The sequence below is a fragment of the Dryobates pubescens genome, chromosome 18, assembly GCF_014839835.1.
Source record: "Dryobates pubescens isolate bDryPub1 chromosome 18, bDryPub1.pri, whole genome shotgun sequence".
Taxonomy (NCBI): domain Eukaryota; kingdom Metazoa; phylum Chordata; class Aves; order Piciformes; family Picidae; genus Dryobates; species Dryobates pubescens.
The window spans coordinates 13618865-13737063 of NC_071629.1; the positions used below are offsets into that span (position 1 = coordinate 13618865).

Consider the following 118199-nt stretch of genomic DNA (forward strand, 5'->3'; position numbering starts at 1 on the left):
TTTAAATGGAGGTAACTTTCCACATGCATTTCTGTACAAGAACTCATGCAATACTGGCATTAATACAGACTTCACTTTATATTACAGCTGAAGTGCTCACTGACTTCTCCTACTGCCCAGGCATTTCTACCTAGAAAATTGCTTTCTACAACTCAGGAGTTTGACCTCATACCCTGTTTTCTTTGTGGCTTCTACTGGTTTGAATGGCTATTTTCCCCACCAAACGATATTTCCCCCCTGCCCCCTTTCTTTTAGGCCTTTTCAAGATCCTCCTAATTCCCTGAAGGAATTGATGAGCTCAACCCCACCCCAGGATGATCCTCAGGCAAACTAAACTTCACTCCCAAGGGAGCACTTGCAGGATCAGGTTTTAGACCTGTCACTAGGTGCAGGTCATGAAGAAGGCCTTAGTGATTCATTAGCATGTTCCACCAGGAGAAGCATCTTCAAATAACCAAACACAACTTGTGGCAGGAAGGAAAGATATTACTTCTCAACAGCTACCTCAACAACCATCCACACACAGGTTCATTCACCCCTTGGGATCGTGCTTTATCTTATAGAAACTCAGATTCTGGATGAAAGCACATCTAGGACTTCTTTCCCACCACCACCAGCTCTAGCAGTTCAGTCTTCTTATGGATGCCAAAGATTTAGATTTTCCTGGTGGATCTGTGGTGAGTGTCTCCCACTGAATAGCAAGAGAACCTGGATGTGATTTTGTGGCTGGTCACTTGATTTAGCAGAGACTCAGAGGAAAGGTGGCAGGACCTGCTAATCCTGACTGTGACGGGTCTGTGTCACTGGGGTGACACCACCTTTGACTGGAGTACAAATCCATCATCTCTAACAGGGCCAGGACTGCTAGTCAGGGTCCTTGGAAAGGCAGAGACATGGGAAGGGACTCTGAGATCACCAGCAACAGAACAGAGGAGAGGGTAAAAGCATGTTGAATTTTCTGTTCCACAAACGCTTTTACCAAGGCAAAAGCTCTGATGAATAGCTAGCATAACTGTGGTCTTTGACAACCTTATGCTTAAAAGGTCACATTTTCTCACGACCAGCGTCTACAGTAGCACTCACAGGAATAAACAACCAAAAATTAGCACCCATAACCAAATCTGCACCCAGAATACTTCAGGGCCTTCTGTTAGAGGATCTGAAAGCACTTTACAAATGTTAACCAACATTTGGCCTCACAACCCCCAGTGAGGTAGAACAGTGTTGTCCCTGCCGGGACAGACAGACAGATTGAGGCACAGGGTTACTAAGAGACCTGCTCCTGTTCAGACATTACATTTAGCAAAGCCAAGGGCTAAATGAAGGCATCCTGACCACTGCACATGACCATCCTTTCCCTCACAAACCTTCAACATGAGCCCTTAGCCTTTGAACTAAAGCCCGGCTTCTATATACAACAGGTGAAATGACCATTTAGCAGTTGCACAGAGCGTTACTCAATTAAATGAAGTTATTTGTGGGAACAAGTGATTTCTTGTGCAAAACTCTGGGTGTAAATGATCATGCACTAGGACTACTGGGTGCAAATGTGGTGCATAATAAGTCTGACCCCTTGATAATTCCCAATCCTGTCCTCTCTCAGATAAATCTCTTCTTCAAGTTGCGTTATATGTATCATCGCATGAACTTCCAAAGATGCAGCCTGCACAGATTGTTTCCTACCAGCAATGCAAACAAAGAAAACATGGAGTGGCTTTGGGAACTATGGTGTTCGTGTAGCATCAAGCGTCACAAGGTTGTAATTCATTCTAATCACAAGGGATTGCAAGGCAAGAGGGAACAGGTGAGTCTGTTGAAACAAAGGCAAATAGAGCAACAAAGAAAGATCTGATTGCACAAATTTCATTTAGGTAAGTTCTGTAATCACCAGTTTCACCAAAAGCTTACTCCATGAGGAAAGGAGGCAATTCTAGTGAGCTTATGACAAAGCTTTGTCAGCATCAAAACCACCAGCCCTGCGTGAATAGATGAACTTTGCATTCTGCAGGAGTTATTACTGACTAATAAAAGCAAAAGGTTTCTCTAAATACAGCAAGATTTTTTGTGTCAGATAGAAGAGTTTCTTAAAATACAGGGTATTGAACACCACAAAATTCCATTTCTTATAGAAGTAGAGAAGCTGGCCATAGTAAGGAATACTGAAGTGTAAAAACCCAAATATGTAGTCTTAAACATTACAAAAACTATCAAAACATTTTATATTTTGAACTGACTTTCCCCCCCCCTACATGTGTCTGTTTTGGCAGTGACAAGAAGATCTCTAAGCTGAGCTGTTGTTATTCTTGTTCTGCAGTTGTCAGTTGTTGGGTTTTTTTTGTACATTTTTCTGAATGTGTTTTTTAAACAAAAGAAAATCACCAGCATTTATAAAAAAGGAGCTTGAGTCCTTACTCCCAAAACACAGATACAAGGTTTTCTTTTATAAAAAGTGTATTGATTTTTTTTTTTGCTATAAAAAGTGACCTGTAGGGTGTCAAACCTGAAAACAAAATTTCACAGTGTTTTCAGTGTTGGCTGTTCAGAAGGCATTGCTGTTACAAAGAGAGATAGAGAGATACCATAGGGGAGGTGTAAAACTTGTTACCAGCTTAGCAGGATCATTGGATCACATGGGCAACATGTTCCACTCCAGATAACTCAGATGACCCACATTTCTTTGTTTAATCTTTAAAGTATCATTTAAAAAAATCCCAATATTTGAATCACTGTTGCACTAACCTTACTTAGCATCTTCTGCAATCATTCTGAGTCTTGCCCAAGCTTCTGCTGGCACAGAGTGAGCCCAGTGCTAGTTAGGATGCAGGTGCTAAAATCAGGGCTGCAGGTGAGGAGCAGTGAGCTGGCAAATGCTGGCAGTTTGGACAGGTGAAGATCGTTTGCTCTACTTGGGCTTGCAGACCGGTCAGCAAGTGACCCCTTTGCATGCTTTTAGGGGAGCTACTTTCCTATCACTAAGAAACTGAGAGTTGCAGCAGCAGAAGAAATAATAGAAGAAAATGGGAGATGCAGAGGATCATTGGTATATTGGCCCCAAATTGCTTGCAATGTCCATTTTGCACCCCTATGACTTAGAAAAATGGTATCCCTCTATCTCTGTAAACTGGTAGGTGTTGGTTTGTGGCACAGAGGATAAATCACAGAAAAAAAATGACATACAATTGTGTGTCCTTTGTCTGCTTTGAAAGCACCAGTCACCTATCTGCTTATTTGGGCAGAAGTACTCTACTGTATCCTAAACATAGCTTGCAATATGGACATTTAGCTTCATGTTGCTTTACATGGAATCTCCAAGGGAGTCAGAGTCATCCAAAGACAGGGGCAGATACAAGTCCTGTAGGAAGAAAGAAGAAAATGTTAACTCACACAATCACCTTCCACCTTTGGTCATGCCTATGGGAGCAGTGGAATAGTCCAATTCCACACATTTTGGAGGGACAGGGTAGGAGACTCATGCGCTGGTTACTGGACGAGTGACCAGCTGTCCAGGTAGTTCAAGGCTAAATTCAAGGCAGGTTACTTGCACAGTGGAACAAGGGAATCCTGATACCAGAATAAAGATGACTCTTCAGTGAGAAGTTGTGAAGTACTTTTTTGGATCGATGTGGCCATTGTAGCATATGCAAGACCTTTCCTTAAACAGGTCTCTTTGAAACTAAGTCCACAATAAAGTCTTACCTTGATTTGACAGCTGTCCTTAGGAAATATCTCTAGGAGAATCACATTTTCCATGGTTTGTCCTTTATTTTAAATAATTTCTGATTGATTAGAAGAGTTAAGAAGATAACCCAAAGTTTACTATTTGGATCAAATGCTGAATGTAAAAGTTTGCCAGGGTCTCATTTTGGGGTAACCAACTTATCCCACTTCCTTAAAGTTCTGCGTGGAATGACGTGCACAAACTGGCTCAAGGGCTAAAGCACTCCTGGGACCTTTTTGAACTCTAACCCACACACAGGTAATAACTGTGTGCAAAATCAAGAAATCCCAAATACACAGAAAAGGAATTCACAATGATCTGGAGGATCAGAGGAGGTAAAATAAGGCTGTGCAGTGAACTCAACCTAAGCATTTATCACTTGAGCTTTAGGGGAAAAAAAGGAAAGTGATTTCAGCATGAGGAGAAAATGCTCCTGGGAGAAAGACAATGATGCATGAATATTCTGGTAACCTCAAATGCTACATTCGTGTTTGCTGATTGGCTTAAGTTAGTGGAGAGCTCAGCAGTCCTCAGCCCTCAGCAATCACCATTTATTACAAATGTTCTGGGGGCTTCACTGGAAAGGTCATTAATCAGCCAGCTGAAAACCTACATAAACCATTAAAGAAGGTGAGTTTGACTTGTCTTTACCAGGAAGAGTGACTGCAGCCTCTCCATGTGTTTGGAATATTTTCAAGATCTGATTTTTGAGAAGCCAGAAATCCACCTCAGGCTCCCCCAGTACCATTCAATCCCATGACCCAAGGTCTGCAATCAAAAAATCTTAAGTGCAAGAGGTATAATCCAAAGCCCATTGGACTTTTGGGAATTCTTCCCATTGACCTCTCCATGCTCTGTTCCACCACCATAACAACTTCAGTCCAGCTACTGCTACCACTCTACACTTTGAGAAAAAGTATCATCCACAAAGAAAATGAGTCCAACCCACATAATGGAGACCACAGGGAATTTAATGTGGCTGCCTGACTGCAAAACCTCACCACTATACTATCAGCATTTTTTAATGACTCTTCCAGAATTTCTAATCAAGAATGCTTTCCCAGTCATATTTGACAGGGACGTTCTGATTACTAAAGAGAAAACCCACTGCCAGCCTCTCACATTTATGTCCAAGTTCCCATTTCTCTATCAAGTAGACTTGGAATTAGCACTGTGGCCATTCCAGAAATGAGACAGCCCATGGGAATGATAGACTGGACTCAGTGCATAATGGCACTGAGTCACAGGAACAGAAAAAGCTGTGACTGCTGTTAGAGGTCTTAAATAAATCAATACTTGCATTACTTGTGAGCCAGCAGAGGTTAGCTGATCTCTGAGAGGATGCCATGCTACCTGTTAGACATCCTGTTTGTTTCCAGTGGTTCTACCAGAACACAATTACTACACCAGCTGCAAAAAAAAAAAAAATCTCACTTGTTCCTGAAACAGAGCATGGCCTTAATTAAGGTAAAAACCCAAAACTTGAGAAGCATCGTAACTGGTGACTTAGAGCTTCAGTAATACATGCATGTCTTGTCAAGAGAGGAGGATTTATACTTGAGAGCTTTTTGAGATGCTGACACAAGCTCAGGGTTATCTCTTCTGATCCATATGGATGCTCTCCAGCACACATTAATAACTCCATTGATTTGTTGTTCACCATCTTGACAGAGCCCACAGTGACAACCCTCTTAGGCGACAGGCCAAATTCTCCCCTGTTTCAGCATAAGGAGTTGTGCTTCCAGAGAATATTTGCCACATTATGCGTAGGTGAAGGAAGAAACAGCTGTAGTAAGGTATAAGAAACGTAATACCTTGTGCTTACGGAGGCTCCCTGGGCTGGTAGGTGTGGAGATCGGGGACTGCTTTGATTTGGGTGTAGACAGCTGACTGCTTGAGGTCCCATTTGCTGTCAGAAAACAAGACAGAAGCTAGCAATCGGACAAGCAAGAGGAAGGTCTTCTTTCTCCTTTGGGGAGATGGAAGATATGAAAACATTTAGAATAAAACCAAGTGAACACCATGGCTATCCACCCAACTTGTTTCAGCTGTCCAAGGTAACAGACTGTAAAATACAGTGAAATGCAAAATACAGTGAAATGCAAAATACATTGAAGGAGCAATTTTGCACTACAAATATTCACCAAATTGATCTAGGATATGCATCACTGGAAAAACTGGCAATAGTGTTCCCAGCCATCCAGAAAACTACACAGACCCCCACCCCTTTTAAAGACAGCATTTTTAGTTGTCTTGATGTTTCCCCCAGAGAGAGGAAGACAATCATATAATGATCCAGGCTTGTTGTCCAGCTCACTAAGTACCCAGTACCTCTCTATACTATTGAGTTGAGTGGAGGACACCTAAGAAGTGTGGAAAGTATCATAGAGTAAGAAGCATGAAGGTGTTGCATGTTTATGAGCAAAACTAGCATAGCTCTTGCATTAAATTTGAGACAGCCTCATTGCTTTTCTCTGTCTCCTTCTCAAGAAGAATAGGGGACAGTTAAGATTTTAATGGTACCACTGCCCCAAATATAGAGGTCACGCATGTGAATTCAAGTGATTGTAAAGAAATATGCTCTAAGACACAGGGCAAAGGAAGAACAGCTGCTGTTAAAGCAGCTCAGACTCAACAGGTCCATGGTGATGTGGGTCTCCATATCTATCATTCCCATGTAGAGGACACTACTTGGAGGAGAAGGCTGTTCACAGATGCATTTCCCATTGCAAATGCACCTTGCTGCAGAAATCAATATTTCTTAAAAGATGCTAGAAATAATGATTTACAGATAATTGGTGAACAGTGTGACCCATCTCCTCCCCATTCCACCCAGACCATTCTTTATTGGTGAGGGGAAAAGCCTAGATATGGAAAGACAGGGAGTGTTACACATGGGTCCCTGCACAGTGACATGATGCTTGTCACTTTGCACCAGTTCTACAGAGTAAGCTGCCCTCAAGGTTGGGGGAAAAAAAACCCTAGAATTTGCTAACTATATGCTGTGTAATGAAGGCAATTCAGGAAAAAAAAAAAGAACTTTTTCTCACCAAGTGACTTTGGGTTTTCTATTAAAAAATACATGGACCACAATTTTACTAATATCTGTATTAGCCAGAAACCATCTTTGATTTCTAAAATATGTCTTTCTTCTTTATATCCTGCTGTCACTGATCCTGAGGTGGGAAGGAATCCTTCCTAAGATGAAGAATACCACTTAGCAACTCCACAAAGAACCCAAATTTCCCTTCCGCTAATAGGAAAAACACCTAATAGTTGGTGTGCAGCAAATAGATGTAGTTGCTGCAGGGAAGGAGAGAAATTGCCTAATACAATGAAACTTTTAAGGGCTACAGCAGGGATGTTAATATTTTATTAGCATCAAAGAAAAAAACAGCTGTGGCATCCAAATCAGAAACTGAACGAGATGGATGTACATCGTCACAAATACAAAGAATTTTGCAGCAGGTGCAACAATTAAGAAGCCAGTTCAATTTTCTCTATCCTTGCTAATGAAGAACAGTGCTCATAATCAAACTTGGACTCATTTGTTTCAAACTCAAATGAGGCCAAGAGCAGATCCCAGGTGGAGTATAACATTGCTGCTTCACTGGAACCTGCTGATGACTTATGGTTGCTAAGGATCTCACAGAAGCTCAGCAATTGGAAACTCTCTTTATAATCAGCTATCATTTGAATTCATAATTTTTTCCCCATCATGTTATTGTTTGTGTATTATGTCTTATTTATATCATTGCATTTGCTTTGCCTCAATTTAACTTTACCTTAAAACCCCTTTGTGCGTATGACACATCCTTTAACTGCATGAACACATGCACTACTTTTTTTTCCCATGGGATCCTCACCTCCTTTGGTGTGCAAGACAATTTGTCTCAGGGGATAAATCAGCCTTGTCCAGCAACTGAGAGGGAGGATGGAGAACACAGCAACATGTCATGTTTGAGATGGCTATGAGAGAGCCAGCTTAACTGACTTCCCTGCCTGCTTCTCCCACAGATATTTTAGCCAGCTTCTCATATGTGACTGTTCCCTGATGGTTGTTCAGGTTTGCTTATGTGGCTGGGACTCTGGTCCTGAGTTTCCAGCAATGATGAGCACTAAGACCTGCAAATGAAGTTAGCGAGGTCCATCTTTTGAGCTCACCTTTCTATCAATGAACAGAACTGAAAACCCAGGGCCCAAGGATCACAGTGAGTGCTCAAAATGTGTGGAGATGTCTCTTTTTCTATCAGTTTGTCAAATAAGGTTAATACTCTTTACTCCATTGAGATTCCTGGGCTTTCTGCAGAAGTGTTCCTAGTTTGAGGAGCACATGCTTGTACATCACAAAATTGAGAGAAAGAACCATTAAATATGTGGACAGTTTAGTGTCCAAGTCAGAGTCTGAAGCATCACCAAGAAAATAAAGAAAGGCAACTACCAGAACAAGGACAGCATAAAGCAAATGTAGGAATAACAGTTCATTTGGTAAGCACAAGCCATCCTGTCCTCTAGGACTGAGAAGCCTGTGGGAAAAATGAAGACTCCCTTACATTATTTATTCAGGAATGGATGAACTGAGGTTGCACAGGCATCCTTTGCTTAGGGTCCTAACTTCCAAGCACTTTGCTCCACCGTGTTGGCACCCTTTTCCCATCATATTTTGTGAAGGGGACTTCCCTGCTGGATGTGTGCTGTGGATTGTCAGCTAGCAGAACGTAATGAAGCACAAGTGGGCTGACAGGCTGCTCTATCTTGTGTGCAATGCAAAAGACATCTGCTGCCTTTTTAACACATTCATATATAATGACCCTGGGGAGTCAGATCTGCAGTCAGGACAGACTGACAGTCTGTATCTGTTTTGCTAATTGCTGTTGCCTTCTGAATACGTTTTTGTCCCTCTGTCCAAACCCTTACATTAGAGGACTGAGAAATTTAAGTCCTGCAGCAGTGCCTCAGAGTCCTGTTCACAGGCAAAGATGGCAAAAGACGTTTTCACATTTCAGCTCAGGTACCTGTGGCTCTGCACTGCAAAGGACCAGGATCATGCTGCCTTTGAAAACCTATAAAGTCTCCTGTCACAGCAGATGTATTTATACCATTGATCCCCTGTTTGTTGTGTGAGTTACTGTAAGATGAATTCATCTTTTTGTAACAAAGAAGTAATGGCAAATGACATCATTATTTTCTCTCCTGTATTTCCCCCCTGAGCTTTAGTTCTGTCTTATGTTTGATTTGACTTCTTATTGGAGAGGTCTGTTAAAGAAATTTTGCCAAACTTCATGCTGACCCTACTGCATCTAAATCTCACAGACCACAGCAGCGGCACAGAGACACATACTTAGGCTGAGTTTTCCTGTGTCATGTTAGGAGAAGGAATTGGATGATATACTGCAGGTGTAGTTTGGTCTGGATTTGATTTTTCTAAGCTGTGTCATTTAGCAAATATGATTTCACAGAAAGTGAAATAGTAGCTAGAAACAACCACAGAAGCATAGTAACTCTAATGCTGTAGTCTAAAGTGGGATCAGATATATTTGGGTCAATAGAGGTTTTATTTTTTAAAAGCACCAAGTCTGACAGGCACTCCCAGGCTCCCTAGGAGACCTGCTTCAGTGATTAAGATGCTTATCATTGAAAAGAATAATTCCTAGACATTCCTAATATCTGATCTATACATCCTTGATTAAGGATTAAACCAGAGCCCTATCCCATTGCTCACAGACTCACATGAAAATTGATCCTTACTCTCTTTTTCATATTTCATATGCATTTGAAGAGGGTTACTCCTTCTCAGCCTTCGTTTTTTTTCCCCAACCTATCTATCCCCTGTCTTCAACCTTTCCTCTGAACTCCAGGAAATTTCTTCTGGATTTTGTCTACTTTGCCTGTGTCTTTCTCAGCACATTCGGTCTATACTAAAACACAACAGCTCAGGCTTAACTAAGGCTAAATAGAAACAGCCATCCATTCCAGCCTCAATTCACACCTGATGTGTGAGAAACTACTTCAGCTTTACCAGCTAATGTTTGGGAGACAGAGAAGAGAAAGGCACTTGGATACCTTCTTGCAGAGGGAAAGGTAAAATCCTGCTGTACTTTGCTAGCCACACCTTGCTGGAAGTGCCATGTTGGGACAGTTAGGTGGAGGATATAGATGAAAGACTGTACCACAGCTCCAGTACCAGAGATGGGAAACTAAAGGATATATTGGAAACAGAGTGGCAACTACTGGCAAACCAGCCAGGGCCTTCCCATCAAATAGAATCAAGGGGTGCAAACAGCCCCATGATGGAATGATCAGCACAGTGGCTGGAGGAAGAGCTGGATCAAAGCAGAAACACACTGCTAGTGCTGAGAAGCTGTTTATATGGGTTGGGGGTTAATGTGAGAAGGAAGAAAGGATTCCCCTTGGGAATATAATGACTGTGGTCTGTTACCACTTGCTTATAGCAGGACATTTCTTCATTCTTCTCATTCATTTAATTTTCATTCATTCATTTAATTTTCACTCATTCATTCATTTAAATGACTGTATGGTAAATGAAAAGATGAACGTACCATGGAAGAAAATGGTGTTTAACGTGTTTCTGTGGATAAGCTACCTCATTTTTCAAATGTCCTTGGAACTGAAGGGCTCTGGCTGCCTAGAGGGAATTGAGCTTTTCACGGTGAGGCCATGACACATGCAGGCAGGAGGCAAATTACCTCCAGCAGACGGTAGCAGTTCAACCAGTGAACTCAGCTCTCTGCAGCTGGGAGTTGGCACCCTCAAGTGTGATTGTGCTTCTGTGCAGAGCCTTTTGTCCTGACATTTTATAACAAAATATTTCATATGTGCTTTGCTGCTCCATGATAATCCTTGTTATTCTGGAATAACCACTTACTTAGGTGGCTTGCTACTGGAACTGCTGTAACAAGACAGTCAAAGAATACATTACATTTCACATCTCAGTGGTGATGGGAGCAGTTAAAGGGCTTAGAAGCTGCTTCCTTTTCAATGCTAGATTTACAGACTGCCCACATAAATTTTCTTCTGTATTCTCCTGTCATTCTGACTCAGAAGTAGTCCCAGAGACCACAGTCAGGGACAAAGTTTTTAGTGCCGTCAGGGAAACCTAGACTTCAGCCAGTAGTACATTATCTCTGTAGCTCTCTCAGAAAGCTAGTTAGAACTGCATCTGTGTTTCTCATTGAGGAGATTTCTAAGTCCACAGCTAAAACCAGAAGGAGTAAAGAACAGCAAAAATGAATGGAGATTGTCTGTCAGAGAAGGCAGATCCCTACATAGGGAATTTCCAGGCTGACAAATCAGCTCAGATGGTGATGCACAGTCTGTGAAGATAGCTAACGCAATGTCAAGCCACACAGACATAGTCATTGACCTGCATAACCTGAGAGGTTACTGTGGCAGGATTGACTGCACTGGAGTGTGCAGGCTGCTGGAGTGATCTCTGATCCACTGGCCTTGCCTCTGTTGGAAGGTCTGGAGCACATGCTGCAGTCACTCTGCTGCTGGAGATGTCTCTTGTCTCTATTGCTTTGGTTTTAGTGATATTATTCTCCAAATGCCTTCAGAATACACAAAAATCCCCAAATAAAAGCCTTGAAGCTCTTCCTTGGGCAAGATTCCAGATTACAGAGTTCTGTATACAGATTGGTTATCACTGGTTTGGATGATCCATTGGGAAAGAAGGCATGAACAGCTTAAATAATGTACTCAGAGCCACAGAGCGAGTCAGTGGAAGAAACTGGAGGAAAGCAGAAGTCCTCAGATACCCTTGTCTGTGTGGAGGATAGCTGTTGCTGGTGCACACAGCATTTCCACAGCTTTGAATAAGAGATGTTTTATTTGTGTTAACACATAAAGAGCAGAAGCCTTCCCCCAGTGAGTAGAAAGGAGAGTGGATGCAGTGTTACATCATCAGAATTAGCACTAGCAAGCTCTGTGAAGCAGTTTTTTTTGTGTTCCTTCTGTGCTGTAACAGTGACATTACTTTTGGCCACAATCTGCTGGCAGCATCAAAGCTCTTGCCAAGGAGTGAGGATCAGTGTGCACACACAATCTGCTTTGAGCCTTAGCTGCCTCTGTGGGCAACACATAAGACCACTGTCCACATGTCAACCCTGATAAAGCATATGGGAAAATGGTACATTATTTAATAGAGAAATGGAATAATTAGGATGAGAAATGGATGAAGGCAACATCCTCTTCTGTAGCTGTGGTGTGCTTGTAATGAGGAGGGTTCAGACCTTTTTCACACAAACACGGAGATTTACTTCAGTGTCTGCATTTACGTCAGAGCCCAGATATGTCACAATGGCCTTAGAGACTGGGAGGATTAAAAAATAATACCGAAATCTACATGGAAACGAACTGATACAAACAGAAAGTAGCAACACAAAATCAAGGTAACTCCAAGTTTTGATAGAAGAACCACAGCAGAGGGAAAGACAGAAACGTAGAAAGGTACAAATGTATAAGAAGTCAAAGGCATAGCAAAATATTCAATATACTTGAAATAAAGCTTCATTTAAATAATTTCACACGTTAAACAGGTGAGATTTCTGAAAGAAGATTAAAACAACACTCAGATAGTCTTTTATTAACCATGGATCATTCAGTATTCCTTGCCTTTTTAATCTGATCGCTTCAAAATCCAGCTAGATATAAATATTGACTCTTAAGCAATGGGTAAACCCCCTTACTTTGCTACGAATTCAAGGACAAGAACACAAGATTACATTCCTTTTTTTTTTTTCCTCTGTCCTGAGAAAACAATGGTCTTTGATTACCTTTCCAGTGCTGAAAGAGCTCAGTCTTTCTATTCTCATTAAGCTGCTGAGTTTTTTCTGTATTGAAATCACAGGGAAGTATGAGAGACCCCTGTCTAGATGGATTAGAGAAACCTGATTTGGCCTTCATTACTGGCCTTAACTGCAGGAGCTGGCTATTGTTCAGCATTTCTGGTTATTTAAATTTCTGTCTGAAAGGCTCTACTAACTGGTCATTAAACTTCATCAGATGATTTTGGTTCCTGTGAGTCATGCAATCAGTTAAAATCAGGGACACAATAGTTGCCGTTCCACATTAGACTACATAGCCGTGCAGGGAAGTCCAGTTCTGGTGGTAATTAGCACCTGATACTTATGGAGAAGGTTTAAATGCTGTTTCACAGCTCATGCATGAGCTGACTCCCAGATCACTCAATGGGAGTTGTTTGGGTTTTTAAAATCAACAATCATGCCTTTCATGTACCTACACAACTTGACCATACATTTGGGATTTTAAAGCTTTTTAGATTACAGTAGCCTGAGTTTAATGACAGCCAAAACTAAAATCCCAAAGGAAAACTGTGAATGCAGAATCAGCTTACAGAGAAATAACTTCTTTAAATCACAGGCTTTGCATGTGCCAACCAATTTCACATTGTCTCTTTATGAGGCTGAAAAATATCAAGAGAGCCCTAACAGATAAACTGTTTCCCAGAGAGAGCCATTCTGAATCCTGTCAGGAGCATTTTATATCCAATATCTGCTGTTGGGCAGCTGGGGTGTGGTGTTCACATGCAGTATGCAATGGTTTACCATGAAGCTGTAAAGCAATTTCTGTGTCAATACTGTGGGTCACTTGAATTTAAGCTATGAAGCTCTGCTTGAATCCTGAAGTGCTTATTTGGTCATTTGGCCATTTTAGTGAAAGGCCATGTCTGGTTCTCTTTTGGGGAAAAAAACCAGGCAGACAGATGACACGTGGGGAGATCTGCCTTCTCCGTCATTACTGGAAATTATCAACTACCTGAAGTGTGATATTCAGCCTGGCCTTCAATTTAGAGGCTCTGTAGCTTTCCAGGATCAACACAGTTGCTACCGGAGAGGAAGGGAGGCATTTCAAATGATGCAAGCTGCTGCAGCGAATTAGGATTCCTGTTTTCTTTCTATTACTGAAGTATAGGTCTCAGTATCAGATCAATAAACCCATCACCAGTTCTCCAATTGGAAGGTCACTGATCTTCTTTAGACAAGGACTAGAATGGGACATTTCTGAGCTGTCCAGTAGTTAACATTTGCATTGCACAGGAGGGTCTTCTAAGTCAGTCTGTATCTACAGGGAACATACAGGAGCACTGTGGGCCTGGATTTCCTGCCTCTGAAATGGAAACTTCTTTTACCATTTTGTTAGGGCAGAAGGCTGTGAGGCTGTGGAGCCTGTGGCTGGCATGGCCTAAAGCCATCACTACACTTAATCAGCTGGAGAATTCCTCTCCAGTACTTCACAGAATCATAGAATGGTTTGGGTTGGAAGGGACATTAAAGATCATCTTGTTCCAACCCCCTGCCATGGGCAGGGACATCATCCATTAGACAAGGCTGCTCAAAGCCCCATCCAACCTGGCCTTACTAAGTGCCCCTGTACTCTAGCATCAGCTTCTTGGTTTTAAGAAATGCCAAAGTTGTGTATGCAAACCCCCAAGGTCAGTGTATCCAAACATACACAAAACATGTTTTTCTCTTGAGCACAGTTAGTGTTCAGACACCAGAAAACAATCACTCACCATCTTGATGGTTACCTGAATCGGCTGGAGACTTGCTCCGGCGCATGGGGGCTGGACTCTTTGCTGAGCTCTTCTGAGGAGTGGGAGATGACTTACTGCCTGTGGCAGTTGCAGGGCTCCCCTTCATCACCCGACACTCTAAAGAAACAGACAGCAATTGTGGTTATTTCCCTACCTATTCTCACTGCCTATGGACATCAGCTATCAAACATTTATGGGCAGCTTAATGCTCTTTCTCCCAAGAGCTGTGGAAAACATTAAAAGCTCATATCTCTACATGTTCTCCAGAGCTGAAAGGAGAATTTTTAGGGGGAAGACAAAAAGAGGAACAGCTTTTGTGTTCTAGAGAGGCACTGAGATGGTGTAAACGAAGATTAGGCTGGCTCCCTAACAAGGCCCATCTCTGTACCTGCATCCTGCCAAAGATTTTCTTCCCTTCCATGTGTCTTGGTTCTCAGCAACTGATGAACACAATGAAAATGACCAACAATAACTGAGGGAAGAATCAGACCTAAAATACAGTTTGTCTGCTGTAACCTTTCCGTGAAGACGTAGGAGCAGGAATGATGAGTGCAATTTATGAGCAAATGGCTCATGGCACAACATAAAGGTCTCCAACTGGCAGATGGGACTTTCACCGACCTCTTCTGTGGTTTCAACAAGCTGAAACTTCTCAGATGCAAAAAGCAAAGAAGACAAAATGGTTTTACAAAACACATCCTCTGTCCTGGCTGTTCACCCCTTTCTAAAAGGTTTGTATAAACAAGTCTGATAGATTTATGTACTTAAAGACTTGAGCAGATGAGAACCCCAACTGTGTTTTCTTGAAAAATAAATAGGCCAGGGGAAATGTGGAAAATGTAAACGTGATCCACAGTGTTGTGCAGAAGGGAACTGAAATGCTAACAAATCTCTGTGTGTCCCAGGTTTTCAGGCATGCCAGATCTACAAACCCAGGGTTTGTTTACATTGAGAGCCAAGAGGAAAAAAAGCACTTTCCACCCCTCAAGTTATTAACTTAACCCAGTTAAGGAGGCAGCAATAAAAAGGGGATTTCCTTTTTGTCAAATACTAACTGGTCTCACCTCATCTCCTACAACAAACTGTCCTCCCTGAGACCTGACAACCAAGTCTTTTACCAGATGTGAATTAAATGTTCCATATACAGACCTTTTTTTAATGGAGGAGCTCAGCTCAGCATGCATGGGCTGGACTGAGGACTCCCTCGACTGGATTCCCTAATGGGAATCAACTAAAGGCAGCACATAGCAGATAAAGAGTTGGTCAACCGAAAACAAATTGTCTGACCTAAATGTATATGTTATTTATTTATATATCAGTATATCTATGAAAATGTAATTGCCTTAAATTTTTCCCCAGGCTTCCCTCAGACAGTCCAGAATCAGTCTCTTCTTTTTTCCAGATGGTTTGAAAGAGAGTTTGCTCTTGGGTCATGCAGTATGAGAACATGAAGAGAGGCTGCCCAGTGCTCCGGGGACGCTGCATAGCAATAACTAAACCTACAGTGAGTTTATTCTGTCTCCTGCTAAATGAATTTTGGAAACTGTAAATCAAGAATAGAAAAAGTTATGTGGGTTTTTAATAATGATACTTTATTTTTCCCAGGTGATGTCATTGAAAGGCTTGTGGGGATTCAGCACCACTATAACCCTTTTTTTTAATACACAAAGAGCAGTAATGACTCTGGGGGGACGTATGGGAGGTCAACTATCCACCTCAACAATGAATCCTTTTCAGTATCCCTCCTTGATAAAGAGATGGTACAATGTGAAATAGTACTAGGGAGAGTGTGTAAATAGCTGCTTCTGGTGATAACCAGCTAAAAACATGAGGGCAGATCATCTTCAGTCATTGCAGAGGTAATATTTTTCAAGGCTCTTACATCTAGCTGTTTAATAAGAACAGTGCAATATTTCAATCTTGGAACAGGACACTTTTGTCCAGCAACAGGCACCAAATACCATGTGAGATACAATAGAGTACAACCTCCTTGGAGCAGAGTGTCTCTTGGTGCCCCTGTGTGATACTGGTCAATCATATATCATGTGGGTATCTCAGAAACCAAGGGGGTTTCAAAGGGTGCCAGATATCTATATTCAGTGACCTGAATTACCCTAAAAGTAAACCCTAAAAGTGAAAATACATTATGCTGCATGTTTTCAAGAGCTTTCACATTTCTTTTCTTCCCAGGGGAGTAATTCCCTGAAACAAAATCAGCTTTGCATTTTCCAGCACAGAAAGGCTGATTCTCAGGGATTCCTCCAGCTCAGCCCTTGGCAAGTGTCTGTGCCCTAAAAGCAATCACTGAGCATTTGCATATGTCAAAACAAGGTTCTGACAGTGTGAAGGTAGTGTGAATAGGTCTCTGAACATCACAGGGGGCATGACATCCCCTGGACTGATGTTGAAACCAGTGGGTAGGAATGAGATAGAGCAACCTTATCTGGAAGGTGCTCAGCAACAAGGATTATAGGGAGGAAGCTGTGGTGGGTAGCTGGGAGGAAAAAGATGACATAATCCTCTCTTATGCTATTTCTCATTTTGGTTCCTGATGTCCTGCCAGAGTGAACATAATAACCAGCAATCCAAGTGCATGTCATCCAAACAGGAAAGAAAAAGTACCCCATGCCAGAAGAGGTTTTAATAAGTGACATTCATCTGCTAGATCACAGGACTTAAGAGTTCTCCTTGCAGCATCTGACTCATAACAAGGAAGGATGATGGGTGTATAAAGGGAAAATGCTGCTGGCTCAGAGCTCCTCATCTGCTTCTTGAGAGGTGCAGGGCACCCCTGCTCTCCTGTAGTACCACTGAGAGCTGCAGTTACCTGGCACCTTCCCAACAGAAGGCTTAGCATATTTTTGTTAGAGAAATCCAAGCTGGAAAAGTCAGTAGTAACCAGGAGTGTAGGCAGAGAGATGGGCTTCCCATCAAGTTGGTCTGCTAGGACTGCATCCAAACTGCTTTACAGCATGGAACTCCCCATGAAGCTGACTCAACTGGTGAGTGTTAAAAAAAATATGATACTCAGGTTACAGATTGTTTCCCCAGCCTGACACAGGCTTTATTCTTGGCCTGCAAAATTTCAGCTGAGCCTTGGAAACTTTGTTTGAATTACCCAAGATCATCAAATGGGTTCATCTGGAGTACGCAGGTCAGAAGTACCAGCATCAAATAAAATCAGGCTTGCAAAAGAGTTATAAAAATACAGTGTTGTAAGATTAGAGGCTGCTCCTGTACAGCAAAAATCTTCTTTGGTCTTTGGTGCTGAGCCACTTCATGGCATATGAGACAGCATGGGCCTTTTCTTCCTTATATAGGATACTAGAGCTTTGGGAAATGAGCCTGAATATTTGGAGACCCCATTTTCTTCTAACTCAAATGGTCAAAGTTACATTATTTTAATCTTGCAGCATTCAGTGGCACCAGCAGCCAGCCAGTTGGTCTGTACAGCTGTCAGGTGGGGTAGGTGGCAACTTCTACAAGCAAGATCTGCGTACTCTGTGATACCAAAGATTTCATGGCTTAACTGTTAAGAGACACTCAGATCTAAGCTTGCAGTTGTAACAGGGACAAAAAATGGTGCTGTGTCAGTCTGCTTCCCTTCCCTCCCCCAAAAAGGGAATTATTGCCCTGCTCTTTGAATTGGCAGAAGAGAGCAGTGGAGGGTGTTATTTTTCTTTTAACTGCGCTTGTTCTCATTTTTTTAATATTCACTTGTGTACATAAGGACAAGAATCCTTCTGCTGTGTAGTTCTCAAGAAAAATCTATTGGTCTCACTGCAACTGGATAAAATTATAGGGATACACTCCCAGATTCTGCAGTAAATGTCAAATGGTGTAGGAGTCTATTCTGACTTGGGCTACCTCAGTCAGTGTTTGCTCCATTATAATATTTGCTGACTATACAATGATCACAAAAGGATGTTAAATTCCATCTACTAGGTCTTAAAACCCAGCAATAGCATGCAGCATTGTTATCTGATACAAGCAAATCAAAGGAAACCAAACAAAACCACAGAGCAGTGTGTTTGCTGTTACCGCTTTCATCCAGAGAAAAGTCATCCTGTGCATAGCGGAATTTTTCTGGACCACAGGCGATAAACACATCATCATCCCCAAAGAAATCGTGGAGACAGGTCACCTACAGAGAGAGCAAAGTCATTCATTTTATTTTTAATTGGCAACATTCTGATGTGGCTTAGTTTTAATTTAAGCAGGAAGGAGCTGACTCTGCTGTTCCCCTGTCCCATGTTAATTCAGTCCAGCTTTCTGCAAGCCCAGTGCACAACTCACAGCTTCTATGGACAAGTCAAGTGTAAAAGTGTAATTAAAAAAAAGAAAAATTCAAACTCCCAACTACCCTGCAAATTCTCTGAGGTCTGGCATTTCCAGTCTATTTGGGAGTTGACAGAATGCATTAGTCATCCTAAGGAATGGCACAAACATTCCTGAGCTACTAAAGCCAGGTGTCTGCCATGCCACGTTGGAGGCAAGGCTGGGACAGCACTGCCCATGCTGGTGAGTAGCTTTGTACCAACAGCCTAATGAAGGATCATGCTCTGCCATCCTCAGAAAATGCACTGAAAACTCCTATGAAGTGGAAAGCAACACTTTTATTTTGAAGAGGAGAAAAATACTACAGGGAAAATGATGGAAAGTGCAACTTTAAAGCTTTCATGTAGCTATTCAAGAGGCAAGTGTGAGGCACAGCACTTGCCTCCAAGGTCTAGAAGGTCACTGAAGTACCTCTGTCCAACTGACTTTGCCTACAACTGAATTTCTGGACAGTCTGAGCTCCCGTGTCAGGAATATAAAAAATGTTCATCTGCAAACATGCCAAAGTGAAATATCTCCATCATCAGCCAGCCCGGTGCAGCCCGCCAGGCACACATGTGGGCACCTGGGTAAGCCCAGAATAAACATGGAAGTTTTGTTTCTTCAGGAGACAATTCCAAGCAACATCAAGATTGGAACTACCACTTATAATGGAGGAATGAGACTGACAGCTGATGCTTAGCAGGTTGGTGTGTCTAGGCACTGGAGTCTTTACAGAGGGTAGATGCAATGCAAGGAACTAGAGAATGCTGGCGATATCCATGTGGAAATGTACTACAGACAGAGCTGAATTTTCATAGCTACTGATCTCTTTGAGCTGGACTATGAAAAGTTAATTTCAAGCTCAAATAAATCAACTATAAAGAAGCTTTTGGCTATCTTAATAAGACTCAGCATTTCACACCGTTTAATATAATGTATAATTAAAGCACTGCCTAAGAGTGCCAGCTCTGGTTGTGGTGCCAAACATTACAAAAAGCTTGTTTTTCACGTTGGCATGGCTTTCAAAATGGAGCAAGCTGAAATCCGCTATGCCTTTGATCAAAGGTAGAATTTTCTTTGCACACTTCAATGAATTCCAGTTTCTCTTTGCCTAAAATTAGGTTGAAAATAGCTAATGATATTTACAGAGAATTTTCCAATGGAAGACATGAGATTTCAAGCCAGCACTTGGTATTACAGTTCTCCCCCTGAGGACAGTATCACTGAATCATAAAATCACAAGAATATCAGCATGGTGGGACTTGGAAGGGACCTCTGGATATCATCTAGTCCAACACCCCTGCTAACCAGGCTCACCCAGAGCGGATTGCCCAGGATCACAATGTCCAGGTGAGTTTAGAATCTCTCCAGAGAAGAGACTCCACCACCTCTGCGCAGCTGGCTCCAGGGCTCCAGCACCCTCACAGCGAAGTTTTTCCTCATGTTCAGATGGAACCTCCTGTCACTGGGCACCACTGAAGAGTCTGTCCCCATCCTCCTGATCCCACCTTTTAGCTACTGATCAACATTGATAAGATCCCCTCTCAGTCTGCTTTTCTTTAGGCTGAACAGTCCCATGTATCTCAGTCTTTCCTCCTCACAGAGATGCTTCAGTTCCCTCAGCATCTTTCTAGCCTCTATTTACTGTCTCCAGTAGTTCTCTGTCTTTCTTGAATTAGGTAGCCCAGAACTGGACCAAATACTCCAGATGTGACCTCAGTAGGGTGCCTGATTACATGTCAAGCAGAGATACTTGCAGTTGACTTCACTGCATTCTTGTCCCTTCAGATATAGGTTATTATGTGTATTTTATAATTATGAACAACTGGCTGGATGAGTACTAGAGGCTGGCAAAGAAATGAGATAAACTGTTTCTTGAGCTCCTAATATTCAGGAAACAATAACTTCTGTTATTGCTTTATTTGTTCCTTTTTTTTTTTGTTTCCTGCTGTAACTTCCACTATTTAGAACTCACCACAACATGGTAGAGAAGAGCACCAAACCCCAGTGCCACTCACATGAAATAGTCCAAAATACTGCAAAGTTAAGAAAACAGCAGGTGACACCTAGAATGCACTTTTAGCTCTGTTGCTTATGTTCACCACATGTGTGGTAATTTTTATTTACCTATTGTTTAGTAAACTTAAATCTTTGGTCATGACTGCATGTCCCTGAAACATGTTCCATATGTACTGCTGTCTACAGAAAGTGGCCGGAATAAACTTTCTTTGGGCAAACATGAGATTTAAGAGCTGGATCTGCCAGCACAAAGATCCAGCTTGCCTAAGTGGTGCATACAAAAACACCAGGAAAAAGCCCTAGATGTGCTGATTCCCTGAAGTATGTGAAGCTCAGGAGGTTGCAAGATGGGAAGTGGGACAATGGGATGCTCTGCTGAGGAAGCTGGTTTGGGACCTCAGTAGCCAATATGGAACATTTCAGAGTTGCTCTTGACAAGCAAGGCCAAACCTCTACTCTGCAGTAACTGGTTTAGGGGTTTTTAGAGACTCCTAAATAACCTTATAAGTATTCTTATCTCTATTCTACTAAAATCTTTATTCTCATGTTTTATCAGTAAAAACAAAATAGTACAAATCTCCCCCAAGCAGTCTGGATTGTTTTGAAAGCATATGTACTGCTTCAGCTTACTCTAATCTACTGATCTAATTACATTCAATAATTAGTCTGGAACACCATTGAAAAGCCTGAAAGAAAGTTCACATCCACAAAACTTTACCCCAGCTGATAACCTGAAAATCATTTGATTTGGTTTTAAAGAAAGCATTGTGCTTAGCTGGAAATTTATTAAAGCATGAAACAAAGCCCAATAGCAGCCTGCAGATGCAAAGACCTGTGCAAATGCCAGAAAAATGGGGGTTTGATGGTGACCCTTATCATGCACCCTTAGCAACGACACTGGAAGCCATCAAATCAATAAGATTGTGTCTTCTTCCACTTCTAAGTCTATGAGCTTTTTTATTTCTAATAAAAACTAAACTTGTGTATATAATGGCAGTAGAAAGGATAAACAGACTTGGTTTCCAAGATACATGTGTATGCCTTTGTTTGAAGGAAGATAACATTTAATTTGAAATTTGGGATTTAAAAGACAATATTGACTTTAAAAGGATCGTACTGCATGAAATGTTTTCTCTCCAGTTTCTGTAGCTTAAGGAATTCCAGTGAGGGATATTAAATCTTCACATGCTAGTCAATGAGTCTAATGTGATCAGGTGATTGTCCCCCTGTACTTGGTAGTGGTGAGTCCACACCTTGAATACTGGTTTCAGTTTTGAGCTCCTAACTACAAGAAAGACACTGAGGTGCTGGAGCAGGTTCAGAGAAGGGCATGGAAGTTGGTGAATCATCTAGGGAACAAGCCCTGTGAGAAGGGAACTGGGGTTGTTCAGCCTGGGGAAGAGGAGGCTGATGGGAGATCTTCTTGCTCCCTACACCTACCTGAAAGCAGGTTTGAGCAAGGTACAGGTTGGTCCATTCCCCCAAGCAGAAAATTACAGGATGAGAGGAAATGGCCTCAAGTTATGCTGGGGAGGTCTAGGTTGGACATTTGGGAAAAAGTTCTTCATTGTCAAGCCCTGGAGCAGCCTGCCCAGTACAGTGGTTGAATCATCATCACTGGAGGCATTTCACAGATATGTAGAGGTGGTGCTAAGGGACATGGTTTACCACCAGAATTTGTAGTGTTCAGATAATGGTTGGACTCAGTGAACTTAAAGGTCTTTTCCAGCCTAAACAATTTTCTGATTCTATGTGGCACAAACTAATTTTAATAAAGTAATTATTTCTAATATATTTGATGGTATCAATTTTCTTTGTTCTAAGGTTTGATTTTTAAAACCTTTCTAATATGCATGATGGAAGAAAAAGGAGTTGGTAGAGACTAGCAGAGATTTTAGTGAATACAAAACCGTGTGCAGTTTCTTAGGTTTTCATTAAGGCTGGTTTCTTTTCTTGTTAAATGAGATCCTTCTCTACTTATAGAAATAAAAAACAAAAAAACAACCCTTCCCTGAGAGGACAAGAGGGGATTTCTGCAGAGACAGTCCATTAGTGCTTGCTGCAGCAATTTTAATTGCAGAAAGGAAAGACAGCGCCTTCTGAGAGATGTTTTAATATAGTAGTTGTAAAACTAAGCACTTTTCAGGATTTTTGACAAAATGAAACTTGTCTCAAGCATCTCTCTGTGAACTCTGTTTGCTGAGATATCTGTGGTGCTGTGGATGTTCTGAGATCTTCTGGGGAAGGAGCAGTAAATACACAAGATGTACCTAATGGTTCTCAATAACTGGCTATTTCTGCCATCCTCCAGGAGGCAGCACCAGCACTTAAAAACTATAGTTCATGAATAAATACCTTTAAAATATTTAGAATATTAATTTAAAATTATTATAATCAAAAAACCTGAAGACTTAAGCCTCAATTTGAATCACCTACCAGTGCAGAACCTACTGTGCTTTAAAAGGCTGTCATGATTAACCAGCTCCTTTTGCTCCCTTTCATAAACTGCAGAATGACAGTTGCCTGTTGTCTGTGTGGCTCACGGCTTGCCTTCATTGTCACTCTCTACAACTACAATATGAATGTTGTCACAGCAAGAACACAGCAGGCTCCAGACATTTTGGTTGCTTTCATTGCTGGATCAAGCTCTGCAGCTCCTGTGGCTGCCACTTCAGCAGGAGGCCTCTGGCTTGGCCATCACTGTTTGCCAAGAAGATGAGAGAACATAACTTGAAAATTAACATGTCACCAGGAGGGTTAATGGAACTTTGTCACCTTTCTGAGAAATGTCTTTATCAGAGGTTCCTATTTTTAGTGAGGCTGAATGATAAATGATCAGAGGCTGTAACCAGTGATTATTCAGAACAGTGATTCATGTACACCATCCTGCTTCCAGGTGTTCTGTCTCTTCCTCACGTCATGGAGTGAGGAAAGACCTCTGCCTCAATTGCCAGCAGACGCCTGGCAAAGGAGATACAGAATAACCACACCACAGGTTTGACCTGGGGGCTTAATAACTTCCATCTCAGAGGCTGTCATCTTTAACCAGCTGCTTGATTCTGCGTAATCTTGGGATAAGTGAGGGCAATGTGAGGCTTCACCCTCTGCTTCTCTCTCCCTTGGTCATAATGACTTTAACTGTTCTGTCTGTAATATCCCTTCTCCTTAAGAATTTAGACAGCAGAACAAGTAGTAGAAGCCACCATACTTGGAAACATTCAAGCTCAGATTGTCTGGGGCTCTGAGCAACCTGCTCTAGTTGCAAATGTCCCTATTCACTACAGCATGATTGGACTAGATAACCTTTGTAAGTCCCTTCGAACCCAAACCAGTCTAAAATACCACTACACAGGTAGCTTCAAACTGTTCTTTAAGTTTCTGCAGGTCTCATGTTTATGCTCAAGAGATGTCCATTTGCTTTCTTCAAATCTTCATACTTCTTCAGCTTGTTGGCTTCCACAGTTCAGGGGAAAAACTTTTTTTCAGAAACACCTTCCTTTAATGCCAAAAAGACCATGGAAGACAGTTTGCATTCCATATACCCATAAAGCCTAGCAAAAGCAGAACTGAATTAAGAACATACCCTTGTTTTCTAAGTTGCTTTTATAAATGCTATGAAGTTGAACACGTCTAACCATCTGTTAGTTAAAGACAACGTATTTCAGATGCCTCCTCATGCCCTTTCTCTTTCAACACTAGATGCTAGATGGAGCTGAGGAAGTCAGACTAGCAGCTAGAAAAGCACTGAGAGTTAACTGAGCTGACAATGTAACAAAAATCTGTTTAAACTCTGTTTTAGCTCAAACCAGAAATCTGATGGGCTTATTTATACTCCAACACCTGTAGCTCAACTCAAACTGGCAGTGCTATGCTTATTTCAGGTCTGAGAATCCAAAGACCTAAATCACAAAGGCAATGGTGCTTTACAATTCATCAGTTGGGTGTTTGCAATCAGTAAAGCGTGGCACAGAAAACAGACCCACAGAAAGACTCCTTAAGGTCCATGTGCCAGAGTGAGTATTGGGAATTAATGAGTATGTGGAGCAGACTTCAAGTGGATTGCTTTCTCTTCTCTGACAAGATCTTCACCACGTGTCCAGAAAGAACAAGATTTCAGAAGACATAAGTAGGATGGAAAATGAAGATGTTGACATTGGAATGCACAGCACTTAATGCATTAATTTTTTCATTCTGAAGGCTGCAAGCCCAAAGCAGACACTGAATTGATTTACATTTTATTAGATTCTGGTTTCCTGCATGTAAAAAGAAGAGATGTTTGGATTCAATTATTTCTTTAAAGCATGCACATACCCACTCAACAGCTTCCACATTTGCATTCACAAAAAGAGAATTACTTCTCTGCTTTTATGAAAAAATACCACTTAAAGTGAATAAGCAATAGAAAGAAGGGCAGAAAAAGTACGGATGTTGACTCTCAAAGCTGGATCAGGAGCACTCCTGCATGTCCCTCCCTGCCACGCCATGGAGGTACGTGCAGTTGCACTTTGGGGAGCCCATCTCTGAGCTACCCAGCAGTAACGGAAGAATGCTCTGACGTGTGCTCTTCCATCTCTGTTCTCCTGTGCCACCAAACATCCATGTAGAAACCTGGCAAGACCAGGATTGTGGTCACCTGTTGCTACTATGTTTGCAGTGAGCCATCATGAAGGGTAAAAAAAACCATCTTGACCACCTAGGTTTCAGAGTCCATAATCTGACCTCTCAGCAGAAACATGCAGCAAGATTTCCATTCTTTAAAACATTATTCAGAGAGCTCAACTATTTTTTTTTTTTTTTAATCCCTGGAGAGCCATGGCTTACTTCTAAGCCTAGATAGTTTGATTGAAACAAACGAATTCCACTCTATTCTGTAAAGATTTTTCTTCTTTTCTTACCTTCAGAGTACAAGCCCTATGAGGAGAGGCTGAGGGAGCTGGGATTGTTTAGCCTGGAGAACAGTATGCTCAGGGGAGACCTTATTGCTCTCTACAGCTACCTGAAGGGAGGTTGTAGCCAGGGGGGGTTGGTTGGACTTGATGATCTTTGAGGTCTCTTCCAACCTTGGTGATACTGTGATACTGTGATACTGTAAAGAGAAATCTGTGTGCAAATCAGCATGATCAAGTGTTTTCTGTGATACAAGAAGGAAGATCTATGCCTTTTTATTGATGAAAATAGGTTGATTATTAGTGCTTTATGTCCACTTGGACTGTTTTGTTACATGACTAAACCAGAGTAGGGACACCAGCTTCTGACCAATATGTGTGTTTTCCATAATAAGCATTTGTAGTGCTTATTTAAGTGGAATAAGAAATATGCATTCATGTATGTGCACAACAGACTTCATGTATGAAGAAATACTACTCTCCAAAGGGCTGCAGTACAAGGTGCCTGTTTATTTAAGTATTTGAAATGGGTACCTTTTAAATAGAATAGAATAGAAAGCATGGAGGAAGAAGGTCAATAATAGCCAAGCTACCCAGTAGGAATGTTAATGCTGAATTTAATGTATCTGGTGAATCAGTGGTGCTTCCAAACTGTGTGAAATCCAATTAGCCTCTGGAAGAAAGGTTAGTTTGTTATCCCCATTCTCTATACATATGGAGGGGAATATGAGACAGATATTCAGACTGTTGATTCTTTTTATGTAGAAGGAAGGCTTTTTCGTGCATTCATGAGGGTATTAGGCCAAGTATAAATGTGCTCTGCAGTGTGGGGGCATAAAGAGCACAGCCATCAAAACCAATATAGAAAAGATTACCCTTTCTCCAGTTAGAAAACCATAAACCCAGAAATTCTAGGTTACGGATTAAGACTATGACAGGAAAGATTTTCAGTACAAATTGCCCCAAATCAGGTAGCATGTAAGAACTGCGAAACCATTCTTCCTGATCATCCCTCTTTGTCATTCTTTAAACAGTAGTCCTGGACTACAAAGGAGCATCAGAGACTTTGGAAATAGCATGACTACAGAGCCAATGTCAAGAAACACTTCTTGAAATAGGAGTCTTGAAAGTAGGGGAACAGCAACCCCATCAGCCTATTCAAGGTCATGCTGAAGAATGGGCTGGAATTTCCATTTAATGGGATTTCCAGCAACAAGCTCCTAAACCTGGAGCTGCTGCTGGTCCTGTTGTGCTCATCTTCCTAAAAGAGAAAGGCTCTTGTTCAGCTTTGTGCAAGTTTTAATTTACCTGTAACAATGGTGATGAAGAGGCACTGGTAAATAGATTCTCACTGTGGTAAACTCAAACAAAACCCCCCGTACCAGAAAGAACTCCTCCCATCCCCATGTGCACTGTATGCTGGCTGCTTAAAAGACTTAAGAAAACGTTTCTGCTTTTCCCTACACAGAAGGGTGTCCTAGGAGAGCATTTCCCTCCTCGATGTCTTGTAAGTATTCCTGGCTTCTGCTCCTTCTTTTCTCTTATCAGTCAGCATTACATAAAAATAATTCCTCCAGTCAATTAATTCCATGGTCAGATGCATGAGGAACTTGAATCTTCGCCCAGACATTTCAAAGGAAAATACACTGTGCAGCTACCAAAGAGCACCCTTTGTACTTTCACCTAGCTGGAGAGAGTTATGGACTTCAGCCCACTACAGTGGTGGCCATAGATGAACCCTCACAAGGGGACAAACCTAATTTATTCATGTATTTCCATTTTCCAAGGGTAAGTGTACTATCTTATAATCTACTCATTCTGCCTAACTACTGACCAGTATGGAGCCATGAAGCAGAGAGTATAATTCCTGTGCAAAGCTTTTGGGCACAATAAAGTTCTGTCCAATTGAAGATGATCACACAATTGTACAGGATTTGTTCCTACAGCCTGTTTGTGATGTAGTGTGAAAAGATGTAAGAGGGGAAGTTCTGCCTTCGACAATCACCCAGACTGAGAAACAAAATTACATGAAATATGAACAGATCTGGTTTCCATGGAGCAAGTGGATGTCTTTTACTCACTGAGGCAGCCTCTCTAAGAAATGTAATTATTTGACATTGTTGTGAGTCCTGCTGACATCAGTAACTTCCTTCCAAAGTAAGTGCTAGGGAAAAAATCAGCGTCAGGCTTGTTGTTATTATTAGTGCATCAGGAGAGCTTGAGGACACTTCAGGTTAAGTCAGGCATCAGTGCTGGCTTTGAAGGCAGCACGGTTTGAAGTGGCTGTGTCTTCCCTAGCACAGCAGCACACTAACACACGTCAGTATGGATAACCTTGTCTTCCCCGGTGTTTCTGGTAGGCAGCATATGGTAATTAGGATCATGGCAATGTATTAGCACAGTTTTTCCTGAGGAAGATCTACTCTAAATCAGTTGTAATTAAAAACCTTTTCTGACCAGACAAGACTGGTCTGTCAATTCAGCTTACACACATATTTATATCTCATCCTTGTCTTGTTCTCTAGATCTCCAATGACCTACACTTTTGAACATCTCTGCCATTTTTGCCATATCTACAGATCCTTCTTCTATTAATTAATTTTTGGATGTGATTCAGGGAACTACTGAAAAGAGTAAACAGAGACTGTAAAGATGCTGAAGGGACTGGAGCATGTCTCTGAAGAGGAAAGACTGAGAAACCTGGGGCTGTTTAGCCTGGAGAAGAGCAGCCTGAAATGGGATCTCCTCAATGCTCAACAAGAGTAAGGGACACACACACAAACATGCACACACAAGATGGCAGGGCCAGACTCTTGTCAGTGGTGCCCAGTGATGGGACAAGGGTCCATGGACACAAACTGGAACACATGAGATTCCTTCTGAACATGAGGAAAAACTTTACTGTGAGAGTGCTGAAGCCCTGGAGCAGGCTGCCCAGAGAGGCTGTGGAGTCTCCTCTGGAGAGATTTCAAACCTGCCTGGACACTGGTCATGGGCAAGCTGCTGTGGGTGACCCTGCTTTAGCAGGGATAGTGGCATAGATGATCCCCAGAACTCCCTGCCAACCCCCACTGTGCTGGGATTCTGTGTCACTGGGCTCATGTTTTGTACAGGTTCTCCTCGCTTTCGTTCAATATCTGCAAAATCCAAACCACTTTCTCATCAAATGAGACAGCGAAACACTAACATTTCTACTTCATGCCATCAGTGTTAAGGGAAAAAAGACACAAGTATGAAGTGTTAGACCTTCAAGTCATCCTTTCTAATACACATCATCCAACCTGATGATAAACAAACTATTCTGTCTTCCAGCAGTGCAATTTCATTTGTAGCCCATGGATCCAACGCAACCTTGTTCTTGAAGAAGATGAGAAGATGCAAAGATGCAACCATTTCTGTATTTAATTAACACTGGCTTTGCATTTTACCCTCCCCATGCCATCAAAGCTGTTGCTCAAATGCTAAAATATTCTGTAAAGGCTCCTGGAGGCATTTTGGCTAGTTAAATTTCACTGTTTGCAAGGATCTTTATTACACTGCTAATTCTAGAGATTAATGGAAATTAAAAATGGTGTCCTTTAAAAATTAAATCGAAACAGATGCTACGTTAAATCTAAAGGAATGTAACAATTGCCATCAAGCTGTTCTTTCAGGGAGCGAAAATTTCTTCCTTAATTATAATTCTGAACACGTTCTTTGTGCTTTGGGAGATTTCTTGAATTTACAGCAAACGCATATGCCCTCCCTATCAGAACAATTTTGTTTTCACCCTAAATTCTGTTAATCTTTGAATAAAGCTATTAATTTTTTTTCTAATTAACAGGTCTTTTCAATTCCACTGACAGCTAACAAAGTAATGGAAAATGCAGCATTATGTCCTGAGCTAAACCATATTAGGGTAGGAATTAACAATGGTAAGCTCTGGGAGATAAAAATACTTTGCACAGAAAATGCAGCAAGGCTGCAGAAATGAATGTACCAAATGTCTTCCCCCACACACCTTTTTTCACTTAGTTTAAAATCTATCCCATCCCTTCCATGTCCACAGGACCAACGTCAGGTTCTAGCTTATTATGCAGTGATGTTAATGGAATAATTGATGCAGGAATACTGAAATAGATGATGTATAAAATGGCAGGCTGCATAATTGTCTGGAGTGAGTTCAAGCATTTCTGCAGTGAAAAATAGTCCTGTTTTACAATCCTATCACGTCTTCTTGCTGCTGCCTAGCAAGCAAATTTCATTTGGAGATGATCCCAAGATGCAGTTGATTTACTAGGGAGATTCCAAAAGGCAGAAGGTTAAAACCTTCTTAACCCAGCTAAATAGCACCTGGGAGAGGTATTAAAGGGTCCACAATAATTTTGGGAGTATCATTCAAATTATATCATTAAAGTAATTCTGTCAGGGTGAATCTTTTCTATTGAGCAGTGGTAGGAGAGAACTTGATACAAAAGGGAAACATACCTTTTTAATATTTTACCTTTTTGAAATATGAAGTATTCTGTGGTGGAAGAAGGGGGAAGAGAAAGAAGAGGCTTGAAAATTATGATGCAATTAATTACTGCCTCTGTGAAACATGCAAGAACCATTACATTTGGATGGCATTTCTCATAAAATGAGTTGTAGATTACTGAAGTAATTAGAAGCTAATTGCTGCGAGATTCCCCCAAGAGATATAGAATAAGTGAAACTTGAGGCAACGAGAGACTTACAAGAACTGTGTCTGTTTCTTTCCCAGTCTCTAAGAAATACCAAATTCCACTTCTACAGGTGTAGAGGTGCCTAAATGAGCTCACCAGTCAGCCAGCTGCAGTGGCTGACACATTTACACCATTCCCTTTATTCACTGTCTCCAGGATATTTGTTCCACAGAAATAACACAATCTGGATTTTCTCCTCCTTTCTCCAATGCTGCACAAATTCATCAGCTCTTCACCTGCCCTTCGCTCTCCAGTTTGTCATCAGCTCTCAGCTCTCTAGATGATGTATTTCCATGATAAGTGGATCCTTTCTGCTGGTGTGAAGAACACACCCTGGCACCTGCCCACACAAGGCTTCTCTCTCTGCTGCTGCTGACACGAACAGAAACTGGACTGGGCTGTTTATTCTCAGTGATAGGCTGGTGTGAGGAAATAATGAGCACAGATAGCACCTTACAATAGCCTTCACTTCTCCAGGGGCAGATATTGTAGATTTTTCCCTCCATTGACCCTTTCTACTGATCCTCATATCAGAAAAGGAAGTCTTTCTTGTTTCTTGCAAATTTTGAGTCAGTTTCTGAGTCAAAACACCAATTCTAAGTCCTCATTGTGACTATGGAGTTCAGTAACTTTGCCAACTACAGTTAAAACAGAAAGATGTTAAATAATGCCTTGATGGGCTCTGCAAAGTTGATACATGAATGTCAGTTAAAAGATGCAGGTGTTTTGTTTGGTTGGTTTGTTGCTGTGCATGTGGGTTTTTTAATATTGTTGTGGATGCCAAGGAAGAACAAGGCTTACTGTCTGCTCATGATGGAAAGACTGCTTGTACATAAATTCATATGCAGACATTGCATAAAGACTGAACGTGGTTGCGAAAAACATTGTAAACCAAAGGGCCAAATGTGCACTGGCATACAAGCCTCTTGGTACAAACCTACTGAAGTCACAAGAATTAGACAAAGCATCAATCTCATTTTGCTCCCTGATTATACTGACAGCACTCCTCCAACTTTGTTTTTTTTATTTTTTCCCTCAGATATTTTCTAGCTTCCCTTTTCTTCCTTCCCTGTTCATCTCCGATAACTTTTGACAAGTAATCCAGCACTATCAGCCTCTGCCATGGAGATTCTCTCTAGACCCACAGTGGTGTGCTCCCAGTTTGCTCCAGCACTCTCATAAACTAGTGCAGACAGAGTGCACTGAGTTGTGTTTAAGAAATATTGACTGTCTGCAGTTCCAGTTGGGCTCAGTAACAACTTAAGAGACACAGTATCTGTCAATAATAGGGTAGCAGGAGGAAGTAGAGAGGGGTAATTGTAAGAAGACCAGTGTTATATTGTCATTGATGTCTCTGAAGAAATACTGTTCAGTCCAGAATATCTATTACCACAGGGAACATGGTGCTAGAGTTCACTAAAATGTCCCTGTACTACACCTAGTGTTGTTCTTACCCTTAGTTTTCCTCTGTACCAAGAAAAATCTGTGACCAAACAAGGCAACACATGAACATCCTTTACAAAAAAATTAAAAAGCATAGCCTGACAGTTGGCATGCTGATGCAGTCAGTTTTTGGAACATCAAATCTACCATGCTACTGGCACAGCAGACCCTCTTAACAAGCATTTTGCATTTGCTGTGCTGTCTTGAACTCCAACACAACACTCTGCAACTGCTTTGCAACTGCTTTTTCTCTTATCCAAGCTGACTTATATGTTAGAAGTTTCACTGAGAAGTACACTGTCCATTTTCCTAGTTATCTGACCTGGTTCTGCAGATCCAGCCATTGTCCCTCCAGTGAGTTGCAATTAAATCACAGTTTTCATTTGGTTGGGTTCTGGCCTGCTTTGGTACACACATGTGTTTTGTACAGGGCTCTTGCCAAGCACAGGACCGTACTACCCAGGAGCCAGAGCAGAGCTTCCAGGTAGTTGTACGCAAATCTAACTCTTCTGGTTGCTACTAGTTTAGTGAGATGCTCTTTTGCATTCAAACTTGCTTCACTGGAAACAAAACCTAACTTTTTCAGTATACAATTACTTAAGGACTACCAGGTGATCATCTAATCAAGCACTGCATCACAGAAAGACATTGACTTTTAAAGAAAAGTGGATTTTTGTATTATTCTGGCTATTTGATGCAAAATTTAGGCCAGTGGAGGTCAGATAGTTTCCAGTCTTTTCCTGAACAGATTTTTCTTCTCTACAGGATCTAAATGGAGATCTGGGAAGTCTTATCTGACAGCCTGAGCCTTTGCTTTTGTCATCCTCTTTAAGAGACCCAGCTTGCCTATATTGACTTAAAGCATATTACACTGTGTTTCAGGGGTACGCTTTAATTCTGCCTTAAACAGACATGTCTAAAAAGACCCTAGCAGTGATTGTTCAGTCTTTGGCATCTCCTGTAACACTGATAAGGGATGTCTCATCCATTGTAAGACCAGGATCTGGTCTTTGAACTCACTCTGGTTAGTAATACACCCAGTGAGACACTGACAGGTTGGAGCCCTACACAAGTGCTCAGTAGCTGCTCTGTTAACTGCATATGGTGCAGAATTCTCACAATGTGGCATATGTACTTTTAAATGAATTAGACAATGAGCTACAAAGAGTACTAATATTATATATTGTGGTGCCTGGCCTATAGTAGTAAGTAGTAAGCCATGTGAAAAATAATGCCATTCAATATAGAATTTCCTTGTACTAGATTTAATGTTACATGTGCTGATGAGAACCTATCCATTTTTTAGCATCATACCAACACACAAGGAAAGGCACTCACAGTTAATACCACTAATAAGATGACTGTTGCTCCCTTGTTTGTATACACAGACCAGCTTGTCTGGGGGTTAATGAATGACAGCAAGTGGAAGCATAAAAATAAAATTAGCACTGCCCAGAGCAACCCACTTTATCAAACTCACCAGTTTATAGGATTAGCAACGGACTCAGTGCAAATCTCTGCTATGGGTATTATGAGCAAGATTTATGCCAATTAGCAGGAACAGCGCAGATTGTTTGGGAAGAGCAGTGACAACAGTTAAGAGCTCCTCCTACTTCTAAGCTGTTGTTAGGACATCCATTTCATTCATGCCCACTTACAAGACTGCTTTTACCCATCTACCAAATGCTATTTAATTTCTCACCTGCATTCAATGGCGTTGTTTCCTGAGGTGATAAAGAAGACTACATGATTCCTTTTCTAAGGTAAGTCTTGCATTAGCTACTCTCAGCCTCTTAGGATTCAGGTCAGGTTGCTTTCTGCAGAAACCAACATGTATTACATTCTTCCCTCCTTTAGAATAGATGTGATTCTGATCACACAGAGGGAAAGTTCCCTGTTGACTGCAACACACATTGGATGAGGCCTTAAATCCTCAGAGCAATCACGACACCTGAAGGGAAAGATTACAGTAATCTAGGTTGGTAGTTGCCACTTGACCAATGGAGTATTTGGCCTGGTTCCATCAGAGGAACATTGCTGATTGTGTATAGCTCCAGGCTTCTGCAATGTGTAGAACAGAATAGAATAAACCAGGTTGGAAGAGACCTTCAAGATCATCGCATCCAACCCATCATCCAACACCATCTAATCAATTAAACCATGGCACCAAGCGCCCCATCAAATCTCTTCCTAAACACCTCCAAAGATGGCGACTCCACCACCTCCCTGGGTAGCCCATTACAATGGGCAATCACTCTCTCTATGAAGAATTTCTTCCTAACATCCAGTCTAAACCTCCCCTGGTGCAGCTTGGGAGTGTAGTTCTCCCACAGGCATAAGGGCAGCAAAGTCCCCATATAAATTTAATTTAATCTTATTAGAAAGTGCCAACTTTATGGAAGGTTGACACATCCCATGTACTCTCATGCCTACAAGCCAGGGTCAAGGCTAAAGCCAGTGGCATTGTAGAATAAAACATCCAGTAGAAATTCAAGTGTGACCCATTTTAGGGGGAGGACCTTTAGCTCCGCTTCTCTACAACCAAGTTCTAATACATTACTGAACTTTCAAGATGGTATCCTCTCATCGGGGGATGTGTGAACTGGAACTGGTACCAGTTTGCGGTGCAGGCACAAGGATGATGAGTGCAGCTCAATTCTGTGGGCTCATGTGTTACAGATAACACTGACACCCTCTGCTTTTGCTCAGAAAGAGTTGATAATCTCTAAACCAGTTTATCCCAAAGAAAAGCTGGTTGATATAACTAGTTATTTGCAACTGTGACAGTTACATTGAAGCAATTTGTGTGCTGACATAATTATGTGCTTAATGAAGATTAACTTAAATTAAATGCTTTAAATTACAATTTACACAGCTTTTGGGCTATTGTGCAAGACAATATTCTGACATCTATGCTTCAGCAGAAATAAGATTTATACTTCACTGTGTCAAAGCTGACCATAACTATTTGCTGGCTATTTGGTGCCAGGTTCTGCTGACAGTGTAAAGGGCTTCAGTGCTGTAAAGAGCAGTGTAGAAGGCTTAGAGATTGAACCTTTGTCGGCCACTTTCAAGAGCCATTTGCTCAAACTGATAACTCTCTGTCTGCCTTCATGATTTCAAGCACTTCAACCTGTCTGCCACTGCTTATTTCAGTAGGAGCAGGTGGAGGACTGCATATCTGTACAGTCTGCCCAAGTCCCTTGTCACTGTTAAATCAGGAGAAAAATATCTCTGGGAGCCCAGCTTGCATATTAGATCCAAATATGAAAAATTAATTCCAAAGGATCCTTAGAGGCAGCATCTTCATTATTCAGAAAATCTTGTCATGTAAACTCCACCTACTAGCACTCAAAAGGAATGAGTGATCAAAGCCAGATTACAAATTCATTAGTGATTAATCTGTCTGGAAAACCTTCCCTGATGCTTTGCAGGAATATGATAGTAGTATGATTAATAGCAATAGTCACAACAGGCTTATGGCCAAGCCCATAAACAGCTACTAAGAATCATGACCATAGGTGCCTTGGAGTTCCATTCCTCTGAATCACTCTGGCCACTGTGCTAGAAACCTCTGGCAGCCTTAACATCACACTAAGAGTTGGAAGTAAGAGGTCCTAGCACTGGAGTTGCATTGTACTCTAAGTCCTAAGTTACTGTCTCTGTTATGCCCCATGTAACTCTAATACTTTTGGTAAAATTGAAGATGACATAAGTCAGTAGAACTGGGCCCAGGACTTCTCCTTTGGGGTCTGCCTCACTCTTTCTGTGGTGTTCTCTCAATGTGTCAGAATGGAAATGAGTTACAGAAAATACTTCATTTCTCCTCTCTTCTTTCTGTAAAAGACTGCCACAGAAAAGACTGTCACTGTGTATGTGCAGGCAACATACTTCACCTCCAGGCTGAACATCTCTGTGGCTTGAAGTCTGCGTCAGCATTTTGTCCTTCCTCAGAAGGCTGTGGCAGCTCCCTGTCTGTCCTCCTTTTGAAGGGGAAATAAAAAAGTGCTAAATTCCCCTTTAAAGTATAGTCTCAACCTAGAAAAAGGCTGTTTTGTGCAATAAGACAAATCATGGAGGCTCTCCAACATCTGAGCTGGGCTAACATGCAATGGGGCTTCTCTGTAAGCCAGAGTTACAGCCTGCCAGATTTGTTTTGGTTGAGAGTCATGCTTATCCCACTCAGTAGTCATTCCAATACATATTTTATCATGTTAATACATATTTTATTACACTTTTTGTACCAATTCCTCCAGCATGCTGCTTTTGCAATGGTGTCTAATAACCCATGATTGCATCTAGCCCTTGTGTATGTTTGAGACTTGTGTGATTCTCTCCTGTCCCTAGGAGGGGCTAATTTTTCCAGACTCCTATTCATGCTCTTGTCCTGCTTCCAGTTTAGTTCTCTCTTCTGGGGCTGCTCAGACCATGTGTTCTCCATTAGAACAACAGTGACTCCACACATCTTCCTAGCTCCACTCAAGCCATTCCTACAAACAGAAAATCCATGGCCACTCTACCTTTACAAACTAGGTCTTTTAACTTTTACTTTCACCCACAGTCCTCCTTGTTGGGATACATTTTATTCATAGAAATGCAGATTATATGGTAAAATATTAAAAAAAATACATATCTGCACAAAATATAAACCAAAGTTCACCATCAACCTTTTTCTGAGCTGCTCTTTCTGACATAAGGGACTGGATCATGGGCTGGCCATCAGCAGCAGTGCACCATGTTCTGAAAAACTAGGCAATGGAAACCATGAACAGTTGTGAAGCATGTCATTTCCAAAATGTTATTTAAGCCACCAAAGAAGTCTCCTAGCTTTTGAGAGCTGTGCAAGGAGAATATATAGCATAATCTGATGATTTCAGCCATCTGATTCCACAGTCCAAGCTAATCCTATAAAGAGCTATCTGAAAATACATTGAAGTGCAGGTCTGCAGAGCTGTACAGGTGTGTGAATGTTTGTGCACTTATGTACACCTACACAAAGACAATTTCACATCTTCAAAGAACGTAAGATAAAGTATTTTACAATATTAGAGAGGAAGTGAGGAAATGTTTTCACCATCAGCTCTTCAAGGACAAGATGTTAAAGCAGGTATTTAAGTTCCTACGCTATCAAATTAGTTCCTTTAAGAAAGCGCTTTGTTGCCTACAGAATCCACTAGTGGCCTTAATCACTCATGTTAAGGTTTAAGCATTTGTAAAAAAAGCTCCATGAATATATTAAAATAATTTAAAGCAGTATACATGCAGCTCTATATTTTTTAAATCAAATTCCATTGTGCACTCAGATTTAATGCAGGAATTTTAGCCAGTTCCCCTCAGAGAAATCTAGAATACAGATTTATTTTTAGGAGGACAAACTGCATCCTCTTCCCAACACACTTCAGGGCAGATTTATACTAAATAATTAAAACCCTGCACAACACACACACATGTACTCTGCTTCTGTGTAAGGGTTAGGGTTACCAACTTTGTGGTCACCCAGCCATGGCCTGGGAGACACAAGAGAGAACAGCACTACTGACATTTCATCAGTGCTGAGTGATTCAGGCTTGCCTGGGACACTGGAGAAGGCAATCCAAGGCATCCAGCTGTGGGGCCCCTCACTGGAAAGTAATCACTGAGGTTTTAGATCTAGGGAGCATTCATGCCACTCAGCTGATTGTAGCTGGTGCCTCAGTGCTCGAAGTAAAAGGAGCCCTCTTAGGAACTCATGCCCCAGACTATCTGCAGTTTTGTAAATCCCAGACAATACACTCAATTTGGATTCCAAATGTAGTGGAAGGAAATTTAAAAAAACAAGAAAAAATGGGGGGTGGGGGAATCCAAACAAAAAGTGTACTAACCAGCCACAGCCTTACACTTTTCTTTCCCTCCTCTTGATGTTCCCTGCACAGAATGCAAGACAACAAAGACCAAATTCACAGGTTACAAAGAGATGGATTAGCATGCTGAGACCCAGTTCACCAGAAGCAGATGGCCACAGAAGTCCCTCGGGATTGCATATCACAGACACTGAAACTCTTGGGCAATTCAAGGGACAAAGCTTGTCCTTCTGTGACAAGTGCACTGGGAGAACAAATTGAGATCCCTTCCATGACCATACTAGAAGCCAGAATCTTGTCTGAATGGGCTTCAGCCAGTTTGCTTTTTGGCCAGCAAACACAGATACTAAAATGACTGAATTTAGTTAGTAGAAAGCATTTCACTCTCTCACTGTAAGTAACATAACCCAGCTTGTCTCCTCCATCCAGTGCTACATCCTGCACAGCATTAAAGAAAATGGACACAAAATTCCAGAGATCTAACAGGAAAATGCAAGGATGATGACATGGAGCAGTGGTGAGGTGAGAACACTGAGCATCAGTGTGACCCAGACCGGGGCAGATGGAATTCAGATATCCAACCATTCTTCCTGGCAGCAGACTTGACCAGGTAGGTCTGGATATTCCCTGTGCACCCAAGTGCTAACAGGAACAGGTAAGGTCATCTGTCTAATCAGCAAAAAGACTCAAAACAGCACCTTCTAGTGCTCTGCTACAATAAATAGTTAACTCCAGTGTTTGCAAAAGATGCTGAAAAAGCACTACTCACTCCATTTTAGCTAATTCCCTTCTCCTTTCTCCTGCTTTTTCAGATTGTGATCCCTGTGGCACACTAATGTTGTAGGAAAGAGGGTCTCCTACCCAGCAATGCTCAGGGCAAATATTAACCCCAAGCCTTGGGTCACCAGGCTGTTTGCTGCCCTCTTTTTCATCTTGCATCACTCTCCATGCACACTTCTTTCCCACAAGGGATTCTTTGTTCATTTGGGGGTTGTGAAAAAAAAAACGAAGTTATTGCATCTGTTCACACCTACAGACCCATTTGCACCTCATAGTGCTCCAGCAATAAGTGAAAATTAATTGTGCTCTTCCCAAAGTCCTTACTTTGATACACGAACTTTGCCTAGTTACTTTCTTTGTCTAGGGAGGACAATTCTGAGCAGGCATGGAGTGCACATGTGTAGCGGTTAAGCACAGTGCAGTTGGAAGTTCATTTTAACTGACAAGGGAAAATAGAAATAAACCTTGCAAGTGTTGGGGGGAACAAGGCAACATTGCTGGGGGATGGTGTGGGAAAGGATCACTCAACTGAGGAGAGGAGGAAGGGGAATGACAAAGTCACTTAATGTCATACCTCTGGGTGACCTTGCTAAGCCAAGCAGACTGAGGATGTAAGGCAAAGACAGGTGAAGGGAAGGGCCCTTGGCCACTTGGAGGATCAGTGTGAGCATTTCCTAGCTGTAAAATAAGGACAGTAACACAAGCTTCCTTTGTAGTGTAACATGCTTCTAGAGGATGCAGCAGCATCTCCAGAATCAAACACCAAGATCCCTTTGATGCTTTTCTCCAAATTGCCTTTATTTTCCTGGGTTTTGGTCTCACCCTTGAATAACTTAATCTGGTAACTTAATGTGGTACCTAAAATATTCTTAAGCTTGGCTAATTGCTTGTTTTGGAAGGCGCTCTTTTTCCCCCCAAATTAACATGTATGCTTAGCCAAAGTAATCCTATTTTGTTAAGGTGTAAATCCATTTATGCAAATTACCACCTAGCTTTTGAGTGCTGGAAAATGTAGAAGTGTCTTTCACTGTACTGTATCACAAGTACTTCTCCATTTCACCAACATTTCCTGAACTTGTCACTCTAAATTCCTGCAGCACAAAGTCTCTCTTTCTCTACAACCGCACTTACATTAAAGTTTTTAATCTTGCACACTGCCTGGTGGGACAGTCTGAAAAACTAACCCAGAATAACCACAGTAATCATGACAGTTCTAAACTTTGGACTTAAATTCTTCCATTTGGCACCTCTGATTACTGAAGTTGAGCCCAGTTTGACACCGCCCTTATTTTGACGCAGATTTGCCATAACGCTTCTTTTGCCATGTGCCAGTTCAATTACGAATACTCTTCTTTTGCACTGCTGCCTTCCAGATGCACTGAATTTCCCTCCTGCAGACTACAAGAAAATGACTTGGCTCCCTTTCCACCACTTTCTTTTTATTCTATTACATCAGGCAAATAAGATTATTTTGCATTAAGTTGTAATCTAACTTTCACATACACACCTCCCCCCTGCCCCTTTCTTTCTGCTCATGCACTGGTAACTTGCATTCTTCAGTATCCATATACTTTCCTATTCTAAGGGAGAAAGAGAGGGATAGAAAGCAAGAATTATTGTATCTTCCCATGAGGCAAATATTGCTTGTTCTATATAACTGAATTATACTACTGGCATTCAAGTGGCAAATCCTGTTTGAGCTTACTTTTCAGTCTACCCATTTTATATAAATGCAGCGCAGACTCACAGGCACAGATGTCAAGCAAAAAGCACCTCTCACTTTCCTTACTCCGCAGTGAACAAACTCCTGGCAGAGCAGGTGCAAGGTACTTGCAGTCCTTTCACACTTGAGGTCAACAGTAGCAAGCAAATGCAGGTAACCTATTTGATAAGGCTGAAATGGTAACCAAACTGGATACCTCCTCTAACCAACTTTTGAATATTACTGATTCCCCACCCCCATGCAAAAAAATCTTAAAACTTCTCTAGTTTAGGACCCTTTCATCTCCTGTGCTGGTACGTGTTTTACTTTTAAGAGTCTGACTTCTTTGTCCATTGAGGTGTGCAATCTCCCTCCATAGCCACATATGGAGGATGTTGCTCATCATCTATCAGCCAACCATACTAATAGGAACTGGTGAAGCACTTTGGCAATGACCTGTGTGAACCAAGGCTGTCTCCAGAGTGGTGCTAACATAGCAAGGTAGAAGAGCACTGTTTTCACTTCACTTATGATTTGTTGTACTTCTGGGGAACCCACACTACCAGTGCTCTTCTCAGACCGCATTGCCTACAGCCCACATCTTTGTTCAGTCATTTATACCAACATAAAGTGAGTGCAGGCTGCAAAGGCAGACAGAAACTCAGAGTCTTTATGGCCAACTGAGCAATAAACAAATGCCTCTGCTAATAGGATTCACTCTCTTGCTAGATTACATGTGTGTCAAGTTAACAAATCATCAGATTGGGGCCAGGCCCTCAATTTGTACTGCTTGATGCTGCAAGTGACAGCTTGTTCTGAATGAGCACACTGAGCCTTTTGGTACACACATATTTGCATTTGAAAATTCAAGATAACACTCTCACCCTCTCTGATCATCCATTTTTCTATTTTCCTTTCAGCACATTAAGTGGATTTCTACCTCATCCCTCTCTGACCAGGTTCAGTTCACTTGTCACTCACTGCTGTGCTGATGACATGTGCTTGCTAAAGGCCTCGGCAAAAAGGACAAGCCAAGTGCAACCCAAAGCAGCTGTTTTCTCAGTAAGTAAAAGTCTGTAAATCACCTCCATAGGAATGGAGGAAACCTGAAATCAGAAGCCTCTTTTGTCTTCTCCAGTGTAAATATAGAAATGTTTGGGTTAACCAATTCCAGTTGTGTTTATCAGAGTCTCTGATGAGATTTGGACACTGGTACTGCCTTGCTAGTCCAGTCTGTCTGTTCACTATATTTTTTTGTACACACTCTGTAAATCACTGAGCCAAAATAGAATCTTTAAGCTACTTCTCTTACCCCCTGCTGATGTAGCAGAGGAAAATGGGCTGTATCCTGGGCTAAGGAAAGCTTTGAACGCCAGGAGGTTGGACGGCTAGTTCTCTACCTCTGACAAACAGAATAAACCCAAGATAATTAGTAAAGCACCTCTGAGGAAAATTTTCCTCAGTTATTTCTTGGAGCAAATTTCTTTCCCGTGAAATGCAGCTCATCTGCCACAGCCCAGCCGGCTCAGCTTTTCCACTGAGCTGAAGCAATCGCTTAAACAAAGGATTTGCTGGGAGCTTGGTTACATCATTGCTGCTGCCTCTGGCAGGCTGCTGAGGAGGAGGTATGATTTACATATCAACGGAGATGCTGAATGGTCAGTACCAGGCTGACTACGCTAAGCTGCTGTTCTGCTGAGGAAAGTGTGCTATAAAGCTGAAGTTGCTTAGAAATTACTCTGACCTGCTCAGATCAGATAAATTAGAAGAGATTTTCCTTCTGCGTATTTTTTTTTTTTCTCTCCAGCAAGGAAGAGGACAAACACCAAACCTCCTGTTTAGAACTGCCTCTCGGGGTGTTACTTGGCAAAGAATAAATAGAGAAGATTGTTTCACAAGGTGGTAAGCTGGTGCCTAAGAGGATAAAATGGCACATTTGCCCTAAAAGGAAATTGGGTAATTGCTGAGACAGGTAGAACAATGCTCCCATTACCAGTATCCTGTTCAAAATCCTCTGAATGCCCTTTCTAAATACATTTTTAAATTGTCAGCACTTAAGCAAGGGAGGGATGTAACAGCGTTAGGAAAGACAAGAACAAGCAATAAGAACTACATTACTTTGATTTTAAAAGCAGCTTTAGCAGCAGATTACCAGCTAGTGTAAATCATTGAGTCTGCATTGGTTTTAATAGTGCTTTCCAGGCTTATATCAGTTTTTACTCTCTGAATAGCACCTCAGACTTTTCCACTCACAGCATCTCAAAATCTTGCTTTGGGGATACTCTGTTGTCAAGAAGGATCTATTTTTCTAACAGGTTTCTTGCAAACATAACCCAAAATGTGATAGCCAGGCAACTCCCATAAATCCTGTTAATGGATTTCTGTACATTCAAGACCTGCATGTATCATGCTTTGAGAATATGTCTGTTTTGAGTGGCCTCAGAAATAGCATCTCTACCACTCTGCCAACTCAGGGACAATTATCTGGGTGCTACCCACAAGTAATTTTTTTACAGCTGTCCACTGAGAGTTCAGCATCTTTCTCCCAATTATCCAGCTAAAAGGAGGAAAGGGGTTAAAAACCTAAGAGTATCATGCTTAGTTGTTGCAATTCTACTTATCAGGTAATTGATGGTAGCTGAGGATGCAGCTTCCTGCATCTCACATTGATTCTAGCCCTGATAGCAACACAAAAAGGACTTCTCAGCAAGGAATTCCAATATTGAAGTGAGGTGCCCAAATAACACCAGTCAGAGCCAATGTGACCTGACATCAGCATTACTGATGTGCAAAGACCAGGGGAATCCAGCACACCCAGGTCATCAGGAGACAGCTGAAGCAGGTGAGAGGATGGTGAGGGCAAGGTGAAACCCCACTCTGCACCATCTAGCAGGCACAAAAAAGGATGAGCTCTGGGTCCCACAAAATGGTGCAGCAATGGCTGTTTGAAATATCTGCTGCCCCAGTGACACCAGAAACCTAGCACCTGACTCCGGTCTAACACCCTTGAAAGCTGCTGTCAGTGCACACACCAACCACTATTGATCCCCAAGTGAGGATGGTGCCTCAAACAGATTTGTTCTAAGCACAAGGCCAACGGGCATAGGCTGAGAGTTTGGCTCACCAGTCCTCTTTGCTCTTACAACTATATTGTAGAGTAATGGAAACAATAAACCCCTTGAGGCTATTTATGTTTATTGTGTTGATTTTCAAGTATTCTATCCAGAGAAGCAATGTGAGGCAGTATTGACCAGCTGCTGCCATTTGTTCTCTGCTAGTACACCCACAAACACCCACCTTCAGTCCTGCATTACCTGCAGTCTCCTGTATATCAATCAGCACTTGCAACTGGTGTAACTTTCCATTTGGCAGGCAAAGTGGGAAGCTTTAGCCTGCCTGTAGTAGACTCCAGCTATTCATGACATGAGTTCATTAAGAAAGCCTTGCTGATGGCTGAATTAAGATGCTACCCTTGTGAACAGAGAAGCTGTTAAGACTGCAGCAATATGGATGTTCCCAAGCTGGGGCCAAGGTCTTGGTCTGCAACATGTCATGGAGCTTAGCCTGTCTCTAAGCTTACAGACTCCATAGGGTATTTTCTGTCTTGATACTATTTAAAATATGGTACAATGACACAGAGAAGAGACAACAGCCATGTATTTTTCTGCTATCAACAGGTTACATTATTTTTATGTGAGAACAAGTAGAAAGCGCTTAGACAGCAGAGAATGATGTTGGTGAAGTGGAGCATGAGAACTGGCAGAGAGAGTAAACATTGCTCCTCTCCCTCCAGGTGATGGCCAACGAGGCAGGTTTGACACAACATCTGAAGCTCTCTTAAAGACGTGATCCAGTGAGGCTGGAAGAAACCTCTTGATTTTGTCATTTCTGCCTGAAGCATAATGAGATGCTTTTCCCTTCCTTATAACCTTTATAATAAATTATTTCAAACATTTGACTTAGATACATGGTAAAGGTGTAAAAGAGTGAGTGTGGAGATAAACCCAGTCTGCTTAGGCACCTTTAGTACAAGAAAATGCTGCTGCAGGGCATCATGGAATCACAGAATGTTATGGGTTGCAAGGGACCTCCAGAGATCACTGAGTCCAGCCCCCCTGCCAAAACAGGATCACCTAGGGCAGGCCACACAGGAACAGTCCCAGGAAATAGCAGAAATTATTTTATCAGGCTGAAAAGCTGACATGTAATTATCAAAACCATTAGAACAACCCAGAAACTATTGCATTTGCAGAAGATCCACACAGAGATTTGACTATTATCACAGCTTTCTCTAGACTGATTTCTGAGAGGTTCTTCAAGTGTCCCTGCCAAGACAAAAAGATCTGCATGAGAGGACAGCCCTTCTGTGGGGCCAGATGCACAGAGATTACAAACTTCATGCTAGAGATGAGTAAAGAAAGAAATAAAAAAGTAGCTCTTTGGGATGCTGTGACCTTTGCTGTTAGAGATGGGTTTATTCTAAATGACAGAAGTATTTAAATGATGGTGTAACACTTTCCCCTCCAAAAGAGCATTTCTTGCTACACCAGACATTGCTGACTCTCAAAGTATAGTTTGTCACAAAGCAGATTTTCTAGTCCTTGCTCTATAGGAGCTAGCTGGGGCAGTGATATCACTCCCAGGAAAAAGCCACAAATACTCAAGTGAGCTACAGTCAAATTTGATTAAAAACCACACAAGTATTTAGAGATACAAAGAACAAAACTTTCCACAGCCAGCTGGCCTGGGAAAAAATAAATTCAAGGCTTAGTTTGTGTAGACTCTCTTGTGTAGCAGCAGATTTGACTCAGTGCACTGGCATTTTGGATGCAAATGCTGAAAGGGTTGCACTGGTAGAATGGGATCTGCAGAGAATAGAAATAAAGGCCTGACTGTTGAAGAGCCTCATTTGTGTACCGGTGAGAACCAAGTCCAAAATGAAGCATCTAGCAACAACAGAGCAAACAAAGAGCAGCTAAGAGGGACTGGAGCTGCAACAAGGGAGCAGGGCACGGAACAATAAGCTTCTCCAGTAAGAAACAAACTAAAACAAAAGGCTGGTTTGGGAAAGCTTTGGCAGTGGAAATAACAGGACTCATGCACACAGGTTTCTTCCAAATGTCCAGCTAGCCAGTGCTGCTGGTAAAGCTGTGCACATCCTATCTGCTGTGTTAGTGGTTAATCCACAGATGATTAAGATCCACCCTGCCCATATGTGCTTGAAGAGGCATCCAGCAGACAGACTGGAGCAATGATGATTAATGACAGCACACCCAGCTGCATGGTTTGCATTCACAGTTCTCCTCATAAGCAGGAGCACAATACACACAAGCATGTTCCTTCTGAGTCCAAGAAAAGGAGTGTATGCAATTGCTTGCGAGCTGCAATGTGAAAGACACTGGTGCACCCTTCTTTTCAGAGGGGGCAATTCAGAAACAGTGCTGGTCTTCTCTTTTAGGAAGGCCCTGAATTCACTGGACCACCAGACCGATACTGTGGCCCACAGAAGTCTTCCATAGACTTCAGTGAGGTTTGGATGAGGCTCTGCAGCTGGGTAAGAAATAAATATCCATACTGAAAGCTTCACATCTATCAATAATAGAAAAGGGTGAGTTTGGGCCACTGCCCAGGTTTCCCTGTGTGCCATGCTTCAGCCTGTTTAATACTTCTTTAAGGTTACAGCTGTATTGGCCAGGAGCATTTCCAGCTAAAGCAAAAAGAGCTGGCTAGGGGCAAAACAAAGGACTTAGTAAGCTAATGGTCTCATTTGGTGTGGCAAATCCTCCAAAATCCACTGACAATTTAGGAACATAATCCCCTCACTTCTATTAGTGACATGCTTCAGTCTTCCATACAAATTGGAGACTACAAACTTATATGCAGTGATTTTTCTCAAAATAGGGTGCATTTGTCAGACTGCCTAGTGGGGATGTCTTTGCCCCTGAACACAGCAAGGATTAAGGTGTGAAATTCCTATTAGGACAAGGGGATTAGACTGTTGCATTTACATAGGGATTTGACACAGAGAATCAGTTCATCGGGGGCTGATGCACAGCCTCCATGAGGGGCTAATAAGCTGTTTCAGAAGAAAGGGAAGCTCCTCCTTCACAAATGCACTTACATCTTTTTGCATGATGCTGCTTGGAGAGGCCAATTCTTTCTTGATCCCTTCAGGGATCACCCTAAACCCTAAAGCATGAACTATGGGATTGCCCTGATTGTTGCCTTGGCACATTTACATCTGAAGTAGTAAATTAGAAAGTAGTTGATCAAAAAGACCTGTCAGATTTAGAATCAACAAAATTTATGTAACTATCATGAATGTAAAAATGCTCACTAGCTCAGGGAAGAAAATGGTGTCATAATTACATGGATGTTTTCAGACCAAAAAAGAGACACTAGCTCAAGCACATGTATTTTAGCAAAGAAATACTACCTGGGCTGCTGTCTTTTCACCAATAAGGTTCATGTAACAAGGCCCTTTGCAGGCACATAGGCATAAAAAAGAGATCCAAATTCCCAGAACATCTCCTCTAACACCCACTATTACAGCTCATAAATGTGAAGCACTAAAATTTAGAGCACTTCAGTTTCACCCTTAGATAAGATGACACCAACTTAGGTCATTCCCTCAGGAGCTCTGCATGCTAGATTTAGCACTGTGCTAGGCAGGTACGTTTCCACTTCAGTTCATGTTTTTCAGCCTGACTTTAGCCCTAGGAACAGAGTGGCCTAAACTCTCAAAAGGTAGTTTTATTCTTTGGTACCCCAGGGCTTTTGATCAGGGAAGAAAATGCACAAACCAGTAACACTTTCTGGACTTTGCAGCAGATCTTTAGTATATTCATAGATCAGTTTATCCATCTTACTGTGCATTTCATCAGTGAACTGTAAACATTCAGTGTTAGGGTTTACTTGTACTGCTTAGCACCTTGCATAATTAAACCACCCAAAAGCACAGAATTAACAACTGACAAGAATATATTATGATTTATGCCTGAAATAAGAAAAAAGTCCTGCAAAAGCAGAGCTTACAGCTGCAGTAATTTAGGAATGTAGTCACTGCTCACTATTAAATATAATGGTATTAATAAGAGACCAGGTTCAGGTATGGCCAGTTTCTTTGCTTTCCCCCAGTGCTTAACAGTGCCCCTCAAACACTGTTTGAGCAGAGCACCTCCACACACACTGCCTTGGAAGGGGCTATTCACATGCTTGAATGTTTTGATGCATCTAAGCCAGCATGCTCAGCACTTGGCAGCACTGAGGCCCAATACAGAGTGAGCTGGCACTGGCTTCAGAAGTCCAGATACTCCAAAAGCACAAGCCCAGTAACACTGATGTCCCCTGTCACCTTTTCCTCTATACCTTCTTGTGTCTAGGTCCAGACAGTCTGATCCTAAGTAGAAATCAGTGGAAGTACCGAAAAACTTAGGACAATATAGTCTATACAGGAGCAGAAATGACAAATCAGGAGTTCATGAAACCAAGGCATGTGCCCAGATCATTAAATCACAACCTCTGGAAGTTACTCATTTTTATCTTGCACAAAATCCAACCACCAGTGTATCCTTCTGAGGTAAAGTCATTCACAGCTATTTCATAGGCATGACCTGCACAGCATATGGGTATTAGAAGGAATAAAAGGTGAGCAGCCACATGATGGATTAAGGGACATCAGTTCATGAATTCAAACCACAGCCTCACATGTTGCTTTTATATGGGACCTGGTGAGAACCTGCTGAACTAGAAGTGGAAATTGTGTCTTTTAATTGTATTCCTGTGTTTCTGAAATAACAGGGCACTGCTGGCACACACTGGCACTCCCCTGACACAGGAAGAAAATGTGGATGTTAAAGAAGCCATAAATAGTACCTGCTAGTGCTCCTTTTTCTATTCTGTTGACTTTGATTCAGCTCCCTGCAATTAAAGGGAACAAGAGAAAGACAAATAAAATTATCCCAGCTGTTTGTGGCCGACAGACCTGGCCTCCCAGCTGAGAGCTCTTTGTGCTGCTGAGAGCGTCACCAAGCAACCAGCCCTTGCAGCTGCCAGACTACAAAAAGGAAGTGAAAGCATGACTTATGGAGAGGAAACACATGTGAAGGTTGGGACTGAATCAATCTCTGCTTTGTCTCCTGCCTAAATATGGCACCAGATACAAGAGGAGATCACCCTCAATGGATCTCACCCTCAATGGATCTCACCCACTGAGGAGGCAGAACCCAGACACCTATTTTGTTTTAGAGGACAGATTCTTGGAGAGCTATACCAAGGTATCCTGGACATGGTATCTGGAGGCAATGAAAAGAAGAGGGATTGAGTCTATTATGATGCTATCAAAACTTAGTATTCTTCATTAATCTTCACTGGTGGTCCAAAAAGCAACAGAAGTTGGCCCCCTGTACAGCTGCCAGAATAACTATGTTGTCCCAGTTGTAAGTTAAATCCACATGTAAGTCAAGTGGAGGTGAAAAAAGATTGTCTGATAATTGAAACAATATGGCAAGGAGAGCAAAGCAAACAGGCAAATCCCCATGGACTCAAGCAGACAATGAATAAAATGGGAGGGTATAGAAGAGAGAGATAAATGAACACTGAGACTGTTGTACTGATCAGTATAGAAATGTTAGCTGTCAGAAAATGGTTAGAAATAGTAATAACTCTTCCTACAGAATCTCAGAAACTCTTTGAAATCAGAAGGGATGGGAAACCATGACCTATATCATCCCTCTAGGTATTATCAGTACATCTTACAAGTGACTCACCTTCTGTTTTACAAAACCAAACCAACCAACCAACCAACACCACCACAACACTACAACAAACTTGTGTGAAAAAGTTTTCAAACTGGAATATTGAAGACAAATTGTCCAATTTATGCAGCCTCCCTATGGGTTTAAAAGTATCAGGGCATGCCTGTCTAAAAACACCAAATTGATTGCTTTAACCTAGCTCACACACTGCAGCTGAAGCTGGGACTAACAACAACAACCCCCAGACCCTAACATGCTGCTTGAATACCTGAAGCACACTGAACCCTCTCATTTGTGACTAAGATTTTTCTTGTGGCAATTACCTTCTGCTTTTGAGAGACTTTGGTGAGCTGTGCTTAGAAGACAATAACAATTGGTTTTCACCAGTACTAGACAGTGTAAGATCTGTAAATTAGTGCTCAGTATATCCACTTCTGGCCCAACTTTATTTTTCCTTGTTTATTGTGGATTTTATACAAGAGCCAACATTTCACACATGCAGCTGGAAATAACCCAAACAATCAATGTCAGGATCAGATGGTATTTTTTCCAGCACCTATTTTTTGGAAGAAAAAGAATTCTGCAGAAACAGCATAAAAAGGGGGAAGTTCTGCACTCTTTGACACCAAATCACTACTTGCTGTCAAGAGCAGTGCAAAAACTTTACACAGAAGCTCATGATATGGATAGAAATTCGAGGAGAAGCAGACATTTCAGAAGCTGTTCTCCATTTTAAAACTGCAAGAAACGCCAACATTGTAAAGATCTTTGCTGCTTCACAGTGCTAAAAATAACACATGCCACCAACTCTGTTGAGACTCTTATACAAAATTCAGCCAGCCTTATGGTTTTCATTTTGATTGAAATATACACATAATTTTGCAACCCTCTGTGACTGAGGTTGTCTAAAATGAAGGAAATCCTCGGTACCATTGACTCTCAAAGTATTGAAAATCACTAGAAGCAAAAGGATGCCTCAATTTTCAGCTGGTATTAAGAGATGTAAATTCTTGTTTCTAATCCATTATGAAGGGCTTTCAAGTAGGCAAGAATAACATTCTTAGCTCCTAATGTTGACTATCTAACTCAACTCTTTGACACACTTCATTTACATGTAATCCTACAGCCTGCCAGCAGTTGATAAGGTTCCTGATATGTACACATTTGAGAGAGGGAAGTTTAGTCCTCTTACTGCCTTTCTAGGAAGCTGAACTCCATGATGGAAGATGGCTCAGGTTTAAGGTTTCAAAAAGATTTTTGCTTCTCAGCATTTGTTCCCAAAGAGTTTATCTGCCAGGTATAAAATTCTTGACAAAGTTGAAGTGGCTGCATGTTTTTTTGCTTGTTTCCATTATTCAAATACTTCACAAGCTGTTTTATAGACTAAGTAGCATGGAAAAAGGGAGAAGAGCAGTATGTTTTATGATGGTAGTGTAAAAGGTAGGACCACTCCATACAGGCTAAACAAACCCACTTCAAATGTTCCGTCATGCTAATGGTGGTATGATGACTTGTGTAAGCTGTCTGTAGAAAGTTAAGGTATTCCCCATCTGTAGAGCTACAGCTTCTTGCAACATCTTTGCACAACTAGATATTTTGGACTTGTGAAGAAAGCAAATTTACTGGGTGTGAGGTCACCTCCATACCCCAGCCACAGGCAAAATCCCAGTTTCATACTTACAGGAACAAAACCATACCAAGAATCAGAAGCCTTACAAAGCCATGTTAGAGAGCCTGGTTATCTAGCACTGAACACTCCATACTATGCACACTCTGACCATTTGTAACCTACTTAAAATGTAGCTCTAACATACTTCATTAACAAGAGCGTTACCACATGCCTGCATGAGCTACCACAGCCTTTCTATCTGCTTCAGGAGAAGATGGGACAGCTGCAGAGGGCTGCAGTGCAGCACAGTCACTGAGAAACTTCTAATTTACTTTCCATATTTTGAGACATATTTCAGAATGTGGAGAGGTGAAGTGGAAGGGTAAGTGGAACACCCCAGTATTTCAAAAAGCTGTTCCTTTCTGCCTGAATTTTGAATGCACACCATATGCTCTAACATGTTGTTTCAATCCTGTGATATTCCTTACTAGCCTGCCTCAAGACCAGTCCTCTCTGCAGGATAATTATTTTTAGTTTAAAAGATAAGAGTAATTTCTATCAGTGTATGCTGCTTTGCAGTCATGATCATTCATTATACTGCCTGTTCATCTCAGTAGGTCTCTCATTTGTCTCCCAACTTTATGACAATTATTCTTTCATCATCTTCAAGTATTTCATATCTTGATCACTAAAGATGACACAGTAAATACCACTTGTATCTTGATACTTAATTTTCACTCTGATGAAATTTTTTCTAACCTGGTTGCTTTTCCCAAGTGACTTCCCATCTGTGACATTTTCCTTTCTTATCACTACGTCAGGTTCCTTTGTAGGTTCTTGAAGGAGCCTTTCCTCATGGTTTTTTAAAATTCAAATAGCCACTCTTTTACCCATGATGCTATTTGTTCTATTATTCTGTACTAATATATCATCAAGGTGAAACTTCTTCTTGCAGAACTTCTGTTTATTCATAGCCTCTTATGCCATGTTGTGTATTGCACCATTTTAACTTCCATTTCAGTTGATTGATCTAGTACAGAAGCTTCCTACTGTATCACTGAATGGAGAGGAGAATGGTACACCCATCGGTCACCATTCCTGCCCTCTCTCATCCTCTTCCAGCAACATTATGGGCATGAGGGAGTGAGGAAGGGTGCAGGAGAGTATGTCACAAGCATAGGGGTACAGCAATAGCACGAAGAAATGCTTCTTTCACAGAAGCATGCATGCATCACAAGATGCTTTCCTAACCCCATTGTTCTTTCCTGTTCAGAGAACCCAATGAAAGACAGAGATCTGTAGTCAGAAGCTGTTCTCTCAGTAGCACGGTTAGCATGGCTAGGTGTTTCACGTGGTGGCTTGAAATGGTCTTTCACAACAAGGAAGTCCACAGTGAGGCAGCAGCAGAACCAGAGATGTGGGCCCTGGCAGCCACAGGGGATCGAGTGCCAGATAAGCAGCACAGAGCAGATGGTGAGGGCAGGGGAGTGGAGAAGGAGCCTGGAGCCCTGCTCTCCCTGGCTGCCCCGCAGGCTCCCTGGCTGCATAATTATTCCTGTGGAGCCAATAAAGCTCCTTGTGTTCATTGTCCTCCAGATAACAGAGCTCAGACCTGGAGGACTGACCTCTCATGCCGATTCTGACTGAAGCAAAATCCCCAGGAAAAATCCTTCTAATGAGTAGTGCATATTATCTTATCTTCCCCATGTCTGTTTTTTGTCCATGTTGTTCATAACTAAGTCCCCCATTTGGGGAAATAAAACAAAAAAGAACTAATAAACAGCAGTATGCCCACTCCCCATTCTAGCTGAAATATCCTTGATCTGAAGTAACTTTCAAGATAAAATATGAGAAAACATCATGAGCCAAATTCCCTATTTATTTTAGATTGTGTGGCTAATTATAAAAAGGTTAATGACAACAAGATTTGCTTTTATCTCAAAGAATAACTTAAAAGTAGGGAAACATTTTCAAAGTGCAGTTAAGGACTCCAGTAAAACACTTTTAGTTTATGAGAATAAGAGAAAAACAGCAACATGAGGATATCACTGCTGGAGCACAACAGTCCCTGGGATCCTTTAACTAAAAGGAGAGTGTAGGTTGCTAGGTCAGCAAGTTGAGTTTCAGAGTTGTGCTCTGCAGCACTTAGTAACATGTATTTATAGACAGATCTATGTGCATGTGCTTGCTGCTAACCAGGGAAATAGAACTATGTCCATTAACTCAGAAAGGGCTGGCTGTATGCTCACAGGGGAGAGGGTGTGTCTCATGGCTTGGAGCAGTGAATGCTCTGGTTATTAGCCTTGTTTTTCCCTATTTAGTCTGAATCCAGAGCTAAGCACATCTCCAGGAGCAGGCTTGCAGTCCCAGCTCTGTATGCTAATCAATTTGCTGCAGCCTGAGCAGCCCTGACACAAGCTGGAATGGTCCTCAGCTTTCACGGCTTGTCTCCACACTTCCCACATGTGCAGCCCTATCCTAGCCAATTCTGAAAATCTGGATGGACTTGAGCCAGCTTAGTTTCTCCTCAACTCCTTTAGACGTACGTTTATTACACACATTTCTGTGCCAATATCTTTGTCACCCCTGGCAGACCTGAGGGTGGATGGAAGCTATTATCCTCTGCACATGAGCAAAACTACGTTTCCTTCCCTCACTGTCCCACACACAGATCCCTAAACAATGCTGACAACATGTTCAAACTACAAGATAAGGAGGCTTTTGACAACCTGTCACACTCAGTCTGGGCCCTTTGCAACACAGATTCATTTCCTTAACACATAATGCTCCACCAAGATGCACCCACTACATACAAGAAAGAATAACCACTGGTTCACTTGTGTGTGTGTGATTTCAGGGACGAGAAGGAGATATTGTTGTGCTGGATGACAGCTCAATCACACTACTTCTTACCTCTGTTATGAGGCTCTCTGCCTTTACCCACATCTAAGCGCAGGCTCTCCCTAAAGAAAACAGATTTAGGCTAGATCTAAGGAAGAAATGTTTTACAATGAGGGCAGTGAAAAACTGACCCAGGTTGCCCAGAGAGGTGATAGATTCCCCATCCCTGGAACCATTTCAGGTCAGGTTGGACAGGGCTCTGAGCAACCTGATCTATCTGAAGATGTTGGATTAGATGGTCATTTCCAGTACAAACTATTACACAATTCTATGAGAAGTGTGAGTTGTGTCATAAATAACCTGCTGTAGAGTGAGAACAGACTTTTCATCAAAGGCCAGTTTGACCTGAAAAGGGAAGAAGTGGTTTCAGGCAGATGAGGTGGAATTTATGAGATGTGGAATATGGCACCAGCTGCCCTCAGAGTCTCTAGGTGTCTTGCACTGGGTGAGGTCAGGGGAGTATTCACACACTCTGAGCTAATGCAGATAGGGAGAAGTGAGCAAACATACTGTACATGATGCCACTCACTGCTTAAGACTAGGGACTCGAGCGTATCAAAATGAGCAAGATATATCCCCATTACAAACAGGGAAAATACACGTACTTGATTATTCTACATGATCAAAAGAAATAAGACATTTGCTAGACTACACACATTGAGGTAGATGCTTCTCAGAAGTCATTCAGTATAACCTGCTCCCTGTCAGAGCAGGAAAGACTCCAATTCACATTGGTGGGATATCTTCTTCAGCACCACAAAAGAACCAGAAACCTAATTTTATGTGATGATACAAACCAGCAGTGGGAAAAAGTACAGGGCTTTCTTGTTATGCTCCTGATATTCAGCCTAATTTCCCTTGCTCATTTTCAGCCCATTTATTCCTAGATAGACCCTCTGGCTCTGCAGTGAATAATCCTCTTCTCTCCTGGGACTCAGAGCAAAAAAGGAACATGTCACTCTGTATGACAGAAAGAACTGCCAAAATAAAGATGCTAGTGAGGATTGAATTTTTAGCATACGTCTCTTTTGGGGTGTGAATAGCACCAGGATTCAGTAATAGGGGCCACGTACTTCTGGGTCAGCAGGTCAGATCTGACTGCATCTTTCAGTAATTCTGACAGGCTGCCATCTGTGACACAAGTAGCAGGTGTTCCTGTGGATCTTGGTCAGTACGTCTCTACTAGCAAGGTCACTTCCAGAAAAACGACCATTTTCAGCAGGCAGCAGTGCAACTCTGGAGCTGCTGCTGGACTTGGAGCCTCACTGCTGGAAGAGAACAATGGAGTCACTGCAGCTTTAGCCCATGTTTACATAAAATGCCAATAAATACACAGCATCATGCCTTGTTGGATAGCAGGTAGGAGCAGGACACCTCCAGAACCTGAGGCTGAAGCAAAGCAATGGAAAAATATCCACAGAAATCTGGAAGGTGGTGGTCTCCTCTCCTGTCTCCCCTTGCTTTACATGTGCCTTAGGGAGCTGGTTGGAAACTGCACTAATGGCAGCCAGGTCAGTCTCAATGCTCACGGGAGAAGAGGTTTGATCAAGACTTTAGCTGCTGGGATCAGACTACTTCCACTTTAAAATGCAGGCAGGCACTTCTCACCCAGACTCTGCAGCCCAGAGACTTAAGTAAACATAAATTAATAAGCCTAAACTTTCTGAATAGCATCTCATAAGGTCTTCTGAATTTTTTATCCTAAGTACTTAACCACACATTCCTGGAAGCTTGGTCTATTCATTCTAGCGAATGATGAAATCCTTAAGGGATACCTGAGGACTAATTGGTTTTGTCTGTGTTAGTGTCTAGTCATATCATGAATCAGGCAATACTGAATCCCCAGCACAGACTAAGAGCTCCCTAAAGACAGAGAACTAGGTTGTGTTGTCTGGCACTGTGAGAGACTTGGGTTCAGAAGTTCTTCAGCCCATACATTATTACTAACCTTCCTTGCATGACACATGGTTGTTAAGAATAATCTCATGCAAAAACCCAAAGCCAGAGTAACTTGAAAAAGCAATGAGGAGTGAGCCTGGAAGTTCATCCTCACTCTGAATGATCACAAAATCATTTGGGTTGGAAAAAAGACCTTTAAGACTGAGTCCAGCTATTGACTCTACCATGTCTGATTCTAAACCAGCATCTTTTAAACACTGCCAAGGATGAGGATTCAATCACATCCCTGGTGACCCTGCTCCAATGTTTGAGAACCCTTTCAATGAAGAAGTTTCTTCTAATACCCAGCCTAATCTCCTTGAGTGCAACTTGAAGCCATTTCCTCCCTCACCCTATCACTTGATACTAGAGAGAGGAGACCAACACTCGACACACTCCAATCTCCTTTCACAAAGTTGTTGAGAGCAAGGTCTCCTGTGAGCCTCCATTTCTCCAGACTAGACAACTCCAGTTCTTCAGCTGCTACTCATAAGAGATCTACCCTACTAAGGGCAAAGATCCTGCCTACAAAATTCCTCTGCTAGGGCTTGCAATCCAGATCTGTCTGCTGGGTATCAAAATGGGAGATTTATGCAAGGCCTGCATAACCTCAGCAGTTAAACAAGAAGCACTGAGAAGAAGATGCAAAACAGATACAGTTTTGTTGTTACAGCTTTATGCAATAGGGAGATGGGGCTCACCTCTGTTAGTGCTGGCTGCTGCAGAGCCTTTTGCAGGAGGCAGGATACAAAACACACTGACACCCAGCCCCTGCTGTTCCCCCTCATTTGCTTTGGGGGTAGATCCCAGCTTTATGTGACTACACAAAGCAAACTGATTTGTTCTGGGGCTTCCTCAGTGCAGTTTTCCAGTATCCAAAAGGGCAAATCAATTATAAAGTCTCAGAAGGATGAGAAGTTTCTGACATCCCACCTCATGACATATGTTAAAACACAACCCAATTTGCTTGCTTTGTAACCTTGAACCTCATGCCTCAGGGTGTAAGTTAACTACCTCCAGGGCTCTAGAGGGAATATTTTCCCTCTGATCTTTCAGCAATGCAGATGTTACTAGGTACATCATGGAGCTATTCTCCTTCTCCTTGAGCATCAATTACAGCTTGCAGCTGTTACAGCTATTTATATAATTTGGTACAAACCTTGTTCTGTGTCATAGTGATATGATTTCTTTGGTAAAATGATAGAGCACCTGCAAAGTTTGATTGGTTTCTCCACTGCAACTTGTATGGATGCATCTAAGGTAAGTTTTTACTGCTAGTGCCATACTAGAAGCTGATTTATCAACTAGTTGGTTGGCTTTGAACCTAAAATCCCAACCTTTAAACTGTCGTGAGCTTAGTCATCCTGCTTATTCCTCCGTGGCTGCTACCCTTGCTCAATGCAAGTCATCTAAAATGAAATTGCAATTTTTCCTCTGGACAGGAGAGGTGGGCTGGCCTCCTAGGCATCTGCATCAGCTTTGCAGGATGACCTGCAAGTCAGGATGACCTTCACTCACCACCTGCCACATGAAATCCTTATCAAAGCAAGAGGGGACCATTTTATTAAGATCAGAAATTCTTTCAGGAGTACAGTCACAAATGTCCTGAGGTATGAAAAATTTATGTAATTTCATCTGACGAGACAGCTAACACTCAGTTGGAATGGGAGCAGTTTGTCTGGGCTAGGTATAAGCCAGTGAACAGCACATGTGTGACTTCTCCCTGTGCTGGAAGATTTCAAAGTCCAGAAAAGACCATTGGAAATTGTTATGGCTAAAATGACCTTTATTTCCCTGATTATTGACCAAGAATATCTATATTTATGTGCAGCTGAAGTGTACAAGCTTTCCACTAGGAACAGCCCCTTATTCTGCTCATTTAGTGATGTTAATTGATGGCTCACAGAATGGGGTATTTAGTTAAAACATAGCAATATATCAGCTAGAGAAGAAGCAGAAGGAATTTCATACTACAGACAGTACCTATGCTCAGGCACAACTGAACGCACTTGGGAAATTTCTGGCTTTTCCAGTGTATCTCTCAGCCAAACAACAACACCACCACCCCAAAACCCCCAGATTTTTGTTGCTACATCTCTTGCTGAGCAACTCACAGACTTTCAAATACAAAGTAGTGCAGGAAAATAGAAGTTCAGCAGCTACAGAAGACAATCGTTTTTACAGGTCTGTTCTTAAAAGCAGGAATGAATGCAGACAGACATCACTTGCAGAGCAGGGTGCAGAAAGCAGATGATGGGCACTGGGCTGTCAATGGTGGAACAGCCTCCTCCTTTCCAGGAAAACACCTACTTATTTCACACCATGGTGTGAAAGAAGTGCAAGCACATACAGGACATTAAATCTCTATAACAGTGGCAAGGTCTAGTTTAGACTATTGCATCCAAAATATCTGTGTGCAACTTCATCCACAGTCTCAGACTCTTGTTTTCTAATTTTGTTTATTAATGACATGAGGCAGAAACTGTCATCATGTGCTTATAAAGTAGCCAGTGCTCCCAGGAATCCAGGCTTATTTGGGACCCTGGGTGTAACTAGGAGTTTAAAAAAAGAGAAAGAATCTACCAACACAACTGTTTCTCAACACGATCACAGAATTACACAGAATTCCAGCATGGTGGGGGTTGGAAAGGATCTCTGGAGATCATCTAGTCCAACACCCCTCCTAAAGTACCCACAGCAGGTTGTCCAGGATCACAGTGTCCAGGTGGGTTTGGAATCTCTCCTGAGAAGGAGGCTCCACAACCTCTCTGGGCAGCCTGCTCCAGGGCTCTGGCACCCTCACAGCAAAGTTTTACCTCATGTTCAAACAGAACCACCTGGCTTCTTGTTTGTGCCTGTTGCCCCTTGTCCTGTCACTGGACACTACTGAAGAGAGTCTCTTGCCTCCTGCTCTTTAGATATTGATAAGCATTGACCCATATGATCCACAGATCAGACCAAATTTAATCCTTCATATATATACATCAATTATATATATTACACATCTCAATACAACAGCAGTTGTAGTCATGAAGCCAACTACTGAATTCAATCCACCGCAGTATTTAATGCACAGAATTCTCTGACCTGTAACACTTCCTTTATGGCCAGGAAAGTTCAAAAGTTAAACCTCTGTTGTGATTCTCTGTCACAACTCATTATGGTCAACAATTTGAAATCCCTTTTGAGTTCTAGTGTGTCCATCAAGAGGTGATGATATGTTCCAAGGAGGGAAGGAGCTTGAGGACAGACAAGGCACAAGGCATTAGAAACATGTGCAAGATCGAGTTAAAAAATTACTTTTAGTTTATGAAATGTGATCGCTTTTCATGGTAATGAGATGCTAATTTAGCAGTTTCCAAAGGGTTATATTTTTACAGGCAACCCCAAGGCATAAAAAGAAACAAAATTTCTTTAAAAAAACCCCTCACCACCTCCCTGTTGTTTGGAGTGTAACATTAATTCAAACACAGGCCATCCAGCTCTCAATTAACTGCTTTCTCACTCCAAATGCAGCAGCTCTGCAGTGCATAGAAATGTAATTATTTACACACCACTCCATCATTGCCTCTACTGTCTGTGCTTCTAAAGCATCTTGATTACTCTACTGATGAGCACCATGGAAATGCCTATAAATAAAATAATCATCTCTTCTCATTAAGTTACAGCTCATGGACTGAAGAAGGATGATTTCCCTTTGTACGTCCCCTTTGTAAATTTTATCATCTCACAACAGAGGGAGTAACGTGCCTCTGATGACACTCAAAGAGACAGACTGTCAGGATGCTTGTCAGTATTTCAGCTTTGAGCAGCTTGTGGTTTTGCATGAATATTTACTCCTGAAAATAAAATGCTGTTGTTCAGAATTAGGCATGTAAGAATCTCTTTCTAATGTCAGAGTCAGATGTGCAAACCCCTCTCATATCATGTCAGAAGGTCAGATTTTTGTGGAGCAATGTGTCATGGAAACTCTAACAGCAAACACTGCACCCATAGCAGAATCTTCTAGCTCTAGTTTCAATCCTAAAAACACTCAAAGGTGGAAGATGTCAAATAAAATTACATTTAAAAATCCCAAACATTGAAGGAAACCTTCCAATAACAAAGCCTGGTTGAACTAGGTTTGCTCTTCAGGAATCTTCAATGGTAATTGATGCCACAAAGAAATATCAAACATTCTATTTTTGTCAAATCAAGGTCTCCCTCTTTTCAATGCCTGCAGTGGCGTGTGTATGTTTGCTTACACTGAACTCCCCTTGGTGTCTCTAGCCCACCATGAAATATCATGTTTCATTAAACTGAATTGTAAAGCCAAGAAAGCAATTTAAATATGGTACCAGTACTCAGACTTTACTGAAATCACATTTCTGCAACAAAAAAATGGTGGTGAAGTTGTCAGTTATGAGCTGATTTGGTTTTGCTCTCCAGCCAGAAGTGGAGGAGGGGGAAGCACCATTTACTCCTGTACCTAGCTAACGGGTGGATGCAGTTTGATGGAAGCTATGGTGCATCCCTATTTCTGCACACCATCCAAAGCAACATCTCACCTTCAAAATGTTGGCTGTTCTCAAACAACTGAGGCAATAGTGGCAGGGCAAGGGCTAATGGCTACAAACTGGAAGAAGCTGCATTTAGATTAGACATTAGGAAAACATTTTTCCCCATGAGGGTACTGAGGCATTGGAACAGGCTGCCCAAAGAAGTTGTGAAGGCTCCAACCCTGGAAGTGTTCAAGGCCAGGTTGAATGGGGCCTTTAGGAATCTGGTCCAATAGGAAGTGTCCTTGCCCATGGCAGGGGATTGAACCTAGGTATCTTTAAGATCCCTTGCAACTCAAATCACTCAATGATTCTGTAAGTTTACAGGTTCAGATTAAGATCCTCATTCACAATTATGAGAGCAGCAGTACTCCTTGTCAGCATGAGAAGGTAGCAACTTTTGGGTCAGATCCATCTATTAAAACCTTTGTTGATGGGATTCAAAACCTCAAGGTCTTGTGCCCACATGTGATTTCCTCAGTGAAGACAAACTATTTGGCTCTCTCTTTCCTCTTCCCCCAGCTACTCTCAAGATTTCCCATGCATCACTCCCTGTATCAGTGCTTATTTACAGCATGGTACTGTACCTATGGACAGTCTAATTGGAAAGTCACCTACTCATCTACAAACTACACATCTTACAAAGAAAAAGTAGTGGGTTGAGACAAGTGGAAAGAAAAGCTTTGACAGGCAGATGAGATTTCTGTATATATGAAACCATCAGTATCCACCAAATAATGTGCAGGATACAGAGTTTGAGACAAAGCAAGAATATCAGGCAGGTTAGAGTGATGTGATGTTTCCAGCTCCCAGACACTGCACCTGGACTGTGCAGGACACTTTATGAGCCTATATTTGTGGTTGGAAAGATGAACATTTTCATACATAAAGCCTACATGTTGTTAGTTGGACATACATGTTGTTAGTTGGACATATTGCCTAGGGTTGGAATGGCATTTCAAGAGCCAGAATTTTAATTATTTTCTCCAGAGTCAGGATTTTAAAGCAATAGCATCAATACCTAGAATAGCCAGTGTCCAAACCCTGCACAAGTGCTTTGCTGAAGCAAGAAAAATAGTGACAAACCACAGATAATCCATTAAATCAGGCTCAGAATTGTCCTTGAAGAATTTAGTTCTTCCCAGTCCCAAAGTTATCCCCAGCATTCCTTTAAGGGCTTTCATATTTACAGCAATATGAAATGGCTTATTGCTGTGTAGCTGCTAACAAGAGACAGATGTTCCCTTCAGTTCCAGGAAAATGTAGACATGAAGCACATTATGTTGACCCAGTAAATATTTTAGACCCAAATCCCCTTCTGCATGTTACCTCTTCATGCATTTAGTCAAAAACCCACAACACAGTTCCATGCTTTTCCTGCTAATTATGAAACTAGCCACACTTGGATCAGTTAGTCTATCTTCACAAGCCTTCATCTGAGAACAAGAAAAGTCAAGTGACACATTTTCTCTCAGCACATTTAAAGCTGAAGAGTTCTTGCAAATACTTCAGAGCCAAATCAACTGGTGGCTGTGGGCCGAACTCCCCACATTATTTATTTAGCTAGTCCGGAAGACACGCGCTGCATGCTGGCGTGCAGGACAACGCATCTGTCTCGCTCAGATGGTTGGCTGCATTCTTTACTTGATATTAATATCAGCAAAAATTTAGTAATGTAACCACTGGCATGAGAAGCCTGACTTCTAAGTGAACATATGGCAGTGATCATCCTGGGTTAATTTTAGGCTTCAAAAATTGTTCTGAGTCAGCAAAGCCTCAAGATAAGAGAAAGAAAAAGATGTAACATCTGCAAAATCTCCTACCTGTTTCCCATCCAGGGTGTACAGCTTTTTGACCACTCCTGTCTCCAGTTTTATTGCTTCAGTGATGTCGGTGAGAACTTGCTCGAAGGAATGGGCAGTCTTCTTGTTCAGGAGCACGCGGACTGCCTTCCGGGGCTTCACCCCGCTGCGGATGATGGTTACCAGCTTGGGACGTACAAAATCTTTGTTTTCTTTTGCCTGGGCACTGTTGCTACTGGCCAGAGACTGAGGTGCTTTCTGGTTGGCAGATGTCTTTACATTGACAGACCAGTTGGGATTGACATTCTTGGTGTATTCCACTTTCTTGAAGAAGTTGTCGGATGAGCAGACATAACTCTCCCCTTTAGAAAGAAATGAACAGCAGCCTGACTCTACAGTTATTACTGTAAGACTGCTAAAAAATAGACACTATGCATTTCCCCCATTAATCATGTCAATCATTATTGTTTTCATGAGCACTTCCATGACAGCTTATTAAAATATTTTATATTCATTTTATATTTATGCTTATTTAAACTGTGACTAATTTTGCCCCAAAGTACCTAAGTCATCCATAGCTCATATCAGCAAATCTACTACCCAATCCATGTAAAACAGGGGTTAAAAGGTTGAGAGTTAATAAAGGTATTTAAGTACCTGAAGATGTAACTAAGCTGTCTAAAAAGCTCCTAAACACCAAATTAATTTTATCACCTACATTATTTTGCAAATTTGCCCACTTCCTCCCCACCTTTACAGTCCCAGCTACTACTTCAATCTCTCCTCCCCTGCCAAGAAGATATCAGGAGTATCTTTTGTGCCATGGCTGAAAAAGAATAAAAATCTGGTACTTGAACAGCCTCTGCCAAAAGCAGCTTTGATAAATCTAGCAGGCATAACAAACATACTTTATTTATTAGAGGACAGACTTCATGGCAGCTATGATAAAACACTACACCAAATACCACTGCTTTGGTTTATATGGCTGGTACTAACCAAAAATATATTCAGTCCCAATTTGGACATGGTAGAGAACACAGTCTTGTTAGTAAGTCATGATAAAGCCCTTCCCTACCCCATCCAAAATTAGTTTCAAGCTTTGCCTGTAACTTAGAGGACCCTGTCTAAGGCTTTAGAAGCACCTTAAAGGATTTGCAGGATCTTCTTTTGCGCCTGCAAATCTGATGGATGCTAGAAGAGTTACTACTAGAATAAGACTGTAAACCAGTATCCCTAAGGGAATGTAGCTGTCTAGTCTGAAATGACTCAGACTGCTGAGCACTGAGGACACAGGAAAAAAAAAGTCAGTCACTGCTGGAGGAAGAAACTTTTGTCTCGCCATTAGATAAAATTTTAATAGGAACTGAAGGTATGACATGGGTACCTGTAAGATCTTACTTCGTTTCTTTTGGTGTTTCATTGGGCTGGCATTACAGAATGAAGGTCTTCAAATATTATGATAGGTTTGAAATCAAAATTGATTTAATTCTTTTCAAGAACAGTCCTTCTTTATGTAAACAGGCTGCATTTCCTCATGTGGTCCCTGCTGCAGACTTCAGGGCCTGAACATGTTTGAAAAGCCCACAAAATATCTGAATCTTGCTTTCCGCTATAGGATCTCTAGGGCAGGATTTGACATCCAATTGTCAAAGGTCTAAATGTGGATTTCCAAATAGCCCACTAATTTCCACAGAATTTTATGGTCCAGGCCTGTAACACATCCAGTATAATGTCCATAGTCATCCTTCTCATGACTAGGGTGCTTGGTTGCATGGTTTAGTTGATTAGGTGGTATTGGATGATGGGTTGGATGCGATGATCTTGAAGGTCTCTTCCAACCTATTCTATTCTATTCTATTCTAAATCGCATTTGTGATGGAGGCACTGACACAATGCCTTCATAGAACACATAGTGAGAGACCATGATCAGGTACACAATAAACAGAAGGTTTTAACAGACCTAGACAATGGTCTGTGTAGTATTTGTGTTCTTATTACTGCTGAATCTTTGATGCCACTCGCAACCATAGAAAATATGCAGGATGATAACATTTTTTTTTAACCCTAACTTTGTACCCAGCTTTCATAAAGTATACATGGTAGAGAATACATTCTTGTTAGTAAGTCATGATAAAGCCCTTCCATATCCCATCCAAAATTACTTTCAAGTTTTGCCTGTAACTTAGGGGACCCTGTCTAAGGCTGTTTACATCACCAACTGCAGCTTCTCTCTGTCTTCCCCATTGTGTAAAATGACCAAAATAATTTTCAGCAGGAAGCAGATATTCTGTTGTCCTATCTGAAGATGGACGAGAAATACAGAAAGCAGAGAAAAAGCTGTATAGGTTCATGCAGAACACTGCCAGTTGGGCATTTTTTGAACCAGTGTACCCCAGACTAACACAATAATCCCACCAGGAGGTTCTGGCTGGTTGAATGAACAATAAAATTCTAAATTTGAGGCATGCACGCTGTCAGCAGAAGCCCTCACTAAATTGACCCATAGCTGATTCTCCTTCATTCCTTACATATCTTGAATGTGACTCAGTAGAAGCATAAAGAGAGCCCACAGAGTACCATACCTGAAAAAGAATTCCCACCAGAGATATTGTTTTCCGGAAGCATGGAATACTTTAAATCTTTCTGATTAATAAATGATAAGTTGTGGTTTGTTCGTCTGCTTTGGCCAAGCAGCACCTGGTGCAGAGAGGCCCACAATTCTCTCTTACAACTAGAGTTTGAAATGATCACAGGGAATAAGCCCTCCCATGAACCTGAGACCAGCCCCTAGCCCATAATACCTGGAGTGCAGAGCCTGTAAGAGCATGCTCAGCAGAACTGTAGCATTATCCTTTGAGAAAACAGATTTCTGTGTTTAAATGCAACTCTAGGAATAAGTGATTTGAATCCCACTCTCATCCCTGCCCCTATGGAAATATCTACTACTGAAGAGCTTGACTTTCATCTGTGTTTATGTAATATTCGGGTAGAGAAGATGCACAATAAAAGGAAGTATATATCTGTGCTATATTCTATAGATAGATATAGAGGATAACTCCCATTCATAAATTCTGTGTTTTAAAGTAAGCAGAAGGGATTATTCGTCAGTTTGGTAGAGTACTACTACTCTTACTTCCAGATGAATCATTGGAAATTCCTCACTGCACATCACAGCTGTCTGCTGTACTTATCAGAGTATACACTGGAGGCAATAGTGCCATGAGGAAAATACTCTTCTTCTAGGCTTTGTCTCCACAAATGTGGTATTAGTTGTGCATTTATACACACTGACTATTCAAATTATGCTTACAGACACAAGCAGAAAATGCAATTTGCTCTTTCTCACTTTGTTCCATTTAAGCCATGTGATGGTTTGCAGCTAGCTTTAAAGGCATAGCCTCAAACTGCCACAACCCGAACCTAGCAAATATTTTATTGAATTCTAAAACTGGACAGAAGTTTGACACTTCAGAGTAGCAGATCAGAGTAGCAGCTCTTCTCAGCAATATTTCTACTGTTATAGCAGTGTAGCTCCAAGAAAAAGGAGTTTTTCTTTCCTTCTTCCCTCACCTAGGTGTAACCTTGAGTTTTAATTTCAACTGATGTCTTCCCAAACTCAGTTCATCACCCTCAAAAAACAGCAAAATTATCATTCAGTTTCCATATTAAGGCACATCCCTTTTACCATCTGTCAGCCAGGAACGTGTGCTGTTTCACTTCTCACAGCTGAGTTTTAGCCATAACTTATCAGGAAGTCACAGAAGGATTGCACAAGCATGGGGTGAAGACCTGTGAATTTGCCAGCTTTGAACACAGAAGACCACAAGAGAGAAATCATAGGGTCAGTAGCACTACCATAGAAAGAGGAGAGGTTTGTCAGTTTCTATGCTACTTCTGTCATTGCCAGGACTATACTGAAAAATCAAGGTGTAGAACTGTGCCAGTCAAAGAAATAGAACTGATAGACACAGCATGGTTGCAGATGTCCACAGCATAGCAGAAGGAAAGGGAAGGAGGTGGATATGAGATTGTCCAAAGAGAAAGAAGTAGCTCCAAGAAGTATGTTTCTCCCCAGCCCTAAGTGTAAAAATCTGTCTGTGCGCAAATGTTCTCAGGAACACATCTTTAGACAGTGAGCAGCTGTGTACACACGCAGAAATCCAGCTGCAGGCAGCAGGGAGGTTTGATGAACAGTCACGTCATTATTTTCTAATAAAATCCCAAATGGAAGCTTCAGACTCATGCTTTGGGAGTGGGAGACTCACATCCATTCATTGGGAGCGGGAAGCTTTTGTAATAGTGAGAAGTGCCATCCTGACAAGACCAAATGTGCTGTGAACACCACCACACCATGGGCATTTCTGTAGTGCAGTGCCAGGTCAATGCAAGATGCCCTTTCTGCACTGCGAAGCCAAAGCCCTGCAGGATGATGTGCACTTGTCATCAAGACAGTGTGCTCCAGAGGTGTCACAATTTCTATCATGCCACCAGACAGATGAGGCATTTATTTATTCCTTCCATCCTGCCCTCCGCAATAGATGGACAGACTGTAGACTTTTGACCTTAGCTGTCATCAGCATATTTGCCATTTGATGCCCCGGGTTGCAGCACTGAATTACTGTGGCAACAAGTGCATTATACAGACTGTGCTACCAACTTGATAGAAGCACAAGGCGATTATTCAGCTCCTAAAGAAGGGATGATCTCAGCAAAGATAAAGTATGCCTTAGAGAAGGTTTCTTAGAGAAACTCTAAGCTCAAGATGAGCGTTAATCCTTCAACCCTCTTACAGCAGCTCCTTGTGACAATACTAAAAATGACAGGCTGTGCTTTCAAAAAAGTTATCCCCTCTCAGCATGCACCAGTAAATTCTCAAGTATGATGAACTGCAGGCAGAAGTTGCAAGAAAAATCACGAAAGCAGGATCAAGGCCATTTTGAAAGTGTAACTGCTCATGGTTAGTCCAAAACCTCTGCTGTTGTAAAATTAAGATAGTGATGCTGTGCCCAGCTCCTATATTTTGGGGGATTTACTATGACTTCAGTAGGAATTAAGTGGATTAAACACCTCACAGAATTCTTTACATATGGTGCTAAAGTAGGCCTTTAGTTTCAAATGGACTTCTTCTATATGCATAAAAAGGATCTTTCCCTGCCTCAAGACCTACCCACACCACATCAAAATTGACTCTGGAAGAGCTTTCTTCCTTTGGCTCTTCCACAGCTCTCTCTCTCATGAGAGAGAAGCACCTCTTGTTCTGTTGAAAAAGTGAAAGAAATGCATTATTACCAAATCACCTTCAAAACCACATGATGCCCATAAAGAATTTATGGGACCACACCAGTCCTGGTGTGACAGCCAGGATGTGCAAGAAAATAAAGCAGAATCACAAGGATAAGTTCGCTATATAGGATGTAATTAGCCAAGCTGTCAGGACAGCAGCCATAGAAAACAATGCCACAGGTTCCCAAGACTTCATTATTGGACTACATGGATTTCAGTTTTCCAGGCAAAATGGAACAAACACGCATTGGCTGAAGTTTTCAATATTGTTCCTATAAACCCCTCAGTCCCAGCACACACCAGGCTCTATACACTCCAGGGTGGAGACCCTCCTATGATTACTTTAAACACTCCTGGACAAGATTTTGGAAAAGATTCCCCAGGACATAACAGAATAATTTAAAAAAATATATTGAAACACTTTCTGGAACATCTCACACAGCCCAGGCACATTTGCAATAAAACTCCACTGAGCAAAATAAAACCTTATTCCACTTTTTCTAGCGTTTAATCTGAGATAAGAACAAGTATCAGACAAGTAGCCCAGCACAGGACAAGGGCATAAATTCACCCTCAGATGGGCCCCTGGACCACTACAAAAGAGTAGCTGTGCCCTGCCCCTCAGCCTGAGCACACCAGGAGCTCAGAAGGGAGGAGTTCTACAGCTTCAATTAAATACTGAGCCTTTAGAGCTCTAGTTTTAATCTATGCCTGTATTTCTCCCTTTACTGACCACATCTAATCCATGCTGCATTTGATGGGTTTATTTTCATGTTTATTTCTGACCATGACCATACACAACATAGGACACCTAGCTCACATGAAATCAGCAAGTAACTAGAAGCAGGTCCAAAGTCTAGTTACAGTAAAAAACCTGAAAGATGCAAGTACCTCCAAACCACTGACCAGACCCTGAAAAAGGTTCAGGAAGGGAATGAAAACTCTTGGCTTCCACCTTCGTCTTCTCTACAGATTGAACAACCAAGTCAGACTGCTTTTTTGCATCTCAGTTCCTCACCAGTAATAACACCTTCTTCCACCTTGACCATAGTCTCACTAGGCAGGAACTCTCCTTACACATTTAAACAGTGCCTTGCACATATGATGCCCCATTTGGACAGCACCTCTAAATATATTGTGACAAATGGCTAATCTTTACAAGTGGGAAATCTGTCTTCTGGGGAAGTGTTAGTCCCATCCTCCAGAGCAAACAAACCAGTCTCCACCAGTCCTGAGATTAAGTCAGGGCTGCAATGGCTTCATCAGTCAGGAGTCTACCTTGTGCCTTTCCCTCACTGTCAAGTTGCATGTCACTGTTCCTTTCATTATGTCTAGAAACTGCTGGTGGGACCACATGGGAAACCAGCAAAAATGTGGAGAGGACTAAAAGAATATTTTTAAAAAATCTTTTGTCCCATGAGGAACTCATTTGTGGGACAATGGAGACAGCAAGTTGCAATCTGAGTTTGGAACACATGGCCAAGAACAGCATTTCTTAAGCCATCTTTACTGCTGAAGTCAATGCATGACATCAGCTTCCTCCATTATCCAGCCTCCCATTCATAGAGTAATCACAGGTTAGGCAGGGAATTTGCCAACTTGCCCCAACGGATCCACAAGAACATAGAGTCTCAAAACAGACCAAGGAATAAGCCACCTTGTCCAGATGACAAAGGCAAAAAGACCAACAGAAACTTGGGTGATGATGTGATCTGTTCTAATACCAGCTTGTGTTGGAGACTCCAGAGCTGGACACAGTACTCCAGGTGGGGTCTCAATTGAGCAGAGTGGGGAGAATCACTTCCCTCAACCTTATGAGTGAGAGGAGGGAGACAAGAATTATCAGACAGGTGGATTTGACAGAAAGTCATTGGGAGACAGCCAGCCAGCCCTCTGGTTCAGAAGACAGCATGGAGAAAGCAGCCAGTGATAAGTGAGGAAGAACTCATCGGTCAACAAAACCCACCTATGTGACAGAGTCCTGGTGGGCTTCCAAAACAGGAACAAGAGGGGAACATCCTGACTGGCAGGTAGGAGGGATGTGATCAAGGAGTAAAACAGACTTCACTTGATCCATCTTGGACAGACCAGGAAGTAAAATATCCATGCAGAACCTAATGAGAACAACTCCAAATGCCCAGCAGGGAAAGACTATCAAGTCCGGGTCTGGAGACCAAAAGGGTTATTTCCAAGTCCCATTTATTTAGCAGCACACCGAGTAGTTTTCGTTCACCTGAAATGTTTCAAAGATACTGCTGTTGTGCAATACCAATCTCTACTCTCCAAAAGTACATTCAGACTACACCATATGAAAACATTTTCAAATCATGCAGAGGTAATCAGGTACTTAGAACATAATATGAAAACTCTCAGTAATTCACCAAATTTTGTAATCAAAATAGTGAGGTAAACCTCTCTGATGACTTCTTTTCCTAACTTGTACTTGTTTAATGGGAGTTACAGTAATAAATTAGTCACATTATAGCAACTTGAAGTGGGTTTGCTACCTTCAATCTCCAACCAGAAAGTGAGTTTATACAGCAAACGTATGTGTACTGGTTTTGTATGCCACAGCACAAGAACTTGGAATTTCTGGTTTACCCTGCATGTACCTAGCACACCTTTACATGAACATCTAAGCTAACCACATAGCTTACACAAGGTTGGTTACAACCATGGCATTATAAATCAAAAGTAATGTCATTTCCAGATTGCTTGTCTACAACAGATGTGTAGAAATATGGGAATAATGTTATGATTAAACTGTCAATAATAGCACACAGATCTACTTCTACATTCTCAAGCACTGCATTCCTTTGTTTTCACTCTGCTCTGATTGTGTTTTCCTAGCTGATGCTCTTATGAGGACACAGCAACAGAGATAATACGGTTTTTGTTTTAGTGCCACTTCCCCAGTGCTGTTTCCAGACACCATTTTAGCAGAACAAAGCCAGAATCCAAACACCAGCATCTCCTGTTTGCACCTTAACCAGTAAAAAAATGTTTTCAGGACCTAGCTACCTTCTTATCTGCAGCAAAACCAAGTGTAAAGCAGGTGTAACAAACTAAAGGTTTCACTGACAAAAAGCAGGAGTGTAAAAAGAATAAAGAACTGCATTTTCTCCTGTGGAATTCTTCATAGAGATTTACACAAAACCTAGGAAAAGCAGGACTGAGAGCTGCCATTAGAGAAAGGCTGTGGCCATATTAAGAGATTAGAATGAAACATGGCAGAATCTCTAAAATTAAGGGAGGCCACACCTCCATTTGACAGCTGCAACTGGGCTGAGAATAACTCCACGAGGATTGCATTCTCTCTCTGAAAAGCAGCAATTTCTTTGCAGCAAAACTCCTCTATGGAAAGCAATATTTATTCTGTATGCTTTTTTCCTTGAAGTATTTTAGGGGAACTGGTACCCCAGTTGGCAGATGAGGAATTATGAAGAGATGCTTTACTCAAGGTCACACAATGACTCACTGCCGACACTGCCCCTGCAGTTCAGTGCCTTACACACTCACATCCATTGTCTTTAATAAAAGTGAAAAACTTGTGGATTTTCTGTAGTTACCGAACAGCCAGGTCACCTGCTTGGAGAAAAACCATCACAGAGCAGGGAAGAGCAACCCCTGTCCTGTAACAGTGTAATCGGAATATTCCAGGTCCAAACAAAGAAGGGAATATCTGAATTGCTCAGGGAGGAGAAAAACAGGATGTCAGTGGGTGTCCTCTGTGTACCCCACTTTTTCTGTGCCCTTAGCAGAGCTTGACCATGGTCATGCTTCGGGCAAGGAGACAGAACTGGCCATGTAACAGTTTCACCCTGATGGCCCTGGAGAAATGCAGCCCCCATGGCCACAGCCCACTGCTGCAGAGGCAGCTGCCCAGGCACAGACAAGGCAGGCAGCTGAGCTTTACAGGAGCAAGCCAGTCCTCAGGGCACCTACTCTGGACAGGACTGATTTTTGATTCATCCTTCATCCCACAGACAGTGACACTCAGAGGAACAGGCAAACTGACACCCTCCCTAGATACAGGGATACGCTCAGACCTGACTCACAGGGGATGCCATCTCACACTCCCCTACAAACCTAATACAGCAGCTCACCCCACCACACAGTTGCTGAAGAAACACTTCCCAAATTCACCCCCATTATACCTTCCCCCGCCCCAAACATCTCAATACACTTCCCTTCCATACAGACCCTATTTGCACCATCTTCTTACGCCCACACAGCCCAAGACACCTCTACACACTCCCTCAGCACAAACCAGCATACCCTGTGCATGAACCCTCTCAAGGAAAACCAACACCACACACATCTACGCCCACATTTCACCAAGTGCAACCTCCCCAAAACAATGTTCTCTATACACACACCTTGTTCATTAAGTGCCCCTGTAAAGCGCAGCCTCCTGACACACCCCTCCACACACTCCTCAAACCCCTAACACCCTATCTTCCACATATCCACCTTCCACACACTGCTTGTACCCCAACACTCTGCTCCACACACACAAGTCCCTGCATAGCCCTGACCACACCCCTACACACAAATTGTGCACAAACCCCTCAAAACACCCCCATACACAAATCCCACCCACTCCCATTACACACACACTGCATGGATCCCCCAGCACCCCCTGCTTTTCCTTTCACACCCATCCACCCCCGTGCAAAACCCACATCACTCCCAGCCACCACCTGCATCCATTTGAGCCACCCACCCACCCTGCCTGGACAGACGTGGGGACATCTTCAAGCAGCCCCTGGGGCAGTGGACACAGCCATCGCTAGGCAACAGTATGACACACCCCTCTGGCTCTAATCTGCACCTGAGTGAGTGTGCCAGGGGACACCTTGGTGTCAGCCCTTGCACTGCCACCTTCGCCTGCACCTCTGCAAGAGGGGAAGGTGAAAGGTTCAGCACAGAGGGTAAAAACATCCCCACATCCAAGGAAATGTGACCTCAACAGCAGCCCCAAATGGTGCAGCCCCCTTCCCACCCCGCCTCCTCACTGCACCAGCCAGCGATGACAATTACCTTCTTCCAGCTCATCCATGCTCCCTATCTTCCGTGAGCCATCGATGGTGTAAATGTAACGGACTCCCTGAGGCAGGTTAATGTTGTCGGACAGGGATCGGGTCAGGTCAGCCAGGAGAGCATCAAAACTTCGGAAGCGGTCAGAGGACACAGCATATACAATCCCCTTGAAGTAGCGGTCCCCATTGCGATAGAAACGCACCTTCTTGGCTTTCTTCTCATTACTCAGTGCCTGTAAGGTCCTGGTTCTGTAGAAGCTACAGTGAGCACTGTGAGTGGGGCTGGGCAACCCGTTCATCCGTGAGCCTCGCATGTTTCTGGACGCCTTGTCTCTTTCGTCAAAGTGTCCAAAATCAAGTTCCATAGTTTGGTGAACCCTAAAGATCTGAAGCTGAGCAGGAAGGAGATGGGGAAAGAGGGAGTGCAAAGGGGCCGGTTAGAGCTAAGCAGAGCTACAACTGAGTGAGCAAAACGACACTAATGCGAGAGCTGTATCTGAAGCAGGACAGATGCATTTGGGAAGAGCCCCCTCCCCTGACCCAGATTTGTATCGATTCTGGGGACTGAGGGTAGGAGGGGTCCTCGCATTTTGAAAGGGATCCAAGTGCTGGGGGAAGGGAACACGTTTCCAGAGAGCTGTCTGCTCTTGCACCTGGGAGTTTTCAAAGTGCAGTAAACTGGGATCCGGGACCAAAGCGATATATGGCAATCACAACTCAGTCCCCAAAAACTCAGCCAAACACCAGTTGGCAATGAATTACACCTCCGAGCCCTGTGAGGTTTCCTTTGGCAACAGAAAACAAGGAGATCCCAGTAAATCAGTCCTTCAATCTATTGAATCAAGGAAGGAACCAGAGCATTTGAATGTTTAACATTAGAATAAACTGGCATTTATGAAAGAATGGTCAGAGGGGAATAAGCAGTTTCTTTGTGACAGCCTGTTCAATAAGGGTTAGCAATGAGATCCAGCCCACCCTTCCCCCTATCCGCAGCCCCCTCCTAGCCCATCAATCAATTCCCAGGACCAGCCTACATCTCTAAGAAGAAATGACTGGAAAGAAAAAAAAAAAAAAATCTGTCATTGAAATGAGGCTTCGATAAGCTGCTTTCAGTCTGAACCTCCTCTGAATTGCATTTCTGCTCCCCTTTAACGAGGAGAAAAGAAAGGGGCTATTGCTACCTCCCTTCCAGCCGTAAGTGATTTAATTGCTGGAAGTGCCCCTTCCCAAGGGACACGCCGCCCCTGCTTGCTCACCTTTCATTGTTCTGAGCACGGGGGGCTCCCAGCGCCAGCCACTAGCACAGAAAAGCTGAGACGAGCTGGCACTCAGCAAGCAGGAATTTCTACACCATCGCTAGTTTATGCTCCAAACAGCCTATCTCCTGCACTACCCCCCACACAAAAAGGAGGAGGAACCCCCAACCCTGCAACAGAAATACCCTTCCACTCCCCCAGCACAGCCAAAAACATGCAGCTCACATACGTTGCTTACATGTTAGCACAGGGCAAAAGGGGGGTTTACACCAGCACTTGGCAGCCAGGTATAAATCTAGGAAAAGCTGTTGCTATCTCTTCCCCACCCCTTACGTCTGCCAGAGCAAAGCTTCTTCCCTCTATTTTACAACGTCGGCGTGAGCTGTGTAAGAAAAATCATTGTCCCCAATCTGCAGTACAGCAGAAGGTGACAATGCAGGCAATCTGCACAGAAACCCCAAAGATGGGAACCTTTTCCCCACGATACTGTTTGGGGTAGGTTGAGTCTGGTGTCATGCACTGAACAATGAAACATCCAAGCAACTTCAGGAATGGATCAGAGGATGCAAGGCATTTTGATTTTAAAATGAACTGCAGATGCTGTAAGGTACTGAGAGAAAGATTGCTCCTTTCTTTCTGACATCTGTTACTTTTCTGCATGCAAGTCACTCCAAAAAAGCTCTACTCACCGGTTTTCAGCGCGCAGGGTGGAGATGCTGAGAGAAAGAAAACCAGGCTCACTCTGCCTTTGTTGTCTGAGCTCCAAGCAAGAAATTCCTGCCAGGGTGGATGAGACGCCTCCTAGGTCCTAGTGCCTTGTTCAATCCCTTCACGGTAACTTTGTCTCAGTGGTTTTTACTCTCATCATCAGTCAGCTGCTTGCAGTCTTCTCTGTTTGAGAATAAAAAGATCTGTTCATTCCACCTCTAGATGTGTTAATGGATAGACAAACAAAAAGTTCAAAGGGGTAAGTTTTGGGGTGATATTCTGAAGGGTGCAAATTTCTCCTTGGCTCTGTTTTCACCAAAAAAGCATCTGCCCTCACTGGAAAAAGAGCATAATCAGCCTGATGTACCAATATTATAGGTTTACCAGTACATAGAGGTGATGGCTGCAGTCCTGCAGTGTGCTACAACACTGGCACAAGTCTCCTGTGCCTTGGGAAATCAGCTAAGGAAAAGGTTGCCCAGTGGAACTGGGCACGGTTCTGCTGCTGCACTGGTTTTACACAGCATTCATGGTTTACACTGGCAAACAGAAAGGGAGAATTCACTTGGTGGTTCTGCATGTGTTGCCCCTGAATAATTTTTCTTCATTAACATTGGACACAAGCCAAAGCCAGAGCTCTGAATCCCAGTTCATTCAAATCCCCAAGGGGTTCAGGACAGAGTCACTCAACACAAGCTTAACCCAACACATTCAAACTGGCTCATGTCCCAAACAAAGAGGAGAAGTTTCTTTTCTGATCCCACTGCAGGAGGACTCAGCTGTTAAAAAGTTGTACTGGGTTCTTTCACTGTGACAGCAAAATCTTTCACTTGCTCTCTGGGTAGAGATTTCTATCCTGCAGTTAGCAGAGCCACACCCCTAACCCCATTTCTAACCCCACTTCTGCTGGTCCCATCTTTATTTGGAAATGAGACAATCTTTCCATCTGTAGAAGGGAATCTTTCCTAGCAACAGTGTCTATTCTGAATGAAAATATCAGATTTTGTCATTCTGGCACACCACAGCAGTATCATATTTACACAGGAAAAATCAGTTTTTATTCCAGCTTTGTCTGTCCTGTCCATGACGGTCCGGGCAACGCTGACACAAACGCACTGGAAGCTCATCTTCATTTGCCAGCAACTTCCACACATGACATTTGTAAAAAGCTTCTTATTCCCTGAAGCCATCATTTTATTCCAAGGCTCCTCTGCAGCAGCTAGCTGCTTCCTTATGTGCTTGGTGGGATCATTACAGAGGACACCACAGATCTGTTCTACTCCCTCAGGAATTAGCATTTGAGAAGACCACAGAGAAGAGCAGGGTCTGTCCTCACTCCAGGGTGAGTTTCAGCAAGTCTCTGGCTGTAGATGTGAGAGGTAGGTGGGACTTTAAGCCTTGTCCTCCCCATTAGATCCCAGTCCAAATTAGGTAAGATCTGGTAATAACTATGTGATTAATCTAACCAGGATCAGCAATTCTTCCCTGGACCACAGTACAGCTGTAAATATAAATTTATTCATACTTCAAAAATGTGCCAGACACAAACCATTGTGTGTGTGTGCTAAGTACAGTAACAGCAGAAACAGAGAAAAAGGACCCAAACTCAGCCTTTGTGGTGCACAGAACTTTGACAGAAAAGGGCAGACTATTTGGGATGATGTCTAAGGATCCAGATACTACCTCAGGGTACCACATACCCTGACAGGATGATGTAAACCCATGAAGTCAGTCCAACTGTACAACTTCTTCATCTCCCAAGTTTGACTTTTATGGAGAGTTTTGAAGACAGAAAGGGGTCTCAAACAGCACTAACAGATGGCTCTTGACTTCTTTCCACATCTGAGACCATACCCGCTGGTGAGAAGATGAAGCACGTCTACAAGGATCTGTCTGCTCAGGGCACTGCCAGAAGCTTTTTAGAGCATGGGTACTCCCTTTTAAAAGCAGAATTCCTTCAGCAGGAGAATTGGTGTTTGCTCTTAAGCAAAGGATAAGGTTTATATAGCAAATGATGGCAATGCTCATCTTCAGTAATATCTCAAGTTATTCCTAAAAGGTGCCCAAATCACCTTCATACAGTAGTCCTTCTTTAATCCTGCCATGAAACAGGAAGGATCTCAGCAGCTGGAGCATCATTGGAGGTGAAGAGCCCTAGAGCCAGACGGATGTCACATGTTCTCGGTGGAATCACACCATATTTGCTTCTCTTCAGATGGGAGCAGGATCACCTCACACGACAGACATTGGCTGAGCTATGCAGCAAGTCACAGCAATAAATAGTTCTTTCTTGATAAACACAAGGGCCTGTTCCTTACTTCATTGCTGTTGGTCAGGCACAAGAGCTTCTTTGCTGGCCTTAAGGAGTTAATGCTAGTCAAAACCTATTTACGTCAGACGAAACTCACCCCCTGAGACACCATAATCTGAACCATTTTCAGCATTATGAGTGACTGAGAACTGGAAAGAAAATTATTCCCATCAATAATTTCACCTAGCTAAAAAGGAAATAGAAATTTAGCTCTTCAGATGAAATTATCTGCTTTAAATCAGGTGAATAATTTTTCCTTCAGGAAGACAACATTCAGACTTTGGCTTGTGTAACTAAATCTGTATAAAGACTTGTTTGTTGACATTGCTGAGCAACTGTTATAATCTGGAAAGGGACATAGAGAGTACATGTAAAAGGGATTTTGAGACTGGTTTGTGCTAACTTCCCCACTAACTGGAAAAATCCAGTTTCTAGCATCACTGGGAGTTCAGTATTAAGTGCTCTATGTCAACGCCCAGTTGTTTTGCTGTACATCATCCTGACTTGTGTAAAAAATGATATCTGATAGCACAGCATATAAGTTAAGGTGATAAGCAGCAGAGGTCTGGCTGCACCACAAACAAGAATTCTGGAAAAATTTTAATCAAGTGATCAATGCTTTTAAAAGAAGTCTTGGTTCATCATTTTTAAGTCAGTCTATTTAGATGCATTTATTTTAACCTCTCTTCTTCTGGTTTGCTTTGAAAATGTCATCATGTCATTCCTGATCATTTCTTTCAAAGCTTTGCTTGCTGTCAACTTCTACATCAAAATCCTCTCAAATGACAAATTAATATTTCAGGGCTCTACTAAATCAAGGCATTCAAAACTGAAAGCCCATAAAGCCCATGTCTCAAATTTGGCCCTACAGAGCAACAGGCTTTAAACCTGAATTGTCAGAAGAGGCGATAGTTCGAAGAATCACCCTATATCAGACTACAGAGTTATGTCTCTCCTACATAATACTATGAGCTAATGAGCAACTGGGACTTGGCAGACTTTCACCACATAACATTTGTTTCCTTTGGAGGTTTATTTTTACAGGGACCACACACACATCTGAAAGTCTTTTAAATACCAATGCTAGTGAGCCAAAGTCAGCTCAGCTGCTGGGGAGAGAAGGGTGAAGGAAGACCTCCAATAGCATAGATTCACCACTGCAGGTCTTGTAACCATATGCAGAGGCTATTCAGATCTTGGAGTCAGAGGGCTGGACCCTTCTACAGCCTAAATCACTGGAAACCCCAAGGAGCAACAGGGGAAAAGGTCTGGGGAAGGAGGAGAGGCTGGAAGCAGAAACTGGGCTCCAAGGCCACATCCAGCAGCCCAACAATGTGGAGCTCCTTATCTGTGCTCCACATCATCAGCATCTCTCGGGTGAGGCTTGTCATTCCTTCAGACCCCAGAGGTTGTGCTGAGTCAATGCTGCAGACCTTGGCAGCTGCCCTCAATCTCAACAGATGACTTTGGTTTCAGACAAACTCCTGCTGAAGTTTGGGAGAAAGAGGTATTTGCATCCTCTGAAATATAAAGGAGAAGCAGGCTGCAAGTGAAAAGGCCATTTCCTGTGCTAATAAGCCCTTTGTAGTATCTGGAAATGATGCAACTCATAATGAATTATTGGATGAAGTCACTCGAGAGATTCTCAATACATCCAAATACAAGAAAGCGTTAACATGCACCGCAATCATCCGAGAGAAAACGTCTTCTGCACTAGATTTCTTCTGGCTCCATCCCCTCCCTCCTACCAGCAAATCATCACAATCATTAAAACTTTCCCAGCTGAAAACAAATTCCCTGACTGCAGAAAATGAAGCATCCCACCCCAGTACACACCCCATGATATCTCAGATAAATCCTGACAGACCCCCTGAGTTCTACAAGCCGAATTCTGGTGGCATTTCAGTGGCAACATTTTCCCTTAACAGCTATTTGCAAAGCTTGCAGAAAGCTATGGAAACGTCTGCCATGTGCCTGTACCCTGGGGAACATGCAGAGCCTCACTGAGGTTGTCAGTACATTTTTGCTGACCAAATTATGTATGATGTATGGTCTGCAAGGCTCAGCCATGGTCATAACAATTGTAACCACAAGAAATCCAGATGTCTCCTTTCTCTGAAGCTGTCCATGGGCTGCATCATAGTAGTTAGGAGCCTCACGGCCAAGAATTTAATAACTTCCCAGTAATTTCATTTCATACAGTAATTCTAATTGAATAGAACTGACTGCCAGCCTCTTTCAAAATACCTGCTAACTGTAACATCGGCTACAGTTAGGATGTTCCTGATGGAATTTTAAATAATGGAATAAAAAAAAATCCCAAAGCCATCACAAGGGCTCATGTCACATTCAAGTTGGAAATGCAAGATGCTTTCTTTCAAGCATAGATCTTGTCTGTCACTCTAAAGGCAGTGACAGTAAAGTCAGGCAACACTGGAGGAGACTTGTAAAAGATACCCTCTTAGAAGAGTAGAATTCACAAGAGAGCATTTCAGAAGTTCTTTTCCACAAGAGACTTTCACTCAGTACACTCAGTGTGCACCATTCCAGATCAAACCAAACAAAGGCTTCAGGACTAGCCATGTCCTAGGCAAGTACCTTCTCATTGTCAAATAGTGACTACACATGATCTACAGAACTAGCTCTTTCAATTGAAGACAAAAAGATGCCTCAGTGCCCTTAGGAGGCATTAAGAGCTTTTGAGATATGATCTTCAGCATGACATAGGACAAAGACTAGAGGTCACAAGAGAGCAAATCACACCAGCCCAGAGTTCTCATAGCAACCTCAGTCTTATTACAGAAGTTAATATAACAAGAATTTATATTGTATTTATATGTACTATTACAAGTTTCCACATCACCTTTGGCGTACAACCCTCTCACTGGCAGAAGGTTTGGACTCTGGCACAGCCTATTTTTGCCAACACATCTGGCTCCTGGCAGCAGAGCACGGGTGCAGAAGAACTCCCAGGGTAGCTCTAAGGAAACCAGTCTCTTGGCAGGAGATGAGTAATCAGTATTTAGAGTGTGGATTGTGGCTGAGCTCAGCTGTTGTGTAGAAGGTTTGAGCCGTCAGCTACATAGTAGGAGTAATTGTTATTCAGCTTGCTTACCTCCCCCTACCAGCACCATCAGTGGAGAGATAGAGGCAGTGCAAAGATTTTTCTGCTCTCCAGGAAAGAAGAGAGCAGAATAGGAAAAAAGTGCATTGTGGTAGTGTTTTATTGTTTTCATGGGATGGTTCAAATCTGTTTGATCCTAAAAATTCAGAGAAAAAATGGTGATTTTTCATGGCTGCTGATAGTGCTTAGATACTTCACTACTGTTCTTCAGGCACACATCATTTATCTGTAATAAACTATGGATAATCATTGCTTTATATCTGAAAAAAGTCATTTAGCCACATTAAAGCAAAACTTATCTGCTTAAAGTCTCATGCAAATTAGAATACAGAGCACACTGAAAGACCATTGTTTAAACATCAATGAAAGGATATTTCTCACTTGAGTTGCTGCAGACTCTCACTCTGGAAAGAGGCAGACCGGTCACAGTTAGGCAGAATGGAAAACCAGTAAACCTCACTAACATACCAGGTCAGCGCTCACACCCTCAGTCCCCTTTCTCCAGCAGCTAGAGCCCACACTGCAAACCCTGTCCTAAACTAACCCAAATCTGATTCTTAATCTCCCAGAATCACTGCCAGGCTTTGAGAAGCTGGGTCTTGCATGCAGCAGCCAGTAATACTCTGTTTCTAGCACAAGGCACCCTTGATCACTGCAATGGGAAGGAAGTAGGTACTGATGTATCCAGGGATTTTAGGTTCATCCTGAGAACCTACATAGAGCTACATGTATGTTTTATCTTTAAAGCAAAGGTTCAGTATGGAAACACTATAAGACACACTGCCTTCAAATAACTCCATCTCAAGTACTGAAACCAGTCCGAACTTCTGCAGCTCTTCCCCTTTTCCCTCCATGTATACTCGAGTTGTGCTGACAAGTGAGAGAAGGCTTCAGACAAGTATTCTCCTCCTTGTCTACAGTGTGACAAGGAAGAGACAAACATGGGACATCCTCCTGCATGATTTAATGGCCCTGAACAGACTCACTGGAGAGAAGCATCTCATCCAGCATGGAGACAATGACTATATTGCTTTGGTGCTTACTTTCCAGGTAGGGGGGAGGGAAGGTAATACCTTTTTCTTTTTACAATCTGTAGCTTGATGATAACTGGCTTATTGTTTAACATGAGAAGCAAGGACTAGATGATGATTTGGGAGCTACTGGACTAGAATTTGACACCATAAACTTTCCAATTCTGATCTTCTTTTACATTCACATTAAGCAGGCTGTTTGTCGGGAAACTCTCCCAACATAAGATAAAAAGTAGTAACACACTCTTCACAGTTATTTTTGTTCTTCCTCATTAGATGATACTCCCAGCCTGGAAGACTTTTCAAACCACAGTATTATTGAACAGGAGAATAAGAACCATGCCAGAATGTCAGGACTAGTATTCTGAAGTTGGGATCAAGATCCAGATCAAAAAACTGATTCTCATTTGAAGATGCTGCCAACTACACTTCTGATTCAAAGAGCTCTTCCAATAGCAGCTATGTAAACACTCAAACTGAGCAAGGATAGTAGCAGCTCAGGCACCACACAGAAGTTTCCATTTTAGACTGAATTTTAAGCAGTTATGGGTCACCAGAGAGCTAGAGCCAAAGACAGCTACTTGCAAGCCACTAGGAAGACTGCATGTTTCCTGTCACCTCAGACTCCAGAGAAACAAGTCCCAGAGCCACTTACTGTTGAGTGTGTCAATGGGACCTGCTCTCCTTTCTTCATTAATTTGAGTAGGACCCTTAGATGGGCTGCATGGATGCAAGTGGCTCAAATCAGAAAGTCAACTGATGAAATACTGTGGTAGTGTAAACAAAACAAAGTAACAAACAAACAAACAAACAAAAAGAACCCTACCAAACCAACCCAGGTTCAGTCCTGGTTAGCTACAAGAAAAGAGCATCAGGAGCAGACTGGCTTTACCAAGGGTCCTGTGAACTGTAACCACAGTCCTCTCTTCCATTAGCATCAGCTAAACTATAAAGGCAAGGGGCCTCCTGCAGCAACAGCTTTCAGGCCCCAGTGCTGTGTGTACACTGTTAAGTCCCAGCCAAACATCACCATCCAATCTGTATACCATGAGGTGAAGGTACAGCCTCTACTTTTGTCTGTCACCTGATTTATTCTAACTGCCAGAGAAAGGCAGATCAGCTGACTGCAGCCCCATGACACAAATGGGGTAGAGCCATAGAATTGTTTAGGCTGGAAGTCCTTTGGGATCATCAAGTCCAACCATTAATCTAACACTACCAAGCCTGATGCTAAGCCATATCCCTCAGCAACATGTCTACAAGTCTTTTAAATAATAATAGGTCATTGTTTTGTCCTTTGTACCCATGAAGCGCTTTGCTGCTCCAAATTACATTTTTATTCTGTTTCCAGTTAGAAATCCAAACTGTTTTTTTGGATTAGGTGACCTCCACTCACTAAGCAACCCAAAAAATATTTTCAGTTTGACCCTACAGTTATTAACCCTGAAACACATGGAGCACTGTGCTCAAATACCTCTTATTTAAGATTAATTCAAGGCTCACACCACAACATGAAGAGACTTTTGCATGTCTTCTGGGCATGGTCATGACTTGTTTCATTGTGGTCACCCTGCAGTGATCCAGCCCTCAGCACTGCTGACTGCCCCAGACCTCCAGTTTGTGGGTTAAGGCTGCAGATATAACCCTGAAAGACAATTATGAAAGGCAGTGTTTGTCTCACTTCGAGGCCCCACAAAGTCAGCCATCTCCAGGCTGGTCATACCAGAGATCCTCTCATTCTCTGTCACACTTTGCACTCTGTTCACTTTGGAATATCCATTTTATGCCTCCTTCCCAAATATGCAGAAAGGTCTGTTTGCGCTTCCTACAGTGCTAATCACAACCCACACTGCAAGCAGGCCACCTAAAGATATAGTAACACCAACACACATTGGTTCTGTGAGGTTGGCAGATGCAACAGGAAATATTTGAGAGGCACAGACAAGTTCAGTGGACAAAAGATACCTCCACTGTGCCTTACAAGCAGCACAGATCTGGGGAATGCCCATGCGAGCTCTCTTATGTGCTGGCCGGCAAGGCCACTTTAAGGCTTGTAAGGCGGCAACGATGCCACCCTGTGGCAAAGCTAAGCATCAGACATGGAAACCGGGATCCCTATTCAGGTGGATCAGTTTGGAGTGACTGCTGCTCACTACCAGGTTGTTTGGTACCTAGAGAGGAGAGGAAGGACACGTAGAGATGAAAAGCAGTCACCATGCTCTAGCAGCAGCAGTGCAGTAGCTGTAGGCTATGAAATCCCAAGGAAGCACTTGCAGCTGGTCCAGCTTTTGTGTGACCAGCTATGGCTAGACAGCAATTAATTACCTCTATGCTTTTTGCATAGCAGCAAGCAGCTAGAAAAGGAGAGATTGTGGCTTTTTGGCTTGGCAATAATGGAAGGACAAGGCAAGCTCTGAAGCATGCCTTCTGCTCCCTAACCCCAGTGCACGGTAGCTATAGAAAAGGAGGAAAAAGGCAAGGAATGGCAAAAGCAGGGATGGTTATACCAAAGATCAAGTGACATCTTGCTGATCCTGAAGGCTTCAATCAGTGGGAGAGCTCCAAACTTCCCTGTTACATTCCAATTTTTATACCTTTTCCAGTCTCATGTGGTCACAGTTCCTCATTCTGTTGCCATAGTTATAGCACATTCGACTGGTGTCAGTATCAATCCCAGCTTTAGTTATGTGTGTCAGCCCTTGTTCCATGGTAAGCTGTGCACCTTTTTGGCTCTAAATTGCTGCACCAGTCATCTCTGAGGGTCCTCTCCATCAAAAGGCCCATGAAACTCGGTAAGCCCCAGCTTGCATTACAGCTGTAACTCTTGAATGCAGAACCTGTGGCCTTGTCTGGTTATCAGCTGCTATAAACCACAGAGCTTGTGGTCTTGTAGATAAGTATCTATCTTCCTGAGACAACGGTGTGAAAACGTCTCAGGATAAACAATGTTGAGGCAGTCATGAAGTAAACTAACTCCTTACATACATCCTGCTAGAAGTCATCACTTGTGATCAAGAATTCAGGCAAAGCAGGACAAGACATTTAGTATTTAATGGTAATAGATTTAATTCCAAGGGAGCTGACAGCCTTGTGCTTCAGCTTCCCCTTTGCAATCTACCTCCTACAAAATGGTTATTCTTCGCACAAGTTTCAGCACATGTGTATTGTGTTTGAATGACAAGGAACAGGATCCTCACAGGCTTTCTTCCCTTTAGGGCAAGGTCTGCTAAGGAAGGTTGAAAGACTTCTAAAACACTTGAAGAAAAGAAGTTACTGGACATTTTCACTTCAGGCTTGCTTGACCCCATTTTGTAGGTGTCTTTGCTAACCCTAGTAGGGAGTAGTTAAATGCAGTGCCAGCAGATGGCAACCCAAGAAGAGTTTCTAAGGGCTGTTTGAGCCATGCAGTCCAGCTTCGTGAGCAGCCAAAAGCATTTCTTTCCTGCCTTAGAAAAGCAGCAAGAGGATCAGAAATCTTGTGCCACTGCAGTTAAAGCTTTGGAGGAGATCAAAGACTAAAGAGAATATCTGGTGTGGACTCTAGCTGACCACTCTGCAGTAGAGATATGCCTGTGGTATTCTCTGAACAACCCATTTCAGTGGCCTTTAACTCATTCCATAAAATTCTCACTAGTTTCTCAATGCTAACACATGGGAAGTTCACACCACATGCATGTGGTCACTGACTGCTGTATCTGTGTCAGAGTCTCCTTTTCACTTCAACACCCTTTCTAAAGATGAGATGCAAGTGGTTTACTTTGAGTAGGGCTGCCCAAAGCACAGCTTTGGATTCACACACATTGGCATTTCAGGCAGCATATGCCCACCCACCCCTTCCCGTCCATTTCCTACAAGTTCCCATGCCCAGGACTTCCTTTTGGGCTAGCTCAAGGACTTGGAAAGTCCTAAAACCAGGTACATGCTTCACCAACATAGGTTTTCTTGAGAAGAGATTTAAAAAGGAAAGAAATTACAGCAACATTTAACTAATTAACAGGGTAGGATATAAAGGGTCCCATTCATTAAACTACAGATGAAGCTGGTGCTTTAATAAGGATCTAGAAATGCTATGTTGGAGGGCTGCTCATTCAGGATAGAGATTAGCAGTACATTTTTCTTAAAATTGCTAGCTTTTCAGATAGCATAAATTAGGAAACATTTAGATATCAGAGAGGAACTGCTGATTAATATTCATCTCAGCTCTTATAAATATATTTCTAATCCACTGCAGGCTTTAGCAGGTTGTATATGTCATGTGTGTCACTATACACATTGGATTTGTCACAGCTCAGGGGTCATGTTAGGTCATGTGGACTTCAGAGCAGACAGGGATGGGTGCTAGCTCACTGGCTGTGTGATGTGGAAGGTGGCATCTTTGTGATTCTGCTACAGCGATGGGACTGAATGAGTCCCAGGAGAAGCACCATGATGTTGTCTAATAAACAGCTGCTAGAAGCAGCTCTTTTCTGTCTCTTGGGCTCCTATATTTCTGGCTTCTCATACTAACTTCAAGATATTTCTGCTTAACAAAGAAGGCAGATCTCAGCTTTTTCTTTCACATCTTCAGGGGCTCACAACAAAACTGCTTCAGAGCTTCTCATCTGCATAATAAATCTTCCCTCAGACTTGTGTTTCTCAAACACCTCTGTGCATTCCATTGCCCCAAAGGGGGATAGATCTAAACCAGACTATATTTGTTATCTCAAAGTGATTACTCACAGTTTCAACTTTGGTGCTCACCACCAAGACTGCTCTCTAGTTTAGCCACAATCCAGTTGAATACAGACATCCCAGAAGTGGTGTATTTTTCTGGACCCTTCCCATGCACTAACCTTTCTATGTGCTTCCATTCACTTTTCCCTTGATAAGAAACAGTTCCTGGATAAGAAAGCTTCTTCCCTGTGACTGATTCAAACACATTTCAGCTACAGAAGCAGCAAAGTATTCATTGGTTTGGCTGCCCTATTAAAAAGTCTCTAGTGTTTGCAAAGAGTGCAAAAGGCATAAAATGAGTTAGACCAACAAAATCGTAACATATAGGACCCAAAGCAACAAGATTTCTAGAGCACCAAAACAAAGAACACAGTATGAGTAAAGTCATGCCACTCCAAACAACAATCAGTAAGTTACTCACAAGTTGGGAGAGGCTGCATCACACAGAGTGGCAAAAAAAGCTTTTGATTCCTTTTGTTCTGCACACCAGCTGGAAAAAACAGCCATGGGGTGGATAAAACTACTGGTGAGTAGTCCTGAAGTGACAGTCATCAGTAGACTAACACCACCAATGAGGAGAGGTGCTACTACAGCCTTGTTATAAAGCAATCTCAGTAAAGGAAGTCCTTAAGTAAATTCAGAGTGACATTACAAAAAGATGCCTTAAGTAAGAGAGAACATATCCTTCATAAATGAAGCACACAAGAATTCATTCTAGTGTAACTACTCCCTGAAGAATATAGCATTGGATTTGTTTCTGGAATAACTAGCTCTTTACTTCAGCCTGTGGCATAAGTAGCAAGTGCCAGCCATCTGGAGTGCTAGATGGTCCCTTGCCAGCATAGCTCTGATGCTGTGGAAGAGATAGAGGAGTGAGTTAGAGCAGTGAGCACATGTACAGCACAGTCAGTTTAGACCACTTTCCTGCTCTCAACTTCTTTCTCAAGCCAACAATTACAATTCCTTATTGTTTACACAGTTAGTGAGTCTTAGTGTATAAAACAGATACATTCTACAAGAATTACACAAGAATTACATAGTCTTAAATGTTCCTAAAGTAGAACAGTATCACTGTTAAAGCAAACAGTCACTCATGCAAAAATCCACCAAAAAAGCAAAACCAAATTGCAATACCATCTATTCCTCCCCTAAAAAAAAAAAACCAAGCCACACACACAAGCCAACCAAACAAAAAACCCAACCACAAACACCAAAACCAACACCCACCCACAAAACCACAAACAACAGAGATGAATACAACCCAACCCCCCTATTTACCACATACAGAAAGAGGCCTCAAAGTACTAAATTCTGACAACACTGCAGAGCAAAAAAAAACAACAACCAACCACCACAACTTACCAAACAGCTTGCTTATTAGTAAGCATTTCTGTACCTTTTAAACAGAGGCTTGCTGACAAGGGCTGGTACAAAGCAAAGGACAGGTGTGGCCATTCAGAGTACTTAAAGGAAACACATGAATTCCTCCTTCTTTTCCTGGCTTTTATTAACACTAGTTAGTGCAATCTATGTCTAAAGTAGATAAATTGTAACACTTAAATAGTGTGTAAGTTTTGTAGTAGCCTGGCAGACAAGAAGCCCATTTCTCTCTTCTACTATTATGTGCTCTTAAATTCTGAGCTCTTTGTGCTGAAAGGGGCTACAATCAAAATCTGAATACGGAAGTCAGTGCAGCTGAGTTTGTTTTCTGTTGATGTGAAGATATCCATCAGCCTGTGGTACTCTCCTTTTGAAAAGTCAGGGCCTCCAGTGACTGCCTCCCCTGTTTTTCCTGCCTTGTTCCCTCAAGGTCCTTAAAGAAAATTGTTTTACTGTTTAGGAAACTGCATGTGAGAGTCATGCCTACAGAGAGCTAATGTGATATTGCTGTGCTGCAGAACTGGGATCTCTCTCTCTGGAAAGGGAGGAGAATAAAGCTCTCCCTGTAAAGGATAGGCAAGCAGTTTTCCACATGAAACATGACAAAGAATTTTTACTTTCCCTCCCAAATTATAATGTGCTAGTTGGAAAGGAAATGTCATACTACCAGATGATCAGGAGGCCAGTAGCTAATGTTGAATTAGTCAGCCACAAAGTGGGAAACTACATCAGATCAAGGTTCATCTGGTTTTGTCACAGAAAAAGCAAGAGTGCTGCTTCTGAATCTGCTGCAAAACCTGACTAGTAACACTTGGCCAATAATCTAACCCCAGGCTGATTGTCAGCCCCAGACAGTTGGTGATTGCACCATGCTGTAAAGTTTTGGTAGTTGCTGATGCTGCAGTAGGACATTTTTATGTTAGCTACCAGCTTTTGGTGTCTTAATTTTATATGCACTTTCTCCTGAAGAGTCTTGGTGAATCTGCACTATCAGCCACAAAATAAAAACACAAAAGAAAAAAGCCCAAAAAAGCCCAAACAAATACAAACCAAGCACACATGCACAAACCAACAAACAAAAAAAACCCAAACCAACCAAATATTTTTCTAACCTTTCATAAATGTATAAATATTTATTGTGTTTTATTTCTTATCTAAATAACTTGCTAAATGTCCCGGAACCTGGAGATCCTTAAACAACAGTACCTAGAAACAATGACTTGTAAAGGTTATTTAGAAACCTCCAGCTAGCATCCATTATACAAAATGGTTGTCACTGGATACTCCTATTTCTTCCTGCCTATTGATGCCTCTACAAACTAATAAAAAGGTTGTCCCATTCCAGGTACAAAAGAAGGCACATGGTCCTCTAAAACACAGACCTGATATCCTGGATATGGAAACATCCTCTTCAAATACCTTAGGAGTTCGTGAAAGAAAATGAACTGTTAAATCCCGGAGTCCTCAACTGGATTTTAGGTGTAAAATTTCAGTAAGGATGTAGAGCCAAAGGCCATTACACCACCATGATTTCCAATAGAAAAATATTCAAGTTTGATCTGAAGATATCAACAACAGAATGCATCTTGGCGCCTTGCCTGCAGTCACTGCATCCCTCTGGAGTAGTCAGACTATGAAAAAGTATTTACTGGCACTTACAGAACAACTCTTCCAGCTGCCATGAGAAAGACTGTGCTTTCCAAGGCAAGACTGGATGCTCTTCTTGTTCAAGAAGACATTTGTTAAAGTTTCATCCAGATCTTTCAGGCAAAACCCACTAAAACAAAAGGAAGCACAGCTGAGTGATAGGAAAAAAAATATAAGAAACCAGGATAAGGGCTTGCCAGTATAACAGCTGAGCCCCTTTACCTCTCTCCCTTCTGCTTCCACCTAAGAAAGGGAGATACTACCTACAATAAGTGACCAAGGAGTTCTTGGACCTTACTACCTTCTTCCAGAACTGAATATCTTTCTTCTTTATGGCAAGATCTCCAATAACTCTCTAACGTAATGCACCTTTTTTTGTTTCCCTAAGGTCATCTGCGCTGGGAAGAAGGCCATGCTTTGCTACTTTCAGCCATCTAATTACAAAAGGGGTTGTGTGAATAAGGAGGTAGCTCAGGAGGCAGTCTTCGGTGAGCAGAGCAAATTTCATTTGCACAAAGAGAAACGTGGGGCTTAGGATCAATTAGCAAATGAATTATAACACAGATCACTTGCCTTTGCAGTGATTTCATTACCAAAGATTTTCCACATGAAGGCAAGGGGAACCAGAAGAGGGACAGAGCATTTCCTGAGGGAAATGTCAGCTTGCCATGCATCGTCTACCTCGAGATGTCAGGCCAAGGTCATTAAGGGAAGGTGATATAGAGTCATAGAATTGTTTAGGCTGGAAAAGACCATTAAGAGCATTGAGTCCAACCATTAACCCAGCACTGCCAGGTCATCACTAAACCATGTCCCTCAGCACCACTTTTAAATACCTCCATGGGTGATGATTGAACCACTTCCCTGGGCAGCCTGTTTCAGAGCCTGACAATCTTTCAGGGAATAATTTTCTCCTAATGCCCAACCTAAGACTCCCCTGGCATAAACTGAGGCCATTTCATCTTGTCCTGATACTTGGCAGACTAATCCCCACCTTGCTACAGCCTCCTTTCAGGTAGATGTAGAGAGTGAGAAGGTACAGGAAAAATTTCTAGGGAGGAAAAAAATTGTTATTACTGGGTATTTGCAAGGTTAGCTAGAAGCTGTTTTCCCTCATTGCTATTGCTTGCTCATGAAATTAGCTCCAGGCCTGGTATCCATATCTTGAACCAGTAACTGAGCCCAGATTTATGTACCAGTCAAACCAGGCAGCACCAGTCTCCCCCATCATTAGCTTTAGGGGACAATAATTAGCATACCAGTAAATTTAATTCCAGTTTATCTCCATTTTACCCCTATGAATTGAGGGTTGTTGCATCATTTTAAATACCTCTTTCTTCTGAAAAGTTTTGGCTTGACCTTGCACCACTTTCTGCTGTTAAAGTGAGTGCAAGTCAGAATTAAACCATAGAGGCACTGAGTTAAATGCTGTGACTTTGGACACAGACGAAGAGTTTAAAATAGGCTTCTCTTCCTACTGCCAAGCATTGTCAATAGGGATACTACTTTAACTGTCTCATCCTGTCTGGCACACTGGTTCACTTTAGGATTGCAGCAGAAGGCAAGGAAGCTTCAGCAGTACATCAGGAAATGAAAATAGTGTACAGGTCACTGGGTCAATACATCTCAATGTATTGAGTCCCAAGCAGTCTGGGGCAACTGAAATTCTGCTCTTGCTGCTTGGATGAGTGGCACTGGAATTCTGTACATGTGCACTGTCTTCAGCTGCCTCTCCATAGCTCTTTTTGCCAGGGTAGCATGTTTCCTGTGCAAGGAACTTAGCCTCTTTCTCAGATGAACAATCCAAAGCACCTCAGACACTTTAAGATTTCTTGTCAGATTCATAAAACAAGTCTCACCTCAGCTGGCAATGAATGTGATGTGCTATGACAGTCACAAGCAGGGAAACAAAGAAAACCATTATATATCAGTAGATCTGAGAAAGACCTCAATGTCCCAGTACCAGAAGGAAGAGGATGTGTCTCCAGAAGTGACAGTTCTGATTCTGCACATGGGAATGTGTGAGTGTAGAGCCTGATGTGCCAAGTTCTATTAACACAGGTTTCCTTTGAAAAGAGCAATTGTGGACTTTGTCTTACCATTAGGTTTGAGATTGTGCTTTTCTATGACAAAGAGTATGAAAGAAATCTCTGTCATCTTCATTTCCTTTTAAAAGGCATGAAAGGCAGCTTCTGCAATTATAGCCACTGAAAATGAAATATCTCAAAATATGAAAGAGTAAGAGAAATGTTATGGTTAGAAAAAGCAGTGGTACACATTTTCTTGCTACTTTAAAGGAGCTCAGCTGGTTCAGGAAGATTTAGGGATTAAAATCCCTTTCAGAGAACTTGTATTTAAATGAGCACAGTTGATTACACACTGCACAGTGTTCAGATGTTCTTTGGTGGCTGGGCTTTACTTACCCCCACTGGAGTTTCAGCTACATCACTGAAATGGACAGCAAGCCTAATCAGCGGAACCGTCCAAGGCAAAACCACTGCCAGCACAGAAAATACACTTCATCCTCGCTACTTCCTCTCAACTGGTGCAAGTGCATCGGGTGAAGCACTTGTAAATGTGCTTCAGGGAACAACTTTCACCGTGACAGGGAGAAGAGCTACTTGCTTTCCTAACATCTCTGCTTTTGGTGACAAGGGAGTATGTTCACTTTTGTCTTTGCTGGGTGGACACACAATCAGGTGCAGAGAGAAGGTGCCAGTTTAATTGTGAGACTTGTAAGATATCATTTTTTCCCATTTTTCCTTCCCGATAGCTAAAATCTTGGAAAAGTCTCTGCACCAGAACACAGGGAGTGGGTGAGAGCACTGAGAATGAACTGATTGGTGTAAGGAAGTTTCAAGGAGCTGCCACCCACCACAGATGGGGACTTCTTAGGATGTCATCGAATCACAGAATTGTTTAGGCTGGAAGATTATTAGGCTTTAAGATTATTGAGTCCAACTGTTAACCTAACACTACCAAGTCCAGTGCTAGACCATGTTCCTCAGCACCACCTCTACAAGGCTTTTAAATACTTCCATGGGAAGCCTATTACAGGGCTTCATAACCCTTTCAAGGGAAGAATTTTTTCCTAATGTCCAACTCAAACCTGGTGAAATTTGAGGCTGCTTCCTTTCATCCTGTCACTGGTTGCTGGGGAGAACAGACCAATACCCACCTGGCTCCAACCTCATTTCTATAAATTCCTGTACTTTCCTGAGTTCTGTACTGTGATTTAAAACCTAGCAGAGAGGCAAGCTACAAATTTTTTACATATATTATTTTTTCCACCAGAGAAAAGGCATATTGATTTTCCTGACAGTGACCATCTCTTTTCAGTCTAATACAGCCTGGAGCTTTTCGCAGTCCCTATGCAACAGAGGAGAGCTCTTGTGCCTTGGCAGTAGAAGTCACTTTCAGACAACAATTATGTTCTGCAAAGGAGCTAAGGGCTGCTGAGGTTTTGCTGTGGCAGTGAGGGAAGATTAACTAACCCCACTAATGAGATATACAGACACTTAGTGAATCTCAGAATCCAGGAGCAGTTGGCTAATACCCAACCAACCAAAAAAGCAGATGCTAAAACCTTGTTTAATATTCTGCTGACAGTGCTGAGGAGGTTACATGTGAATAAATGGGAAACAGCTGCCCACTGCTGCTTTTCCACTGCAGCCCTGTCCAGTGTGACCCACACTCTGAAATATGAACATTGCACATGCTGTGATATTTTAAGCTACAAAGCCAGGTCCTACGAAATACAACAGGCAAATTTCTGCTCTGTGCTGAGCAACAAAAACTTGTCAGGGGGTTACACCAGCCTGCTCCTGGTTGCAGGTTCAGATCTGTGGCAGTGGTAACATCCAACACTGACAAGGTGAATCCCATGACATTTAAAGAAATAATTCAGCCCCTAAGGGAAAAGAGCACCTCTAGGTGATGCAAGTCATCTATTTGCCTTCAGCAACTGAGACACTGATCTTTTGCAAACAACCAGGAGTACATCAAATCCCACTCTACTCAGCACTTCTTAGGCCATGCCTGGATACCATGTTCAGTTTTGGTCCCCATTATACAAAAAAAGATGTAGACAGGTTAGAGTGGTTACAGAGAAGCCAGCAAAATTAAATTAGGCAGATCACTCACTGCATTCTGGTGTGGTCCATGTACAGAAATTGATACAGACTGATGTACAAATATCATAGCTGGTGATTCTGAGTTTGCTCAGAGTTGATATCTCCTCATTAGAGGTCTAATCTCTTATGCTGTCATCCCATTTAAATGCAAACACTCCCAGAATAAACTTTGCAGGACTGATACCTGCTGAGAGTCCCGGAACCTCACACACATGCTCCCGTTACAACTTAAGAACAAGACCAGCAGCTCACTGCATCATTCTTACACTTGCTACTTATTGTGAGCCCGTCATTAAAAGCAGAGCTGAAGCAGGAAGAAATGTTAGTAACATTGCATGCAGAAGCCAATGATGTGCCTTCTCCTCCCTATCGCAAAGGACTAAAATCCTAGGGAACAGAAACAGGGATTTTGTTGACATTATCAGGCTAGATAGCAAATTCCTATCTCTTCCAGAAGTGGAAATAGAGCACTTGAAAGCTTTACAGAGAGCAGCACTAGCACTGAGCAGACACTGACAGAGGCTTAACGTTTCTTAAAACCATTGCCAAGGAAGCATTGAATGCCTTTGCATCTCCATCAGGAGTCACATGGGTGTATGGAGAGTAGACCTCATTCAGAATGCATAAATGTCCTTTAATCTGGGTACACAGAACTGCTCTTTAAGTATCAACAGGAACCTGCCAGAGAAAAGCCTTCAGCAGTAGCATGGCATCTATAAAGTGTCTCTTTCCAGTATCCTCCTCTGTAGCAATGAACAGCTCATTTGGCCACTACTGCTGAAAAGTCTTTCTGCTACTTCACAGGACAAGGAGGTTCTCTCTTCAAAAGAGCATCACCTGATTTCAGTACAAATGGCAAAATGGTCAGTGTTTGGGGCTGTTGTCTAGGCACTAGAGAATTCTGGGGTTAAAGAAGCTAGGAGAAGCTAGCAAAGTCCATCTGGGACAAGGATAAAACCTCCTGCTTTCAAATAGAACTAAGTGAGGTTGCGTAGCACAAGGCAGGGTGGGGCCTGAGGAAAAAAAAAAGAAGGACCAGATGTCCATGTGGTGGACTTTATGTGTGTCATGGAGAGGACCATGTGGGGAATTTTTCTGGGTAAAGCTCATATTGCAAATGTGTTTTCAGCTATGAAAAGTGAAGCAATAAAGCATCTTTTGTTGATAACATCCTAAAAATAAAAAGAGACATCAGTCTTCTGAGAAAAAGGAAGGCATGTTCAATAAGCTTTTTGTCCAGTCTCTTCACTGAACAGTCATTTCCCAGTCAACTTAAGCCTTGAGATTCACAGGCTGGAAGGGGGAGCAAAACTGGCTATTAATAACCAGGCACATCAGTTAAGCACAGTGATATTTATTCTTTGCTTCATCAAAACTGAACAATAATTAAGTAGAACTGGACAGTAAGCTTTTTCTGTTACTGACCCAAAGGCTGGAGAAAAGGAAACTCATGACTGCTATTAGACAAACAAAGGCATCACATGGAAACACCACTGTCTTTACCCACAATGTATAGCACCAGCTGTCAACACTCAGAGTCTGTCTAGGCTGTCATCCTGTCTCCACTGCCAGAGGGAAGGCAGGAGACACTAGTTATTGTATAAAGAAATCACCAGTCAAACAAAGTGGGAACTCAAACACAGACACCATGCTGTTGCTCTTCATTTGTCTTCACCTGCCTGCCCTCCTCCGCTTCAGCACTCTAGAAGTGCCTGTTAGGATTTAAGTATGGAACTTGGTCTCAAGACCCATCTACTCTGAACTCACTGATATTGCTGGTTCCTGTGATTGTACCTGAGATGCAGTATCATGGTAGTGTACACAGAAGTGTAGCATCACTTCACTGAATGAATCACAAAGGATTTAAAAATTCATCTATGCAGCAACTCTCTTCCTGTTCCCTCAATGTAGCAGAATGAAGTTAGAGATCATTGTACATGCTCAGGGCAACATATGGAGTCTATGGCACGGCACAGCACAGAGCTATGGGGTAGTTTGGCAATAAATGGGAGATGCTAAGGCGCAAATGCTTTGAGGTAGGAACAAGAGAATGGCAAGAGAGGGGTCTTACCTATTGGGAAGGGTCACTCCTGGGAAGGGGATTACCCGAATGGCTGGTCCATGGTGCAAACCATGGGCTGGTTTTCCCACTCCAATGTCCCATTATTTCACTGATAAGAACCAGTGGATTCTCATACCACCCACAGTTTAAGTACAAATGAAGCCTATTCCCAGACACATCTGGGATGTTGATACTTCTCCTGGGAGGAATTACATCCTTCTGCTTAAGAACCCCATTGCAGACAGAGGTTGTGAGGAGCATCCTGTCAGTAAGATATTTTTTCTGTGTAGTAACCACAGGTAACCACAGACAATCACCCAGAGACAATGGGCCTGAGCAGCACTGATTCAGCAAGGTCTTTGAGACTCATTAAGTACATTGCTTAAGGAAGGCCATACTGAAGAAGGTGTCAGTAGCTCTGAAGCAGATGGATGTGAAATAATCTGAACCCTTCACAGGCATAATGCAATGCCATGGTAGTCAGGTACATGGGCTTTTGTATCACTTGAAGAATTTTTTAGCTTAAACTATGATAAGTCTTTTAGTACACTTGGCAGCAGCTAAGGATTCATGTGCTGTGCTCTGCTGTATGGAACAGATACATCCAAAGGAAGGGTTTCTTCCAAATTGCAGGGAATGCTGGTGGCAGTGTTTGCATCTATAGTTTTCATTGTCTTGCTGTAAAGATTTCAACCATGTTTTCCCCAAATGGCTTTAGAAAAAGTTCATCCAACCCTGGGTGGAAATGCTGATATCTGAAACATTGAAGTATGTGGGTGGGCAGCATTCTCTCAGCTGCGTATTTTGCAAATGAGAACTGAGAATAGGGATTTTCTTTGAGACTGGAATTAAAACAAACAAACTTAAGAAACAAAAAGTGGTATAATGGGGTCATCACAAAATTGTTTTCCTTTCAGTATAAATGGTCATAATTATTATTTAATGATAGCAATTGAAGAACTGATATCCCCTCAATATAGGCATGAGCCCATCTGTTAACTGTGAATCATGCAAATAATGTGACACTGGAGACTTCAGAGAAGGGTTTAACTGTTTTGCAGCTAGCAGTCCCCATACTCTACCCACTGGGCATTCAGCTTTATAGCCTGGCTTGGAGGACTTGGTTAGAGTTCAGGGAATATCTGTTCATATTTTAAAGATTCTGAAGGTTATGCCTCATGGGTCACTACCATCAGTGAGTTAGAGAATACCTGAGTCTATGAGCTCTGGACTCATACCAAAATTCCATCCTGCATAACAGCAAACTCCAGCTTTAGGATGGTTCTGCTCAGGATTTGAGCTCTGCAGAAGTCATCTTTTACTGATCAGCATTGTAATCACAGGGATACCTGGCAAGTTCAGGTGGTACCTTTGACTGTGACAGGATGAGAGGCACGTGTTTTAACATGTGTGGTTGCATCTGAGACTTTCCCCATATCATCTGTGCTGTGAAAAGCACCTTTCCAGGAATCACATCTAATCCTTAACCCTACAAGCTGTTCCTACAGGCAGAAATCTGTGTGTAGCCCACAGGAGTCAAAGGACTGTTTGCATACAGACAGGCCCAGCTCTGCATGGACTGGGATGGGCTTTGTGGTGACAGCACGGCCAGTGGCTCAGGAGTGACTTGTACTCACCCATGGGCAAACATTAAGTAACATCAAAGGCAATACTGTCCACAGCCAGAGCATGGAGCCAGGCAGTGGAGAAATGATGTGGGAATGAAAAATGAACAAGTCGATTCTCAGGCTCCATCAAGAATGTCCAGAGTTTCAGGAAAACAAACAAACCAGAACACCAAAGAATAAAACATGCACATTTCACACAGATACACACTTCAGGTGTTGGGTTTGATACTGAGGTCCATGGTGGATCTCCTCTGGGGCACCAGCCCTGCCACACAGACAAGAAGAAGGAAATTCCAAGAGTGACCCAATTCCCAGCAAATAGTGCATGTCCACATGGATTATTTGTCCATCATGAAGAGAAACAACCTAGTCTCCTGGAAACCAGACTGATATGTTGTTGCTAAAGTAAGGCCCAATTGTTAGCATTTACTGCTCATTGCCCTCAGTCATGTTGAGATCATCTGGTAAGCAGTGCAGATGGGCTCTAAGACAAGCTTGATTATGAGTGCTAAAAACAAGCACCCAAGTGACTAAGAGTGGCTCACTGTCATGCCAGCACCTCTCAGGTTGTCTCTTAGCAACTGTCCAGCCAAAATCATCTGATCAGCACATCTGAAAGCTTCTCCAGACCTACCCAAAGCTCTTGTGTCTAGACAATGTGCTGAACTCTGTGAAAACAGGGACTATAGGAAGAACTGTCCTACTTCCAAAGAAACACTAATATTCCAGTCCTTCAGCTGGAGAACACAGGATCTGTTTTAAGTTGTACCCCTGACTTCTTGTTCAACTTATTTTTGCCAAGGACCTGTGTGGCACCTTAATGGATTGTGGCTGAGCTGTTCTTGCAGAACCTGCTTTTTAGACACTGCTTGCTCCAAGAGTAGTTCAGATGACCCTGCTCACTGCCACTTGGCCCTATGCAATGCCTTCTTCACAAGCTCACTCTTGAAACGAAGCTTAGGACCATTTCAGACAGAATTCTGTGAAGGACAATGTAGCTCTTCATTGACAACAGTAAATCAAATTAGAAATGTTCCTAAAAATTAGCAGTAACATCAGACCAGGCTGAATTTCTTCAGCTGTCTGTGGGAGAATGAGTTTCTATATATAAACTGAAGCACCACAATATTTTTGATGAAGGAAGTTCAAAACAAAGCCAAATTGTCAGAACAGCCCAAAGCCTTTCAAAGCAGCAAAACTCAACAAAACAGATGAGCATTTTTACACACACTGAATTGGACAAAACAGGATCAGGTGGGAATGAGCTCTGCTGGGGCAATGGGCACATGACCACATGCATCGATGCAGAATTCAGTATTGACAGACTGCTTAGGGGGGTGAAGTATTAACACTTTTCCCCTTTTCATCAAGAAGAAATGAGAGAGAGAGAAGTCAGTACCTTTTCTTGGACCCACTCATGACCTAAGCAAGAAACAAACTGCAGGCAACTTTGTTTGTCTTCAGGGTTGCCACCCCATGGACTGTGGTATTTCTCCCTTCAAGATGGTGTCAGGTAGACCTATTTCACACAAACCTGAATGAGTAATAAATATTTCAAAGTCCAAATATTCTTTAGAGACTCCTGATTCAAAACCTACTGAAAGATGATACGTATGTGTTCCACAAGGCTGTTTGTGGTATTGATCATCTGCCACTCAGTGCCTTGGCTGTAAAGACAAAGCATGTTAAAACAACACCATATTTGCAACAGTTTCCACCCTGACAAGGAGAACAGCACTAAGTGCTGTCACTTGCTTCAGCATCTCTTCCATGGTGACTTACCCTCTTGTTCATGGTACTTGTACAGTTCTAGGTGGAGACTAGGAATCATCCTGATCTTTAGAAGGAACCCTCAGGCAGTTCCAGTTATCTGACTTTCCTTGTGGCAGCAAGGGGCCTCCTGGAACTATTCTGGATGGAAGGCAGGACAGGCTAATTTCAAAGTAACATGTATAATATCAGCTGGGCACCTCGGGAGTTGGACCTTGTGGCCTCTAAGGCTAGACATGAGCTAGGCACCTCTTTAAGGACACGTCCCTCGGGTAGCCACACCACAAAGGCTGTAACAGCCACAAAAGCTGTTAAAATGAGACACTTGGCAGTTCCCTTCAGGACAGACTGTATCTCACTGAGGGAATGTGTTACTGTCAAGTGTCTTGAAAATGCAGAAGTGCTAAGTATGATTCTTATTGCCATGAGTAATGAATACTACTAGAAGTTCTCAGTGCTGAGATGATTTCTAAGCCATCTGGTGCAGGTTTCTATCACTGCTCTCAAGGGAGAGGTGGGTGAACTCCCCCTAAGCCCTCTGAAAGCTAGGGAAACTCCAGGCAAGCCAAGCTGCCTCAATTCAGCACAGCTCAAATTCTCACCCAGGCAGGGATTAACCACATAGGTGAAGGACAAAAATTGTATCATCAGGAGGAAAGGGAATGACAGTAATGGAGAAATGATGACTTGGTATTAACTGTAACCTCTAAAAAAAGAGTAGAAAATATATCCAAACACAAAACATGCTTCAGACTTAACATCTCTGAGTCTGATCTAATTTAGCACACTCTGCTCTTAATACTGAAAACTCAGCCACACTGCTTCTGTTTTCTCTATCATCTTTGATATGTGCACAGGCACCTACCATGATGTGGCTCTCTCCTGGGTTCAATATACAGCATCTACATGAGCAAAAGAGACCTCTGCTTGGCCCTGGCCCTCCCACAAACAAACAGCTCCAAATGATGGAAGGTCTGTACAGCCAAGGGCTTGAATAAACCACTCTGGGATGTGTCTGCTGTGAAAGGGGCACAGGGCGGAGGAGTGCACAACTCTTCCTCCATTCACTGCAACTGCACTGAAAGCACTTTTTAAAGCAGCTACTGTGCAGGCAATACGAGAAGGGGACAAGAAGCCTTCTCTTCATGATCTTCAGTGCTTGGATGGAAACAGCCCATCCCCTCCCTCAGTGGTGGCAGGTAGCATTTGCTGCCTTCAAAGAATTCATTCATTTGGGTAATAGAAGAATCCCTATAGGAACATACAAATTATATTCACTAACAATCATTCTGAGATCTTACTTGCTCTTTGCTAATTCCAAATTTCACTCTAAGACTGGTGTGGGACCATTCTTAGAAAGATGGTTAAAATGACAATACAAAGCTTGAGGAAGAGGTCAAATAATGCAAAGCAACGAACCTATCAAACTCCCAGTTTGGTCTTCTGACTCCAGATTCCTAATGGCTGCTTGAAAAATTACTTTCACTGGGTTTCCATCTCTGTGTTTTTCCAAGGGAATTTGTATGCACAAATTTGTCATTGATTGGCCCAAAAATTAACATAGAAAGAAAGCCTTCATGCTTCTCAACAATTCAGGAACTCAGCAATCAGTCAGTCAAGCACTCATCAGCCTCAGCTGGCATAAACTGTGGCATTATCTCAAATTCATCTGTCTTTATTATACCCTGCTACAAAGGAAACAAGAAATCTCAGCATAGCTATCCAGCAAACAGCAGCTTGGTCCTACAAAAGGGAGAGATAATTTACTGCAAAATTAACAAAGGGTGGGAAAAAAAAAAAAAAAAGATGAGCAGAGATGCTGGATTGCATAGACGAGGAGAGGGAGCCTTCCATTTCAGCACTGCTCATTAGCATTACATAGAAAACAGGGTTGCAGGATTTCAACACATCTGTCTGCTGTGAGTCCCATAACTCAAACCAGCAACATAATTACTGGTTAAATAGAGCTCTCACTTGTTTCCTCTTAAATAAGAGGAAATGCACCCAGGCTTCAGAGGTGCTATCAGGTAGTTTGTTGGTAAAGCAGTAATTGTGCAGATTCCAGGGGAAAATACAGAGTCTTCTGTTTGGTTCATCTTTGTACTTTCATTTCTAAGTGCCTAGCAGGGAATCATGACACAGACTGAAATACTGGGCACTGCACATATTACAACAAAGGAAATGTGTAATAAAATCATCAGACAAAGATGCCTTATAAGTTTTGGGTTTTGGAGAGTTCATCCCACCACAGAAGCATGGAGGAACTGTATTTTTTCCAGGCACTATGTTTTATTTATGTAAATAGTGCTGCACTGCAATAATACACTGTGCTTGTGAGCTCCAGAGACTGAAGAGCCCCTTAGAGAGATGGATTTATAACAGCCTTCCAACCCAGGAGGATGAAAGAATTGTGCAGCTCTGGGTTTCATTACCCTTTGGCCCCTCTGCTCAGGCTGCGGACATGGGGATCAGAGAGGAAGAACTATTCTGAGGAGACACTTTGACAATCAAATGTCTCTTTCTTGTCACACAGAAAGCTGCAGAGAGAGAATAAACTTGTCTTTCACAAATCCATGTGCAGGACCCATTTTTCAGAGAGGAACTTAGCTTCTAATGCCCCAAACACAGTCCATGAAAGACAACCTCTAGACACAGGGAACTACCACAAGCCAAGTGGCCACTGTGGGTCAGGTTCACCCCATGAGATGCCTCCAGCCAACCTACCTACTACATCACAAGGGACATGGACTTTGTGAAATACAGCTGCAAACAAATGGACACAAGTCAATGCTTAACATTGCAAACAGCAGATACTCTGTCCATGTGCTGGTCACCTCCAGCTCTGCTCCACTGGTGAGATGTGCTTGCTGCAATGCAACCCAAACCATCATCTGTCCCCAACAGACTGAGTCACCCTACATAAAGCAAAGGCAATTTTCATCCCCATCACCTTCTGACATAAGAAATATGCACACAGCTAAAATTACAGTGATTCATTGATACACTTTATCCTAATTTATGTTATTACTGGAACAGGATTATAGAATCATTTCTGATGAAAAGACATCTAAGATCATCGAGTCTAACCATCAACACAACCACCACCATGGACATGGGGACTATCTTGACATTTTCAGCTGAAATGTGACACTTGTCCGTGGCTCCAGACAGGAACTTAGACAGGAGCCCTCACCAGGTAACCTTTCCCAAGGGGCACAAAAGAAAAAAACCTTTGCATCTTCTAGAAAATGAGAGAGAGAACTGAAAACCTGTCCTCCTATCTCATGTCTTACTTCCCAACTATGGGGCAGTTCGCTTATTTACCACTCACATGCAGGAAAGGGTTAAATGAACCTTGCACAAAGTTTGCATCGAGCTGAGCTCACAGCCTCCCTCCCTTCCCTCCTTGCCGCCGAGATGCAGCAGCACTGGTGATCATCCTTTCTGCTCGACTGCCACTGCTGAGAGAGGGGACAGGCTGTTTCCATCCAAGCACAGAAGGTCATGAAGAGAAGGCTTCTTACCATCCCTGCCAGCAATCCATGCGATTTCAGGAGCAGAGAAGAAAATGCACTTGGGGTGTCTGTTGCTGAAAAACATTATCCTGACTCCAGCAGTAAGACAGCAAATCTTTCCTACACCAGTTCTACTACCCGGGAGGAAATATTCCTAGATAAAATCATCAGCAAGCCCATGGTCTGAACCAGCTGCTCTAATCCCAGTCCCAACACCCCTGCGTGCTCTGAAAGGTAATTATGCTTTATTTGTTCTCTTCCTATGCCAGCCCTAACCTTTGACACACACTACCTTGCACTTTAGCATGAGAACAAAACAAACTGTCCACCACTGAAAGTAGAGACACCCCTTTCTCCTCTCCCTGGAGAAAATCCAGCCATGGATGGAATTGATACTTCAATGCTTTGTTTGCATTTCAGCAACCCTGATTTTTTTTCCTCTAAAGGTCACCTGGACTGAATACACCTGGTACTGTCTGTGTTCAAACCCAAACACTTCTATGCTTGCCAGCGAGTTCAGTGCAGTTTAAATTAACAGCCTCAGAGAAGCTACACAAAGAATTGTTCTGGTTTATCCCATTTAGCTCTTTGTAGTTAGAGTACTGGGTGGAAAAGCAAAAGAGAACTCAGAAAAGTTGCTTGTGCTTTCAGAGATGCCTTGCTGGTATGTGGCACTTAAACCAAACATGACAATGAAAGTCAGTGAGTAGGTTAAGATTTACTGCAGCTGCAAGATCCATGTGCACTGTCTGCCTGCATTCTTTTGGGGAAAATCTTTCTCTCTGCTCTTCTGCAACCTATAAAGGTGCAGAGCAGAGCAATACAAGCTTCATAAAATCTCCCCAGACCTGAAGCTCCCCAAACCCTGATAGCTGCAGTGGAAAGATGGTAATTTCAGCACCCAAGAGGTTTGGGCTCATGAATTTCCTGTTTCAGCGACATGCTTTGAGAAGAAACCTGTCAGTTGTTTTGTATGAGGTTTCTGTTTTCATTACTGATTTTTAGTAAATTAAATTAAATTAAAAGGTCTGTTTGCAATGAATCTGTACTCACTGAGCATCAGTCCACACTGATGGTGCTTGGCACCTCTCACAAATGGGAGTATTGACCAGCCAGAGATAAATGAGTAAGACTTGATCAGCAACTTAGACAACAGGGAATACAGGGTCTAGTTATGCTGTTCTGCTCTGTAACAAATTTGTACTTACTACCTCTGTCCTTGGGCTTGAGGACTTCTCAGGGTAACTACTGAGGTTTTGCCTCCTGTCATTTGAATTGCACAAAGTTGTGGTGCTGGCCTGCTTTATACACAGCTTTTTCCAGAAGCTTTGTGTGCCATTTACTTTCACATGAGCTTGATCACTACAGTCTTGAACCTTCTGTTCCTTAAAGGGGAGTATGCAAAGCTAAATCTGCTAATATCCAAAAACATGTGCTCAATAAGATAACTGGTAGATTGAAAAGCTAAAATCTTTGGGGTTGCCTGGAGCTACTGAACTACTCCTGCCTCAATTCTGGAAAAGATGTATTTAATTTCACAGCTTTCAATAGTCTGAATAGTTGATCACTCCTGACAATGCTACAGCCGAGACTGAAAACAAACCCCAAACCTGTGCCAGCTCCTTATTGCTAATACTTTTACTATTAATTTGCCTCTTTTATCAATAAATGCCCAGGTGAGCTTTGTTAATTCAGTATCTTGGTTTGTAGTTAATTATTGGACTTCAGACTAATATCCTTAGCATTCTGCAGTCTAATTTGATGAAGTATGTAAAGCTCCTGAAGGAGAGAAGCTAACCCTGCCTTTTGCTCACAATAAGACAGCAATTGAGATGGGCAAAGACATTGCGCGGTACTTAACTCACCCATGTGTTAGACTTCAGACTGATTGCATTTCATTATCAACAGAGAAATTCTACTGTAAGAGCAGAGGTTTAATATGGCCAGTAGCCATCACACTCTCAATTTCTCACCTGCTGTGATGCATAAGAATATGCTTTATGGGGGGAAGAATTTCCCTTTATAGGCTCGAACTGTGAGAATCACTTATTGCCCTATAATTGAGAGAAGTAGTGCCTGGCTGCAACACACCTTTGCTTTCATGTTCCAGGCCTCTGCTGCAAGAAAAACTGGCTCCAGAGGGGTTGGGTCAGCCCTCATTAAAATATTGAGCAGCCCTTTTCTACTGTGCTTGTCCACACCCTCCTACAGGAAGCACATCACAGAATCCACTACTCACGTAGGGAGTGCTTAAGTCTCAGGAAAATTTTTAAGCTGTAATTTGGCCCTGATTAACCAGCCTATTATTAAGCAGGATCTGGCCCAGTATTCCCTAAGATGGGTTGCTGTTATCTCAAATGCTTTGATGCTGAAGAAGATATTGAAGGAGCTGGGAGGTAAAGTGTACACAATCCTCAGCATCCCTTCTCCAAAAACTTGGCATGTCAGATGTTCCCCATCATGTGAGCCACAGGAGGACTGTCTTGCTTGCAATGAAAGTCTGAGTAAAAGCTCCTTGATCAATCAGGCCTCCAGATTTCAACCATCTCTCTCTGAAGAACAGCAAGGTGCTGTTCCCATTGGTGTATGGAGAGAAACTATCACAACACTGTCAATAAACCAGCCATACTTTACAAACTGAAGGCCTGGAAAAGTCAAAATGTTTTGCAGCAATATGTCTTTTAGGTGAAATCTTCATCTAAAAGCATCACAGCTCTTTTATCATTTTTACCTAATGTTTCATTTTCATCTGACTACCACAGTGTATTACTGTATTAATATTACTTCATTTCCTTCTCCTGTAGGTGTACATGTAGAGAACATTAAAAATGACTGCATCACTTTGTTTCAATGACATCATTTTTGCTTCAGCTAAAAACAAAGTTCTGGTCTTATTAAAGAAGAATGCAATGTTTTTGTATGCACTATTTACAGCAAAATGTCAGTATTTATGTTCTGTGCTTCCAGCTGAAAGAATTGCAAATGTTAAAATGTTAAGGTCCCCCTTATAGTAAGTTCTGCTCCCAGGAGGTGAGGGAACTGTCATACCTCATAGCAGAGTTGCCCCAGTGGGACAGGTAGGGCTCTGGACATCTGCCAGATGCATCCTTCCTCAGAAACAGAGTCCTTATAAACAATAAATGAGAGACACATGCTGGAAAACACTGACAGGATTCTTATCTTCCTTCCTCTATGATATCTAATGCTATAGACCTTGGGGCCTTCTCTTTCCTGTAAGTAAAGAGGAGACCTTAACAATTAGATTTGCATGGTCTTTCTCTAAAGTTTAATACTCAGTGCTTCTCCTGAGCTCAAGGTATCTCACAGGAGCATGATAAAGTGGGGTTTTTTATCTATTTGTTCTAAATATATCACATAGAGACCAGGTTGTTTTGGTACCTGATTTCATTCTTCTATGTAACTCATTTTTTTTCTTTTTAGAAAGTGGTCTTTTGACTATTCCTAATGAGAAACTTGAAATTCCATACTCTTTAAGCAAGCATCACTAGCCCTGGATAAAGAGAGAAGGGATCCCCCGGCAGTCTAGTAAAGCAGGAAAGAACCTTCCCCAGCTCACACAAGGATAAACCACCTGCTATGGGAGAAGCTGGCAGAAAGCTGACTCACTCTGTTTGGAAAAAAACACCTGCAAAGACCAAAGTTGTGTGAACCTTTGCAGCTCAGTTTGAGAGAAGGATGGAAACTTTTACCTACTACAGGAAGTGACCTACCAAAAGAAGGACCAAAGTCTTTTCAGGACAAAATAAAGTTGGGTAACAGTGTAACACACAAGTCTAATGCTTGTTGTCATCATAACAGCAACTGGCAAAATTATTTGCAAAGACCTTTCTCATGCAGTCTGCTTAACTGTGTGAACCAGCAGTTTAGCTCCAGATTTGGTAGTGTTAAATGATGACTGGATTCGATGATCTCAAAGGTCTTTTCCAACCAAAGCGATTCGATGGTTCTGTGATTCTTGAGACCAAGAGGATGGATCATATCTTGCTGAGGCCATCATGCCATCTTTCCTAAGTTTCCTCTCTTGACCTCCTTTATGAGTCTGGTGAGGCAAGACAGGAAATCTTAAGGTAAATAGAGAAAATGGACAAAAGCTGACAGAGAGCAATGACTGAGATTTATTTTAAATTTGGTGGAAACCTGACTGGCCGTGTCCACTTTCCAACTCTGGCAACAGAAGTAGACACAACAGTAGATACATATTCTGGCCTCTATGTGTATGTGGGACTGTTTCTAACACTTCTGGCTATCCTTCTCATATTGCTTTTCTCCATGTTCTTGCGTCTGAAGCATGTTATTTCCCCAATCACCACCTCTCCAGAGAGCACCGAGAATGTCCAGCAGTTCACAGATGTGGAAATGCGCAGCCATATTCCTACCACTTAGAGACCCCAAAGCAAAGAGGACTCTGTGCTTGTGAAACATGTTTTGGTTGGCAAAATGGAGGTGGAAAGAATTTCTGAATGCCTAGTGAGTCCTACAACTTACTACACAACCATCAACAGCAGCACAAAGCATCTGGAGAGCATCACATAACTGAGACTGGCTGGGACTTGCAGCTTTTGACACTATGGGCAATATGAGTGCAACACTTTCAGTAAAATTTACATTACAGAAACCTGCTGCTGTCAGGAAAGACTCATAGACCTCTAAAAGCCCTTGCAGTAAATAGTAAAAGCCACAATAATGGAGCCAAAATCCCAGACAGACACATAGCAGAATGTGTCCTGGAACTTCTATTTGCCAACCTATCTCTCTGCCCTTAAATTCCTTGCTTGTGAAGAGAGTTGAATCAACAAAGTTAAGTGGTGTATGTGGGAAGAAGCCGGAGGGCACATACAGAAATTATCAGTGGTTTGGAAATTCTCTGGCATTTCTTCCATTCAGGAAGAAAAACCTTCAACTGCTTTTTTTCCCCTTGAATGACAGATGTACACAATGGAGCTTCAGAAGTATCAAACATTTCATCTCCTGCTGAAAATATTGGTTTCTGACACTAAAAATTATACTGGGGATAGCTACATTCCGCAGATGAGACAGAGCTTCGAGACAAGGAAAGAAAACAGATAAAATTTATCAAAGGTTTAAAATAAAAAGAAAGCACCAGCAGGAAATGAGCAGCAGGAGAGAAAATATGTTAAAAGACACTCTACCTCTCTTCCTTTGTTCTTCACTACAATAACTGAGCTGAATACAAAAGTGCTCATGCCTTTCAGCCTCCCCAGTATCACTCAGTAATTAAAATGTAGTGTGAAGTTGTGAGACACTGTTCTCCTACCAGACTCAAATTCATAATAGCATTTCCTCTCATATCCATGTTGGCTATTCTTTCTCTAAAAACAAAGCTTTGGGCCTCAAGTTGCATTGTTTAAATTGGATATTGGAAGAAATTTTTTCACTGAAAGGGTTCTCAGGCTCCCCAGGGAGGTGGCTGAATCCCATCCATCCCTGGAGATATCTAAAAGATGCGGAGATATGATCATGATCTGAGTTGGGACTGAAATTCTGATTGCTCTGATCTCAGCTGTGCAGTCCCCCCAGAAGTAGGTGTCAAGACTGTGTTTCTTTCCTTCATACTAAGAAATTTTATGTCAGAAGAGTCTCACAACCCTTTAACTCTTATTCAGTAAACACACTGTAAATAAAAGGGCAATCAGTTTATATATTGTTGTATTATATCACATTATATCTTTGGGCAGGCTGTATTTCTATGTAATACTGTTAAAGAAGACAGCCTTACCTTCTAACACAAATATGACAAGTTTTCCCTTCTAAAGCTTTATTTCACACAAACTATCTGTCCCACTTGATACATCTACAGTCTCAGAGGCATCTGGAGTGCCCCATTTCTGTACAATGCCAGCAAATTCTGAAGCCTTTCCCACCGAGAAGCAGAAAAATCTCTTTCCCCTCTTTTCATTCTCATTTGTAATGTCTAAGACCTGACGTCTCTAAGAAAAGAGACTGTTGGGAGGCATTGACCTGTGTTTGCTGAGTGGGCTTTAGTGGACTTTGGCGTTCTTTGGCTACAAGGAGTGATTATTGGAACTTTTGCATGAATTTGTTGGATATTGGAACACTGCAAGTGTCACATTCATTACCTTCCCCTCCAGCAGTCTGTTTCCTTCCTACTTGTCCATCTGCTACACCAAATTGTAAGTTTTCACAAAAAATAAAGAGACATACTACTACCAATGGTGAGTCATGGACTGCTCTGTGTTGTTCCCATTTGAGAGCTCAGCTCGTGTGCAGGAACAGGCTCAAGTGAGCCTCAAGGGACATCTCTGTAGGAAGATCCTCTAGCAATTTCTGTAAATATTACTTAAACTGGACAGATTACTCCCATCTTTACTCCCATCTTAGACAGTGGAAACAAATGTGACTCTTCAGTAAATTCATCACCTCCTCCAGGCCCTGCCTGCGGGGGAAGACAGACACCTGTTGCTCTGAAGGAGCAGCAGAATGACTGTTCATCACCATCCATCACTCCCAAATCTCCCAGGGTATTTACTCTAGGAGGTGTCAGGATTAAAGTACAGTGTAACTCCTCAAACCATTTACATTCTACAGGATTTATGCCTGGATAATCTCATCTGCATGATTTCCATGCATGTCCATGAATTTTCTGCATTAACAAATCCTTAAGTGTTGAGAAGAAAGGGTTGATATGTAGAATATGTTCCTTCTCTGTGTCAGAATATATAAACAGAAAGGCATATTTTCATGTGCTCACAGGGCTGCAGAGAAGATAATTTTGCAAACTCTGTAACTCAGCAGAGGATCAACCTTGAGCTCCCTGAAGGATCTTTTTTGATTTTACTTGAAAGGGAAACGAAAAATATTAGAAACCCAAAGATTATGTGAAGTCACACATCCATTTAGCTGCTATCATTAATGAAAACTTGCTCGTGTGCCTTGTCTTCACCAGAAAAATAAATACATCCTTACCCTGCAGTTACTAATGGGGTAACAACTTACAAGGTAACATCTCAGTACAGACAGACAGCTATGGGTTTAAAGCAGGTTTGCAGATGAGGAAAGATGCAACCAACTCCTCCCGCTAGTTATCCTCTGCTGACAGCAAATACACACAGTATGGTTTAGGCTGGAAAAGACCTTTAAGATCATTGAATCCGAGCATTAACCCAACACTACCAAATCCAGTGCTAAGACATGTCCCTCAGTACTACATCTACAAAGCTTTTAAACACCACTGGAGATGGAGATTCCATCATTTCCCTGGGCAACTTGTCCCAGGGTTTGGCAACTGTTTCAGTGAAAAAAATTTTTCTTTGCATCCAACCTAAACAACTTCTAGCACAATTTGAGGTAGTTTTCTCTCATTCCATCACTTGCTGCTTGGGAGAATAGACCAACACCTATGTCACTCCAACCTCCTTTCAGGGTGTTGTAGAGAGTGAGAAAGTCTACCCTCAGCCTCCTTTTCTCCAGGCTGAACAACCCAGTTCCCTTGGCTGCTCCTCACATGTCTTGTGCTCTAGACACTTCAGCAGCTTTTCGCCCTTCTGTGGATGTTCTCCAGAACCTCAATGTCCTTGTACTGAACACAATATTCAAGGTGCAGTCTCACCAATGCCAAGTACAGGGGACAATCACTTCTTATCCTTCTATTCATATGCCCTGCAAAAACTGTGCAGTCTTACACTGACATGCATGCCTGAAAATTCAGATACAGTTATAGCTGAAAAGGAGAAAAAAACCCCAAATGGTATTTTCTTGGTACATGAATTGTCAGCTTAGTTGTTGCCATTTTGACAGAAAAATAAACTTAGAGATGGTGAAATCTGCTTGGTAGATGCAGTGGGCTTCAAAGTGACTGCACAGAATGTTAAGTAAAAAGCACCCAAGCACATAATTCTATAAACAAATGCAATCTACAAGGAAAGATTTAAGACTACATCCTTGTGGATTGGGAAATATATTCTGTTAGTTACTGTTACTGACACAGATTTCACATTTGTTCACAAAAAGGAACTGCATGTTATGCATTCCACCTACCAAAAGCCTAATCCCATAAAGCCCTCTGAGACCTTCACCATTCTCAGGCTTTTACAGAAGGTTGTGAAGTTCCAGCACAAATAAAAGCATTCTGATGTTCATTCTGCAGACACAGATATCAAAACAAAGATTGAAAAACCACAATGATGTCAGTCCCTTGCACACTTGCTCTCTGGAATGCAGTATAGGAAAACTTTCTCCTCAGTTTATTCATAAAAGAGAACAGATAAACTGTCTCTTAGGATAGTTAATGTTAGGTGTGGAAAAATAATCCTAAACCAAATATGAATTTTTGATGGATTGTATTTTTCCTATGTACTCTAGGATTTCTTCAGCTGAAAGCAAGAAACAGCTGTGCAGCTGTAGACAATGCTCAGTTGTGTAAGTAGATCTGGACACAACAGAGAAAGGTCCACCCAATTCATATGTAACTAATAAATAATCCACTCCCCATCCTTCCACCTGAATTTCATGTCTATGCAAACTTGCCAGCTGGGAAACAAATGGTGAATAATGCAGAAAACCTCCCCTCCCTTCCTTCTCCTCTAGATTTATTAAGCCATTTTCAAACTATAATTTCATAAAGCTAATAGCCATAGACTACCTAAATAGAGTCTCTCTGCATTAATTCTTTCTTCATGGTCATAGTCCTACTCTTACAGTTCCATTTAATAGCAATCGATTAAGATACAACAACAGGAACCTGCAAGTCAAATGAGAGCTCATCAACATTCTTTGATACTTGAACTATGCTCCTCTCTGTAAGTGAGAAATTTCTTTAATGTAGGTTGCTGTCCTGAAGCTAGTTGCTCTCAAATATCCTGAAATATTTGCACCACAGTAGCTACTGGCTGATGTTTATTCATGTGGTTTTGTGAAAAGACACACACCTTCCAGCAATACTGAGGGACCAAGCACCACCTGCCTGGGATAGTTCTGTGTACCCCACACAAATGATCTAATACTAGGCAGGCAAGCTCTTCCTTAAAATGCAGGAGACAGTCAGAAGCAAACTGTGCTTGCTGTACCCATTGAACTGCATGGGCAAGAAGATGCTGAACTGGGACACAGGATAACACAAACCCATGAGCTTGATTTGAGCATATCATAAGCTTCAGCATCCTCCAGCACCTTCTCTCTAGTTTTTGCATGTCCCTTAAACTTCTTCCCTTATCAGGAACCTGCCCTTGACCCAGATGTCACAAGTAGGTGTTTCCAGTGCTGTGGTTCACAGAGCAGCTGGTGGGGGTGAGGTGTGTGAGGGGTGGTTACAGATATGTAAGCCCATATTATTAGCTTGAAAGACACCAACTTGGATGATACCTGCTGGAGCAAAATTTACAAGGAAGATCTCCCCTTTACTCCTTATGCTTTAGCAATCATAATTCAAACTATTCATGTTCATAGCAGTTCATGAGCAGCACTTCTTACTAGTCCATAATCTTTAGTTTATAGGAACCTGTCCAAACAGCTGTTGTATGACTAGCACAAAATGCCGCAGGAAGCTCACATCTGCGCCACTATGAGGCTACTGCAATACACCCACTGGCAAATCTTACAGCTTGTCACAGCAGAATCAAACTGATGTGGTTTTGCTGTTGTTCTCAAATTTTTCATGCTTCCATGGCTTGGAAAAGCTCTGAAGAGCCCTTTTGGCACTGACTCTGTCAGCATGTGGGCTCCAGGTGATAAAACCACACCAGTTTTCATTTACTTCATGTTAGCACCTAGTGGGGAAGAAATGTGACATGCTGTTGTTGAATACATCAACAAAAGAGAGAGAGGGAAAAGTGGAATATTCTGAATGCACTTGTTTTTGGCTAATGTTGTGCTAAATGTCAAAGCTGTTCATTGTTATAGAGCATAACCAACACTGAAAGGTACAGCTCTCCATATGCACACATGTAAGCTACTCTGGGGAGAAAGACACCATTGGGATCAGAAGGTTGAGGCTGCTTTGTCTTTCTTTGACTTGTGTTTTTAACTATGCACCATTTTACTACCAGTCACATCACTGCCCCACTGTCCTGCTTGCCTCTACCAGACTGCTCAGCACCAGTTTGGCTGGCATGACATTGTAAAAGAATTTGCTGCAAAGCAATTTGGGAAAGATGGACTAAGCCTGGGTGAGATTTTGTTCTATTCCTACTTTTCCAAGGAATTGTGCTTGGCTTAGAATTCTTAAGGCATCTCCAAACTGATACTGCTTTAGTGGAAATTCAGTGTCTTCAGAGCCCACGCTGGATAACAGCAATAACAAAGAGTCTAGGAAGAGCTTGTCATGCTGTGTGATAGTGGGATGGACCAGATGCTGTCTTGAAGGCCTTTGTCTGAAAAGCTGCCTCCTTTATCCACAACCAAGTGACAGTTCAGACATAATGTCTGTAGGCAACACCTCTACATTTGTTTCCTCTCTTGCCCTTAAAGACTTGAAGATGCCTTTGTGTTTTATGAATACTAGTTAGTTCAGCATCATTGCCTTTTCTTTTTTCCTGCTGAGAAAGCCTGAGATCACTGGAATCGCATCTCAAGAGCAGTGAGACAGCTGCAATTAAAACTTCAGGTCAGAGTTTATGCAGGCACACTATTATCCATGACACAGAGAACTGGCAATCCATCCAACATCATACAAGACAAAGGAAGGGCTGTTGCGGGTAGATGTGTGACTGCAGCTTTCTCCTGCTGTATGTTTTACTCATGATCCAGCTGTGAATCCAGTAACAGGCAGAAAAGACACACAGTAAATCATGGGAATGAATCACAGCAGTGTGCAAGGGAAGTTCTTTTAAAATAAAAAGACAAGTCTGGACATCAGCTGTGCAGCACACAAAAAGGCAAAGAAAAGCAGGACCTATAGGAGGACCACATCAGAGCTTTCTCACTTCAAAACAGGTGGACGCTTGCCCACAGCAGTAAATATCCTATGCCCAAGAGGAAACTCAGGTATAGAAACCAATTCAATTAATAATGCTCAAAACTCTACACCTTAAAAAGAACTAATTGTCACAGTTTTGTTTCCTATAGCAAAGAATAACAGCTCACCATTAACTGGATGTTTCCAAGAAAAGGTTCACTAGGATGAAACTCAGTCTCCTGGATGACAAGCAATAATGTGCTTCCTCTCAATCAGGCCATCCAAAGAATTCAGTGAAGTAGGGGACTAATTTTGTGTGGAATACATGAATGGTCAGGAGGGATTAGCAACTCCAGCAGCAGGAGTTACCACACAGCACTTGACCTTCATACCAAGCTAAAGCCACAATAGCTCATGATAGCAAAATGGCCTTAAAATATGATGTTATTGTTTCTAAAGAACTTTGATAGAAAGGTGTTGTTTATGTGCTAGAACTGCCATGTGCAATGACAATGTCAGTAGCCCATTTAATGATATTAAGATTGTGCTACACCAACAGCACTCACAGAACCACCACTTCTCAGAGGAATCAGATAGTGCTGTAAGCATCAGTCTTAGAGGCAAAGACACTGGCAGAATCCATTGCTTTCTTACTGGTAGAGCTGATCTTTTTGGTCCAGTGCATGCATTTTCACACCACTTGAAATATCATTCACTATAGTTAACTGCACAAACATTCATATGTCTCTTCTACAGTAATAAAACAGACTCAGCTGAGATGTGAATGGATAGTGTGATTGCAGAGGTGACTCATTTCTCACTTCATGTGGCCTCTCTCACAGCAGACAGTAGACCCTGAGAAACCAGCAACAGCTCAACCAAATGAAAGAGTCAGTGCTGCACTGTCAGCCAAAGACTTTGGAATGCAGACAGACTATGAGACTGGGTGTTGTAAGTATAACCTGTGTTTAAAAAGTCTATTTCAACAAGCAGTTCCTTGCACTGAGGTCAGGTACAGCAAGTGCAGCTGAGCTGTACCCAGTTTGTCTCTGTGCATGTTCCATGTGCTTCTCCTTCCATTTATCTTTGCATATCAGTGCCAACCACTTAAGAAAAAACACAGGAAACCATTAGCAAGAAATTATCTAAACAAAATATTTACATTTATGAATTTACATTCTCTTCCAATGTAATTTAAAACAAGAAGAAACCAACCAGCTTTCCCTGAACTGTTATCACATGGTTTGACTTCAGCCTTACTGAGGCAGTAAGACCTGTAAGTTGCCAAGTTTTGTCTGTTTTCTGGAGATTTTGTCTTTGTGGAAATAAAAGGAAATTCTCTCAGTTGTTTCCTTCAAGAAAAAGAAACACAGCGAACAAAAATCTCCAGAGAAGCAATGAGAGTTGTCTGTCTCTCAGGTGATTAGATCCAGCTATACCGGATTTTCACTTCCCAAGGCATTATCTTTCAGCAGTAATTATAATTTGTTTGGGTTTTTTTTCAATAGACCAATCTGTAAATAAATGCAACGTGAAGTCTTCCTCTTGAGAAAGCTGTTATTCTTTTGTGTGAGTCTGAAAGATTGTTCATTCAGTGTTATCATTCATTCCATTGAATAAAAATAAATATTTGGGCTCAGTTTCACCAGGCAGCTAGGGGAGACATATTTTGATGATAAACACTGCCTCTTTATACTGTAGGTTTAAAACTCATAATAGCACATCAGGCAAAATAAACTAGTGCCTAGTGATATGTGCACACGTTGTTGTTTAATCCCCAAGCGACCATAGCCTATTCTTTGTCATTCTCATCTACAACCATCCTCTGGTGTGCTGAATAAACCTGGCAGCAACTCTCAGCTGATTTTTTTGCCATTCAACAGTCTTTGAGCAACTCTCAGCAGAGCTTTTCAACTTAACGAAGTACCTCAGGTTTGCAGAAATCCAATCAAATTTGTGTTGGAATTTGAAGAATAGGGCTGGGAGTGACGAAATGAGAGATTTTTCCCTTTTTGATCACAGGCAACCCATTTCATGATATGACATGCCTGGTGACAGAAACTGCAATTCATGAAGCTAACCAAGTGCCTGAGTAATTTGAGTGCTCACAGTAGTTTGTAGAGTCTCAGAACTCCTTAGGAGTGCAGCACAACTTGTTTTCAGCCATTTTATTCCCAACTCTCTCTAGTCCAATCTCTCTAGTCCATAGTTCTTGAGTATATGTAAATAAATCTATCAACTCTCAAATGACAGTAATGCTTTTTGGCATAGATCAGTCATTACACTCAGTACGAGCCTAGATAAAGGATGAGAGGAGTTTATACAAACCACTTCACATTCCTTCTTTGTCTCCCAGGCAAGCCTTCATTTTTCTCTCTTTTTTGGTTTGTTTTTTTTTTTACTTTCTCCTGTGGTAAGTGGCTAGGACAAGCTCTCTCTGGCTCTCTTTATCTATTGAGAAATGTATTATAATTAGAGTTCTTAAAGATTTTTAGCATTTCTAGAGGGAATTAGTTCTTTGCAGACAAAGATTTTCTCCATTGTGGGATTCATACCATAATTAGACAAAATGATGGGCTAAGTCCCAGTGGAAAAAGTGCACTGCAATTGGTGTTCATTTTTGTTACACAAACCCATGGAGATCATGCTGATTCCTCCTATTGCAGCCACTTCTGAAGCACAGTGTTCAATTTAAAACTGATGTATCATTATTATTTAGTACCCACAAGCATCCTCAAGACTTTACCCATCTAAGAAATCTGATGTAAACCTTCTTTCTCCGAGAAAAGTAAAATGCCTCAAAGAAAATTAAAGATCAGTGGCATTTGCATTCCTTGTCTCAGATTACAGCCAGCCTTAAATTCCTTGTTCAAGCATCCCTGAACTCAGAAAATAAACACTTGACTGGGCACAAATCATATCTGTATGTTAAAATAAGACGCGCAAAAGAATTTCTTCCAGCCTTCACGGTACACAAGCCATGAAAATAGCTGATTACAATGACAGAACAGAGGTACCAACCACCAAAGGCAGATATTACTGAGTGCAAGAAGTCTGTGGACAGACTTTATGGAAAACAAAGAAAAATATTTAAACGGCTTTATTGCATCTAACAAATCTTGAACGAAGATGAGCGTTACTAAGAATTAACCAAGTATTTGTAATTAGTTCTTAGATGAAAAATATCAGTCTCACAAACTTCTGCTATTACCTTGCTCACTTCCAAAATCCTGGATGCCCACAATTAAATCAACCTCAACCATAAATGTATTTTTGTGCAGGAACAAAACAGTACTCTGTGTCTATGCAATTATTCTAACTAATTAGCACCTTGGGGTAGGCTGTTCATAAACAGCAAACAATAAGGGACCTGCAATATATCCCAGCAGCACCAGTCCCAGAACCAGAGAAGACTTCTCTCAAATCCTCACCAAGTCACTGCCTCACAAAATAAAAAACAAGATTACAGGTTCAGAGAAACCAAAGGGAATGATTTTGCCTGTCATGATAGAAATCTAAGGCCCTGGAGGGGAATGGGACAATGGCTGCTTCAGAAGACATTTCCTTTTGATCTTACACATTAATCATTTCTTCAATATCAAAGCTCATTACATTCAGAAAAATTAATTTATTTTACTAGTTATGCCAGAAGTGTCATCATAACAACTGTGGATGCTGCTGGGCAATTATATCCCTTTGACAAGGGACAGGAAAGGAGTATTATTTGCTTCATGGCAAAGGCATTGGGTCAAGTTTAACAGTCTAATAGCAACCTGATGCTGCTGGATACAATGGTTGCCCAGCAGCCTGCAAGTGTCTTCAGTCTAATGTCGGATGGCCAACTGCCCATATCTCCACTGAGAGCTCAGAGCTGCTACCAATAGGATTAGATATGGACCATGCTGTGAAGCATGAGGAGTTTTCTCAGCCTTCATAGTTCCAACTCCCAAGCAAGGCAAAGGAAAGCTGACCTTCTGTACACCTGTCAAATATGTTTCACTTCACTTTTGGATTAAAGACCTCAGTCTGCCTTCAGCTGTCAGCCCAATGTGTGATACACTTAAAAATCAAACAAACCAAAACCAAGGCCCCTTCATTTGAACTGATCTAACTATGAATCACTATTCATATATGGCACCGTGACAAGAACAGTGCTTTGCAGTGTGCTGCTAACAGGAAACATTGGTACACAAAGACTTGTGTAAATGCACAGTCACATTTAGTATCTGAAGATCTCTTTGCTTCACCAGGGAAAAAGAAATGTGTCCTGGTTTGAACTGGAACAGAATTAATTCTGTTCAGTGATTTGACTTCTCAGCTCAGTCTCTGCTTAGAGAAGCACTTTCTGAAGTTCAGGGCATGCTTGCACAGTCAGTGGCTGCTTAGCAGTGGTAACTTGGATGGGGAAAGCTAGTACCAAGGTTGGGCTGCAGACCAAGGTCACTGCTAAATCTTGTGGGCTCTGTGGGGGTGCAGAGTAAAAGGTTGCACCTGCAGGAGGAGCAGGCAGGACAGGTGACCCCCCAACTGACCAACACGGAATTCCATCCCATGGATGTCCGTATAAAGCTAAGGGATCATGACGGTCAAGTTCTTCAATGGCTGGTGTCCAAGAAGGACTCTGTCCATTCTGGATTTGATCCTAACCCATGTGTTCCAAAATCCATTTCCAGAACCCAGCTCCTGAATCCAGTTTGTGTCTGCCACTGAGTCTGGTCTGGGACTTCCCAATGCCTGTCCCCAGCATCAGTGGTGACAGTGACATTGTCATCAGAGGGGTTGAGTCTAATTCTGGTTTGTATCTATTTGCATGTATTTCATTTTAGTGCTATTATTTTAATCAAAGTAGTTTTAACTTTCCTTTCCACTTTATCAGTCTCACTCCCTCATTCCTTTTCCCTTTGGGCAGACAGAGGGATTCATAGAGAGCATCTGCCACTTATTTAGTGGCTGACCCAGCTCTAACCCTAAACCTTGACAAAAGGCAGTGTTACTGTAGATGGAAGTCTAGGTGGCCATGCATAAGTATGATATTAGGTGAGGCAAACAGGACTATCATGAGTGTGGCAAAGTTTGCTCTTGGGACAAAGTAATGTGAAACAATCTTGTTTTGACATGAGCACATGCAGCAGCAATGACACTGAGCTCTGGTTTAGATCTAAATTGGCTGCATTACACCTGGGATGAACCTGATCCAATATTTGTGAGTGAGTTCTAGGAAGATAATTTAGTTTGAATAGATGAATATTATCCTGGAATTATGACACCAGAAATCCTGAAAGAAGATTCACCATTATATATTGATACTTAGAGTATATGTCTGTAAGGTACACAGGCACACACACTCAAAACAGTTTCCCAGTTGTAAACATGATTATATGTCTCTCTGCACACACCTACAGGACACTAAAAAGTGAAAGCCTTTTTTTTTTTAATCTTTGTGAAATTCACATTACATTAACCTTCTGGTTTGACTCTTCATGAAAGATTTCTAGCATTTCTGGTGGTAATAAAGCAGCCACAAACAGAAAATGCATTCAAACATGATGTATGATTCACTGCTACAGAAACATGCAAAAAATGGTGGCCTAGACAGAGCTGTTAAAGAAGCTCCAAGTTGAGCTCAGTGGTTTTGGCAAGTATCTAGTGGCTACTTTGGTCTACTGGAAACTAGACTGCTTGGAAATAATAAGCTGACTATCATCAGTACAATCATAAAGGAAAGAAAAACAAATGATTGTCACTGCTATTAGCACCCCTACTACTGTTGCAAAGGCTTGGGAATGATGTAGAGGGCACAGTTCCTCTGAACAAGACCTGATGGAGATAGGCAGGCTCATTGCATGAAACACCATTTGACCTTTCAGGTGTTGTGCAGATCTGCATTGGCCACTTTTGCTGACTGTCTGGGAAAGTGACTCTCATGTGCTTTCACTATTTCATTTTGGTTTTGAGAGCCAGCTTGAGAAGAGAAAAAAAAAAAAAAAAGGGGCATTGCAAATGTAAAGATGCTAATACCACCCTGAAAAGACAGAGCAAAGAGGAGCCTGCAAGCTTGATTCCTTCTCATTCCCTTGATCAGTGAATGCTGTCAGCCCTCTACTGGTATGAACACCATGAAGGGTGTTTGCCCAACATGCATTCTCTTCTGTGCTCTTTTCAGGCAGAATTAGT

General features: G+C 42.1%; 2 protein-coding genes across 3 annotated transcripts; one reads left to right on the top strand and one right to left on the bottom strand.

Annotated features, from left to right (window-relative positions):
* Window positions 1-798: 798 nt before the first annotated feature.
* DCX (doublecortin) lies at window positions 799-73863 on the bottom strand. Of its 2 annotated transcripts, XM_009900393.2 has the most exons (7): window positions 73802-73863; window positions 71858-72248; window positions 61553-61893; window positions 18336-18438; window positions 14274-14411; window positions 5533-5627; window positions 799-3352 (listed from the first exon to the last, which is right to left on the bottom strand). In XM_009900393.2, the coding sequence occupies exons 2-7, from the start codon at window positions 72219-72221 to the stop codon at window positions 3296-3298; spliced, it is 1098 nt and encodes a 365-aa protein (XP_009898695.1). In that variant the 5' UTR covers window positions 72222-72248; window positions 73802-73863; the 3' UTR covers window positions 799-3295. The 2 variants fall into 2 exon arrangements, with proteins under 2 accessions (XP_009898695.1, XP_054025371.1); XM_054169396.1 differs by lacking the exon at window positions 73802-73863 and having other exon boundaries at window positions 14289-14411; window positions 71858-72287.
* Window positions 73864-104970: 31107 nt separating this feature from the next.
* Window positions 104971-106604, top strand: SERTM2 (serine rich and transmembrane domain containing 2). The gene has a single exon (XM_054169614.1). It carries the CDS (start codon window positions 105260-105262, stop codon window positions 105536-105538), a length of 279 nt encoding a protein of 92 aa, XP_054025589.1. The 5' UTR covers window positions 104971-105259; the 3' UTR covers window positions 105539-106604.
* The last annotated feature ends 11595 nt before the right edge of the window (window positions 106605-118199 follow it).

Coding starts and splice junctions, on each gene's coding strand:
- DCX (XM_009900393.2), bottom strand. CDS start 72,221: ATGGAACTTGATTTTGGACACTTTGACGAAAGAGACAAGGCGTCCAGA. Junction 61,894..71,857: donor CATGGATGAGCTGGAAGAAG/GTAATTGTCATC, acceptor TTCTTTCTAAAG/GGGAGAGTTATGTCTGCTCA. Junction 14,412..18,335: donor CTTTTCTCTGGATGAAAGCG/GTAACAGCAAAC, acceptor CTGTTTCTTTAG/AGTGTCGGGTGATGAAGGGG.
- SERTM2 (XM_054169614.1), top strand. CDS start 105,260: ATGACTGAGATTTATTTTAAATTTGGTGGAAACCTGACTGGCCGTGTC.